The sequence below is a fragment of the Columba livia genome, chromosome 4, assembly GCF_036013475.1.
Source record: "Columba livia isolate bColLiv1 breed racing homer chromosome 4, bColLiv1.pat.W.v2, whole genome shotgun sequence".
NCBI lineage: Eukaryota > Metazoa > Chordata > Aves > Columbiformes > Columbidae > Columba > Columba livia.
Window position 1 is genome coordinate 34,890,469 of NC_088605.1, and position 144,179 is coordinate 35,034,647.

Here is a 144,179-nt window from a genome sequence, read left to right on the forward strand (position 1 = left end):
ACAAAGGCAGCTATTCTTTACCTGAAGGCATATCAATCTAGTGGCATTTGCCTTCAGATTAAGAATATAAAGCAGCAGGAGACTGATTAAAGCAAGATCTTGTTTCCTTGCGAATGTTACCGCTGTCATGTCCTGCTAAATTCTGGCTTGTGTTGATATTGACCTTGGGAGGAGCATCAGTGGTACCTGGGTCAGGAAGAAAGATAGCTGTGATTATTATTTTAATCAGTACTTACAGAGAAGCATCTGGGACAAAATATGATGTATTCTGAAGGGACGATCAGGACTATCTGGAATAGAATAGGTATTGGAGGGGTTGGGGGGACAGGCGTGCATAGCAAGAGGTAGAAATATTACTTCCTGAGAAGGAAGCACAAAGTGCTTAGCCTCCTGTATCTAATTGTGCTGTTGCTGCTGTGATAATAGATCCTGAACACCAGATTTTTAGATATTTATTTTCTACCTGGATGTCTTGTTTAGAGAGAGTGGTGGTAGATGACAGTGTTACAGCTGAAGTTGACAAAAGGTGTCATTCAGTTCAGAATTGCTTGTTTTGGCACAAAATAAAGTAAAAACAACTAATGCAATTAAAAAAAAATATATTTTTGGATTCAAAGATTTGGGATAGGTAGCCGTGACTGTGATTATAGGGCTTGAGATTTATAGCTCACTTGTTATTCACTCTCTAGGATGCTAATGGGATCCCAGAGCTATGTATTATAGGAATTTATGGGCAAATGGCAATGTAGCAACCTGCTGAGTTGTTGGAAATTTCCATATTTGCTGTGTTTTGATGGAAGACTTGTGGAAGTGCATTTCCTAATTTGGTTTGGCTTCCTTGCTGCTAGCAGATTCCTTGTGAGGTTATGTGAAATAATTTTATGCTTCCTGCTAGAAAATGCAGAATGGCAAGATATGTGAGAATGTAAGAAATTTGTATTTTTAATCATCTGTATGTGAGACTAAATACAGGCAGCTTGAAGGGGAAATGAGGTGTCCACCAGAAATTCTAGAAAGCCAATTGTGTTGTTCCACATGTTCTTTTTGACACTTGGGAGCACTAAGGCAACATATCTTTCCATGAAATAAAGGTTAATCCTCTTTTGGGGATGAATACTGTTTAATCCTGTTCTTGGGATTTGTGTGCAACAGAGTTTTATTAATTAATAGGTATCGGGGTATCTAACTGACCTGACAGTACTAGTTCAGGGATGAGTGGGAATGAGACAGCAACAAAACACATACATCTTACTTTTTATGTTTGCCTCACCTGGAAGCCTGAAATAATCTGGCATTAATAGGTGATCAAAAAGCTAGAGCATTGCATGTCTGTTAATAAAAACATTAGAGCTGCTGTGTAATTTTCATCTATTCACTCTCACAGGATGAAGGAGTTACAGTAGGGTCACTATTTAGATCCAAGACTCCATGCTGGTTTATACCCCAGGTAACTTGATTTGGTCAGGTTAAATAGTGAATTATATGCTTCCTAAATTACAGATACTTGCTGTCCTTGTGTTGGTTTGGTTTTTATTCATTACTGGATTGTACTCGTGGCACGTTCTTACACTTTCCTGATTTATAATGGATCTCTTTATTGAATTATTGAGCAAAACTTTTAAATAAAACATCAAAGAATTCTCTTCTTCTATCAATTCTCCTATACTCATAAGATGTATCAACCCTTAGGACCACTTTCTTCATCAGAATACTGACACTGCTAGACTTATTCCTAAAAGTGCTATGCACTAAAATGTTCACCCAATATAGCCTTTTTTCTTTTGAAAGTTGATTTGCCTTATAAGTATGCAAAATTAGATTGCTTCTTGTACAAATACATTACACAGTAACTGTTCTGTTCTTTCTGGCCACCTTAGATGTGCAATGATTTTTTTCTGCTCTGATTCCCATTTTATAGGTGAAGAAAAACAGAGTACTTACACAAAATGTAAATTGCTTCTTAAAAGTAAGTCTATTATCAGGGTTGAGAAAAAGACCAGAGCCTGACTTCCAGCCCTTGGTCATTTTCCTTGTTCTGCATGTTACATACTGTTTTGCTCGGGCTAGAGAGCTGCTGAATCCAGATTGTATTATGGAACTGATTATTTGTCAGCAAGCCAGTTTGTGTGGAGATCAAAGCTTGAACTCAGGTCTTCTCATGGCCACTCATGGAAGCTCTACTTGTTAATGCTTTTTTGGGATTTTTCTGCTTATTTCAATGCATTAAAAGTGATTTTATTGTTGTGATTACTGGTGTACAATAACTTAATGCTACCCTTGAGGTTCTTGTCACTTCCATGGAACCAGTAAGTCTGGTTTTTGCCTGGAGGGGATTAGTGTTTAGTTTGCACATAGCAAAACAAAGAGAAGGCATAAAGCACTGTTCAGTTATTCCAGAACCCCAAGAAATAGTTTGTAGTGTAAGTATTATGCTTTAAGGATGGATGAGATGAGACTACTGGGAAGAGCATTCAATTTCTGAAAGTAAAGCGTAAGCTTTGATTCACAGAAAACAAAATTTTGAACAGCTTGGATTTTTTTTTAATGGATGTAATACCAAAACGAACATACATGTTTATATTTAAATGTTTAATTTCTGTGGGCGCTATTAAGTATCTATTTTTGTCAACTGGCTGTTTTTCTAAAGGCTAGAATAGGTTTGCTTGGATATCTGAACTAGAAAAACCTTCTATTATGTCTTGTTGTCTAATATATTGTATTCCCTCAAAAGGGAATAAGCTGTACAAGGAGAAAAACATATTTAGGTGCTGATTTTAAAAGGGAGGGAAAGAACTGGCTATCACCACAAGCTTCTACTGTTTCATCGGCAAGAGTTTTTTGTAGGCTTGGCCTGAGAAGTTTTTTTGTAGCTGAACATGATTTCGGTAAGTGCTTGGACAAAATGATGAAAGAACAGTGTAGGTCTAGTGGATGCAGAGACACCACCTCTAGAGTTAGGAAGCCCCTGACCTGCATTTAGGTGGAAGCTGGAGAAGATGTTGGGGAATTAGCACTATCTTCTTGCTCTCTTCTGTAGCACCCACCACTAGTTCCTGATGGAAATAGGATGCTGACTAAGCAGTGCTTGGGTGTATGGCTGCGGTCTGTGCTCCTAATGGATTTAGCATGATCTGTGTGTGTCTGGGCAACAGAACACTTATTGTTTGGGGCTGTCAGTATGTTTGCAGTTAAAACTCTTTGAGCTCTCAAAAATAAATGAGCTCCCACATTTAAAAGCAAATTAAAACAAGGTAGTCAAAGACAGTTCAAGATGTATTTAGATACAAACTGCCTTTTCACTCCTGCAACAACCCACCTTCTTGACTGCTTCTCATCAAATTCTAACAATGGGGTTTCTTTGCTTTATGATCGAAATTTTTCTATTTTTTGCCTTCAAGGCCCTAGGTGTGTCTTTATAAATTAGGTTTTTATCTGTATCGGATGCTCTTGGCAGTGCAGAGTCTTGAGTTTTCTTTATGACTTTTCTAATACTTAATATATGTAGCATTTCAAAGATCTTTATGTGCTTTACTTTGCAGCATTTCTGTGAGGGACACTCTCAAAGAAAGCTTCTTGTCCCAGTTTGCCCAGCTGACTGTAAGTCTTTCTTGCCTTTATTGCTGAAATGTTAGTAGGCAGCTCTCAGCTTTCTGTCAGCTACTGCTTCTTCCCTGAGCTGTTGGAAACTCTCAAATTATGCATCTGTAGCTCCTGTTTCATTTGCAAGAGTCATTCATGTCTGCCCTTAATTTCTATTCTAACTGGCCCTGGGGATTGTGGCAGTCCCAGACTGTGCTGCGGTACTTGACACTGTAGATCCTTCTACCGAAACTTGGGTATCTTCCTTCCATCACACTCCAAGATTTTTTTATCTGTTATTGGTTGTTTAGGTCACTTACTAGGCTCCAACAGTGTATTTTCACTTCTGCTCTTCCCTGATACAGAAAGCTAAATCACACAAAAAACAAAGGAGCCAGGATTTTTATTATTGTTTTGCCACAGGATCTCCCAGACCTTTCCCTTGCCCACTTCTCCTGGTCTTGCACAAATAACATAGCTCCATAGTCTACAATGGGTCAGAAGATCCTGTTGCATCGGGATTTCAGGACTGTGGTGCAGCATTATTGCTCTATGCTGATAAAAGCTCTTCCTTCCTCCTGCTGGTTCCATGGAAGCTGATCTCCTCAGCCCCATGAGGATTGCTGGCTTTGCAGCTTGGGCTGCCCCAGATCAAGTGGAGCTAGAGCTATGTTTTCCTGTACAACTCTGAGAAGCCAGTTTATTTGCTGTCTTTGGTGGAACACAGTCTGACGACAAGAAAGGTAAATGTTCTGTGTGGTGGCTGTGAGATGATTTGAGTACACTAGAGTTTTCTGTACCCTAGAAAATAATCCAAAGAGATGTGGCTGTTCTGTAATTAAGAGGGAGAAAGTGCCAGAGCTGCATCCTGACTCACCTTCTGATACATGCTGTGCCTTATATGGGCACAGTATTTAGGAACTGAATTCCAAATGTTTAACAAGATGCTCCCAAGATGTATCCTTTCCCTTTTCTTTCCTCAAGCCACCCCACTTCCAGCCTTTCACAATTTGGATGTCATTTGATTCTGATTCAGAAACCTGAAAAAGGCTGCCTCTCTCTTGCATTTGTGGGGATGTAGTAAGAGTTCAGCAGGGAGCTCAGCAATCAAACATTTCTGAAAGCAAACAACTTGCAGAGGTGAGAGATAAAGGTTTTTCTGCCAGGACTACATGGAGGGATACCTGCATGTTCTCCATCACATCTAGCAGGGAGTAGAGGGAGGGGAATGCTTGTCAGCCCCCATCTTCTCCCCTACATGTGCTAGGAGTTAGGACAGGTCCTTGTCCTCTCAACATCATCAGAAGACGGAACGCATATGTGTGTGCTGCATGGAATGTGAACATCATACCAGAATTCAAAATCATAGCGAATCATAAACTGAATCTGATTTAACAATGGTGTAAACAACAACAACAAGCTACTTCCTTTTTGGGATTGCAACAAGAGGAATGTTATTTCAAGAGTAGATAATGCCCATCTCTGTGACATTAACCTCTAGATGCTATTGCTTAAGAAAGGAGGACAAAAGGGGAGAAAAAAGACGTGGCCTTAAAAATATGATTTGTATTCCAGTGCTTCATTAGAATAGGTAGCTTAGGAATGCTGTATTTTTTCTGTCAGCAGAAATTTTTAAAGAAAAGCTAAGTAACTGTCTGTTAATGTAGGTTTGCTTTATTTGGTCTTGTAAGAAAAAGATGGACAAAATTACTTTTAATGGTTCTTTCCATTTATATGGAAACTACATGTAATCTTATTCCACCTTTGTGGGGGAACTCCCCACATGAAAAATATTTCTGCACCCTGCTGTCAGTGGTGTTCCTGTCGGTTGTGGTTTGTGTAACTGGACATACAGGTCAGAGAAGTTCACTTGTCCTCCGTGAGGGATATAATACCCCATTTTTCCTTATACCGTAACAGCAGCAAATTCCGTGGTCACTCTCCTGCAGAGAAGTGATAATTAAGTAAAGAGAAAGCATGATAATATGATGTAGCATAAAGGGTTTTCACATGAGTACAGATGCATTATTCCCAATCACCGAACCTATACTTTATGAAAATCTTCATGCACTTGGTGCCAGGAGCACTTCTCCTAATCTCATGCCATCTGTGCATCTGGCAGAATATTATAGGAAACTTGTTTTTACATCTGCTTGGGAGTGTATCCTTCCTATTTAAACAAAAAAATACCCATTTTTAAATCATATCTTACAGCGGAAGATACTGGATTTCAATTGGACTACTGTGGAGAGAATTCTTTTTTTTTCCATTTCATTTTTTGGGCTAGAGTTCTTATTTTCCCCAAATGGTGAAATGCAGATACCAACATACCAATAAGATGGTGCTGTTCACAATATTTCCAACTTCAGGAAAGATTTTAATGTTAGTTTGGTTTTTTTTTGTGTGTTAAAGTGTATGGTGAACACAAACAGAACTATGACAATCATGATGGTCATGGTGTGAAAGAAGAGGTTTATTTTCCCACATTAATTCTGTTACGGAATGATAGTGTGCACACTGTATTGAATCCTGACAGTGGTAAGGTAGGGTCACCACAAGAGACATCACCAAACAAAGCAGATGTCTGCTCAAGTGAACACAGGTTATCTTTATATTGGGAAACACCAGTTGTAATCATCCTCACAATTATTTTCTTGCGGTTAGAACCTAAGCTTCTCCACAGTCTTTCATTTAGGATAAAGCACTGTGTTTTAATGTCCAAATCCATGGTACAGAGGTAGCCCTCATCTCTATGCAAGTGTGTTTAGATTTGCAGAAGATACTTAGCTCCTTTCTGACATGCAGTCATCACCAATTAGTTAAAACAAAAATAACTATCACATAACTATTGCAGAGGTATGATATTAGAAGTCTTCAGCAGTTCCCTCTCTCTGGGATGATATTCAACGTGGTCAGGCATTATCTCAATCTCCTGATGCAGATTTAATCAGAACTCCTGCAGTCTCACTTGGCTCAGTGATACTGTGTTTTGCAGTACAGTATGCATTACATGTGTTAGTGGATTCTGCGTGTGATCCTTTTCCCCTCTGCAGGCAGTATTTGACATCTCAGGATGCTGCTGGGTGGCCGCAACTGGCGGCAGGGCCAGGGGAACTGCTGTTCCTCCTTCCCTCCCTGCGCCCTCCTGCCCTCCCTTGGGAGGAGCCATAGACATCTCTGCTTGACTCCCTCCTCACTTCCCTCCCTGAAGGAACCTGGATAAAGGCCTTTTAGCTTTTTTTTTTTTAATGTAAAGTAGGGAAGGCGAGAGGGAGTAGAGAGAATGGATAGGGATGAATATGACAGAAGATGACAGCAAGGTGTATACTTAAGTTTTAAGTAATACTGACAAATCTTAATGGTTTAATTTGTTAATGACAGGGTGTCATGAACTCTTTAAACTGTAAACTTGCTTAGATTTCAGTTTGAGGACATATTTAAATCCTGGTTAAATCCTGTGAGGGATGAAAGCTTTTAAGCTGCCTTTTTTTTTCAGTCAAAAAGATCTGTAATGTTAGAGAGAACAATTGCTTGCTTAGGAACAACCTTCCCTTTCTCTGTCTCCTAGCTCCTTGCACTTTAAAAGGTAAAACACTAAAACAGTTTAACACAGTAGAATCTGAAGAACAATCATATTTCAAATGACTAACATAATTTGTTCAGCTTCTTTTCTCCCTTCACCCCAGATCTCAATTATGGCAGATGAGCAAAACACCACAGGTTCCCCTCACTTCCTTAACTTGTCAGAAATTCTCATGGCTCATTTCACACTCTGGCTAGCTTGCTCTTAAAGGGTATGTACACTCTTCTAATTTATGGTTAACAAGTCCATGTTATTTTTGTAATCCCTGTAGTCAGGCAATAACAATTCCCCATGTAGGTTCAACTGGGTAGTACAAATAATTTCTCATAAGTTTACTGATAATAAGAAACACATCTTAACAAATGAGAAAGCTTGTTATACTAATTGTTTGCAGGTGTTAAATGAAAAACATTATAGAAATATATATGTGTAACACTCTATTAAACCAGAATCTCATAATAAGAGATGGATAATGATAAAGAAACCTACATATTTCACACCTCAGAAATTAATTTCTTAGACTTTCATCATTCAAGGAAATCACATTCCAATCACTGTTCAAGTGACATGAGTTTTCATACTTACAGTAATCTCCTGTATTGACAGTATGTCAAAAATAGTTCCCTGAAGAATAAGGCTAATTTTCTAACCCAGTCAGCCCTCACTTTGAAGTCTGGATTGGGATGGTGATGGAAAAGTTTCTGCAAAGGCTGAAGTACTGAGCCTTAAAGCATTCTTTATTCTTCCAGTATAATGATGCAAAATCTACCCTCTCTCATTTCAATCTTTTGAATAAGTCTCTAAAGCGGAAATAGGCAGTTTCACCTTGCTGTGCTTAACTCTTTCAGTGCCTTTCCCTTCCAGATCTTGTCCAATTGCCATTAATCCCACATGACATCTTATTTCAAGCTTTTGATTAATCTTACAGAACTGTTAGCAAGGTCTTTCATTCCCAGAAGTGCATTTCTTTTGCATATAAAATAGGTTCTTGTTAAAGATGCTTAATAAATGCCATCTAGTACTTGAAGAGGGAAGGTATGCAGGGATGGGCAGTCCTTGCAAGACTGAAAACCTGGGAATGTGCCTATTTGAGGAGGGAGGTCCTATTCGGAGGCCCAGCAATGGCTGTGCCATTTTCCCCTGTGAGGAGGTTCTGCAGCCCCTTCCTGGCTCTTCTGAAGGTGCTGAGGTGGCGTGTGCTCACTTAGTCCTCACCTTCCATGGATGCCCTTGCCCCCACTTTACCTTGCTGGCCCTGGTGCTGCAGCGATGTCAAATTGTCCGCAGTGGCTGCACTGCTGGGGTATGTTCTCTGCCTGCATCAGGGAGAGTGGATCAAAAGAGGTGATGTGGCCTTCGTGATGATTTGCTATGTCTCTGCTGGGCTGTCTCCTTCTGCTGTAACTTCTACGCAAAACGTTTGCTTGTTTGTTTTGTGACTTCTTCGCTCTAGCAGCGTCCTGAGGGGCACTGTCTTCAGATGTACTACAGAAACAAAGAATGTAGTCTCATAAATCATCACCTCTAAATACTGAGCTAGATGTTTTATGAAAGTGTAATGACACCAAGATCTAACTCTGTGTGGGTGTTTAAAAGTTACTTTCTTTTACCCTTCCAAAATGGAAATTGTCATTGTCTCCATCACCAGTGTGCCCCTCTCCATACTACCTCTAGACCTTGCTTTTGCAATGGCCTCCAAGTGTGCATAACTAAGGGCTGCTGCTGTGGATTGCACTAGGGTTTAGGCAGGTGTGTAATAACCAGTGCCACTCATACACTGGGGTATGGAGTATTTGTGGATGTTGTGTCAGTTTAATTCACTGGACTTTTCACAGGAGCACTACCTCTAGCCTTCCAGCTCTGTATGAGCCTGTGTCTAACTTGGTACTATAATTTCAATGAGGCAAACAAGGAGGAAATAAAATGGAAGAAGAACCATAATAACTTTAGCAATAAATAAAATTCAGATCAGTCCAGTTCTTAGCAGGCCAGAATGTACCTGCTATTGCTCTGTTGCAAAGTTTATGACTCTCAGTGACTGGAGACTCACAGATAATTATTCAGGGAGAAGTCAACCTCTCTCTACTGTGATGCTCTCAGAAGCACCATGAAACTTTAGGATCTACCAATACAAATAATTACTTTTGTCAAAGGTGACTTAAATGCAGACTAGAGTAAGTCTATATGGATAGTAGTATGGGTTGTGTTCTTTGCTTGATGTTTCGATGGGTTTCACTGAAGAGCACATTGGATATGCAAACCCAAATACACTCCAGCCTCACAAAGAGACGGGTTCTTAGCTGGCTAAGAAAATGCTAACTACCACAACTTCCAGGTCAAGCAATAAGGTGGAAAGCAAAAGACTGCCAAGCTGAATGAATTAACTCACTTGTAGTAATATGATGGAAGACACTACCTTGACAACTTCTGACAGCAGCTATGTTTTACTGGCTGTAATTGAGATTCAGTTATAGAAAATCTATTCACTGTCTCTTACTTCCATATTTTGCATACGTCTCTATAAGATAGGAATCTAAAGATAAGAAACACTTGTGAATGATTAACGAAAATACTAGCTATTTAAATGAGCAATGACCACACTTTTGGACTGCTGGAGGAGAATAAACAAGCCCACAACATGAACACGCTATGCCTTACGAAGGAACTGAAATGTGGTAAAGAATCAGTCTCTTGTAATACACCAACTGCTTTTGTGGGATTAAATTGCCTAATCAGCCCCCAAAGTGCTGTATCTGATACTTCTTTCCGCTCATGCTGAATATAAAACATTTGGATAATTGTGTGGGCTGCAGAGCTGTGCAAAGACAACATTTCCCTAATAATCTTTGTAGGGGATAAAGTATTATTGTACCTGTCTCTGGCCAGGGGGTTCCCATAAGAGTTAGTATAGTCCTAAAGCTTTTAAAGAAAATACATATTACTTGCAATAGGATTCAGAATCCTTGTGTTCAGCCTGAAATTGTTTTATGGGGAGTAAAAATTTAAAGCACGTACCTGGATAAAATTATATGCATGCTGACCATCCCCATTCTGCTTTAGCCTAGTCAAAAATCAGTTTGCAAAATGATGCTTGGAGTTAGTTTGAAGGAATGATGTGATCTCTGATGCCTTAAACACTATTACTGGAACTGTAGGAACCTGCTTGTGACCTATGCTTTATTCTTCCTGGGGATCATGTGTAATGAGAGCTACAAAAGCTTAATGTCTCATAGAACCGGCTGCTGAAATGGTCGAATGGCAACAGCATGTGTAAGATGTACTGATCTGTGTGTCTTTGGCAAGTGCCTGGCTTTGGTGGGGCTGGTGCTCCAGAGAGTCTCTGCTGGCTCCTGCATGAGGCAGGCACTGCAGGCCCTGGGGAAGTGACCAGAAGTCTCTCTTCTCTGCATCTCAGTTCCTCATGTTTGGATTATTTTAGCTGCTTAGGCTGCTGTGGGTGTTGCTCACATCAGACTTTAAATAAAGTCTGTAAAGGGAAAAAAAAAAAAAAAAAAAGGCATCAGCTCTAAAACTAGTCAAAACCACCTCTAAATTAATCCTCACCCCCCTACCCGAAAGTGCAGTGCTCAGTGACAGGTGTACCTGCTCTTCCTTGTCTTCTTGACAAGCTTGTGTTAGACAAGCACAGTCCTTGTGCAGAGGCTGGCAGGGTGAGCAGGGGAAGGAGAAGGGGTGAAATTGTCCTGGAGCAGCTCACCTGTGTGTGGCCCTGTGGCAATGGCTGGGGAGGTCCCTGGCAGGCAGCTTCTCTGCACCGCCAGCCTGGAGGGCAGTGGCCACCTTCACTGCAACCCCTGCAGATATCAGGCCGGTGCAGCTGCGGTTGGTGCAGGTGGTACGGTAGCAGCAGGTGTTTTTTGTCATTACATTGTAAAAGTACACTCTGGGTTTATGTTTTAAATTACCCTGAACAGTGAAACAGAAACTGATGGGAGATTTGGGCTCAGGGGTGGAGAAGGCCCTTCAGCTTGGGTTGAGCACAGCTGGGACATGGACCTCTGCAGTGTACATGTGGTTGCTGTATATTGCCCAATTCTAGCCCTTAGGATATGCAGTAACTCTGATGTGTTACCTTCTGTGCAGACACGAGTCTACCAAAATAAAATTATTCTGGGAATGAGACATTTTTAGATGTGAGACAAATAAACAAAATAATATTGGGGAGAAAAAATGTGGAAGGGTGATAAGGGAGAAAGGACTAAGGCCATTACTGAGCCAAGAATTTACGTATCTCAGTTCAGCTAGAAGTTCATTCACTGTTGTTGTTTATGGGTCTGCTGGAATTTTCATAAGATCAGTAAGTTCCAAGTTAAGTAATTTCAGCCCTTGTTATTATCCAGGTGACAAGTCATAGAACAGAATAGAATAAGAGAATTATTTCCTACCTCTCCCCCTGCCCCATCCACCCAGATTCTTTTATAATCTTGTACAGCATAGTATAAGGAAACTGTGCTTGCTCTAAGTTAGTGCATGCTTAACAGTAAGTGGCAGAATTTAATTGGCAGATCTTACTGATGCAGCAGCCTGGTTGCTTCTGATTGCTGAAATTTAAAGGCTGTCACACTGCTCCAGCTGTGGCCAACATTAGTAAAATGACTGGCCTTCACCTGCCTGATCCTGTGCTCTCACACTGTATTGAATGTTGGAATTAAGAGCAGGGAAGAAAATGTTAAAAGTTCACGGACAGGAGAAGCTGTGATTTAAAAGTCAAATAAGCATGTAGCCCCTGAATGAGCAGATGCACTCCCGAAGCATAGTTGTTTATCTCAAAAATTGTTCAAACGGCATTATGGAGTTTCTCATTGAATGTTGTGATGGTTTCCAGAACTAGTATTCTTGCTCTGAACACAGACAGGGGAGAGAAATTACATTGCCAAATCTGAAAATACAATCTGGAGTTCGAATGAATACAGGGTTGGTATTTTCTTCTTCTTTTGCCTAGTGGATGGCCAAAATTAGAGCCTTGCTTGCATCAGTTTGTTACCAGTGTTGTCAGTGATATCCTTAGTGATTGCTACTCTTGTGCATGGTAATTTTTTGACCAGGTGTAAGTCATTGGGCTGGGTTGGTACACAAGCAAAAGGAAGGAGATGATAATCTTTCTTTGTGTTGGCTCTTTGTAGCTTGTGACACAAAAAACATCAGGGCTAGAAATTAAGACTCAATATAGAAATGAAGAAGAGATCTCTCACAGTGAAATTTCTTTAGGATTTTGCAAACCTTCAAAATCAGTGTTGTGTTTTTCCATCACGTGATAACCCATTTTGAGCAACTGAGAACTAAAATATGCAGACGAGTACATTATTGCGTTTAGGAAATGAAGTCAAGAAAGACTGAGAAGCACCTCTGTGTTGTACAGGTGTGTATGTGTTCACACTGCTCAGCTCCCTCCTGTCCAGGCTGTGTTCTTACATCTGCACAGGGGAACAGCAGACAAACGTTCTCCTTGCTGACTCAGTGGACAAGCACAAGTGTAGCTGATAGGAGAGCAGAAAAAAGCAGGGTTTCCTAATGGGGTAATGGCATAATGGTATCTTGCTTTGATCAGAAAGGTACTAGGCATTCCTGGCCCTGGGAGCACTGAATGCCAAATGTTGCTAAACACTAAGTGTATACACTCTGTGCCATCTGGGACATGTGCACTAGGAAAGGGGACACTGAGCTGGTGTAAGCTGCTACCATGGTGAAGTCCTGGGGCAAGTAAAGTTTATGCTGGTTGCTGACATGCCTGGGTTCATTATGGTGGGGGGATGTCTAGGATTTCGTTTTCTATGGGACTTTCACCATATCCGTCTCCTTTTCCCCTTAATAGTCAGTCAAAACAAAGCCTATTTTAAAAGACATGAATGTAGAAAATGTGAAACATAAGGATCTTTTACAAAGCGTCTTTTACAGTGCTGGGGACGTAAAACAGGGCAGTGGAAGATAAGCCGTTATGTATGTTGAGGAAGACTAAGAATAAAGATTATAGGCAAACAGTCCACCTTTCTTTACAAGGCCTTGATTTACATCCCTGAAATCTCAAATTTAGCTATTACAATGAACTCCTGTTGCACACAGAGCTGAGTTTTTATCACCACTTAAAATCTAATTAATCCGTATTGAAGCACAAAGATTTCTGTTGTGTTTTAGGGTGAGGGGTCATAGAGCCCTCTTTGTTCATCCTCAGGCTTGTAATCATCAGGCACTGGGATATAATTTTACCAAGCAAATTGGAAGGTAACAGATCAAATCCTTATCGGAAAGCCTAACTCATGGTTTAGTGAAGTCCTTCGTCCTTTGTGTGAAACTTTATATGCGTGAAGAACAAAAAAGTGTTTCAGAGCCTACAAAGGGTTAATAGCAAAGGCTTATATTTGGGGCAGCAGAGAAGTAAAATCATCATAGCTTCCACCGTCCCTCAAGGTAGCAGTTGTTCCAGAACTGCCGGGGAGACCTTCTCCACAAGCTTTTAAGACTCTGCCCTTATAATGGCCTTGGTGCATCGACCAATGATGCAATTAAGTGGCATGCTCTTCTCTCTGGTGGGATGGGTCCTGTCCTGTCTCACCACCTATTTACCCCAGTGGAAAAATCTTAACTTGGAACTGAATGAACTGGAGATCTGGACCATGGGACTCTGGCAAGCTTGTGTTGTCCAGGAAGAAGGGGGGATGCAGTGCAAGGACTTTGATTCTTTCCTAGCTTTGCCTCCAGAGCTCAGGATTTCTAGGATTTTGATGTTTTTTTCCAATGGATCAGGGCTTTTGGGCCTCTTGGTCTCAGGATTTGGGTTGGACTGTTTGAAAATTGGTGAAAGACAACAGGAACAAAAGAAGCGGCTGTTGCTGTTTGGAGGAATGCTCTTCTGGATATCGGGGATTACAGCTATTGTCCCAGTTTCTTGGGTTGCCCACTCCACAGTCCAGGAATTTTGGGATGAGAATATACCAGATATTGTTCCCAGGTGGGATTTTGGGGAAGCGTTATTTGTTGGCTGGCTTGCTGGATTTTGTCTCATATTAGGAGGATCCCTACTTAATTGCACAATCTGTTCGACTGAAGTCCATCGATCTTCGGTCCGTTACACAGTAGCAGAACAGCAAGACCAGTGTCAACACTTGGAAACTGAAACTAGGCCTTAAAATGGAAAGTTTTAAGCAGTACGGAAAGACTGCCCTATCTTTTTCAAACCCTCATGCAAGCCAGAAGCTTGTTCCAGTGGTGATTCAAAGGACTCTTTGTTATCTAGCTGATTTCCTAAACTTAGGTGTTTTCTCCATAACTGGTCCTGGAAGGTGGTGTGTTTTCTCACCTGTTTAAAACTGTGTTTCACAGCAGAATGCTGAAGTTTTCATAGACTGCACAGAAAAGTTGCTTTTGCTTTCTCGACTGCACTGTAAAATCCTGAAAATGAGTATGCATGTTCCTTTACAGCTTGGCTTTTAACCCGAATATGCTTCGTTTTTATATCCACCCATTAAATGAGCCTCAAAGCTTGACTCCCTGTTGCAGTTCTCCACTTGCCTAATCTAGGGACATAAAAACTTGAGAGTTTTCACATCCTAAACAGACTAAATACATGCATTGCATCAAGTTGTTTTCCTGTATACCTGGAAATTGTTGTGCTGAGAAAACTGTGGGTTTCTGAAATGGCAGCAAGCTTTACAGATGCCTTTTTGTGCATGGGGTGTTACGGGGTGGGTGCTTCTTAGCAACCGAGTTGTGTTTTCCCAGTCTGGCAGGTTAAGCTGCTCATACGAGTTATTCTAAGCGTTTCTGGCACCTGCATACTTTATGCAACAAAAATAGTCTGGGAAATGCTACTTTAAAAAATACTTACATGCTCTTTTTCTGATACAGGTATGGAAGCATTATGCCTCCAATCAAAGGCTCCCTAAGCTCCATTCATTTACAGCAACATGTTATGCTGAACATGGAACCTTTGACTTTAAACAAATTCTATTTAAGCAGCCGCAAAGCAGACAGCTTCATTTGCTCCAAGCAGAAATCTATCAATGTGGTGTTAGAACTTAATTTGAAAACACACTGTGAGATGCCAAACTGGCAGAACTGTTGTAAAATATGTTTTTCTTAATATAATCAAAACTAATGAAAAGTCAGCCCAGCTGTGGTCAAACCCTTCAGTTATTGGTTTATTTGCTACCTCCCTATCCCCAAACATTACAGGTGGAACCAGGCAACACAAAGCAGGAGTGGGAGGAGTATTTCATGCTTTATAGAGCGTTGTTTAACTTTAGTTTATGTTTGGTATGACAAAGAATTGCACAGAATGGTGTCTGAAAAAGCGAGTGGTTTAGAGCTTCTGTTACTGTTAAAAATGAACTTGGTCCATAGACACAGGCTACAGTTAGTTGGAGTTCTTTGGCTGTACTAGGATGGATTTTAACTGCTACCTGTAACTTTTTACCAGACTGGAAAAATCTCAGTTTAGACTTAAGTGTACTGGAGCTTTGGACCCTGGCAAATCTGTATACTCCAATGTGTAGGAGGGACACAGTGTGAAGGTTTTGATTCTTTCCTAGCTTTGCCTCTAGAATTCAAGATTTCCAGGATTTTAATATTACATCACATGGACTAGGACTTCTGAGCCATGTGATCTCTGGTCGTGGCTCAGACTGCCTAAAGGTGGAGGATACAGAGCAGACAGTACAGAAACAGCTGTTAGTACCTGGAGGACTACTCCTGTGGATGGCTGGAGTTCTGGCCTTAGTCCCTGTTTCTTGGGTTGTCCCTAATATAATGCAAGAATTTTGGGATGAAGACATCCCAGGGGATGCACTGCTCAGTGGTTGGTTTGGTGGCTTTCTTTATAATTCTAGAGATCTCTCTACTCCTCTCCACAACCCACTTATCGTCTGGCCATCAGTTTCCAGAGCAAGTATGCAATGCCAGGTCTCCAAGACACCCAGCAACATCTGGAAACGGAAGACTTTAAAAAGAGTGGATCTCAGGTTTCCAGATTTCTTACTCCTGCATTACAACCATAAAGGTCTGCTGAACAGACAGGTTACTGTTTACAAGATTGGAGGGGAGGGACTGTTTCTTGCTAAGTAATTCCTTTAATCACTACTTTCCACAGTTCATCATTCATTGTAATTAAAATTGAAGGTGATTAAAGTCACCACTGTTCTGCACAAAATCTGATCAATTGCAGGTTTGTTTTTTTTTTTTAATAACTTTTTTTATCTCTAGGCATATATGGAGACTTGACCAGATTTTGAATGGCAGAGCTCCTACTGAGACTGCTTGATACAATGTTTTTTTTTTACAAAAATAGTATTTAAGTCCTGAAACAGTTTGTAGTGCCAGTTCAATACGCATTACAAAAACCTAATATAGCACTACCTTGAATGAAGTTCCCTGGACCTGTATCATTTACACCAGTGTAAACTAAATGTTCCCAGACATAATGTCATGTAATACAAGGGGAGAGAGATAGATTGAATGTATCCCTGCACAATCTCTCTCTCTGGCAAGCCACTGTCTCCAAGTAATAAGGAGACTTTGTCCAGTGGAGAGTTGACCATGTTCATTGCTATTAGAGTTTTTACTTAATGAATGTAAAGAACTAACTTCAAGTATATGAATCAGCTTCTATGCAACTTATCCTAAGACTTGTCAGTGATCGATGTGAACTTTCTACAAATTGCAATGATTTTACATTGACAAAGCTGTAGCAGCCATCTGTTTCTGCAGAGCGTATAAAGACATAAAACAGCAATAAAACAATTACATGAAACACTGGCCTTGAAAAGAGCTTTGTTAAAAAATGTATTTTCCAATCACTGAAACACATGGAAAGTGCAGAGACAAGTTAATCTATGTGATGTAGTTGCATACTTTTACAGACAAAATTAGAACAGAAACACATTCAGAATATAACCTGATTAAATATTTAGTTCAGTCCTGAGCATTTGATATTTAATATAGAATAAACATAGCAATAGTAAAAAAAACCCAAAACCTTAAAATTATTTGATTTGTATTCTATTACAATTTCTGCTGAACTTTGCTCATTGGCTAAATATGCTTGTACCAGTAGTATTTAGACTTTGATATATGCAACTGCAGTGACATTGGTACCTGGAACTAGAACTAATTACATTCATTTTCCCCTGCTGTGCAGAGTAAATTCCAATTCAAGAGAAATATGTATAATTTTAAACTGATGGGGGTTTATTTGTATGTATTATTTTAGCTTATTCTATTGAGTGTTTCAAGTGTGAGTAATCTGTATTAGTAAAAAACCCCCAAAACGCTAACCCCCAAATTGTTAAAAGCTGCCTGTAAATATGTTCAGCTTGACCAATTTGGAAAACAAGGAACATGAATATGCTTAAGTCTCATTTTTAAATGAGTTTTGCAAGCTAAAGCCAGCGATACTGAAATTTCAACCTCACCTTATCCTTACAAATCAGAATGCAATACTTTTTTTTTAAATATAGCTAACCTGGCAATAATTTGTTTAGCTCTAAATATTTTTCACAATAGCATCCTCCATGTCAAATATTTTTATGGCCAGAACTGAACTATATTAAACAGAACATAAATAAGACTGTAAATAAATAAAAGAAAAATCATAAAGTACACCTCTAAACATCATTCTACAAACAACTTACATAATCAAATTGAGAAGTTGAAACTGTCAACCTTCATTTCACCTCTACATAAATAATTGCAGATTTTTTTTTAAATTGACCTTTCAAACATGAATGTAATCTCAAACCTCAGGAATGAAAAACAAATGGGGCATTCACAAAGGATGTTCAATCAGTTATCTTTCCGAAAGTAGCATGTTTGTCTATACACTTAAGTGAACTGATATATTTGTGCATAAGAAAACCCTTGGGTGTTACACAGACCTCTCCTCACAGAATTGTCACTTTGAATTTGAGACAGCTGCTACCATATTGTGGTTATATTTGCTTCCATTTTCTCACCAAGTAATCATAGCCTTTTTGAAAGATGAAGTCCGTATGTACATGGCTTGTTGCTTGGGGAAGAAAACTTCCGCCAATTAATTAAATACATCTGAGTGCAACATATTAAGTGGAAAACAAAATAATCCTGTTATCTGCAATGTCCACCTACTTAAACGGTACCCACAGAAGAGCCCAACTGCTTCAGCAAGACAGGGCCGCTTCAACACCTGCACCCGATGTTCTGGACTTCTAACAAAATATATCCAAGTTGATGCTTCTCCTTAGCATGTAAGAGAAATCTGAAACGTGCCATTCACATCTATTTATGAAACCCGTGCACCCTCAGCTGCACACAGGGTCAACCGTGTATTTCGAAAAAAATGTTACTTTATGGTACCAAAATATGTGAAGACTTCTAGTCAGGAACTCTTTTCAGAAAGGGTTTACCTTTCCAGCAAGGCTTCTGATATCTGAGTTACTATGTGACAGATTTTTCTTCTGGTACAAATACTTCAATGAAAACATCTTCCTATTTGTAAACCTAACAAACACTTTTATGCATTCCTAGCTGGCAACAAGACAGCCACTAGGACAAAAGATTAACATAGAGAATCTCTCATTTTTAAGTGTACAGTGGTTATAACTATTCCAATTTCAATGTTGGTGCTATGAATCTGCTTCACCCTTCAGTTCAGAAAGCAGCTGCCCCTTTTTGGTAGTTTCACAAGTTTTTAGTGTTACTTGCCTGGCCCACTCTCCTACAGGTACAAGAAACCTTTCAGTGCAGGTTAAAGTACTGTCCATTCACAAAACTAAACTCTGAACTCCGTAGCTTCCTACAAAGCATTTGAAAACAAAACCAGAAAAATCTGTTTTCAGAAACAAAATTCCAGTGTGAGTGCTGAATCTTGATTAGCAGCTGTTGTGAGGCAGCCTTGGTATTTTGGAAAGGAGCTTTCACTTGTGGTTAACTTTAAACTATAAAAGTCACACTCTCGTACAAAAATATTGCATGGCAAAACAGCCATCTTCACAGTCTGCTGACAGGAAAATAAAGATAATCTTCTGTTGAACGTAATATTTCTCAACACAGTGCAGTTCAACAGTATACATGCTTGGTACTGCCTTTGTTCCATCTTTACAAAATAAAAACACACATGCAATACATACAAACTGTACAAAATCAGCATCAGTATACCAAAATTAGTCTACTTTGGTTTTCCGGTGGTTGGTATTTTTGCCATTTTTTAAGCATACAACAATTCAATTCATCATATTTTACAACGAAACACATCAATAGTGAGCGTAAAATAGAAGATCTTCAAAAGCAGGTCACTGGAACTACGAAGTTCATCTGAAAAGAGATGAGCAAGTAGAAAAACGCTTCCATGAAAATGCATCATCACAATCAATTACACATCATCTGCTGGGAGGGCTGGTATACTGATCTTTGCTCTTGTGAAGTATGCTATCTTCTCCCTGAAATTAGAAAAGAAAACAAGTTATTATTTTACTATTTATGGCATGACTCCAATGTCATCTGCTGTAGAGTTGCACAGATCTTTAAAAGACAGGTTTGGAAAACATACAGCGAAGAAAATCCACAGTCAGTTTATTTACAACAAATGTGATTACCAGAGCATTCTGACATAATTCCCTTCTTACGCAGATTTATGTAAAAAGCAGATCCAATTTTGGAAGATTAAAAAAAAAAAAAAAAATCAATATTTCATTAATACCTCCAATGATGAGACTGCAATATTGATCTAGTCACTAAATTTCCTATGATGATATTTCAGTGGGAGGATGAAAAGGCAAAATAAAACATTTTATCCTGACTTGGGAAAAGTGAGGGAAAAAAAAAATCATAATTGAGTGTGGGCAAGACTCAGAGAAGCAGAATGGTCAGCTATTCTCTAGCTGCTGCCGCTGTGCTGCTACCATTTCCATTGCCTATGAACTGAGGGCTTACTGAAGCATAACAAGTTTGTGTAAACTTGTCTGCCAGCAGCCTAGAAAGCAGATAAGTATTGGGGGGCTTAAAAACTAAAGCTCAAAACAGTCATTCTTCTCGAGAGCTTCAAAAATGCCTTTGTGCGATTAGTCTTGGAGGCCTGCACTGGGTCTGGCTGAGGCAGAGTTAGTTTTCCCCCCAGCAGCCCTCTCAGTGCTGTGCTGGGCAGGTGTTGATAACACGCCAGCATTTGGTGATGGCTCAGGGCTGGGCGAGGTCCTGAGAGGGGGCACAGCCAGGACAGCTGACCCAAGGTGACCAAAGGGACGTTCCATACTGTATGACATCTGCTCAGCAATACAAGCTAAGAGGGAGGAGGAGGAGGGGGGACATTCGTTATCACGACATTTGTCTTCTGGAGCAACAGCCACGCACACTGAAGCCCTACTTCCCAGGAACAGGCTGGGCATCACCGGCTGATGGGAACTAGAGAATAAATGTGTTGTTTTCCACTGCGTCCGCACACAGCTTTTGTTTTATTAAACTGCCTTCATCTTACCCACGAGGTTTTTTTTCCGTCCTATTTTCTCCCCTTCCTCATCCTGCTGAGGAGGGGAGTGACAGAACAGCTTGGTATGCACCTGGTGTCCAGTGAGGGTCAAGCCACCACAAGGCCACAGTAATGTAACATATCTAACTAGCAGGGTGAGTGCAATTCAGCTTCAGAAGGTAACTATTTGTCCAGAAGGCTAAACCATGTTTTCCACTGGCAAAGCGTGAGTTCCCATCAAAAACAGTAGCTCAGAGCAAAATCAACTATGTAAACTGTATTCCTTGGCTATTTGTGTGGTGATTAGAAGATAAAGGAGAACGGAGTCTCACAATACCCTTTTTGCAGGGGAATTATACCTTGACAACTATTACATGTTCCTGTAATGTTGTGCAGCACTCTGTGATGACTGTTAAATGACCAGCACTGACCAAAACTCTTTCTCAAGACTTGCAGAGAAAGTAAAAACTCTTTGAAGATGCTCTGACTGTGATACTGAGGAAAAAGAGCTCAGCTGCAATGCTGCTTTGCTGAGGAACCCCTTTCCTTTCTCTGTTGCTTTGATTCTGCATCACTTACAGTTGTGGTTTGCAATGTGTGCCTCCCTATTTGCTTATGGACTTCTCAAACTGCTCACTTGAAAAAGGGAAAAAATCCTGACACATATTAGCAGCTGACTTAAATTTCCTATACAGGAATTCAGAAATCAAACTTTAAAAATGGGTTAGTGACAAATTAGACTAAATAAGCTTGCAGTACTGCTTCTGTATGGAAAAGCAAACTTTTTTTTAATCAACAGGTTTATATTCATTTTTATATAGAAATGTGGCCTTTGGGCTGCTAGCCTGCCACTTATTGCCCAGCCTTTTAGGAATTTAGACCAGTTAGAATTAATCTTGAGATAGAAAGTGTCCATTCTCACTTAGACTAAGCAAGAACAGTTCATCATTTGCCTCAGGTAATTGGTGGTTGTTCCTGCAACCAAAAGAAGGAGGGATTCAAGATTTCTCTTGAATAATAAGCCTTGAGCAAGGCACAAGTAGTGGGTTAATCAGTTACCTGACGAGCTGGATACTGTTGTACTTCTTGAGGGGTGATTTGCTTCAAGTACCTGCTGCCACTGGAAATGATCCCATTACTTAAAGTCTACTGTCAATCTGCTGAGCCATGGCAGTGGTCACACACATGTGCTTGCCCACAGCAGACACCACACGGGGGTCTGAAACTTTTCCCTTTGCTTCCTCCCCACCTCAGCTCAGCTGACATCTGGCCGCTTCTGCCATGTGAGCAAGTGAGCGAGGCCTGGCCCTTTCAAACTCCAACTTTGAGCTATGTTAGAAATGCATGATGTGTCCTGCAACTCAAAGGCATGTGGATTTTTGACTAATATTGCAGAGCATGTCTGATTTTATTTGGAAATAATTTGTGTTACTTCACTAAAATAAAAAGAGCATGAAAAGCAAAACAGGCCATACCTGAATGACTGCACCTGCAGCGGCACTTTCTGGCTCTGCTCCCGTAGCCGACATACATCCTTAGAAGCTTTCCTCATCAGTTTCTCAGCACTTAAACCTTGTTTCTGTTCTTCTTTTGACTGCTCAGCCTGTAAATGGGGAAAACCACTACATTTTGCTAACAATGACCAACTACTCATTTCAAAGAAATGACAAATTCTTCTGTGTCACACAAAACACTTGGCAGTGTTAGGTTTATGGTTGGACTCGGTGATCCTAAAAGACTCTTCCAACCTAAATAGTTCTATGAAAATCTCTTTAGAAAGAGTCAGCAATATAAAAGACTAACAGCACCAGCCTGTGCTACAGGCACAAAATAAGATAATGGAGCTTTTCCTAAAAAAATAAATAGAGCAAATCCCATGCCATCACAGGTGGCTACTAGGTGTTGCAAATTTTGATGGAATATTTCTTAGGGCTGCAGACAGACAATACCTAAATCTGTATGAACAAATGTTGTCTAGCCAAGTATCTTTTTAGAACTGGGATACAGCGATTCTCTTCTCATGTAAAATACTTTTATTTCCTATGAAAGCTCCCACGAAAGTTGCCTGTACCTACTCTAAAATGACAGACAAAAAAAAAAATAGTAGAGAAGGCATGCTTTCAAAATACACTTTCCAGTTTTGCTGACCTTTTTAGCAAAGTTAATATTCATGAACTCTCGTGCTTTTATTCATGACACGACACCTGTTTTGCACAAGAGACTCAATTCTTTCATTTGTAGAGATGTAAAAGCCAAGGCAAGCGAGCACAACACCAGTGGTAACAAGAGATCAAGGATCTTTCCTGATGTGAACATTGTTGAGCAACTACATGCACAGCAGTACATTACGGTAGCTCTGTACCTCAGCATTGCTGGCTCTGTTACATATGTCTTTACCAAGCATGCCGTATCAACAGGACAGTCACAGCTCTACCATCCACCATTTTGGCAACAGACTATACTATCAAGAGTTGTGTTTGAACTTTGCCAGCCATCAAAATTTGTTTAAGAACGTGAACTGCTTCTATTAATTTTTGAAGTTCTTTAGAGGTTAATTTTTGATGCATAACTTTAGGCACTCAGACTTGAAAGTGCTGTTCTGTTACTGCAGATTAAGATACACCCCCAAGCCAGAAACAGCAATCTTGGAAGTTAGTTTGAAACTTAGGAGTTCACATCTCCAGCTCTGAATTCAATCCCGTAGACTCCCAACCAACAAAAGCAACTGATTCATAAAAGTTAGTCCATACTCTCAGTTTCATACTGTGTATTTATAGAAATCTGTTCACAGTAGGGTAGTGGTACCCTCTGTCTGTTGAAACGCACTCCAGTTGAAAGTGTTTTACATGAAAGGACGCCACCCTTTCAAAAACGCACTCAAAATCCAGTCAGCTTGTACTGCTGTTAACTTCTTCAGTCCCCAACTCCAAAATAGCTATGACTCTAAAATTAACCTATAAATATCATTTTCCTTATTAGCTACTGAACATAAATTTGCAACCTACAACTGGTAGCGTAATAATTTTACATATGTCACTAGCCATATGTTTTATCAGCTCCCCTAGTTGATATTTATCATCAAAGCACTAAATATACCATATTTCAAAATTTTCTAATTTCATTGTTTCCCTAGCTATACAGAAGATTCTTGTGTCTACTGCATTTCAAGTTAACAGCAAAGATGACTTCTTTGTTTTAATACTCTCCACTACCTTATAGTCCTTTTTCATGTTTTAATCCTTCTATTTTTTCAGGATGCTCTCAGAGGAACTTAGATTTCAGCCCAATGTCTCCAAGAGTATGCACATGAGAAGGTATGTACATGAGTAGGTTTATATTTACATCATGTTTCTTGAGTTAATTATAAAGATAGTGAACCCTCCATCATATAAAATACAGAAAAGCACACACACATTGGCCATACATTCAATAAGTGCCAAAAGTAAGTGCCAGATAGCAGTGCACTTCACTCAAGCATGAGATAACAAAGAAGCAGCACTATCAAAATTAAAGCTGAAATGCTAATTCCTGTCTTGTCCAGTGGCTTTTGTATAGAAGAATTGAAGCGAATCTAAAGAAAAACTGCTAACTGTGCAAAAAAACCAAAACACTGGCACAAGGACATATTTGTGTTATTAATGACTTAATTACACATTACTTCTACACAGAAGATGTACTGAAAAGAAATAAAGACAATCTTTGCAGATACTCACAGGAATCGCTTTTGGACATACACAAAGAAGAAGTACTTCAGAGGATACTAGGTGCCTGAAAACTTGTACGATGACTTAAGACTCAAAATTTAAAATACTGCATGATATCTCACAAAAATGCAACTAAACAAGAGAAAATCCTTCTGTTTTCTGATCTGCAGGTATTAGTGGGCTTTACGTACTTGCTGTACTTAAGAAGGTGTGGTAGGAAGGGAGGGAAGGTACTGAGTCTGTGTATTTGGCTTCAAGCAGAGTAACTGCATGCCAGCAAGCAGCCACTGATTTTCAACATCCCCCACACCTGTGGTTTCATTTTTTACTTGAGACTCTCAATTTCTCTGGCACTTCCAGCTGCTGCATTAGTCTGAGCCATTATAATGCCTGCAGGATCTAAAAAATAATCTATGACAACGTTCTCTAGGCTGCTGTGTTTTGCTAAACAAGAAGAAACACGGACAGCAGAGCACAGCGTTTTCAGGGTTGTTTTGCTCTGCAGGGAAAGGCTGCAATGAGAGTTTAAGGGTAAAAATATTTCTAGAAACTTTGTAAGCGCTCTTCAAAGAGCTGGAGTGGCTGTGATCATTGTTGTGACTTTTAGCTTGGAAAGAAGGACTTAAATGCTGTGCTGCAGCCTGCATATATTTTAAGAATACCCTTATTCCTCATCACAGCCTGTCACGGTGTTGATCACTGACACCAGAGATACAAAATTTGACCAACCTATCTGTTGTCTTGAAAGAGTCAGGTGAAATAAGAAAGCACAAATCCAAAGGATTTATAATATTAAATGTTGCAGAGGCATATTCTGTTCTAGTGGGAATAGCTTTGGAGGGGGAGTAGTTTAAAATTAAATAAACAATTCAAAATTATAATTTCTATCCTGCATCCAGCATTAGATATAAGCTATGAACTTCTAAATAAATTTCGCTATGCTTCTTTTATATAAGCTTCTATTATTACTGGTTAAAACTTATAAAGATCAAATTCAGAGAGTGAATTCACGTGGTAAAAAGCCCACACAGTTACACGGTGTGATGTTCAAATGTGCTGTCTTATCCCATTTTACCCAAGGGTTTTTCAGAACACTCGTCAACACTCAGCCTAAACTCTGCTTGTATTTTATAGCCATTTTAGAACTCCACTAGCTACAGCCAAGGTATAGTGCTAGCTATACAAAATGCCAGGGCAAGAGAGACAGGAAGACACACAGTTCAGAACGGGACTTAAATGCTGGGAAAAATACTGGGAAAAAGCTTTGTTTCCTAAGCTGTCAGATGGTCAAGGACTTCTCCAAGTATGTGGTATCGTTATGGTTAATGACCTGTCATGGATTTTTCTTCAATTAATTTATCAAACTGTTTTTTTGAACCTATGCAAACTTGCAGCACTCAGTGTTCTGTGGAAAAGATTTTTACAGTTTCTAAGTGTTGCGCTTTGTTTACTTGCATTTAACCTGCCACATCTTCAATTCCCTGCTTCCTGTTTTATAAAAAGACAATGATTAATTGCTCTCCTTCACCCCACTCACGGTTTTCTAGACTTCAATTGTAGCTACTTAGCCACACCTAATATGTTTCCTCCTTTGACCACTGCTCTCCACTGTCTGTAGTTTTGTTATCCACTTTGAGAAGGGGATCCAGAGCTGCACAATGTTTAAGTTACATACATAAGATATATTTATATCAGAAAGCAATTATTTGTTTTGTTCCAGCTTCTTTTCTTAGTAATTCCTGCCTTACTTGCTTTTTGAGACCTGCTGATTGCTGTGAAGTTTTGGCTGATTTTTTTTTTTTTAATGTCTGGAGTATCTCATTCCTAACATCTTACTCAGAGCTCAACTCTGTATATGTAAAGACTAGGATCATCTCTTTACTGCTCTATACAAATCTATGTACTGAGATTTAGCTTTAAAAAAATAAATCAACAGCTATGGGTCACATCTTAGGAGGTCCTCTGCATCTTGTTAAAACTGCTTCCCATGTTTATTACTCTGAATAACTAATCTCTATCAACCATAAATAGCTGAAGAGTACAAGCCACTCCTGGATGTCAGTAGCAACCTGCCCTCATTGAAAACTGGTGTACATTGACTGACACTGGGAAGGGCTCCCCAGAGGACATCTGCTTCAACCCCCTGCTCAGAGCAGGTGAAGCTAGAGCTGGGTACTCAGGGTCTTGTCCAGTTAGGTTCTGAATATCTCCAGCTATGGAGGTTGGCTTGTTGTTGTTGTTTGGTTGGGTTTGTTCCTCCTCTGACAACCTCTCTAGGCCCTTATTCCAGTGTATGATCACCCTCGCAATTTATAAAAACAAAAAACTTCCCCAAAACAAAACAAAAATCCCACAACATCCAACTTTTTGATGTATCTTGTCAGAATTTTCCATGTTCCAACTTGTCGCTGTTGGCTCTCACTCCTTCTATCCTGTTTCTTGTCTTGTATCCACAGGACATCTCATCTTACCTTATGGCACTTTAGAGACAGTGCCTATACTTGTATTATTTGAGAGATCGTAACATAGAGAACAGAATTCAGCTTTCCTTTGTCAAAACTTGAACGTCCTGCATAAGGAAATAGGCCACAGTGGCAGTACAGCCTTTCCCACATGCCACCATCACTGTATGTAATTGTCACTGCCTCTCTTTACCTGTTAAAAAGATCTTTTGGCTACAATTTCTGCGCAGACTGCAAATCAGCTGATGCTGAAGGACAAAAAGCATATGTGTGTTTGTAGAAGTATGTCTGGGATGCGAGAATTTTAAATTAAGTAGGTGTCTATACTATTTTACTACATCAACCGCAACTGTTACTCCAAATAGTTTCTGCTCTCAATTACCAAAGTATTTAGAGGATACTAGAAAGGCACTACCTCAAACTCTAGGTTTCAATGTTGTAGTATTAACTAATAATGAAATATTGTTTACACTATGTAATTCAGATGTATAATTAGTCAAAATGTGAGCTTCTGTAAAAACCTTTGACTGATTTTTATAATGAATTTATAGGAAAGGCAGGGGCATATGCATATACATTCACACAATATCTGTATGCTGCTCATACCTGTTTTTCAGCTTGTTTCAAGAGTTTCTGGAATTGTTCATCCTCTAGCACACACAGGGGAAGGTCTGTCTCTCCTCTACCTTTCATTTCCTCAAGCTTTTGTTTAAGATCCCGCAAGGCCTGAAGCTCATCATTCAGGCGATTCTGTCTTGTGCGTGACGCCTGGAGGTCCAACTCCAAGTCAAGAGAAGTGCGTACGGGGCACTCTTGTGTAGCTCTTCGCATGATTGGTTGGCAAACAGGCTGAATCGTTCGGGAGACAGAACAATAAAAATTAATATCCAGATAGGCTCGTGTAGGATTTCACATAAAACACTCAGAAAAGCTCAAATATTTTTTGTTTTTCTTTAGCAGAAAGCTGCCATGATGAGATCCAAGTCCAAATATTCATCTGTTCTGGAATTTTCCTTCAGTCACTAGCTAAAAGTAAATGCACAACTTTCTCCAACCAGGTGTACAATATTTACAAGTTAAAACCAAAAAACCCATTCTGATCCCCAGGACAACACAAGGCCAGAAGACCAAAACTACAGAGACTTCCCTATAGGTTTCAACTACATTATTTATTTTTATCAGCGTTTGCTTTTTCAAGGCCTAAGCAAACACATAATGTTATGAACTCTGTAAACATGCATTTCTTTAGTGTATTTCACATTTTATTTACTGTCCTTTCACAGCAATTTTTCACATGAATAAGTTAGGCAGGAGAAGCCATTCCAGACTATTCAGTATTTCTTTCTTATGCCAAATATGACAACTCTGGTAAAAACTCTTCTGCAGAAGCGTTTTTTAGTTACAATACCTCTCTCAACTTACGTAAGAATGAACTCCATGCAAGAGAAATAGAGTCTTAGTCTCTTGTCCTTCAGCCATTTTGCTAAAACACTCCTGGAGAACAGTAAATCCACTTTAAAAGGACATCAGAATCCTTAACATCTCCACCAAAATTTGCTCAAGAGATATGTTGCTGCTATTGACTTTTGTGCAGCATAAGCCACCTTGGGTCACTCTGTAGTATTTGGGTTCTTTACCTCTGCTGGACAGCAGTGTCCAGCTAGTGGCTTCAGCTCTAACTAGAACAACTTAAGCTTTGTTGGTGGGGGAAGATGCAGGACTGAGACCACGGCACTGAGGTTTCAACCTGAAACTATACGACTACATGTGGCACTTGCATCGCTTTTGCTGAAACACTTGTAAAAAAGCATATGATTTAAGTTGTTTGCTACTCCTACTCTCCCCACTGTTTGTTTTAAACGGTGTCCAGGTAACATAGCACATACCCGTTTAACTCGTAGGCTCCGCCGTTCTGTGGCATTCCTCACAAAGAGAGACTTTTTGGCTAGTGTGGAGCTGTCGCTGTCACTTCGATTCAACTGTCAAAACATATACAACAGAGATATAAAGCATCTTCATGTACAAATACATCTGTATTGATAATGTGAGTCAGAAAACATCGGTATTGATACACATGTAGGTCACTGTTAGTATAACTTTTTATTTCAACTAGAACATGTCAACTCTCAAATTCCATTGCTAAAGCAAGGCAGCCATTGATGTCACTGACTGATTAGTCAGCAGACTCTTTAGGAATGTAAGGAAGATAAGTATGGTTATTAAGTACTGCCAAGTCACTGCCTGGCTTTAATATGACTGCAGATTATAAACTAGTGATTTCATTTACCTAGGACAGGTTTTTAACAAATTTACTATAGGGAAGGTAAATTACTGTAGACATGCACCTGTCCAAATGGTATTTTTGTATTATTATTATTTTTTCTAACAAGTATATGTGTGCCTACAGCTTCCTTCAGAACCACTTTGTGCTTCTCAAAAATACGCACCACAGCTCAGCAGTAGCTGCTTCTTAGTTTTGGCATTGGTTCCACATACATCAGTGTGGACTCATTGCTAGATACGTCAGCACATGTGGTGGTAACCTTCAGAGAAAGCAGAAGCATCTATCTGCAGGACATCTATTTCACCTCTTCAGAAAAGGACAGATGAAAAGAATCATCCTGCTGACACTCCAATAACCAAAGCCAGAGCCCCAAAGCATGCTTACGCAGGACTAACTAGGAACTGAGGGTGAGAAATACAACCTCTTGCAATATGGACGCACCTCTTGAGAAACAAATGTGTCTTTTCACTGTGGAGCCAATACTGGGCGCTCAGCCCTGGGTATGCACAAGTGGCATCACCACTGTTCTTTAACCGCTTATCAAGGGATGTTTTCAAAAGCACAAACAGACTTCGGGTCTGTCCTTATGCCTCAAAAATCTTTATGTTTGCTGTAACATCACATGAGAGTAGGTGCTTTGTTAAAGCCAGGCCATCTCTTCTGAAGAGAGCAGCTGGTAGTCAGCCAGAGCACATCCAGCAGATGCTTTCCTCTGGCACAGCACCACAAAGCAAGCGAGGCTGGATATCCCTGTGGCGCAAGCTGGGGATCAGGGCTGGGGAGACCTGGGTTGTTCAGCCCTCCTGCTGGACTCCAGTGCAGCTACAGTGCCCAATCTCGAGCCCTGACAGCAGACTACAAGTATTTCTGAACCTGCAAAAGATACATCTGTGCAAACATGCATTTTTCCTAGGCTACTTTGCTTCCAGGTAATACTGTGCACAGTGAGAAAGAGAATGGTTTATGCAAGGGATGCTGGTTTAGATTCTGGCTTCTGGCAGTGGGTACATAGCAATGTTCAAAGCTACAGAAGGCCAATACTTTTCCAGATGCAAAAACCTCAGGAGTTTATACTATTAGTAACTAAACTATCAGAGCAACTAGTGTTACTTCCTGTTGAAGACCTCCACAGGCAGTAAACTAAGTCTACATTTTTTGCCAATACAACTAATTTCCAGTGTAGAGGAATGAAGATGAAGGCTAGGTTCTGAATTCAGCCAATAATCTATCCAAATTATGTAAAGACTGTTATAACAATCTGCTGTGTTTCACTCTGGAGGGTATATGGAACAGTTATCTATGTACATAGATACTGACTATAGATATGTATCTTTTTTAAGCCAATGATAATCACAGAGAAGTGATGAACTTCAATATTCCCAAATAATGAAGGCAACTACCACTAATTGAACCAGAGAAGAATCAAAGCATAAGTATTTTTTTTAAAAACATCATACTTGTGTGAATAACCCATAAAAACTAAAGATCAAAAATAAACTGCCTTTTCTTGGGTGTCTGTAATTAAAATCCATAGAGCTGATATTCCATGCTTGAATCTTTAAACACATGATTTTCACAGTTAGTTTAACAGCAACAGGGCTGATAATTTAATTCTTTTTTTTCCATACTACCATAGATGTAGAGAGACTGGAGAGCTTTGTTAGCAAAGCCATGTTTAAAACTCAGCCCCTAGGCAGCGTTCGCACACCTTTCAAAGATATAACTACAGCAGGATTTGGGCTTTAAAACCAGTGGCGATACAAAGTGAGATTTAGAATTGATGACTGAGCTCTTTCTGCACTCTTACCCTTAAATGGTTACATTATTAAAATATGATAATGCAATGGCAGTTTACAGTGAACTCTATTCTACATTTTAACAAATTGTTTTGCTTTATGAGAGCTGTAGTTGCTGACATGTAGCAAAACACTTTGCAGACAGCCAGCACAGGAATCTGTGTTACTTCTCTCCAGTGGGATGTAATTTTGCCCTAGTTGAGGTGTTTTGCAAGAGTATGCAACTCTGCTGAAAGTCAGTTCTACTACGCATCAGGTCAGGTAGGGAAAGAAAGAACGAACCTAGAGAAAGCACAGGCTCTGCCTCTTGCAGGGAAAATTGGTACATGACTCACTGCCATTAATGCATCATTCCCAAGAAGTTAAATGACTCTTTAGTTAATAGCTCTTCATTCCAAGTGTTTTTGCTCTTACCCTACAGATGTATTGGTTCCGCTCGCCTGGAGAGAAGGTTTGTGAGCGCACTATCATGCTGTTCCTGACAAAAGGACGCTGTCTTGAGCTCCAGCTGGCTCTGTCCTTGGGTCGGACTGTTGCGTTCTCATTAACAGATTCCTCAGTGTTAGTCTCTTTATCAACCTATGAAAAGGAATTTAGTTTATAAGAACTATATCCAGACACATGCCACCACGTAGATTTTGTGCCTTTGGAATTTACAAGCATTCTTGTTACATTGCAGTGGATGGAAAAATATCAGGGGCAAAAAGTATCTTGCACATACAGAGAAGCTATACTAAGTAAAGAAACACAAAATTCCAAAACACTTCACAGTGCATGAGGAGTCATTAAAGGTACTCTTTGTATCCAGTAAAACCAAGGCTTTTGCAGAAAGGCCTTTGCTGCCCTGCAGATGGTTTGATGCAACCATGGTGCAACAAGTGTTTTGCAGACGTTATTATTACTACTGCACATTTATATTTATTTTGTTCTGCATTTGCAGAACAGCAAGTTTCTGCCATGCTAGAGATGGTGCCCATGCACACTAAAGGGGCAGCTGGGAAAGTTACATTGCCCAGGTTCATCCTGACGTACTGTCATATGTCCCCCAAACCCTGGCAGTGGGGCTGCTTTAGGGCAACCTGCAGAGCTGCACCAGCCTTATCAACCCAGGGCAAAGACTGTGCTAGCTGCTGTCCCTCAGAAGGGCCTGCTGCCTACTACAGCTGCCCACACGAGCCACAGGGAGCCTCAGGTGCCAGACTCCCCGTAGGTGGCACAGCCCGTGCTTACATGCAGCAATCATCCTGACAGCTCGGCTAGAACAAGCACCGCAGCAGCTGGCAGATTTGTTGTTAACCATGTGCACTGGGGCATTCTCTGCACCTTCGGTAATTTAAAGAGGTTCATGGTTTTCAACGTGCAGGTGATAAATACAATGACCTAAATCACACAACTGCAACCTGGAGAGGATCTGGCACACGAAGGTCTATACTGTGGCTGGCTTTACAATGAGTTCTGCTGTGTCTTTCACTCACTGTGCAGGTCCGTCCAGCTTGGGCTTAGCAAAACACTTGTGTGTGTGCCCAACCTTCAGATGATGTCCTTGATGTCTCCTCTTGCTGCGTTAGGGCTTTGATCTATATTTGCTTGCTACCCAGCAGACTGTCAGTCCTTTTAATACCATGGCCTTAGCTCACTTGGCATCTTGCCACGTTAATTGGAAGTTAATTACAGTTTCCAGCAAGTCCACTGAAGTGTTAAGACTGTTGTATCTTCACAAAATTGAAGGAAAAAGATGTGATTCTTTGCCTTTTTACCTTTGCTGTTTTACAGATTTTTCATTAAGATGCAGAAAGGTGCAACCATGGTGCACCATGGTGCAACAAGTGTTTTGCAGACGTTATTATTACTACTGCACATTTATATTTATTTTGTTCTGCATTTGCAGAACAGCAAGTTTCTGCCATGCTAGAGATGGTGCCCATGCACACTAAAGGGGCATGGGGGCACACTAAAGGGGCATAAATCTAAAAATTTTATTTCGAGAACATGTGCTACCACATCAGGGATACATTTACAAAAAATTTACTAAAAGTGCTTTCAGACAGGTGCGATGTAATTTAAAGCAAACAGTTAACAAGAACATGGAATTAGAATTTGTTATGTGCAGCGTGTGGGTAGTTCAATAGTAGATAGTTTATTACACATTTTGGAAACTTCCGTTCATTAATCTTTCTTCTTCTTCTCTGCTAAGCCAGTTTTTGTATTTCACATCCTAAAATAAAAGGAATAAGGAAATCCCCTCACTGGTTTAAAGATCTTGACCATTGTTCTGTCCTCCTCCCTGTTTATCAGATTAAAAAATAAAAAAAACGATGAACCAGATGTGCAAAAATATTTAAAATGTGCACAAATGGAAGTTACTGAACTGCACTTGTATTTTAAATACTCTCCCTATGCAACAAAAAAAGGGAAGATAGACATGTTTAGATAATTATCTTTGACTTCGAAGTTCTGCCCAGCATGTCTGCTAAATGCCTTCTTCATAGTTCAGAAGTGACCACACCGTTTCCGTTAAAAGTACAGCAAAGTGTTACAGCAAAGGCCACATCAAACAGTAAATGCTCAGGTGCAGCAGACTTCTACATTAACTGCTCAGAAATACATCTTCAGACACAGTGAGATACTGTAGGAATGTGTATTTTAAGATACTCACCAGTGTTAGTATTAAAGAAGCTTGGTGGCTTTGAAGGGCCTCATCACTCTTCTCCCTGTCCTGGTCTTCATTTGCTTCTGGTGCATCAGTGAGTAACCCCATGTCATCAGTACAGTTGTCTTCTACTACCAGCTTAATGTCATCTTCCTCTTCATCCACAATTTCATCAGAGGCTTCTGCGAGCATTTCTAACCTGCATGAACAGAAGTATCCTAGGCTCATTCTCAAACTGAAAAAGCCCACCAGAGAAAGGTATCAGAAGGCCTAGGCCTTCACCCAGCTATAACATACACATTTTTGTGACAGGGAAAACAAGAGTATCACCCAAACGCTTCCATTAAGTTCACACAAAGGCACATTTCACTATATGCCCCAATAAAACCCAGCTAGCTCTACTATAGTTTACCTTTGAGATCATGATGACAACCCTGCACTACATTAAATAGCTTTATATTGATAAAACGTCAAAGGACTTTGGTTGCAATAAATTAATAAAACAAATGAGTAAGTCTCCCATTCGCTCCCCTTCGCTCACCATACAGCATGTATTTATTTCTACACTGCAGCTAAGAAATTGCACAGGAACAGAACTCAACATTGCAATACAGCAAGAAATCTGCTTCTTGGGAACTTCTTCAAAAACAAGACCATCAGTGGAAGCACACACACATGCTTTGTCAGACAGCAGCTCTCTCCTTTCAAATCCTATTAGTTGCTTATTATAGTTAATGCAACTAATAGTTGATATGCGACATTCTAGTACACCTTCAGTGCTTAGGGTCCCCAGGCGGTTTCACAGGAAGATGTACATGGAATGGAGGAGCACCAGTAGTAGGAGTTAACAGAGCAGCCAAGACACCGTAAACCTAAAAGAAGGTGAATGCGTTGACCACACAAGAGAACAAGATTTAACACCACTTCCAGTGGTGGTGAGGCACTGGAACAGGCTGCCCAGAGAAGCTGTGGATGCCCCATCTCTGGCAGTGTTCAAGGCCAAGTCGGACGGGGCTCTGAGCAACCTGGTCTAGGGGAAGGTGTCCCTGCCCATGGCATGGCAGGGGGGTTGGACTAGATGATCTTTAAAGGTCTCTCCCAGCCCAACGCATTCTATGATTCTATGATATCCTCCAAAAATACAACCCTTTCATTTGTCTAAGAATAGGAGGAACGAGTGGAATCATTCAGGCATGAGCAGTGAGGAAGGAACAGTGGCTTTACCAGTCTTCCTCAGAGCCCCTTCGGTCATGTTCCTCCTCCTCCTCATCTTCAGCCAGCTCTTGTTCTACTGCTTCCAGCTCAGCCGATGTCCTTTCCAGCAGAGCTGACACAGCATCCTGCTCACAAGGAAAGAGAGGATGAACCCAAAATTCAGTGATACATAACATTGGTAAAAAAAGGACAAATCTTACAAGAGCTGCATTATCCTGCTTCTTCCTGATGCCACCAAAAACGTGACTCAGATCACAACTATAAGGCATTTGAATTGTCAGTGTTTAGCACATTAACAGATTATATATATATATATATATATATATATATATACACACACAGAGTAAATCTAAATAAAAAATAGATTGTTTGTAAAATGATGATGCAATCAAATACACTCTTATCATCCTTCAATGTCTCGCCTCTCCCTCTCATACTTGTAATATGCCTCCATAAAAAAAGGTTGTTCTTAAAAGTTACATTTTTTAACATAGTTCTCAAGGAGGTATTAAAGCAGAAAAAGCTTATTTAACCAGAAGAATTAGCATGTGCTTCGCATAAAAAGCATTTTCAGTGCAATGGCTTTAAGCATGCAAATTCAAATAATTAATAAATAGCAATTTTTAATGTGTGCATATTAAAATCAACGGTAAATCTAAGGAAGCTTTTCAATAACATTCTTTTTAAAATGAAACACAGCTGAAGGGTTTCAACTTGGAGTGCAATTTTGTATCCCACTAAGCAGCATCAGCTCCATCCACGCGTGCTAACAAGCCTGAAATCCCATATAGGAGCTTCTCCCACACAAAGGCACTATAGACTAAAATGCCTGCAAGACAACAGGGCCTTGGACCTTCAGGGTAGGACAACTTACATATTCAAGTAATCACAGTGCAACAGCACAATTAGAATCTATGGGGTTTTTCTTGCTATTACAGTAACAGCCAACACATCGCTCACCAAGTCCAGTAAGTCCGATGCCCGCTTGCTTAACAGAAACATGGATTCTTCATTTTTTTCCCGTTTTTTTTTGCTGGCAATCTGCCTGCAAGGCAACAGGTTGTACCAAAGAGTACAAGTCTCATGAGAAAATGATAAATCTGCCAGACTGATCTGAGTCCCAGCCTGCACAAAATAAGAGGAGGAAACTGTTTAAATATTTTCTTGTTCCTGAGAGACAGCTGAAAAGAAATTTTGCAGTATGTATCATGTAAAATAGGGAGCACAAATTTGACATGAATCTTAATTCCCTCTTTAATGGTACAATTTTTATTTCCCTCCACTTCTAGTTAAAAGAAACAAATAGAAATACATGGAAAGGTCCTTCATATTGTCCATTCTGCCATCCCTTCAGTCTGCGGGATTTCTCCTCACGTGCACACACACAAAACCCTCTACATCACTGCAATGCACACGTCTGCTTTCTATAGCATTCAATAATGAAAAACTGTCAATGAGAGCTGCAGCACCAACTCATGGAGCAGCAAGTTTCAGTCAATTTTTCAGTTGTTCCACCACAAAAACCATCAATACGGCAAACAATAACGGATGACCTTGTTTGCTCTAACCAGTGAAGAACAGATGAAAAGACAGTAAAAGAGATTAAGAAACCCTTTCATCTGGACAAGCACCGACATCCACTGAGTTGGCACTCTGGGAAAACTGATGAAGTATTTGTGTTTGGGCTGTGCCTTGGAGATCAAAACACTCTGTTCTTTGGCAAAACAAACCGTCCTCACAGCTACTGGGCTGCATACATGGCTCTTGCCAAGACTCTGGTCATGTTGCCCAGGGCTTTCTGCTGGGGATGGTAGTCCCACCTCTTTGATCTTGTGATTAACTCTTACGTCTTTGGTGTTGTGCGTCTTTGTTGTTGTTGTTGATGGGTTTTTTTCTTCACCTTTGTATCCTGCATTCTGTTGCATTTTTGTCATGCTGCCCTTCCCCTAGCTGAGGGGAAACCTCTTATATAATGAAAAAGGCCAACACATTCCCCAGGAATTAAGTTAATTTCTACATTTTCGACAGTGAGAGGCTGTGCCCAGCAGTCAGGGCACATGAACAGCACCAGATTCCAGCATCTCTTCAGCATCTTGTAACGAAAAATCTTGCTGTGCTACTAAGTCAGACTCATGGTGAAAAACTAAACTGAGTTGTACCAGACCATGCAAAAGCAATTTGAAAGTAAATGAAGCATCACTAATTAGATGATGGCCACAATTAATAACAAAATTTAAAAAGTGCCAGTTTCCAATAGGCTGGTCTATAACTGTTGTGCCTTTTTATTACTTCTGCAGATCAGAAAGACTAAAAAGGTGGACATCATATAATCTACAACAACATGCAAAAATATAATTTCGTTTGTTCTTTGTGGCAAGTTGTGATAACACGGGTTTGCATTTTTGTTTTTTGGACATGCTGTTGATCTTATTCAGCTTTTACTTTAAAACCAACTGTTAGACTGATGTTTCAATGAAGTTGGTGAGATTTTTTTATGTATAAAACTGCAAAGACAGAATATCAATCTGTAATTAAAGGGTTAAGGTAATGCAGTGTTAGAATTACCAAAACACCTCCTGAAACTTCCATCCAAGATTAGCTTCTGTATCAGGAATTTCCAAGAAAGGCAGTATTTTAAGTACTACCGCAACAACTAAGTTACACTTCAGAGTTTGTTTCCAAGTATTGGGGAATTTTAGTAGCCTTGACCATCAAAATCAGAGAGGACACTATAAACAAATGCATGCAAAAACCAAAAGAGGCCAGAAATAAAACTGCATACCAAGCATTCTTCCCGACGACTTCTACTGACAGCACAAACATCTACTCTCAGCGTCTTCTGTAGCAGTGTTACTTGGGAAATCGCTACTCTGAATATCTCGTTGAATAAGATGGTTTCCGTGGCTGGATGAACTTTTGTGCGGAACAGACAGCTGATGTCAGTTGAGGATGGAAGTACTGCAAGTCTAATATACCTGCCAGAAACAAAACAGATCTTTACCTGTATTTAAAGTGGTACTCACTGGTGACACATGATAGAAGTTGACCCCATTGACTAATGGGCTGCATAGCAAGAAAAACGAAAGAGCAACAAATCAGAAACTGAGTGAGTGAAAAAGAGGAGTGAGAAACACCTCCTGCCCCTCACACAAACATCTCCCAAAAAGAAATTCCTGTGCCTGGTAAGGTAGCAGCAAGAAAGGTAGCTATTCCTGTCTCCATCCAAATTTATGCCCCAGTTTATTACTGTGAACACTGAAGATCATGTCACAGATGGGAAGAAACATGATCTTAATGTTAATTAAAAAATATGAAAGATCTGGTTGGATGTAAAAATTAAACTGTTAGAACAATGTGAGCAGCACTGAAAAGCAGTGATGTCTTTTACTCTTTGAAAGAAACAGAACCAAACCTCTGAAAAAAAAAAAAAGAGAAAACTAAGGAAACTGAGGAAGAAAATAGCTCAGGTCACATGAAGTGAGACTTAGAAGAACGCATCTTGCAAGCCTGAACTTAAGCATGGGGAATAACCTGAAACTGTTATGCAGCTGCATTCTTTTTGTAGACAAATATGAATGGCTACTATGTGGATACAGGTAACACTTGCTAACTTGCAGGTCTCGCATTAGTTGATAAAGACATTTCCTAATGCAATCTGTACATGTTATTTACCTATTGCACAGCTTCTCATACACATGAATGAGCACAGTTGCTGTTATACATCTTTTCTCTGTCTATGCATTAGTGTATTTTCAGTACTGGCTTTAAATATAATTGACATTCACTGTAGAATAGAATGCAATGAAACAATGAAGCTAGCTAAAGCAAGGAGAAAAAGTGGACCAAAGAAAAAACTTGTTTCTGGTAATGTTACTGCTATTATGATTTAAAACTTAGTTTTACATTAATTAAACCAAAAGAAATTAGGTCTGTGATATACTTAATTTTTTTATTTGGCATAGCCTTTATTCCCCAGTTGTGCCAAGCTTCTTGGGATAAAAAGTAAGATCTAAGTGGTTCTAATGGATCTAAGTGCTCACTGGCTTTGTTTTACAGGAGCGCTTACTTTCATTTTAATTAAAAGAGTTGAAAAGTCAGCCAATGCCTCAGGTTTCCCTGTGACAAACCTGTGACTTCTCAACTGATGAAAAAATGATCCTGACACAAATAATAAGTACTCAGCTAGGCTCTACTTACTCTAAAAGTGAACAGCTTCTACAAACAGTGGCAACAGATACCAGTAAGGACTCATGTCAAATCTATTCTTCTCTGTGTAAAGGTTCAATAAAATACTAATCTATCCAATTTGATGTTCTAGAAAATACAGTTATCGCATCGTTTTCCACAGCCAATTTTTTTTATCATTGTACATATCTGTATAGTCTATACATATATGCCTACAATCATAAGTGACAGAAAAAATGCTATTTGCAAAGTTCTTCTTTTACCCTGTCCTTTCTTCCTCCTCATTTTGGGTAGCTTTAGTTTTATTAAATCTTTTTAGCAGCAGCAGGTCTGGACTTTTGCTCTGAAGATGCTTGACTATTAATTACAACTTTATACTTCAATTCCTAAAAAGATGCCAGCTATGACCTAACTTTATCTTACTGACCATTTTATTGACGTTCTTTTTAGATTCTATATTATCTACTTTTCCTCTCAGCTGTGTCAATTTTTTCTTCAATAGTTATTCTATATTCTTGTGCTAAATGCTAGAGGACTTGGAAGGTCAGCAGTGGAAAGATGGAGGTCAGAGAAGGAAGGATGGCAGTAGACAACCATTTGTTATTAAAAACAAACAGAAAAATCCAACAAGCACCCAGACCTGCATCCCTATGCATCCTTTCCATATTCAGTGGCTTCCTATTGATCTGCCAATCAAATTCAAGGTGACAGGAGACAGGGGGAAGGGAACCAGCAAGAAAACCCAGTTTTCCAAGGACTGATTATGTTTTATTCTAATCTTATGAAGCTTCTCAACAGTTTAAGGTAGCTTTCCAGTCTGCAAAAAAGCTCACTGAGGTTCAAGTGTCCCCAAGGAGCTGAGGCAAGCTGTACTTATTTGTACAGATGAGAGTTTGGGATTAGAATCTCAGTGGTAATATATTCTTATTCAGGCATTTTTGCTCATTTCGTACATATGATTTCTACTGTTATTACTTTTAGACCTTTATGTCCAATTCAACACAAGAACTAATTCTTAACAGACCTCCAAGCTCCCGTTGCTAGGGCAGGTGTACCTCAATGTGGCTGTGCTTGTCCACTTGCAATTTATCAAATTACCCCTTACCTTTAAATGCTCACTTAAAAGACACATACTACTTTAACGTCATTTTACATTGAAATGCCAGGTAAGTATAAAAATACAACATTCTGAGTGGAAAGAATGGCAAAGTATCAAAATAATATTTTTATTAACTAGCTGTTCTGCACTCGCAAAGCTACAGAATGTTTAGAAACACTACATGAAGCATCATTTTAAAAAAATCCATTTTGTTCCACTTCAGTGGAACGTACAAATTTCCTGATAACTTCATCTTGCAGCATTGCTGGAATACGTAAAAGCTAAATACTACTACCGTTTGAAAAGTTTTGAACGCATTTTAGTGCCATTAAGCAGTAAATCAATCCCTTCTTTTGGAAAATTTGTATCACTTATTATTATACTCTGATATTTCAACACTACTGCTCAGTGATTGTCTGACTTACACTTTAGAGCCAAGGGGGACCGAAAACACTGGAAGATTTCTGAGCTGTGCTATGATTATCACAAAACTTGAATTGCCGTGGACGTATCTGTTAAAGAAAGGACAACATGAGGGAAGTTTACTATTTGCATTTATGTATGAACAGAAATATTCCCTTTACTGGTCACTTACCTGAGTCCTATTTGTACCTGGGCAGCCTCTAGAGTTGTTGCATCATCTTCACTATATACAATGTCCTCAGTTTCATTTGGTCTAGGGAAATAGGCAAATATTCAAATTTAGGAAAATTATAGATAGATAGCTTTCAGCAATAATTAAGGTATGCATACCCAGAACGTATATACATTCTCCTAAACAGGCTGATTTAATTACAGCATGCACTCCAACTGAGAATTTTGGAGCCTACACAATAGCAATACCTGGTTTAGGGACAGTTGCTGCCCGAACAGTTTGACAACTCTGGTAATGAGTCGGAAGGGCCTCAGGCTGATTACTGAAGCAGGCCAGACTAACAAGGAAAAAAACACCCCCAAAACCTCATGACATTTTCCTATACACATTTAGTATTTCTTTACTCACCAGAATACAAAATTGGAAATTAAAGTTTCTTCAAAACATCAAACCATACATAAACTGAACATGAAATGCTGCTTTGGAGAATATTTGAGAAGCAGAAGCTTTGGAAAATGAAGAGGTTTCTGTGCAAACAAGAAGCATCTTTCCTCTGAGCCTGTTTGCAGAAGCTTTCAAAGAACCAAAGCGACTCAGGTCTCACAGCTGAAGAGCAACTCTAGCACTGAATGAAATTACAGAGAATCCATGTGGCAAAATAATTTCCAGTCATCTTCTGGGAGGTTTGAGTGAGGATGTGGTATTAATGTGTTTCATTGATTTTTAAAACTAGACTGCTGGGATCAATAAACAAGATCAAAATAAGAAATGGCAAGACAGGAAAAGTGGAGAATGACACAGACATCCCACGCCTCATTGAGACATGACAGCATTATTTTAAGACTCTGCATTTAGAGGTTTCTTTTTAACTATTCATTTCCTGAGTGATGGCTAATTTGATAGAGTATGTTTATTTCTTCCCCTGCCTTAAATTCCTCAATACAAAGGACTGGTCTGTACAGTAGAAATCGCTGTACTGTAACTTCAGGAGCACACTGACAAATTATAAGTTATTCCACATACAGTGTTTATAAAGACACTTCTACTAAGCATAAGCAACTCATACAGAGACACTCATTGCCTCTTCACTATTTCCTACTCAGTAAGAATTAAGAGTATCCACACCTGGAGCTATCATGGCATAACTAGTGTCTGTAAATCACAGCTGGCACCAATGGCAATAGTTTCCTTTTGTATACAGGTCCAGGGGATGCAACTATTGTCTTTTGTCTTTTCGTGAGTAAAGACAGGAAGAAAACAGGAATTTGTTCTGTTTTCCAGCTGTCCCACCACTCGCAGCCATTGGAGAGGGCAGGTAAAGACTTTCTCCACAGAACCATGCATGGCTTTTAGTGCAGTGCCTTTTCATTTCCATCCACTGGGCTTATAACTGGAGCAGAGGATAAGTTTTGATCACACTGGCTCAGAATTGAAACCAAATGGGAAGACAACAATGGTTACTGAAGCAAAATACACAGTCACTGGTGCTCAGTCAAGCAAAGGCCAAGTTTTTAATAGATGGGAGTTTATTTCAGCCTGAGAAGTTGCATTTGGTCTAACTAAAGACATGGAGCATACTAATACTAGGATGCAGAGTTCAGGGTGAAATATGGGTCCATGACCTAAGATGAAATTGAAGAGCCATAGTAACACTTTAGGAAAAATCCCTTTTGTATTTCAGGTTTTTTGTTTGGTCTCTTCCATTTTATTACCTTTTAATTTGTGAAAGACTTGAGAAATAGAAGTAATTTTATCAGAGGCCAATAAAATGTATTTATGATACCATAACACACCTTTACCTGTACTAATAGAAAAGCTTTTTGCCTGGCAACAGAAGACACCTATTGCACCTAAACAAAACAAGAAGCAGCAAGAGCCACTCTGAGTAGAGTCAACACAGCCACATGGCAGAATCTGTATAGTTTAAATATAGCTTTTCTCTCAGGAAAGAGAATGCCTTCTAGCAAGAAAAAAAATCAGGATTAGAAGGTAGCATATTAATGCTACTTAAGCAAATTATACAAGCAAACTAATGCAAACTTATTAGCTTAAAAAAAGCAATAAAACTTCATTGTTTGGCAAATGTATCTTCCTTTCAATGTGAAAGGACAAAGTATTTACTAAAAAGACAAGACTGATAAACTGTTTATGCTGATATGATGTAATTGCTTATAGATATATTTAAATTTTTGGTGGAAAGACTTGTGTTATTACTCAAACCTACTGTTTCACAGAAGCTTCATATACACCACTATCTCCAGCTACAGACTCATCGGACACGGCAGCCGATACACAGGCTGTCTTCTCCTCCAGCAGGTGACTACCTGTTCTCCGTGGGAAGTCATCACCTAGCAAAAGAAAGAGGAATGAAAATTAGTCCAAGAGATGAACAGTCAGAAAGAGAGAAGCACATAGCTTAGAAAGGCATTAAGTTGAAAGTGGTGACCCATAACTGAGTATCACAGAGTAGCATTGTTTCACATCATTAAACATTCTGAGACTGTACTGCTGTTACCACATATCCTGGCTAGGGATATAACCAAACTGATGAACTTGAAAATGTACAACTATTATTCCTTCCCAGAGTTACAGGCTCCTATCATCACCCGTAGCTGTTGAGCTAGTTATTATCCTTCATTATCTTCATTATTAACCCTCATTATCCTCATCTTTAAACCTGTATTTGCTGTGTTCTCATTCTGCACTGCAGTAACACTTTGGCTACATGCAAAGTGATTGCCTACTGTTTATTAAATATTCAGGAGTCAGACAGACACCCTGTCCCCAGTGATAAAACTGCTAGAAATGAAAAATCCCCTCCGGCTTATTATCATCAAAACCTTTTTATGCTATAGTCTCCTTACTATCAACTACTACTTAGCTTTAATCTTCAACTCGCATCCATACGCTAGTGTCACGTGGTGAAGCAGCAGCACTCAGGGAAAGCCACGTTCTGCAGTACAGAGAGCTGAGGGCCTGTGCAGTACTTGTGTCTGCCAAGGGGTGAGGATATTGGCATGCGCTATTGTCCCTACCTGAATCATGACTTTACATCTTGTTAAGATGTTTAAAATATAAGGCTTCAGATTAGATGATTGATTGCGGCATTTGTGCTTTTATTTATGGCAGTAGGAATGCTTTTTGCTTGATGATGAAGTGCTCTTTCCCTTCCCCCCCACCATGCGAGGGGTGAAGGTGATGACATGATTTATTGATTACCCTCAGGAATTACCACAGCAGCCTGAATTGACTTTGACAATGACAGAGAGTGACTGTGGAAGAACTACATGATATTCCAACTTGGTTTCTGACAGCAGGGACATATGCAGAGAAGCAAATATCTGTATGGTTCACCTGTACAGAAAAGTCACAGACAGAGAAGCAGGTGAGCACTCTATCTAAAGAGGCAATGCAGATTACTACACGGCAATACTACCTAGACTGTCTTGGGGTATGTTTTGGTCTACCTCCAAGTTAAGATTCAGCAGTATTCAGATCTGCTGTCTTAAGTGTAAGTGTGTGGGCTGAAATCTTCCATGCAGGTTTTCCGCCTCCGGCTGAGTTTGTTGAAAACTTTCCCATTCAGCATCGCAGCAGTTCCAAGAATGAAACTGGAGTAGAAAAACTGAACCAACCCCAGGTCTATGTCTCACTGCTAATGTGCTGAAGCCTCACCACAAGGCCCATCTTACCATGGACACTAGAGGTACTGAAGGATAATAAATTAATATCTGGCTTTTCAAAATCTGGGTGCTTGTTTTGACAGTCTTAATACAGATTTAAAGATAATTTGTATCATATATATGACACTACATGAGGAAGCATCAGTATGAAGAAGTTCTATGTTAAAACCATAACTACTTATAGACTTAAAAGACACCCTGACACTATCCAGAATAACAGGACATCAAAAAACCTTAAAAATTTTAGACAACCTCACGATGCATCTGAAAATAATGGTCTAAAGCAATAAATATAAAACAATACAATACTTGATTCCTCATAACCCTTTGGGTTCCCAGATTACAAACCATCTTAAATTCAGTTCACAGACTAGGTGAGTCGCAGCCACATTACAAAGATAGACAGACTGAAAGTTGTTAATTTGGAAAGGATGCGCTGTCGAAATATGTGCAGGAAAATTAATTATTTTTTCCAACTTTCATAATATAGCTCTAAAGCAAAGACTGTGTTCCACTATGCTGAAAAGACAAAGGACAAAATGATCCTCTCCCTCCCTAATCCCTTTCCATGCTTTTCCACTTTGCATTTCACAGGTTCCGACCATTAGGACTTCAGTCAATTTCTTTTTTTCTTTCTGCACAGTTGAACAACGCAGGGGAGTCCCAGCTTGTACAATATATACCATAAATTTCTCCTCTGGTGCCACATTGCTCTGGCCAATATTGAAATTACGACAGTACTGCACTAACCTAATCTGATTAACTAACAGATGTTACAGCATTTCTTGATATATAAATAAAAGCAAATTTCTCATTAAAATATATATCTGTATCAGTATGTCCAGGTACTTTTATTAAAAACCGGCAAACTCCAGGCACAAGGGTTCAAGCTTGGCAATGAATTTGGACAATGTGCTTTCTAGAGCTAGGTTGTATTTATTCTAAGACACCCAAACTCCTTAGTTTGCCACTTCGCTATCAGCTCAGGCCTGGACACATGGAGCAGGGTACGCCAGGTGCTGCTCAGGTTTCAAATGGGGCTGCCAGTGCCCAGCACTAGCGCAGATCTGGCACCCCCAGTTCCTCCTGGGGAAAACAGAGCCACTGTGTAATGTAAACATGTGAATGGCTTGCAACATACTTAAAAACAATGAAAAAGTCAATAAATGTGCAGCAAAAGCACAACATACTGTCAACCCTAACAAAAGGTAGCAAATTCAATGGTCTAAGACTGAGGACAAGCCACCAGTTCGTGACAGCCGGGGTTTTCAGAGTTCCAACTCTGCTAAACGCTTTGACCATACAAGGTGACTCAGTATGTTGCATGGCTTTTACTACAGACTACAAGTGGAATTCATTACACCTAATTCAGCCATCTCAAAGTTAATTAGTGACTCAGGGTACCTTGATAACTCACAGAGTCCATCAGTCCTTCACAGAGTCCCTCCTTAAAGGGAAGTATGTTTGCAGATAAGATGATCCACCATTTTGGAAGTCACCCACAGACTGCAGGGGCAGCCTAGACTAGCTTAGGAGCTCTGCTCCAACTCAGGTGGATAAAGAGCTAAAAGCTATTCAATCCATGCTAGAAATGGGGAGAGTCTCACTGTAACTTGCATGGCATGTAGCTACTTGTATCTCTTGACTCAAACAATGAACTGCAGATCTTTGAGGGACAGCAGGTTCAAATAACTACATATACATACACACATATTCTAACTTGAATTCCAGAAATCTCTTTTACTTCGGATGTCAGTTTGTAACTTATATGTCAGTGAGAAACAAAGTATCTGATTTCAAGTTACCAACAACCAGCAGAGGGTGTTTTGGCTCTATCCCCACACATTCTTGACAATACCTAGGAACACAAGGGAACACTGTGCATCCTTCGTGTCTTTAAGATCCAGCTCCAGGTTTTTCTGTTACTTCTTCATGACACAGTCTGCAATACGTGAACTTTCCTTGTGAGGCAGCTATTGAAAAAATGTAGATGAAATTGGGGCGATCATAGCTTTCTGTACCCAAAACTAGATTCAACATCCCTCAGAATTACTGACTGCTCACCATGGCCAATGTGTGTGCTTATCAAGATACTCCTCATCTACATGAGGTACCTCCCCATTCAAGAACCTGCTGTTAGTTCAAAATTTTCATGTAACATATACATTTGGCATAAGTTTTTTTTAATTACCTGAACTTCCTTCATGTAGAGAAGGCAGAGGCTGCCTAACGCCTTCATTAAGATCTTTATCATCTGGAGGAATCTGAGATCCTGTGCTGGCTTCAGAGTCCAATAATATTTGGCTCTCACAGAGACTAATGCCTGCAAAATCACCCAAAAGGTCAGAGTCTTCAAAGTCAGCAGTGAGGTGATGCAGAGGGGAATTTTGAGCTGACACTGAAAATGCAGCTTCTAAAACCAATGGGGAGCCTGGCGGGGACAAGGAGGACAGAGAGGATCTGGAAGACAGTGATGTCACAGATTTGGGAGGTTCAGTCAATTTTGGATGGTCTGCAGCTGAAGGAGAATCACTGTAACCCAGTCTCCCATGGGAACTGACCACTTCATTTTCATGAATAGTAGTGATAGGTCCCGAAGGAATGTAACCACTCTTTTCTTGCAATATGAAGTCAAGTTTATACTGGTAGTCCAAATCTGTTATTTGATCGCCTTGGTTATAGTAGAGATCTGTGGAGCTGAGCGAGTTCAGCGACCCTCTGCTTGATGTGTTCAGAGATCCTCGGCTGGATGCCAGGGATCCCAAACTGCTCCCTGAAGACACAGATAACGTACTAGCTGAGAGGCTGCAAGGAAAGCACAAACATATACGCTGATGTTACTAAACTAAACCAGCGCAAAATGGTGCAAGGAGAGACAAGATCGACTGGAGCTGCACATTAACATTTTACAACTGAATGCTGCTTGGAACATTAATTTTTTTAAGCAGCCACACTTGGCATAGATTGGCGTGCCCAATCTGCACACCATCACGGCAATTTATCCAGCTTATGCCTGTTGCCAGAGCTGCTTTTCTTCCAGAAAAAGCTGCAGATTTGACAACCCGGTCCGGCAGTAACAGCAGCTTCTCAGCTGCCATATTCCCTCAGAGACCTGCTCCACTCTGATGTGGGCGCTCATGAGGTCCATTCAGGAAAGGGATCCCCAGGAAGGATGTTATGGCAGCAGAGCACTGCTGCCACCTCTGAATCAATTTATGCAGCCTGCCCCCTGCCCGAGCACCTGGAAAAGACGGCAGGTAGGAGCAGATGACCTACAGCAGAACTGCTGCATGTCTATAAGACAATACACACTCTACATGCACAGTAGATCCAACTACATAAGCATGGCAAAGGCTGTAACGTGCAATCTTTTCCTGTTAATAACAGAAGATAAAGAGCCCTGCCAGGCCAGAGAAACTGAGTGTCACTGCATGGGCTCAGGAGGACTCCGCTGGGAAAAAATGTCAGGAAAAGTAATTCAAGGCAGTCCTTTCTACACACTTCAAAGATGTTTACTGAACAATAGGAAAGCTATCGACTTTAAAATTTTGCCACTGGACTAGAAAACTGTGTTTAATGGGATAAAAAGACCCACAAGTCCAAACAAACAAGCACCCTGAAAAAAAAAAAAAAAAAAAAGGGAAAGGAATTTAAAGACTCTTCCCCTATGTTTGAAATGGCTAAGCCAGCCTAGATCCCAGGAGTGGGATGGCATGGCTTATTTTGAGAGGACCTTTATAGAATACCTAAAAACATTTTCCCTCTTAAAGCCCCTTTCTGATTTCTAAGAGAATTGGTAAACATCAATGCAGCGTCTGATTGGTGTATCCCATTGTGTTATGCAAGCAGTTTGACCAAATTCAGGATGTTCTAAATAAATGTAATGGACATATGGTTTGGTGGCCCAGGGTACAAGTCCAGAAGTGAGAGAAACCCTTCCTTAGGAGATTACATGTACATTAAATATCAGAATTCCTATCAGAACAATGAGTTTGAGTTCACAGTCGCTGTACCTGATTGCTTTTTTGTTATCACTTTGAATTTCATAAACCAAGAGTCAAATTTTGAATCAATAACTGCCAGGAAAAAAAAAATCCTGCCGAGGGTACTTCTCTGTCTATAGAAAACATAAGTCAGTGTTGAAGACTGAAACCAGAATCTACTATTCACCTAAGTGTTTATGTGCATATATGTACTCATTGTGCCTCTCCTGTTATTACACAGAATAAAGGCTACAGTTCTAATAACTTATTTTAGACAGAAATCTGAGAAGCTATTTGGTCTCCTTGATGACAGCATTTTGGAGATATGACCAATTAGAGAATTCCTGATTTATTTATTTACACAGAAGCAAAATAATGTCTCCCTGCTTAATTATAGAAGCTGCACAAAAAAAATCCATTCAATCCAGCCCCAAGTGCTTACTGAAATTATAAAGGTTCATCAGGTTTGTATGGTGGCAAAACGCTTGAAGCCATTAGACTCTTTTGTCTTACGTAAATATTAAACAAATTTTGTTCAGCTTCCAGCTCAGAGAACAACTTAAGAATGAAGTTCAGACAGCCAGCTCCACTAGGTTGTTGCTGAAAACCGGCTTTACAATATGCAGTACAACCTCACCTCCTAAGCTGTGAATGCAAATACGTAGTTAGCTTTGTAGTTTCTTCAAGTTTCTGTACCAACTCTTTTCTTCTCTCCTCCAATTTCAACCTGGAAAGAGACATACATATAAATATAGGAAAGCATTACAAAATAACCCAGAGACTAAAATACTTTCTAGATAAGACAGAAACAAAGTGAAGATCCCTCATATTTTCATCTGGTTGCCAACTACTAAAATCAAAGAGACTGTGTTAGCTCTCAGTCGTATTGTAAAAGCCAAACCACACCAGCAGAGTGACTCTACCTGCAGAATACTAAGTACTGTAACAGACCTGCTAAGTGTACAAAGCATTGGTGGACTCACACTGCACCAAGGGAAACGCACACCCAATAAAAGAGTCACAGGTAAGCTCTGGGAAAATAGCTGCAACTTCAGGAGAACAAGATCTGCACTAATACAGTTTTTTAATGCCATGCTGTAGACTGGATCCTCACTTTATATAGTTTCAGGGAAAAAAAAGATAAAAGAAAAAGGAACACAAATAGCAGCATTAGTTCTGAGAACACAAGAAATTGGAGTAGCACTGCAGGAAGTTTAAAATTAAAGCACTCCCTTTGATTTCAGAGTCTTCACATAGAGACAAAGCACAGTAAATCAAAGCAGCATTCAACCACACGGTTCTGAGATGATGGACCATATTTAGGAGTCCTTGGTAAAGATTTCTACATCCCCAACAGCTTTGTCATCACCTCAGAGCCACAGAGCATTGTAATGCTCATTATCAAGGTTCACCTTTATGAAAAGAAAGATTTATTGCTTCCTGCATTGTTATCCAACCTAACTCTAAAACCACAAATGGTAGAACTCTCCCATTCCTTTTGGCTGGCTGCAAGCAGAAAGGATTCACTAACATTTACAGTGATCCTTCCTTTTATAATTCCCTTTTATCACTCCATTTACAACACCAAATAAATTGCGTTCCCTCAGTGGACTCAGCTAAACCCTCCTGTAATTGTGGATTAGTATATCGTCCTCTAGCCCTTGCTCAGTCAACTGACACATGTCAGAAGTTTTCAAGCAACGAATCTGAGGGACAAATTACCTACCTCCATAAAAAAAAAAAAAAGGGGAAAAAAAGGTTTGTTGTTTATTCTCAGAAATCTTTCCTTTGACCTTTCTGGCATCTCAAGGGCATACAAATTAAAATTCAAATGCAGAGAACACTTCAAAGAACAAGCCCTCAAAACCAACCATTGCTTTCTAATGCAAACTGAATGAAATACTCAAGAGTTCCCAGAATTCACACTCTTTGCGTGTCAGATACCAGTAAAAAGACATTAAGTCCTCAATTCAGTAAAGCATGAAAAGCACTTGCTTACACCCATGCTTATTCAGCGAGCAAATCTGGGTTATGCAAAGGTGAATAAGTTACCCCGAGGTCAGCCAGGGTGTGAACTTCCACTCCGCTGCCTGTGCTCTTACACGACACTAATGTGTTCATCTGCCCAAACCTGCTAGGATTGTTAAAAGCATCCACAGTGCTCCATTCTTTGCTCAGGAAGACATGCACACAGGTTTCCAAACCAAGAATTATGCTCATCCATGGCAGCAGACTCTCTTTCCTACCATTTTACTATTTATCATCGCCTTCTGCCTTCTTTTAAAGCCTAATCTAGCCTGCTTTTCCCAGGAAAGAGTGCTCTTCACTCTTTTCTGGCTTTTCAATACTAAACTATCATTTTGTCTTCAAGGAAGGGCACATAAAAGGCTGTATGTGTTCAACTACCAATGGCAAAAGGCAAGAAAGAAAATTAAAAGCTTAGGAACTTCCCTGACTGGAGTCCTCAAAACAGACAGCTAGTGTTGTTCCATTGAATATGTACTATTAAACTAAAAGGTTATTTTGCTTTAGTTTTTGGTTTTGACTTTGTTTGTTTTCAAGCGAAAGTTTGTTTTCCTTTATTATCTTAAGGAAGTTGATAAAATGTAACTTATCCCATATTATTTAGCTCCTGAATAAAAAATGAAAACCTTTCCTGGGTATAATTTGAGCTACTAGTCATTAAAGAACTAGTATTACTACCTGTAAGTAAATTTCAGAAAGATGTTAGTCACAAATACAAAGCCAGATGATAAAATCGCTCCTGGAAGTTCCAAGACACACAGGAAATGTTTTTACTATCTCACAACAAATTGTCATTCGAGGAATTTTTTTTTCATTCTGCATCAGGCCAAATTAAAAGCAAACAAACAACCCCCCAAACTTCCAACAATGAACATTCCCTCTTTATAGCTTCAGCAGGAACTTTAATATTACAAAGCCCATGTAAACACCTAAACATCCTGTTACCTGTTCTAACATGGATCTCCCTCTAGCCTGTTTGCACCCCTCCTATCTAAATTAACCTATTACTTGTTGCAGGAGTGACTTGAGTGTCAGTGAGACATCTATCTCCAGTTTTGATCTTAAATTGTAACATTGCTGAGAGGGGCACAGACTCTTAAAAAACATTACAAACTTAAAGTGCAAACTTACATGGACTTGTTTATGACAGGCAACAGCACAATCAAGTAGTTAAATCATGCATCTGTTTCACTGTCTGTGATTACTTAGAAGACTTTGCAAAGGACTAAAGGAGTGATGGAATCTCCCTGGCATGAACACAGAAGCAAGAAAGTATAATAGCAAATAGTTCTCAACAGTTCCACATTCCAGATATTGCTATATAGTTGCTGCGGGGCTTCTCGAAGCAGTCAGAGTATGCCCTGTCTCTGCATTTTTGAAGCTGATATGTTATGATTTATACCCTCCTTCTGTAAATTGATTCAGAGCACATCTACTAGTGGTAATTTCAGCATCCTACTCAAAAACTTTACAGCATAGCCTGGGGTTATTTTGGAGTCAGAGCAAGTCTTCTGTTTATTCCCCCCTTTAGAAAAAACTAAGAAAAAAAAAAAGTCCACACCAAAAAATCCTCATCACATCAAACTCTGACACAATCCATAGCTTCTTACGCTGTTGCTTCAGTATCGGTATGTGCACGAACACTGGAAACTTAAGGCATTCATGAAACTTTATGAAAGAAAATAGTAATGCAACAACAGTGCGGCGCTTTGGAGGCGGTGTGGCTCCTCCACTCATAATGGAGAGAAGAATCTTCCTCATCTCCAAAAATTAAAATGCTGATGGTTGATGAGATAGAATTAACTGTGTCCTTTTCTCAAATTAACATTTCAGGAAAAGTTTCACCATCTGAATCCTTCTACAAAATGAAAATTTTCTTTATGTTTATAGCAGAAATACCGGAAATAAACCTCAAAATAGCTTAATGTGAAAGAAGTCATCAAGAGAGACAGTTTTAATATCATAAAGAGTTGCAGGTAGGAATTCACTGGACTGGCAGAAAAGCAAACCAGAAGCCACCCACCATAAATCCTACCTCAACCAGCAGTGTACGACATGAAAGCTTACAGTAGTAACCTCAGGAAAAAACTCCACATTTTCAGGAGTGAAAATCAAAAGAGAAAAAAAAAAAAAGAAAATAGAGGGAAAAAATTCAAGCTGTAACAACTATTTGTGTCACACATACATGGAAAAATATGCTGTTTCATTTCTTTCTGACAGTGGAAGACAATTTTACTTCCCTTGGTATGCAAAGTTCGGCATCTGAAACATACATGAAAATGATCAGGTGCAGAACTTTGGCACTAAACTAGCACATCTAAAACAGAAGACTAAGAAACCACCTACCTATTTACAGCATGAACCAAGGTTTAGCTATTACTAACAACAGCGTATTATTAGAACCTTAGATTCAAATTGTTTATTTGTGAATGTGATTTTATCACTGATCCCTTTGTCTCCATGTATAAATGGAAGTCAGAAAGCAATGGATCCATGGCAATTTATATACCACTATTACTACAGACAGGTAATTTCTCCTACAAAAATATAGTTCCAGGAGGACATAATCCAAACATGTTTTAGAAGAAAGCTTATCAACATAATGCGATTTAAATGACCATAAAGCGTTCAAATATGTTTAAAAAATCATGCCTAATACACATGTATGTACTTTGTAAACAAAAGAAATGGCTCACTGCTCAGCTACAGTTTAAGACCCAAGTTGTAATGCCACTAAGAGGAATTTCGCCATTCAGGGAAACTGGAGCAATAGCAGGTGTTTCCTAGCACAGGGAAGTAGGAAAGGGTTACAGTGCTGATTGTATTACTTCTACACCAATACACGCAATGACATTTCATGTTTATTGCATTTTATGTGTGCTAGAGGTGCCCATAAATTTATTTCCACTTACAGTTGATGAAAAGTCCATTTGTGGCAGTCACCTTTGATGTTCTCGAACTCTGAATCTGACTAAAACAATTTATTGTGGGAGTTGCTTCAGTTACCATTTAGGTAGAAGCAAGTTAGAAAAGTTTTGCAGCAATTATGTGCCTCCTCTGAACTTTTTTTTGCCCCCCTTTTTGTATGCAATAAAACTCACCATCAAAGGCTTCAGATGTTGCAACAATCAAGATAATCTTTGTAACCTGAGTTCAAATAGTTTACAGCTATTATCAGAAATGAGTGAATGATGTATTGCCCTCCTGCTGATATGTTGACATTCTTCAGTTATTTAACATCTGTCACAGGCATTTTCATGCTGGTAACAAAGGCAGAGCAACTGATATTGCAGAGCACATACAGGGTGCTCACATTCTCTCACAGTACAGAAGAGTTCTTTGTGTTTCTGCCCAGTGGGCTAATAACAAATTTAATTAAGATCTACATGGAACAGTTACTGAAGGAAAAGAGCCCATCAAGGCATAGTTCAGGGTCTGTAATGAGTACAAAGGTTAGATTGCAGAAAGCAGCATTTAATATTAGCAAAAGGCAACCCCTTACCTTTCAGCAAGTGCTTGACTGGGTGTGCTTTTTACAGAGAGCAGCTCTTCTTCAAGCCTCTTCCTTTCTGCTTCTAGCTGCTCTAGCTCATCTTGAGTACGTTTGCATGGTGTAATAAACTGGAGTTCCTTTAAAAGCTCTTCTTTTTCATTGATTAACATCAGTTTTTCCTTTTCCACATCCAATGCCCCAGGCCAGGCTTCACTATCTAGCTTAGAGAGTTCAATCTTCAAGTTAGCCATGCTAAAATAAAACACAGCAGATCTGTCTGAGCCCAGCCCAGCACACAAATCCCAGCAAAGAGAGAAGTGATACAATATTATGAAATGTATCAGGATATCACAACATTTTCTACTCAAAGTCATGCTTTTAATTAGTTTTGCTTCACAAGGATACAGACTATGCTAGAAAAGCAGGACATCTATCCAGGCCAAAAGCAACATGCATATGCATTAAAAATTATTTGGTCCTGTTCAAATGCCTAGTCAAAGTAAAAATCAGAACATTAATAAATATCCGGTAGTGTCGTAGTGGCACATCTAGGAGTACCATGGATTTTTCCTAAGCTGTTGGAGGCTGACTGCTCCTCAGAAACAACAATGACAATGGAGAAAGAACACACACCATAGCAAGGTGCTCAACAGCATGCATGTATGCAAATCTTAACAAGCAAAAGCATTTTTCTTCTGTGGGATTATAATAAAGGTAATAGTATAGCGGCCACCTAAAGAGAAAGGAGATCATTAACTCGAAACGTGTGAGTTTGCACAACTGCTGTTCCCATTGCAGATGTTGAACCACAGAGTTAGACACGCAAGACCTCATTATCCACACATATTGCACAGATACACGCATATAATGGTAGCAGAAACTTCCCTACATTGTTATTGTACTATTGTACTATAGCTCAGTCCTGATCAGGGCAGGTTATTTCCAGTGTTCAGTCTCCATAATCATGCTGTCCATGGGCTCAGCAGTGTAGCTTTAAAAGTGCAGGTCTTGCAATAAAAACTCATTGTCCACTGGGAAAGCCTAAAAATTCCTGTTAGAAGTGCCACATATCTAACAGGATGATACCTTTCAGTCACTTCCAGCCTTAGCCATACCTGAAACAGCTGCATAGCTAAAGATATGGAAGCTCTGAGCTCTGTAACAGCTCCTAGCCTGCTGCACCTCCCTCTTGCAGGCTGGGAAAAAGGCCAAGAAGTGAGAAATCAAAATAGGAAGAAGTTCCCATACAATCTCAGGCAAGAGGAACCGATTGATCTGTTACTTTCATTTATTTGTAACTGCCATAGATAAATACACCTCAGTCATCTCAACAAATGCTAAAAGTCTGTGCAACCTGAATGTTACCAGGCACTACACCTAAGGTAATGACCCATGCCATACTTCATATATACACACAAATAATTTGGTGTGTATAATCCTTCTGCAGTTCTGACAGATTTCGGGGAATATATTTTTCTTATTTCCAGTCTGTTTTCTGTGATTAACAAAACTAATAATATCATGCTTATTTTGCATCTCCAGTATTAATTTTACAGCACATTAAGGCATTTATTTATGGTCAAAGCTAAGAATAGTTAATGTTGAATCTAACCATTTCATCATTGCTTATACTAGAAGCTTAAAGGGAACCACTCCCCTTTTTCTTTCCATAGGTAATATTTCCTTCTCATCTGCACCTCAATATAAAAAAAACCAGCTTCAAAAATGAAAACAACCAACACTCCCACCAAAGCCCTGCAAGAACAAGTGTGACTCAAGGTATTTTCACAGAAAAACAATGTAAAATAAACAGAAATGCTATCAGCAGTACGACCATAACCAAACGGTGGGATGAAATGAAGCATTTCAACATATTTTGCAGCTGTTACATGTATCATTTATATTCAACAGTCCTTTAGAGGACCAGTACTCAGAGGGAAAACAACCGAATAATTTCAGATTTCAGACATTTGTTAAGACTCATCTCCAGGTCACTGGTTCCCCCCCTAACCTTGTTCTGAAAGGACCTGTTACTGACAGCTGTTGGATGATAGAGAAGAAAGATAGAACACAATGATGGGACTGCTTGGTTTTAAGACACAGTCAAAAGAGAGGATGATCTGGTTTTGCATCAGTTACACCTGAGGAAAAAAATGCCATCTATCGGCATCTAAAACACCATCTGACAATTAACATTGTGTACATGATGATTCTGAGCCAAAATCAAACATGCTCAATACTAAACAAACACAACAGTTTTAGCACTCTTTGCTGAATGCATTGAATATATAATAAAATTTTATGATCTGTAATGAGGATATAAAGGATTACTGCTGTTGCTGGCAAGGATGGTAGCTACTACTCTGTACGGGGAGGGTATATATTGGAAATTAAGCAAAAAAAACGTTGGTTGTGCAGCCTCCTGCCTTCAAAACATAAGAATTAACTATGCCTTTACTGTGTACTTACAAGCTGCAAATTTCTTTTCCTAGTTTTGTAATTGACTATGCCATGGTATTCCAACTGAAATAATACTTAAATCTCAGATTAAATGGCATTTTAGGCACAGTTTTCATCTGGAGAAAAGTGTTATTTTTTATTTTATCACCCTGTTTAGTTCTTTATAGTAAAAAGGGAATTTTGAGTATGGGATAACTTTTTAGATTTCTATTCCCCTTAAATTACAAAGCACCTCCATAGCAAAAACTATAAGGTTTCTGTATAGCTGACACCTAATTTTGTGAAAAGTATTAGAATATAATACAACACAATAAATTATTAATAGAGAGATATCCCACACACTTTTTTAAAATGGTAAAAATCTTCCCCGGTATTGTGCCACACTTTTGGTGTGCCAGAAAACACATCATTGTAACGCTGAATGTTCTGCTTTCTGACGCCCTTTCTTCAGTGCTGTGGCAATTCACCCAAGTGGCACTGCTTTCATGAGCGACTTCTGCAGAACTTTATTTGAAAGGCATTCCGCATTCATCGATGGAGCAGTTCCTGATTTCTCCTTAGGCTCAATTAATTAAAAACACCCAACTCCGTAGTGATAATAAATATTTAAATTATTCAAAGTCCCAGGAAAAAAAAAGAAAAAGAAACAATTAAGCCTACTAAATTTGCATTGGAAGTCTGGAGCAACTCTAAAGCTGAAGAGCCTTCATTGAATAGTAAACCAAAGTGACGATCCTAAAGAAGGATATAATGGACACAAATAACCTGGTGACTCCTTCAGTGGAAAGCCAGCTGACCCCAGCAATGAAGCTGGTCAGGGGCCTGGAGCACAAGTCTGATGAGGAGCGGCTGAGGGAGCTGGGGCTGTTCAACCTGGAGAAAAAGAGGCTGAGGGGAGACCTTATAGCTTTCTACAGCTACCTGAAAGGAGGTTGTAGTGAGTTGGGTGTCAGTCTCTTTTCCCAGGTAACAAGCAACGGGACAAGAGGAAATGGCCATTAATTTGTCACCATCTGCATCTTTTTTTTTTTAAACACATTCAACTTAGCATTGAATGTAAAGTCTACTGCTCAAAAGCACCAACTGCTCCTGAAAGCTGCTTGCCCTCTGAAGAAATACACGCACTTTGCCGTGAAGCCCACGGTGCCTCGGGAGAGAAGCCCACTAGATGTCAGTGCAAGCGCAGCGTTCGTGCTGGGGGATACGCCACCTTTCCAACGCAACCCTGTAACTTAACAAAGCCTCTAGCCCTATTACCTTCTCTTTGCTTCTTCATATTGAAGACTTAATCTGACCTTCTCTGCTAAATTTGATCTATTTCTTGCTCCAACCTGTTGAGAAAAAAAAAATAAAATAAAATAAAAAAATCACCTTATTGCTGTGTAAAGCTGCTAAATTAATCAACAAAGACTATGCACAGGCTAGAACAATCATGACTTAAACTAAAACCACACTCACCTGCAGCCACGCACTTGCTGTTAAATGCTTAGTTAGGAATCTACTGAGATGTACAAAGCAGTGCTGTTTTCTTCTGATCCAGTTCATCTCTTATTAACTACTCTACTACCAATTGTCCGTCTCCCACCAGAGTAAAGCAAGAGCATTTTCAAAGAAGTCTTGCAGTGATCGCACCCAAAATTTTCATCTCCTACTTTGAACTCCACTGAACTCAGAATTTAGAACTAAGTCAGTGCATTTCAAAGTAAGACTTCAATAAATTTGCTACAAAACCCAGACAAGATTAGCTCTTTGCTTGGAAAACCTTGCACAGCCTCTTCCTTACAAACTTAGTTCACAGAACTTCAAAGAAAGTACCCAAATTAAGCCCAGCTTTCTGTGTATGTAAATATACTGTCAGTGAAACAGAAGAGGTTTTAATGAATCACTGAAAAAGTAGTTCCACTAACAGTTTTTCAGCTCTGTGAAATGAAATTGCACATTTAAATAGTGAGATCTTGTTTCTGAAAATTAAAAACATCTTCATCCCGAATTAAGTCTGCAAGGTGAAACATACCCTACAGATAGACCAGAAGAATAATATCTACTTATGCTGATCTTCACTGTACTGGAACTATTTGATTAAATAAAATTGTCATAAATGCTTCATGACAAACATAGAAAGTTGATCTGAATCTTGATTTAAAATTTAAGGAGAAAAATTCTAAGTAATTCTCTCTTAAAAATGTATGCATATACATATATATATATATATATATACACACACACACACACCTATCAGCAACAGTAAACCATTTTATTCCAGTTCCATTAACCGCGACATTCTGATTCAATTTCTCTTTACATTTGTCACACTGGAAGAAAGCTCACCTCAACAGAAATGTCAGTCTGAGACCCTGTATCCAGAGTTTGTCTAGAAAAACACAGCTGGGAGTTTACAGAGCTGGAACTCAAGTCTGGCTGAGATGTTCCAATGGTCTGGTCAAGATGGAATTTCTCTCTTAGCTTTGCAAGACTCTGTCCAGGAAACGGAGAAGACAGTGGTGTTAAAGTTCCTTTGTACTTTACTGTGTTTATACCAGTTTATCTCCAAAAGATGTTTACATAGAAGACTTGAATATAAGAATTCTGGGTTTACTTCATATTAAGCTACTCATATGGTTTTGTGCCCTTTTCTTTTTAAACTTGTCAAACAATCAAATACTTAGCTGATTAAAAAAAAAAAAAAATCTGCTTTCAGGAAAGGAAATAGGGCCATTTCCATTTGGAAAACTTTCATTGAGTTAGAAAATGCCCATGCATCACAGAAACAGACCTCAATTTTGTCCACTTAATATTTTCAGTAGTGCTTTGGAGGTAACATCTGCATTGTACCTTACATAGAAGTTCAGAAACTTGTATTATTTGACTGACATATAGTGGCTTTTTGAATTGGGAAAGTTACAGGCTTCAGTTGCCGCATCTGAAAACTGATTTTAATACTAGTTTGGCTCAAAGAGTTTTGAGAAATGCTTAAAAAGTAAAAAATACTAAGTATTTAGTATCAGGAAAGTTATTCGCGTTAAAACAAATCCACAGAAATATTTATGTCAACCATTCAAAGTACCTTCATTAAATCTTGTTTTTCTCTCTCCCCTGAACTTATTGCCTTTCTGATGGACTTCAGTTCACTCAGGATGGCTTTGGCCTCACACAGTTCATACCCGCTCTGACCTCCAGACATTTTTTGGTCAATTCTGTGGGAATACAGACTATTAAAACTGGATACAGAAAATAATAGTAACATCTCTGCTGTTCAGCTTCAGGCAGAAGCATAATTAGGAAACAGAAGGGAAGAAGATAAGAGATAGCATTTCCTGGAACAGACATGCAAAAAGGAAAAAGGACATTGAAATCACAATTAAAATACTTACTATTTAATCATTGGGAAAAATGTCAAGCTAACACACACACAGTGCTCATGAGTACAGCAGCATTGCTGACACGACTATGAAAGTTCCCATCCCCACCATAGCTCTCTGCAGCAGAGAGCAGAGCAGCTTTTGAGTACACCTGGCATACCACTAACTGTCCGTGACCCTCACAGAAAGCAGCGGTATTCCTCTACCCAGACCCACATCCTGACGTGGGCACACAGGCAGGTTTCTTGGTGCTCATCAGCCTTGCAGAGAAGCAGCGTAACCAGCTCCACTCTTGTCACAGCTTCCCTCTCGTTCACCATAATCCCAGGCACTACACAGTCTACAACAGCTGCTCCGCTCAGTCAGTCACCAGACTCTCTTTACTCACAAAATCTCTGGATAATTAATACCATCTGTCTTTCATTGGACAATTTATTATTGAATTCCTGGACTATCAATGATTTTAAAAACTGTAACTTGTAAAAACAAAACAAAAAAGCCCCCAAACTTATAGATAAAAAGATATTTCATTTTAGCATTTCCTTATTTACGTCAAGAAGTAAGGTTTGTAAACACATTTCTCTGACCTCTGGTTTAACTGAATATTTCACAGCATATAGAAATGACTGCAGCTGTGCCTCACAAAATTAAAAACAACAGCCATCTTCACAAAAGTCAAGTATCAAGTAGAGGATAAATTATTTTATAATGCAATTGGTTTTCTGTTTTTATCATCTTCCATCATCTTAGCTAGAAGACACTAACCTTGTGAGTCAGGAATGAAAAAAGTTATCTTGAGCAACCCCTGCAAGAACAGAAGCTTGCACAAAACACCTGCAACAGTATTCTATTTTACTTCCAGTTTTGTGCACTAAGATATCAAGGTTCTAAAGCAGCATTTTAAGCTGTGAGCACGCCTGTTTTCCTTTCTCCACATTTCTGGTTTTCTGACAACTAGAACTGCATTTTTGTAACAAAATTACCTATGTGACTCAGCACTCAGATTTCTATTCAAGGATATATTTGGTTCAGCTTGAAAGTTCCTCAAACCCTTTCCTAGGTAGGCATGCACTCAATGTCTGACAACACTCAATTTTTGGTAACTGATCAGGTTGCTAAGGTCAAATATATACAGAATATGCCAACAATTGGGATCATGAATGAACAACTGGGTAACACACCACGTGCTGCCAAGTAATATGATGTGCCACATTCAAATCACAACTGCTTAACTCTGTAGATAATTAAGATGGACAAAACAGATCTCTAACATGTAAGATATTTCATCTTCCTGTTTTAAATTAATGGGATTAGTACTGTTGGAAAGTGGCTGACTGAATTTTAACAACAAATGTCCATTGTGTTTCTGTGGAATGCTGTTGACAGTTTCTGAAACATGCTTTGGATTCCTATCAAAATGGCTTGTGAGCAAGCTGCTCTGAAACAATACTTCACTGTTGAATTAATATAATAAAACCAGCATGATTGGCTAACCTTTAATCCTGGGACAGCAGCACGAGTTTTTATTACCTTAAGCTTTGGAATCAATATGTCTTTCTTCTTCTAAATTTTGCTTCAAATGAATCTGATTTATGAACAAATAAATTCAATCAACAATCCTTTTCTCCCTTCACTCTTTGCTAGCCTTTATATATTTAAACGACAAAACTTACATTTCTGTTTTAGTCAAAATGAAGGAGGATAGAGAGTTGACTGGCATCCTCCTAAGATGCTGAGGGTTTTCAGTTCCAAATTGACTTCAAACTCTTCATAGCAGAAAAATATTTGTTGTCTGTTTTCACATATCTAGTTATAAGTGGCCATTTCCTGGACCAGAAATGTTTTTCTCCCAATTAAAAAAAATCCTACTGTACAGAACTGATATCTTAAAATACACAGGCAACAGCCTACAAGATATTTTGGTTAGGACTGGGAACTGAACCCAAATCTCTCAGCTTCAAGGACAGATGCTCTGTCTTCCTTTGCACATCACTTTGTATTTTAGTACCTGGAAGACAGAAATGCACTTTTCCCATCTTTTGTCAATCTTCCTATATATCCTGCAAGCTCTCCAGGACAAAAATTGTTACTTATCTGACAGAACGCTGCCATACACAGGAGGTCCTGAGAAAAAGGGTAAATGAATCCAGACAATATTACATTAATGCTGCAAACATTGCTCCTGCTACTGCAATTGGTGTACTAAGAGCACACAACTCAGCATGTAATGTATCCTTAAGGTATGGGTACATGCCACAATATGGAAAACAACTAGCATTAATAAATTTCTGTTCACATTAGTTAAGAAAACAAGCTTGTTAGCAAGGCTTCCTCTGCAGCAAGTTCTCTGTGGTGACAGTTCCGGCTATGTCTAATATTTTAGGGCCCAACTTTGTAAGTCAGGAGCAGCAGGGAATGCTCAGACTGAAAAAAATTCATTCCCTAATAATCCAACTGATTAAATACCCAGAATGCTCACCCAGTTCAGCATCAGCCCTTTGGACACGAGGCATCCCAGCAACTGGAACAAAGAAAGTCAGGTCTCTAATCCTCAAATTGTGAAATTGTGACTCATTTCAAACCCTACACAGCTGTGCACCATTTATACCTCCAAGAACAAGACTCTCCTCTCTGTCTCTCTTTTGATCTTAGAGGTGGGAAGGAGGAAAGACCTAATTACCTTTTTTAAAAAAATTTTAAATGGGACACAGAGAGCAGCTAAATTCTTCCTCAGAACCTTTAACCACTGTCCTTCTTTCTACCTTTTTGCAACACAACCTACCTCATGGAAAAAAATAGGAGGGGACCAGATTTCTCATGTTAACACTTACACAATAGGTTTGCCATTTCTACAGGTTTCCTGCTTCCTAACTACAACAAAAAGAGCTATTAGATTCTCGTTTTCTCCTCCAATAATTCTCTCACATAAGATGGATTCAATTCCATGCCAAAAAAATCAGGTGACTTAATTAGGTCAGTTTCAACTATTTTCTTTTACTCACTGTTGCAGTGTTTCAAAGCCCTGTTCCTTGTACAGCAGCTCTTGCTTCATCTGAGAGAGTTCCCTCTTCAGCTTCTTAACCTTGTGTGTTAAATCAAAGCAAGAGTTAGAAAATTCCTCTTGTTAAAACAGCGTAACACATAGCTTTGAACAATTAATGTATTCTCTACATCAGATGAGACAAAAAAAGAGAGTAGATTGCTCTGCTGACACATATTAAGAACAAAAGGATCTGTTCTATTCCTGATGTCTATGGGCAACATGCTTTAGTATTAAAGGGACACAAGCAGATTAAATCACATTCCTTATTTGTATCAATACCACACTGTGTTATTAAACCTGAGAGAACTTTAACAAGTAATTTACTCCTTACTTGTTAAGCATGCATTCCAACTGTCCTACAGGGACATGCCTGCTTATTTTCAGGCTTATTATATTTTCACTTTTTCATTCCAGGAAGCTCTCGAATCATTTGGACTGTAAAAGACTAAGTGTGAACTCCTTTTTTTTTTTTTTTCCTATGAACCATCCTTTCTTATAAAGCTTTACCGACACTGGATCACTAAATATATGATTCACATTCGCTTCACTGAAAGACAGCAAACACTGAACACATTTGGATAACAAATATGCACCTCGATTAAATAGAAATGTCTCTGGCAAAACCTTCCCTGCTTTCCCTAAATTTGCATATTCTGTGCTTTTTGATCTTAATATTGCTATTTCAGCTATTAGCAAATATAAATACACTATAAAATATTTATTATAAAATATCTGTTCTTTAGATGAGGGGTTAGTTCCAGGCTTTTGCAAAATATGGCTTCCAGTTGCTTTGCTTGAGAGAAAACTGTTTTTATTTTGACCATACTGAATAGTTAGCATGATAAATAGGCAATGTCTCTTAAGTACATATTCAGTGCTCCTTAACTATTTCTTCCTTCACTAGCACAAAAACCCCAAGAATAATCTCTTAAGTGTTCTGATCAAGGTTATAGAAAATGAACAGATATCACCTCTGTGTTCCAGGTAAAATACTGTGTCAAATATGAAGAAGTCCCAACTTTTCTCAGAAACACACATAACTTTTTTTTTTTTTTCTTAAATCAGAAATGATAATTATTAGCAATAGTAGAAAGCACACTTGATTTCAACTTAGAGGATTGGATCTCTCAGAAACCCTTATGTTTTTCCTCAAGATCATCTTCTGAGTGTCCTCTGCCATAATTCATCATCATTTCATTATAAAGAAATGTGAGTTAGGCACATTATCCTAGAAGGACGTGACCTACATCATAATACAAACTCTGTTTACTGCATCATACTTACATTAAGCTATTCTCGTGCTCCTTGTCTTCTCCTTCAAAACTTTCATATAATTCCCACTTTTTCACAACTCTTCACTTGTTTTATCCTTCAACCCCTTCCTACTGCTTCTGCACATCATCTTCAGTCACCTGACAGGCCTCTCGCTTCCTCCTCCTAATCGCACCTTCAAGGGGGCTCCTGCCCTAAACCTCTGCTCTTCTCAGTGCTCAAGTACTAAGGGAACAACAGCAACAGCCCCCCTTGTTATTTTATAAAGGTGCATCCCCTACACACTGCATATGCATAAACATACTGTGATGATATATGTGTTGTTTGAATTATCTGATTACTAATTAAAGCCCCAAAGTCCACTGCAGGATCAGATCCTTCAATTCTGATCTAACGAGAAAGGTCTTTCTTCTGCTTATTTCATTTAACGGCTGTCTGATTTCTGTCATATTTTCTCCACAACCTATTGCACAACAGGCAATTCATTTATCCAAAAGGCTCCACACGCATATATTAAGCACAGCTAACAAGGAAAAGGCCAAAGGCCCATTCAGAACTTCCTCAAATGCCAAGTTTCCCCCCTTCAGCCACCATTAACCTGATGATACCAGTAAAGCCTTGGCCAGTGTGAGAAACAGGTTTAGTACATCTGACCTAATAGTTCACTAAACAATGTGCAAATTCTAAATAGCTAGCTAGCAGCTTCCTAATGACTAACTTTGTTTCCCATTAAGTCCACACATGCATATAGTGTAAAATGCCAAAAGGTGGCACAGTAGCAAGCATCCTCAAACATTCCAATAAGGGTAAACTATGATAATAGTCATGCCTCTCTTGCCATCTTCCGTGAAAACCACTTTCCAGTCCTAGAATCACAGGGCTCCCCTTTTTCTTACCTCAATGATTTTCATATCCAGTGCCTTTGGATGACAACACAGTTTATGCTGACACAGATATTCTTGGACTGCACCCTTCTAAACTCTGCAGACAAGATTCAGGTCACCTATTTTAGGCACATAAGCAACTTGGACTTTGCAACGCCAATAAATCAGGTGTTTGGAACCAGCAGGATATTGGGTTCCTTGACTCCAAGGAACAATGAAGAGAGGAAAGTACCTCCAGAAAATGAATTACTGTGATTAACACACCTGCTCTTCTCAATGAACAGACAAATTGTAAATCTGCAGCCAAAAAATGATCCAGTGTTCCTTCATCTTGAGCTGGGAGGTGAACAGATCTAAGCCACTGGAAAAACTGAGCACAGGACCATGTCTGAGTTTTCCCCTCTTTGACTTGTGACTATATTTAAATTCAGTCCTGTGTTTTGTTCTTCAAGAACACTGTTAATTTCCCAAATATACTAGTGATCCCCTTGCCAAAGAGAACATCTGTTACTGCTCCACTTGTTTTAGAAAGAAGCTCTTGCCTTGTCTTTTCATTCTTGCTCCTGACAGGGTCTTTACTGCTGTTGATTCTCCCTACTAAACTTAAAAATTTTTCTTCCCACCTCCACCAGTGCTGAAATAATTTTTCTCACTAACCACCTTCCCTTCTCCTTAAAGGACAAGGGACTACAAACTGAGATGGGTAAGGATGAACAGGTGTACAAGCAGTCAGGAGGGCAACATCCAGACACCAGTTTTACGGTCTATTCCATCCTCCCTGATTTATACTGGGTTTTAAAATTTGAATGAGCTATTCCACAGTTCCTTTTAAACATTAATTATTTAAGACTCCTCATCATAACTCTTACTCCCGGTGAAGGAGGAAGGATGTTACTCTGGGAAGCTTCTACAAGTGCTGGTCTGTGAGGAAACCAGGAGGGGGCAATGGAAGAGCTGAGAAACTGCTGTTGCTTTGCACCGCTCCTGCTCCAGCAGTGTCGGTACTGCAGTGTCTGTGTTGCAGCCATCATCAAAAGACCATGCTCTGAGGTGCTGCCTTTTTAACCTCCGTGGTTTGATCTAATTTTTTTCATTACAAACTACCAAAAGCTCAGGCTATCCATAGAGCATTATATGCCACAGCTTAAATAAATGCACTCCCTATAAAGATTTTAAATGCCCTCCACACCACCACCTCCTTATTCACAATTAATTCAGTAGACACTAACCTGTGAATGAAAATTCTTTACATGGAGTCTGTTAGCGACCATACTGGACAGAGTTAACCAAATTGATTTTTGTTTGGCAGCAATTTGAAAATATGAACACAAACTCATTCTTGATCTGAACTCTTCCATTTTGACAAAACAGAGTGAAGTTTCACACCATTATTGAAAAGTGCTTTTTAAACCAACATAAGTTTGTGAGGCAGTTCATGTAGTTCATGGTGCATTTCTCACGGAAGACAAACTGCATAAAAACAGTCATCTAGCTGCAGCTCACCTTGGCCTACTACTTTTCTATTTTCACCTAAGGTTTTCTATTCTTCCTTTATAAACAAAAGCATACAAGTGAAAATAGTTATCAGCTTTATTTAAACCAGATCTAACTAGACTATCTGTCAAAATTACTCCAAAATGGATTACCTGAAAGTAACAAAGAGCTCCAAAAATTCATTAAAAACCTCTGAGTGGTATTTAATGAGAATATTAGGAGGTTTCTGTATCAGGGTACAGGATGCCTCTGGCTAGATTAAGCTTTGCATTCCATAGTCATAAACTTTGCACACAGTATAGAAATAAATAAGTTAATCACTCTCACCCTTAATCTTGTAGTGGAGATTTCAGCCTTCAAAATATCAGGGTCATACTTTGTACTTGATGAGGAGCCTGAGAATACTTAAAAAAAAAAAAAAAAAGACAAATATTTAAGTACTTTTAAATAATTAATTAGTCCCTTCCTCAATGAATCCACATTGATCTAAAAGTACAAAGTGCAGAAACATATATATAAATATATGTATATTTAAAGTATTATATATATATAGCCTGTTATAGAGTAGCCAGCATTGCAGGATGGATATAATTAATGAATAATCAAAATTTCCCCCTTTATTCCCTTACTATTATTTGGTATCTCTCCTCCTTTGCCTGTCCCAGGATCCTAAAGTACTACCTCATTCTCCCTGGCCTTCTTTCCCTTGCTTTTTGTTCCCACTCTTCTAGCTCAGCCATCTCATGGTCACCTCTTCCTGGAAGCTGTAACCTCCTAAGGGGATTTCTGAGAAGCAGCAGATTTATTCAGAAGCCTCAGAGGTCTGCCACTCAGTTCCTCCACAGCTGTACATGTTACTTTTATCACACCACCTGCTTCTGAGAGAGATGTTTGGCCAACAACAAGCCTCTGACAGCACTTTACTGCATGCCAATTCCTTGCCAAGTGTCGTAGTATGTACCTCTACGTGTATCTCTACTTCATCCCTGATCACTGCACACAGGCTACAAAATCATTGTATGCTATTCTCATAAAGCAGCAACAAATTCCCTCCTTGGTGTGTTGCAGATAGCTGTCAACATAGTTGGGTCATTGCAGTATGCATCATGAGGTGCAAGAGATCCTATTTGAACCTAGATTTGGCAGAATTTTGTTCTGACAAACTGCATGAAAAACAGTTTTCAGACCCAACTGTTCCAAACCAGGGTTCAAAGCAGTTCAATTGTATCAGAGAGAAGAGGGCTCTCTCCAGCAGAATATCTTTATATATATTTTAAAAAAGAAAAAGAAAAAAAAAAAAAAAAAAAAACAGAAGTAGGGATGATATCTCTAAAAAAGCCAGAGTACAAGGTGTTCACAGCAAACCTTGAAAACTCATCCTAAAGAGAAACAAGACCCCCTGCAAGGTGCGGATCAATGAAGTTACATTGTATTCTCTACTGTACTTACAGCTTGTACGAGAGCTTGATTTTTCTTTGTAGGCATCATTCAACCGTACATACTCATCCAGTGCAAGTGCCAGCCTCTGCTCCTTCACCTGGTACAGCTCTTTCTGAGTACTCAGAGCATCCTGGGCTACCATAAGATAATCTTTTAACATCCTCTCTTGTTCTTGCCTCCATTGTTTCCTGGGATCTTCTATTTGTGTTGTTTCTTTATAGGAAAAAAAGAAAGTATTTAAAGAGACCTCTGCTGAAATCCATTAACAACTGAATTGTTTCTTTGCCTGTAATCCACAGTTATAGAAGTATAAATCATAGCTTGTCTTTGGTAAGCAGATACTCAATTTTAAGTTTTTCTTTGCCACAATAGCGTGTGCGAGAAAAGTATTTAAGGGATCAATTGCAAAACCAGGAATTAGGGTACAACAGGTAAATGCTTATGTAGATCACTCCTACATCTTCAACCTTGAATTAATAACATCCTAAAACTCAAGAAAAAGAAAATTGCACCACAGTACTCAGAAATGATGGAATCAATAAAGTCTTTCAACAACATCTTGAACACATTTCTGAACAAAAATGAAAAGTAATCCTGGCTATTATATTTTTTCAACCCCCCTTCCTCCCCACTTCATTAATTTTTACAGCCATATGTTATTCATGTTTTATAGCAGTTATCTCTCTCCTTTCCCTCTCTGAACTTTCCCTGTAACTGAACTACCAGAGTATTAACTCTCCAGATCATCTCATCTCACTTTACCCTGGCCACAGCTAAGTATCAGAGCTAAGACAGAACTCTCTTTTGCGGTCAACAGACAGCAAGGGCCACCCTCAGAGGGCACTTGGCTCCACCAAAGACAGGTGCCAAGATACACGGGACCAAACTGCCTTTTTGAGGTGTCTGCTGCTTCCGACTGACTGCCCAGGCAACATCAATGAGTGAGCTGGAACAGGGCAAAGGGCTTCAGGTCAACCATTGCCATACAGGAGACAGAATTACATAGAATGTGTAGACGAAAGGATTAGACATAATGAAGTGATAAATATTAAGAAAGTATGTGATAAGATCAATCTAATTATAGGTTTTAAGATTTTTATGTATTTTTTAATGTAAGCATCCAAAGAGGAAGAGCTAATGCTGAAAGTTCAATCTTATCATTAGTATTTCCTGACTTAGTTCAGCAGTTTTTGAAGCTGTACAATGAATATTCTTCCTTTAAAGCTAGAAATACAAAAACATTCTCATAAGACATAGCCATGAAAAGTTGGAAATCTAAATGCAAACATGCACCACGCTGCATTTTCTTTGTAAATTACATACTGTAAATCTACATAGATCAGAGATAAAAAGTGACATTCAGTACCAAAGTATTTAATTGCAGAGTATTTACTTCAGAATTTTTCTGCAAAAAAAAAGGAGGAGGTAAGTTTATTCTCTGGGTCAGATTTCTGCCACTTTAGTGGCAGTTCTTTAAATTGCTTTACAGTGAGAACCAATGTTGGGGGGGGTGTGTGGAAACGGAACATGTGGCTGAAGGCATGGGGGAAAAAAGAACTGCAGCACAACCAACCTGATTGCTCTCACCTGCAGCTGCAGTGCACTCCTGGGGAGAAGGCACTCTTTCAGCTCCATAGCTGAACAAAGATCTTGTAACAGCAAAGCTAATCAGGACAGGCTCTGGTTAATAACAATTTCCCATATTGCCTGACTACCAGTTTCTCAAAAGCCTTTTTTGGTCTTACTATCACATAAAACAAAAGACAAGCAAATAAAAAGGAGCATCACATAAAACTAATCCTGCAGAATCCTGAACTGACAATGCCTGTGGAACTACTGATGCTTTTAAAAACAAATAAATATGCATACCCACCCCACTCCCCCACTTAGAAACATGACAAGCCTTTGCATTTCTGTTATACTTGGGAAAGGTATTTCTCAGATGTACAAAATAGATACATAGAGAGCATAAATCATGTAAAACCAAGTGCAGTTCATAAAAGATTAAAGCAGAGAAGCTTTATACACAGTTGGTTTTCCAATAATCCCAACAGGAACACTCTCTCCCAAAAAACTAACTACAGTTACAGACACACGCATATATATATCCAAGTTTATAGCTACCTGCTCTTTCCCACAAAGATATCGGGTACACAAAGAAGCAAATTGGTCCCTTTTCTCTCCTAAATGGTCAACACATGTCCCCATCTGTGGCCGCTTATTGCTGCTGTACTTTAACACACCTCTACATTCACAGTTATTTACACAAGATAAGAAGTGCTGGTATCCAGAGGTGTCCTTTTCTGTGGAGCCGGATGAAGAACATGAAGCAGGATTCTCATGGGTCAATGATCAAATAGGATAAAAGCAGTTATGCTGTTTTTTTACAAGAATGTAATGATGTGATTGCGTTTTACGAGTGCAACCAGCAGCCACCAAATAATCTTACAAGATTGGAAGGTCTCATCTTCAAGCATGTTGCAGGTAATTGCCTTGTAGGTTTTAAGGGAGGATTGCTCAACATGCAGCCCAAAGACCAAATGTAGCCTGCAGAGTCCTAAAATGTGGCCTACAGATGCCCTGTCCTTGTGACTGCAAGAGAAGGACAAAGCTGATCAACAGCAGATCATTTCGTACTGCTGACAAATACAACCAAACATTTTCTTTTTGCTTCCCCAGGCTGCATGTGCAGAACAATACTATGATTACATGAGCTGAAATCTTTTATACTAAGAGTCATAAGGGAGTTAAAGGTGACCCTGGTTTTTAAAAATTGCACACTGTTAACTGCAGTGTACTGAGGTTTGGGTATTTGCCCGTGTAGGTACATTGACTGGTCAAATTATTCTCAGCTATTCTATCTGCATGTATTTCATTTTGGAAGGAACATTCAGCTAGGAAAATACATAATTCTGGAAAAAGCAAAGCAGTACTGGAATGACTATCGCAGAACTGTTACTCAACTTTTACCAAGCAGAGAAGGCTCTGGAGTATTTTTCTTAAATATTATGAACCGGAAAACTCAAAAAAGCATATAATTTGTTTGCCAAGTTGTTCAGATATATGTATAACTATAAACACGTGCCTGCGTAGCAGCACCATCTGCTTGTTCATCCCTAATTTTCAGTTGTCTCAATTTTAATGAGTAGGTTTACCCCACAGATTAAAAAAAAAAAAAAAAAAAAAAAGGACAACTATGGATAATATTTCTGGTACCGTAGTGCTGCATTTTGAAAAGCATGTTCATTTGAGCACATCCATCTTCCAAGAGCCAATAAAAATTTTTTAAAAGCAGAGTTTTTTCAAAACCAAATATTTATACTTCTCAGAATAAAACCTCACAAAGGTAAGGATTTTTTTCCTTGGACAAGAATGTTTTAAGCACCTGCTGTTAAGGTCAAACTTGTATACACAAGAATATTATTGGGATAGTTACATGCATATCATTGAGGGAACAGCTTGCTCAACATTTCAAAATGAGGTGTGAAGCCCTTCACGCTTAAACCAAAGAATGTGATTTAAACCACAAAGAACATCCAAACAGTTTCCTACCCTTATTATTCAACAACTGATGTAAAACAAACTTGGGAGGTGTCATTCCCTTTTTTAGGGCACATACATGTTTCCACTGGTGACTGCAATAGGATGCCTTACAACCTCATCTGCAGCAGGTACTAATCATGCAACAAACAGATTGCTTACCAGACAGATGAGATGATGTTGTTTCTGCTGGTCAGGTGAGGAGTAAGCACTGGTTGTGAACACCAGCCAGAGCTGTGGGTTCTATCTGTTCTGGAAATTGCTAACTGGACTTCAATCATCAGCAGTGGAGAGCAAACAAATCACCGAGCATGACCTCTCCAACACTTTCTGCATCACTAGACAGTTAAATTCAAGAATTCAGTTGTTTCTTGTACAGAAAATGAAAATGATATACTGGCTATGGTTTTCTGTGGCATGAACTTACATATGAACTAAAGGAATCCCCTTAAAATGGATCATTAAACAACTTACAGTTGTACATCAGGCTCTATCAAAAGCACTGCTTAGATTAAAATAAAAAATAAAAAAAAATTACATACCAACTTTCTCTATCCAATCACAATAATCCACATTAACAGGATGAGGGAATGGTGGTGCACCTCATATTCTGGTTACACATTCCTTATTTAACTTGTTTTAGCGTCATTTGGTAAAGCCACTTGCAGATCAAAATTACCCAATTCTGTTAAGAGATCTTGATTTAAAACCAATTGACTTAACTTTAAACAAATTACTGGAGGTGCATAGTTAATAGATTCATAAAAAAATATAAGCAGTGTATTTCCTCCTATTTTTAAAGATCTGAGTGACTACCCATGCTGGGGGGAAATTCTGTGAGATGGAGAACACTTGAGGTCTCGCCCAGCAGGACCGTACAAGCTCCACCCAAGGACGTTCCTGTGCACTGAGATGATTGCAGCCCTGCAGCTCAGAAGGGCGAGCTGTGCTGGCTTTAATAACACTGCCCCTGTGAAATGCACCCTTCCTGGCTCCCTGCCAGCCAGGTTTGATGCACTTAAATTCGGCAAAGAATTCGGCCTGAACAATAACTCAAAGCCAAAATGCCAGGACTGACTTTACACCTTGAGAGTTTCATTTATTCCTTTGGCTAGAGTTTGCTTCAATGGCATCAACATTATGCATGCTCTGTGTAATTATACATAAGATATATATTATACATAGGATACAGACAATAGTCAGGCATGCCATTTTTTTTAAATGTGATATTTTCATATGTTATGTTCCTGCTGCTATCAAGAAGCTCTGCCAATGTTTTACAGTCTACTTGAACAGAAGGAAACTATTACCTTATCAGCAGTATTTCCCTAAAGTAAATGAAATTAAAATCCCACTAGAAAATCCCACAGGGAAGGGAATGGGTCCATGACGCCCTACTGCTAGACAAGAGAGGATTGGACATTTTACTACAGGATTAACAATATGTGGAAGCAATAGTTTTCCAACATCTCCCCTTGCCAAACAAAACAATAGCATTGACTGGCCCAAGAATGACCCACATGTAAACTGTGTTCGGTCACACACGTTGCATTTAGGCAACACAGAGCATGAATACTCTCAAGGGCTCCCACTAAAAAAATGCTGGAGATGTTAGATTGCTACTTGAGGATACACACATAGCAAGAGGAGACAAAATTGTGACATCATACTTTTCACCCTGAAGAGAGGAGTTTCACGTTTTTAAACATATGACTGTATTTTTTCAGTTTGTAAATGCAGCAGAATCACCACCTCAGAAGAGCAACTATTCCAAGGGAAAGTGGTTGACCTGGTTAGAAACAAGGACCAGAGACCTAAGATCTGTAAGGATGAAAGCAACAGGACATTGTGTGCCACAGCTGGAGCTGCTGTAACAGCCCTCCTTTTTGGCAGGGATGGTTTCCACCATGTCACCTCAACCCACACTCCCCAACATTACACATTCGCATGTTCTGTCTCGCAGAGTCTCTGGTGCTCGCTCAACCCAGCACAAAGCACGAAACCCACCCAAACACTCACTGGTTCCAAAAGGTAACATGAAAAGAAGATACATCACATTCTGGCAGGTTAGGTGAGTTGTGCCATGTCACCAAAGATCTAAATGAGCCAGTATAAAGGAAGAGGAATCCAGCTGGGGAAGGAACTAGACATCCTTTTTTGCTGGCAGCAGCAAGCCCACTTACGGATCTGCTCATCCACTAGAATCTTAAATATGGATCTACCCATCAATACCATGCACCTTCTCCCTCATATACAACTTACAGGAAAGTTTCCAGACCTGGAAACCAGGGCTACAAGACAAGAGGTGGCAAAACTGCAGTGGCTGAGCCCCGAAAAGACGTTCTGGCCACACAGCCGGCTGTGCTCTGGGCTGCACCATGTCACAGCTCAGCCAGGCACTCTGTGTCAGGGTGGCAATATCTCTGCCTGAAATAGTATGTGATGAAAAGATAATTCCATTACACCTGACGTCTCTGGTTGTCTTGCATAATAATTGCAGGACTACTACCTCCAACCAAACAAAATCCCATCTTCGAGTAACACAGGCTGCAAAACCCCAAACCAAATAGCTCATCACTGGTGCTCCTCCTGACCCCCAGTGGCTCAAAAAAGTGTGCAAGCTCGATCCAGACTGTTTTTTTAACAGCCCCCCATGTCTCTGCTGTGACAGGATTACATTCTGCTCTACAGAGGTGGTTTGAGGAGGGGATATTTGGGAAGCAGCTTACTGCATGCTGAGGGCAAGCCAAACTAGGCCAGCCGCAGCAAAGGAGAATCAAGATATCAACGGTATCTCGCACAAAAATGTTTCAAGATGGTGCAAACATAAAACATCAGAAGAGGAAAAATGGTGTCTGCTATCAACCACCACAGAATAATGCGAGTTAGCTCAGTGCCGGGTGGCGACAGCAATTTTATCAACAATGTTATGTAATCCCTGCGGATATGTTTATTCTACAAGTATATCCCACGTTTCATGATAAACAAACTGGCTTTCAAATCTCCAGTACTTCTTGCCTGCAATCGGAAAAAGGTACACTTAAGAAAAAAAGAGTGCAAATATTACTTTATTGTACTTCAACTGGCATAACAAATATTGTAGGCAATTAAGATGCAAGTCCTAATGAACAGCAAAGGAGCAAATGTACCAGCACTAGTTTCAGGGAGAATAACCAAGTGTTACTGACTAGCTTAAGGAATGCACTTTATTGTGTACATACCAGAGGCTTTCTGAATGCCTTTTTTTTGTCCTTATTGCTTCCCCCTCCCCCCACTTTTAAAAATACTTACAATTCACATTCCAAAAAAAAAAAAAAAAAAAGGGCAATTCATACCCAAAAATTAGAGGAAGAACTCACAAACAAATGTTACATCACTTCACACTGATATATTTGTTCAATGGGTACATAAAGAATAGCACGTTACAGACACAGCAGTTTCAGTAAGACCATGCAGCCCAACAAGACGACATACACAGTGTCTTAAAAATGATCTAACACATTGCTGGATACTCATAGAAAATCACATTCTACCACATAATAAGATGGAATATGGGTTATAAAGAGAGACATGGAGGAAAATTAGGTTATTCAGAGTATGCTCTCAACCAAGCTCTCCACAGTTTGTTTCCTGCCACGGAGCCTGCACACAAAAATGCCTCCTCTCTACCAGACACCTTCTTCACTTCTCCATTAAATGATTCTGTGCTTGAATTTGAGTAACGAGAGAAAATTTTCCAGCTACACTGTGCAAGCATGAGCAGATTTCCAAGAAATATTTATTCAGAAATTTTTACGAAGAAATATTAAGTATGTTATCCTTACAGCACATTAGTTTTCTCTAGGTATTGGGTAGCATATGCTTATATATTTCAGTCAAATGCAGTAGAAACTCAGAGCATTTTGCTCTATGTTATCCAGTAAGTAGGTAATGTTCTACTGCTATGGCAATCAGAACTGAGACATAAGAAAAACAGAGAAGTATGATGTTTACATAAAAGTCAGCAGCTAAAATCATCTTGAATCCAGAGCCTTCCTTGCTCGAGCTCTCTTTCTGCAGCCAGCATGGATGGCACCAGATTACCCTAATCCCTTCCAGTAGTCAGGGTGCAGAGAAGATACTTTCCTGTAAATAAGATTCAAGATAAAATATACTGCTCTTAGGTTTTCACCGTCTGTGTTTGCTGACAGTAAAGAGGCTTCACAATTGTTTTCCAAATGCCTGCATGTCACCACTTGCTTAGAAGACAGTGATGGGTTGTGGGAACAAACACTGCACGTTTATGATCATGATACATCATTTGACTCCCTCAAGTTAATGGTAACTGCTGACTCATGGTGGGATTTTCAGATTTCTCCCTTGTCTGAAGCAGTCTGGCATACTTTCAGAGATGCAGACATACTACAGTCCCAGGCTGGAGTAGAGAAGAGTCAGGCTATCTACAAAAATTCCCATGTTAGATAAACCAGTTCACAGGTGCAAACTGGCTTGAAAGCCTTTAAGATTACAGCAAGAAATAGAATACCTGTAGTTATAATATCGTGTTACAAGTGCCAAATAGTGTAAGTAAATAGCAAGGCTTTGAATGTTTCAGAAGAAAGGAAACCAAGTGGGGAAATGAAGACCTCCAGTGAATTCTATGGTCAAGCTAAGCAAACACAAATCCCTCTACCTCTATGCTTCCTGAGGTTTTAGCATCACTCTGACCCAATTTTCTTTTTCTTTGAGGACAAAACAGTAGTAGAATGCAGTCCCTGGGAAAAGTGCATTCATGCTTCCAAAGAGGACAACTAAAACTAAGTGTGGAGCAGCTGCAGAAGCAGAGAAGGTAAATGTTTAACTCTGTTCTGAAGAAAAGTTCTGGGGGTGGAGGGCAGGGAGAAAAATCACCATATTGAATACAAAGTACAGAGTGGCAAAAAGAAAGCAATTGTGATGGTCTGAAATACAACTGGGCTAGGAGTAGTTGTTGCTTCCCATCCTTATCTTTTAAATACTGTGATTCGGTTCCTGTTACCTTTGTCACTAAACGTTGCTAAAAGCAGAGTATGTGTTTGATAGGATAACTAGACCAATGCAACGAAGAAAACCACTTGCCTGGTTACTCCTGAGCCTGAAAATAAGAACTTGCAAAGGGGATAAATTATTTAGGAAGATGTAGGGTGCTGAAGGCAAGACAGAACTTGTTCTACCCAGCTCAGGATTCCCACAGACTCATGTCAAGCCAGAAGTAGAAGCTTCCCTTTCTTGCTCCCATTACCTCCACAGCTGTTTATCTACACACATCCCACGCAACAATCTGGATGAGAAAACCTGAGCGGCTGTGGGGAAGGGAAGGAGGGGAATGACAACTCACACGCGGCAGAAAGCCAAGAGCTTCCCCGTTGTCTGCGTTTACTATGCATCCTCATGCTGAGACAATGTGGGAGCAGGAACCAGAGCAAACAATGACAGCTGCATCAGCTGCCACCACCCAAGAAGTGCACCTGCAAATCACTGCCTCAGAGTCAAAACTGCTTCCTGGCAAACCTGTACAGATGGAAGTTCAAGGCTGTATAAAATACCTTTAACCAGTGCTACCATAAAAAGCAGCTGTCCCCTGTCTCTTCCACCTGACCATTCGCATTCCCAGGTCACCTTCCCTCTCTTGCTTGCATAAATAGGGGTGTGGAAAGGAGAACAAACAGCAACTTTTTTTTTTCCATACCGGATTAGTTTCAACTCGAATCAGCTCCCTGATCTGATTCACTGTCTGGCCATGCAAATGTTCATGCCAGTATAAGCAAAAACATTGCAGGAACAGAACAAAAGGCCAGAGGTAGCAATAGAGCAGGACCAATTCTTTCAGAGATTGTATCAGCTTAAAAGTGTTTGCAAATCCAAGCTCTAAGAGCATAAATGTTTGCATCTTAGCCACTTAACGCCTGACGTTGAAAACCCTGCAAAAGAATTGGAAAAATGTGAAAGTGATGACTTTGCCTGTAGATATACAAAATAGATTAATAGGTTTGTGTTATTTTTGGTATTGCCTTGAGTTCCTGACGATGTTATTTAGCAAAATTAGTAAATGTTGGCAAATTTGACAGCTGAAGTAGATAAATACATGAGTAGATACAAGCAATAATGACTGTAAGAGTGAATAGTGTAAGCTATAAAAATTTTTGACTCTCCCAAACCACAGTAAGACGGATTCTGCACAAAAGGAACACCCCAGTCCCTGACCATCAAATAATATCCCTTCAGTCATCCTTCTTACAAAGGGTGCTACTGAACCACAGGGTAAGCATTTAGGTTCTTATGGTATTAGCTACCCACATCATATGCATGTTCTGCCTTGCCAGATGGCCCGTAATCTGGTCTCCCTTGAAGCTGAAAGCATCACATTAAAACTCCTAATTGGGGTAATATATTCAGAAGGTAATGACCTCAGCCAGTGTTTCTCAAAGCGTGTTACCTCATCCAAAAGGATCATGAGAAAGCTCTAAGACAATCAGTAAGAGCTAGGAAAACACAAAAACAAACCACAAACACCGTATTTGAAAAAAACAAAAACAAAACAAAAAACCCCCAAACCTAATACAAATATATAAAATTATAGAAAATGTGTGATGACAAAACCAAACAAATTACACTTAGACATATTGACACCAAAAGCAAGTTCCTCACGTCTGCAGGAGTGTTTTACAACTGCAGACTGCTCACAGCCAACTCTTCCCCTCTGTGGAGGAGAAACTGAGTTTCTCCCAGCAGCTAAGGAAAACAGGCTTTTCTCAGGTTCGTATGGGAGAAGGGAAGGTAAAGGACTGAGACAGGTAATTACACAGATCGGGAAAATATTTATTTTTATTTAAAAATATGCATTGATTTAAATATTTTTTGAAGAATTGACATTATAAGAAGAGAAGGGGGAAGAGAAGGAAGGGGGAAGAGAAGGAAGGGGGAAACGAGCAGATAATAGAAAAGCTGTTCAGAGTAATTAATTATGGGATGCAAGAGAAGAGAATCAATGGGCCTTCCTTCAAACATTTTGCTGAAATGAATCCAGTCAGACGGCAGTGAACATGAAACGTTTCTAGTCAACTCTCCCTACTTAATACGTGGGAGCAGATTTCTTCCTAGGGCACTATCCCTCAAGCTGCCATTTATGGTCCTAAAATTCTATGTCACCCAACCTGTTTTTCAGGCATCTACCCATCTGGTCCTTCTACCAGCATGTGCAGTTTTTTCTCTCTCACTGAGCTTCTTGGTCCAATAAAAGAAAGAATTAACAAAATCAAAACTGATGCAGGTAAAAGAGTAAAGGAATCTTCCTCATTCTAACATACCCATTGTTCTGAGTATTTTAACATTTCAAATCCAAAAAGCGTATTCAACACATCTGAATTATTGCACTGCTAATAAAGCAGTAAGCGGGTGCAAAAAACACTCTCTAGAAAGGCTTTTTCCCTCCCTAATTATTAGTGACTGCCATACCAAAGATTTCAATAGCATCAAAACAACACATGTGCTCCAGTCAGATGAAGCAGAAGTTATAATCTCCACACCTGGCACATCAGGCAAATGATCTGCTCATGAAACACTTCAGCAGTTTACCTGGCATTGACTCAAGAGTACTCTCACCAGAACACTGCAAAATACAGCACACAAAACTTAAATACACCATTTTACATAATAATAAGTTTCATTTAAATCGCTACAATGCAACGTGTATGTTACTGTAACAGAAACCAAATGCACAACCGAACAATCAATGGAAAACAGTTCAAGTATATCAAAGTATACCACTTTGTCATCCATCACACATAGTAACATAATATAAAGAAACCTAGCTAATCACACTTATTTGGCCCAGCCACAGAAAGATGTGTACAGATGGATGTACACAACTCCTCTATTAAGTAAAACATCAGTGTTTGCAGCATATTAACAAATGTCTAAGAGAATTCCAGGACAATGCTGTCCAAGCCTCAAGAGTTTACACATGTGTGAAGCAAAACTTCAACCCATGAACAGCTTGTAGTGTTCAGGAATTCACCTTCAATGCACAGAAATAGCATTTAACCATAAGGAAAATATTTAATCCCCCCCCTTTTTTTAAGGCAACAAAACTAAAAGGCTGGGATTTTTAGAACTGACAAAAAGTTTTGAGCATGTATGGAATAAAAGAGCACAATTATCAAAGTGACGAAGAGTAGCAATCTGAAAACACTTTCAAAACACCCAGAAATGTGGATTGCCTGCTCAAAATTTTATAGCTTTAAATTTTATAGTTTTAGCCAAAGCAGAAGCTAAAGACAAGTTCCCTTCTATAACAGCATTTAGACCCAGAAGGAAATCCTTTTCTTTCTTCACCTTTTGAATTTGACCAGGTATGTCCCTAATTTTTTAAAGTTCAAAAACATTTAACACCACACATAAGATCAGAGGATTCCCATTGCTATTCCAATAAAGCAGGGCTATAAAACCCCAATTGAGGTTACTGGATGGGATTCAGTTCAAGATTAGGTGTCTATCTGCAGGTGGTTCAATAAGCACAGTAGATGTCTAATGTCTCATTCTGGTTATCAGCATCCCAGTCCAACCCAACCAAAAAAGCCAAAAATCAGCTCTTCTTCAAAGCAGTCACCCAAACAGGCAGCTACATCACACTTTACATTACACAGGCTGTATTGACCATATAACTACTGACTGAAAAAGTAGCTTAAGCATCTCAGAGTTGATTCACTTGTCCATACATTTCAGAATGCCATAGGGTAATGAGCCTCATCTCCACCTTTGTTCCAAAAGACCACTGGTCTCTTATTGTCCATGCCATACCTGCTGACCTCATGCAGTTGGCTTTGCTAACTTAAGCATCTCACGTGGCCACAGACACCTTACCATTCTTTAAGTACACAGCACTGCTAGCACAGATGCAGGCACCTATATTCAGGTATTGATCTCAAATGGAATTTGTCAATTAATATGGAGTAACAGACCCATAAAAAGATGATTAAAATGCTTTCAGGAATATATTCATTTCAATAAGTCAACAAGCATTGTATTTCAAATTTTGCTGTAGTTTTTTATGGCTTAGACATAATTCCCTTGCAAATAAAAAATATATGTAAAATCAGGTGTAGTCATTTTGTATCAGCAGATTTTCTTGTAACCCTTTTACAAATAGCCCACACACTCCTTACTACCTTATCCACAATAGTTTCTTTCAGTAGTTAGACTGAAGCCAGTTTTTGTTACTCATACAGACTCTCTCTGCCAGTGTGCATTACTGAACATTTAATAGCCACCAAACATAACATACTTTACAGATACCAACAGAAGTAAACTATCTTCATTTACTACACATTACATGGACTTCTTCCACAGCAACAGATGAAGAGTGATAGGAAGAATTTTGAGCCAGCTATAATACATTTGCAACCATCCCCAACAAACCCATGCACACAAATGGGGTAGTTTGTCCACTGAAAATCAGAAATTGTTACTTTAACTCCACTTCTCTCACAAAATTTTTCCGTACTCTCAGTCATGCTTTAAAAGCTACTTGGGAAACTCTAAATCATGATGAGCCTTCTTATATAATCAATATGGCAAATTGAAAAATACTTACGGTTGATGTGATCAATATAGTATACACCAATCTGAGGATCATACGCAGCTTCCCATCCCCACGGCAGTTCATCCCCAACACAATCCGCAAATGACAAGGGTTTTGTTAACCTAAAACCAAAGAAACAAGTTAATTAATGGTATAGCTTTTCTCTCTTCCATACATATGTTTGTTATCCATATGAATACCTATTAAGACAGAAGCTAAAAAAATATAGCAGGGAGAAAAGGGAGCAAGATCGTTTATCCCTCTTAAAGTTTAGGCTTTAGGTTTGTTTTTCCTCTATTCCATCCTTCTGAATTCATTAAACCTCCCAGTGATCTCTAGGGAGAGACCAGGTCTGTAGTAGTAAGCCAAGCCTAACTGTTGTATCCTCTCCCACTGCTGACATTCATTTTTAAATCCGGACACGGCACTGCTCCGAGCAAGGCTGCTCTGAGAAGCCTTTGGAAGCCATGACGATGCACACAATCAAACTTTGGCCAGGCTGTCCACAGCACACAGCGGACGGAACACGGATACCCATGTCAGAGTTCCCAGGACATGACCGCTCAGAGGAAGCGTCAATCATGTAAAAGCAACAGCCCCTTGGTAAACCTGGTTAGTCATGTGAACCTGTGCCAACTACTAGGGCACATCTGGCTGTGAAGTCCCACCTCAAATTACATTACAAATGTGGATTTTCGTAAAACATGTCATAAACCGAATTAAAAAAAAACAACAAAGTTCAGTGTCATCCTTAGCCTTAATGTTTTAACATTAACTCAAAACACAGGTCTTGTAGTTCAAGTAGTAAAAATATTTAAAACACTATCTAGCAGAAATCATAACAAACTAGCATAAACATGCCCAGATGATATCTAATAAATTCATTTATAACTCTACATGAGCATTCAACTTTCATCAAAAATGCACACCTCACTTAGCAACAATCACAAGACTTGATGTTTAAACTACCTCCACAGGAAGGATATAATCCCAGTACTATCCTGGCTTTTCATCTGCGCTCCATATCAATTTATTTTTAATCAAATACTGACTCATTGCTATTATAGCTCATTCTGTAGGTGAGACCACAGACCACTCTGGCCATGTGGATGTGCTGTCCAGGTGTTATCACCTGTCAGAAATCAGACACCATGAGAATGAATAGCAGCCGCTCTCTCATCCCAGACATTCCATAAATTAAAGTGACACTAAAAAAACCTGGAAAACTAATTGAGTGACTTACTCTGGACCTTAAACAAAAGAAGAAGAGGGAGACAGAGGCCCCGAAATACAGGCAGTACTGGACAAGTTCTGCTCTGCTGGATCATTCTTGGACATTGCAGCCTTAAGATCTGAACCATGTCAGGAAAACTGTTCCTGAACAGATTTTTAAAACACGAAAAGGTTTGTACATAACAAGATCAAAATTACTTAAGAGTGTTACATCCCTATGACTCCATTTTTTGTTCCAGTCTTTCAATAGCACAAGATTTTTTGAGCCTGATGTGGACTTTTACAACTGAGCAACAATCAGCACAGGGTGATATTAGACTGCCTTGAGTCCTCAGAACTGTCCCAACATAAACAATATTTTCTTTCAAAATACATATGGCAAATGGATGAGATCACCATGACAGGAAGACAAGTAAAATGGAAGAGAAAATTAGCAAGACAAAAGTTGAAAGCAAAGAGAGTTACGAGATGTATAATTGGAAAGGAAATAATACCTGAGAGCAAGGACTGAAGGAATCTTGTCTGTGTGAAGATCATTATCTGTGACATAATAAGCTATGATAGACAGACTGCCATTACATTAATTAACCATGACCCAAGAAAAATGAGGTTTATTGCACCACAGTAGAGGATTAAGTGCTGTGTCTCAGGGCACTGATATTCTGAGGTGGTTTATAATTCTTCTTCCATTTGTAGTCATCAATTTACATGTTCTTAAAGAATGTTAATACTCTGAAAAGGATGAGTTAAAGTCCACATTTAGTATACTGTGAAGTATAATTAGTTAACAAAAGGTGTGTGTGGGGGTTAATACATATCATTAAGCTCAAGTATTCTCAGCTATGGGCACTTTTAATTTTTTTTAACTTTATAGAACTCCTTCCAAGTGAAGACTAATTTATTAGCATTTAGCTCATATATAACATTTTTATCTACTTAACCCTATATGGCTGCAACAGTCCAATTTCAGCATACGGATAGAAGTGTACTCCCCAGATCAAGAGAAAAAGCAGCAGGCATGTGTAACAAGAAGTAGCTACTCTTAAGAAAACCAGGAAGAATTCTGTATTTCCATTATGTAAACAGTATATAATTGTGCTATTGCAAATCACTTCACAGATGCCCTGGGAAACACAGGAGACAAATACAGCTTGCAAATTCAGAAGCTGTACCGCCACCTCAAATCCACACTTTTCTTTAACATTTTCGAAATATAAAGTTAAGCTAAGATCTTAAAATGTAGACTCTACATTGATACATGTGTTATCATTAACAGTTGCTATTGCAGCTGCAGCCACACCTATAAGAGTCTGTATGTGCATCTGAAGTTGATAAAGAGGCTGATGACACTGTGAAACAGAAACATAACTAAAGACTGATGGACTGTCAGTGCAATGTTGTTCCATTTGGACAACTTTGTGCACTTTCTTGCTTGCTGTACTCCCTAGACCACAAAAATTCACAGAAGAAAGGTTTCTTCCTAAGGTTGGGGTCCACAAAAAATGAGAAATTTATTACATATACTAGTGAATGCTATATTTCTGTCAAGATATGGACAATCCACTGTATTATTTCACACTTTTGTGATCTGAGATTATCAATGTGCATGTTATTAAAAATCTGTATGCATATGTATATGTGTGTGTGTATATATATATATATATACACACACACACACACGTTATTTTCAACATATTGTTCTATGCAAGAGTAATGCTGCATTCTTGCTCTGACTCTTTTTTTCTCCAGAATCCACTCAGGATTAAATAAACTGTAACACTGAACCAGAGGTTACCCATATTATGATTATGACTCTGCTTTATCAACAGGTAACTCAGCAATTTGGTCTTCTCTCTATTCTAAAGGCAGACGATACCAGCACCACTGACCTCCTCAGGATACTTCAAGACCTGATTTTACCCACACTCCGAAGGACTATGTGAGTACAGCTTGACATGTTTTACTCAGGTAGAATTATTTGCATCAATTTTGTAAGACTGATACACTGTGATTTCTAATATATGTGGTGGAGGGTGTGGGGAAGAGGTACATAAACACCTGAGAATTATGAACAGGTTCATCTAAGTCTCTTTCAAAACTACTTCCAAGAACAACTCCTTTGCTGTGTGGTGCTTGACCTATAGTCAAGACTTGTAGTTTTGAATTCAATTATAACTGGGGTCAATGCTCAACTTCTATAACAACTTCAACACGCATTTGAAAACTTTCTCTAAAACCCAATTATCCCCTACTCAAATGACCTCATGTTCTTTGCCATGTAGCAAGATCTTGCATGACACTTATATGAAGTGTTGTACTGACTAAATTTCACATCCATTTAATCTCATATAATGTACATTACACAGTATTTATATTCTCTTACAATGCATTATTACTTTTTCTAGACAGAACCTGTTCTGAAAAATATACCTCTTCTCCACACTCTGGGAACTGAGAAGACAAAACACAAGTTACCATTTAGATGTGCAGGAATGAGCACCTATTATAACAAGAGCAACCCAGTGATGGAAGGACCACGTGCACACCTACCTGGAATCTGGCTCATTTAACTACATACACCATTATAGAACGGTGTACAGATGACTTACCAATAACACAACAGTAACACAAAAAGTTTCCTCTGAGCACTTCCCCACAAGTATTTTCAGTCAGCACAGTGACACAGAATAGGAACATGTGATCAGCATCTGCTAATTTCTCATTTCGCAAAAGGATGACAAAATATTTAATTCTTATTTTGATCCAGCAGCTCAAGACCAGCAAATGTAAAAATTTAAATCAACTGATCAGGGAAAGGAATGTATAAATAGAAGAAAAAGGCTCTAAATTCTTCACTAGAACTCCTGAATTTGGTGCTCAAGTTGAATCTTAAAATCAATTCAATTCCTACGCAACTTGCAATAGACATTGTGACTTTGAAGGATCTATAAACATGTTTCTAATCGCATCCCAAATATACTCCCAAACGTGGATTTTACTCACTTTAGGCACCCAAGACAGATTTCTTATATAAAACTCAGGGGTGCAATCGATCTCATTAACTTCAAAAGTTAGTTGTCTAACACAAATTACTCCTTTAGGTTCCCTAGAGAGTCTGATTCAACACATCTATTTAAAGATTGATCACATCGAAGGTTTCCCTCTCTTACTAGTAACTACAGAAGGAGTCTGAATGCAATGCTCCTTAGCACATACAAGGTAACTAAATTTAAGCAGGATGAATACTATACCAGGCACCAAAGTGCATATAAAATGGCAAAAGAGACCAAGCTCCAGTTCCACGTTGCAGGTCAGAGTTAAAAAGAGGCAATACTGCTCCCTACGGCTGAGCTCAGTATCCATTAACAGCATGAAAGTTACGTTACATCAGGAAGACAATTTTCTCTTCTACAAATTACAGTGGCTGAAGCTGCGACAAAATACATTTACTTTTTACTAATAATACTGCTGTCACTTTCCTAACTTTAAAAGTCGTGACTGGGCCATTTATCTGTAGAAAAGGGCAGAATTTGCACGCCCATGAAGCACCCTTTTACCATATTTTTTATTCGTTCAGTTCAGTAAACTAGCAAATCCCACACACAATCCCTCCCTCTCTCCGAGAAGCTCATTCATAAGTCTGTTGACAGGATTTCAGCTTCTAAACACCATGTTCTTAACACAGTAGTGCCTCCCATTCAGGTGCTGGGCCAAGACATTATGTACAAGCTTTGTATTGCTTAGGTACATTCTCTTTTAACAAGGGCATTACTAAGATATACTGCCACTTTATTACAGGTATTATTTTGAAAGAGTAACTAAGTGGACATCAGTACAACATTAAAACACATCAACTAAGGAGTAGCACAGAGGCAGCCCCTGCTTTAAGATAGTGGTGTAAAATAAATAAATACAGTAAGGTCATACATCTGTTTACCTTGTTCACAAGATGTGTGCAACAAAACCTTAACAAATGTCTATATTTAAAAGACAGCAAACATGCATGTTACCTTTTCTACACCAACACAGAATAAATAAGAGTAGCTGAAACTAAATATCACCCCATTCTTTAATTACAAAAAATTCTCAGGAACGTTAAATCATGCCGCTCTATGCCTCTAGCCACTAGCACGTGCACCATTATGCCTGGTTTGTATCGCACATGCCTGCACCCAACAGGACAGGTTTACAGGCAAACATTCCCAGCCACGCTCCTGGCATTTACACGGGGCAGTCAGCAGTACATGAACAGTACCATGCCTTCACCTTCTTGCACCACAACTGGATACTCAAAAACTAGCTGCAGAGAATAATGTCACAGCAGAGCGAAACACTTTTGATTTATTCACTCAATCAGCAAGTATTTCCTGGACACATTTCATGAATTTTCACTTGTTTTCCAGATTTCAGCTCATTTGGCTCTTGGTAACATGAAGATGAAGAAGTCAAATTTTTATGAAAATAATGGAAACCTGAGATATTTGGGCACTGATTCTAGTTTTCTAAAAAACACATGGACGTACACAGTGTCATCTTCAATAGCATGCAATTTCTACCCTATGATTATATTAAGACCTTGAATAGTTAAAACAGGCTGCAGGACTTAAAACTCTTATTGGGTTTTAGAGGGTTTTATTGGTAAATGAGAATGTACACCCATGCAGATAGGGGGTTATACTAAGACAGATACATAAGGTCACCACCTTACAGCAAGATAGAACGGCTGGACGTTATTTGGGTAGGTACTACGGGGATAATGGGCTCTCACAACTATTTTACAAGTTCAAAAACTTGGTTTCCATTACCAAACTTGTCGTGACAGTGGTTTACATCATCTCCCATACTACAAGACAGCTACGGGTTCGTGTAGATAGGACTAGACCACATTCAATGATGTTTCGAGGAACACCTAAGACTAAAAAATACATTTCCCATTAAAAGACTTGTCTGACTAGCCAGCAGCCTAGGTGAACACAGTATTGTGTTCAGGAAGCACACAGATCAAGCAGAAATTAAAATCTAATCATTATCTGTCCTCATAGGCTTTGGGTTTTTTTTAAACCTTGTTAAAGTCCTGGATGAGCAGCTTCTCTGTAATTTAGGCAAAGTACTCCAGGCTGTTCTGTAAAGCTTTGCTGGGAAGGGCCATGTGCTGCACGGTGTCCCAGTCTGCAGTCAGAGAGCCCTCCAGAGAGGCAGCGGCTTTAACAACACTGCCATGTGAAACGGCAGGATCAGCCCGTGATCAGTTCCGACTGCTACTGTCAAAAGCCCTTCCTGAAGACCAGCTCAGAGTTTTGTACACTGAACGATGGCACACAACCATGCACCATATTCAGTAAGCGCCGCTTAGAAATGAAAAGCTGGTACCTCACCCATGACTGGTCTTGAGCACAAGCACTAACCGCAGTAGAAAACTGTGCTCCATTCCTCAAATGTTTTCCAGAACTACCCTTCTTGTTCTAGTTAAACATTTAACTGCCAGGGCAAGGATGAAAACAAATCACCTAACCTTTCTGCAAACCCACCACAACAAAAAATCCTAAATTCAATATATTGACTCATCACTTACTAAACTTGTGCAACACCAAAAAACTGAAATCTCAAACATTCTTAGTTTCCGATATCTATTACGAACATAACAACTTTTAGCCAATACAGCCATGTATTTACTAGAAAAGATGCATTGTACATTGGGAGCAACAAGTTCTTTAAACCAAAAATCTACTTGTAACTGTAAAGAATTTGAGTCCACTTATTTTAACAGCAGAACAAGTAAGTTTTCAAAAACAAAACTTGAAAACAAAAATAACTGAACAACGACAAAAAACCCTACATAATGAATGCTATCCCGTTAGACAAATTAAGGACAGCTAGCTGGGGTTTTTTTTGTCTTAGAGAGACAAATAAAATCCGCAGTAGTGAAGCAAACCAAACTCCAAGAAAGTCACCAGTTAACCAAAGGGGGGAAAAAAAAAAAAAATCAAACCTAAATAAATTTTAAAAAAACCCAAACTTATATGGTGGAACACACAGGTTTCCCAAAAAATTTCATCCTACTTCACTTAGTTTTGCAAGTATCCTGCAAAATCATCAGCAACTAAGTACTTAAATATATTAAAATAAAGAAATAAAAAGGATAGTAATTTTTGTTAAAAGACTTATTTTCAATGCTCTAAAATCCTACACATCCACAAACTCCCTAAGCTTTATGCAATACAGAAAAGTTAAGGATGGAAATCTTCAGGTCCTCTAAAGAACCTGCCTGTCCTCCACAGAAAAACACACAAAACAGGGAACCGTTGTCCTTCTCACACACAGGCACATGAGAGAATGCAAGCAGAGAACACACAACCTAAAGGTTTCAGTACCAGAAGCAGAAGACAAGGGGAGGCGAGTGGAGGGGGAACACGCCACCTTCCAGTTGACCATCAGATGCCACATGAGTGTTAGTAGCTGCCATGAAAACACATTATAACAACAATGAAGCACAGCACATCTGCCTCTTCCCAGTGACAAAGGGGTTAACATTAGCTCCATGTCAGCTCACCCTGCCCCTTCACAGGTGCTTCTGAAAAGACACACACACTGAATAGCCCAGAGCCAGGAGGGGAAGAATGCTGCTGGGAAGGAAGGGACCCACACCCACTGGTTGCAGGACCAGGTCAAACTGCCTGCTGGCGTGGTTTTTGTTTCCTTTTCCTTTCGATTATGATAAACTGTTTTGGCCTTCCACTTAACAATTACCATCAGTGAAGGGAAAATAGCCCATGTTGAACACAGCTCTACGTTTTGCTACATCACTTCATCCTTGAGGGTACTGAAAGGAGCCAAATATTTAAGTAAAAAGGAGAACCAATATTTTCCAGCACAGCATACTAGCTATTTGTTTTTGTAGGGCAAATCCCCCAAACAAATCACTACTTGTAATTTGTTTATCCCTTTAACATTGCCAAGTTCAATGCAAAGAAGACATTTTGAAAGGTTATGGGGGAAGGGGGAGCAGAAGAGTGGAAATGGGTTAATGCCATGCATGTTTTCTCCTGTGTTTTTCTTTGACACAGCAGTTGGTCCTGTGCTGGCCTGTAAGCACTATAATATTAGACACCTGGAATGTGAGGAATGTCTGATAACCATACCCTAGCACAGGGATAATTCCACAGCCATAAACCAACGATACGACCTTTGAGCTTTTCCCCGGAAAGCTCAAATGCAGTGACATTATGAAAAGGCTATTATGTGCAGGGTTGCTATAGGTTATTTGTATATACGTGGCTGTATGCTCTTGATAGAGGGAAACTGTGTTGTCATCAATGGAGAACTGTTAAGACACTCAGCTATTACTTTTAATCTGAGACAGCGAACAGCATTATATTTTCCCAGTAATTTTAAGTGCTCCCAATTCTACAATTTCTACATGCAAACTGGACTTGAAAATGTTTCCTTAACCTGTCTTGTACCACTCTGCTTCTCATTTCATACATTTATTGTCAAAGTATTCCTCTACAATACAAAGATGTACCCTTAGAAATACACAAGTAAATACACAAGTAAAAAAATCCAACCAAACAAAAATAAAATAAACCACCAAAACCACAGACCCAGTCAAGCATTGGTTTGTGGAATTCAAAAAAAAGGCATAAACTCTGCAATAATTTCCATATGCAAACACGAGAAACATCTGTCCCCAAAGGTTTACCATTTAATTGAAGCATGGTATAACAAACATTGGGAGGAAAATGTCCATAGATTGGAATACTTTATTAAAATAAATCAAAACTGAAACACTTATAATAGGGAATTTAAACATTTATTCTGTTATTTTGGATGATTTGTCAGCTTGGCTCTCTGTCAGGCACTAAGTATCAAAAGCAATCTTCATGGCAGATAGTTAACTACCATAGGGTTAAGTATAGAACTGAAAGGCTGAGAGAGCTGGGTCTCTTTAGCTTGGAGAAGAGGAGACTGAGGTGTGACATTATTAACGTTTACAAATAAATAAAGGGTTAGTGTCACGAGGATGGAGCCAGGCTCTTCTCGGTGACAACCAATGGTAGGACAAGGGCTAATGGGTTCAAACTGGAACACAAGAGGTTCCACTTAAATTTGAAAGGAAACTTCTTCTCAGTAAGGGTATCAGAACACTGGAACAGGCTGCCCAGGGTGGGGTGTGGAGTCTCCTACTCTGGAGACATTCAAAACCCACCTGGACACATTCCTGTGTAGCCTCATCTAAATGTTCCTGCTCCAGCAGAGGGATTGGACTAGATGATCTTTTGAGGTCCCTTCCAATCCCAAACATTCTGTGACTTACGTAGTGTGAAAATTAAGGCTCAGGAAGAGAAATGCATTTCCAGGAAAGAACACAGTCAAAACCAGAGAAGAGTCATGATAGCTAACGTCAGCATTCAAAAATCTTCCCTGTCCCTGATGTTTCCCCCTCCTCCTTTCTGTAATTTCATAAAGACACCAGTCCAAATCACCCCACCACTCACCTCATCAGCTACAGAAAATTAGTTTGAAAATTTGGTGCTGCAAACTCCCCTTCACTCCTCTTGTAAACAAACACTTGTATTGCAAGGAACCTTTGGATTTATAGAGAGGACATTTGAAGACTCTCCTCACCTAACTCTGCTCCCACTGAAGTCAGCAGGAGCGTTACCAATTTCAGTAGCAGGACACTTAAATGTGTGACAAGCACTTCTGAAAAGTGCCATCCATCTGAACATCTCAAATAACCTCACAAACATTGGACTTCAGCGCTGTAAAGCACTCCAGCCAGTACTCCAATCATTCCAGAAGGTGGGAGGAGCGAACTTGAGTAAACCCCAAAGTCACTGTTATTCAGCTACAAACCTACAAATCGTGCCCAGAGGGAGACAGCGCCCCACTCCAAACATTATTCTCCACACTGAGTTCTTCATGTCCCAGTTTCTAGCTTCACAGAATCACAGAATGTTACAGATTGGAAGGGACCTCAAAGATCATCTAGTCCAATCCCCCTGTCGGAGCAAGAACACCTAGATGAGGCTACATGGGAATGTGTCCAGGCGGGTTTTAAATGTCTCCAGAGTAGGAGACTCCACAACCCCTCTGGGCAGCCTGTTCCAGTGCTCTGTCACCCTCACTGAGAAGTTTCTTCTCAGAAGAAGTTTCTTCTCATCCCATCATTCGTTTTCTAGGAATTTTTAATGCATACTTCATCAAATCATTACGTGTTTTGCAGAACACAGCTAGATGAGAGCTCAAAGGGCGCGCAGTCCTTTGGCCAGCCTCTGGGCACTGGGCAGCTCTATTTCCAGATGCTACCAGAGAAAGAGAAATCTTTAAAATGTATTAATATACTAATACATTAAAATTATAATACATTTTATAGATATTATAATATATGGTGTTACTATATTAATTTTTTGCATGAAAAATGAATAAACACACCAATGATTTTATAAAACTGCAAGCAGCATAATACTAAAAAAAAAAAGGAAGGAATATATTTATATTTTCATATAAATAGTAAACCATTAAAAAGTCTGCCAACCCTTGGTGCAAACAAAGTTCCGTCAAATAACTTCAGCTATGGTTTCACAGAATACAGCCTCTAGAAAAATCCTTACATTCTTGAGAGCAGAGTGATGGAAGCCACAGCATGACATATATTAGTAAAACTGCACAAAACTGAAATAACAAGAAGCAGCTGTAGCAAGTATGTTTCCTTTATACAAATCTAACATTGAACTTAAAAGTGCAAGATGCAGAAGTGTCAGGGTACCGTAACATTACAGTATTGTAAAATTACAATTATAAAAAGACTTCAGATATACAGATATTCTGGCCTACATTTAATCCCTCCCACCAATTATTTTAGTATGTAGAACTCTAGTTCATAATGCTTTTATTAAAATTAACTGCCTTTCTTCGCATATTCCAAGACACTCTCAAAATAGTATCATAATAAACAAAATCAATGTAGAGTTAATTCAGCATTTCTACTGTTTTTGTATTTCTTTATTCACAATATTAACTGAATTCAAGTTTTAAATTAAATTTCTTCCCAGTGGCAGTATGGTTTGAGGAATGGGAAATATGCAACAATTATCCAACAGGAAACATCTAAGTGTTCTGCTGTGACTTCCTTGCCTCACACCCACTCCCAGAAACTGCCTTAAAAAAACACCCCAAAACCTGTAATGAACACCGCAAATTTTCTAGTAGTCACTAGGAGGAATGCAGCACACATGCAGTTTATTGCAGTGTGGCTATTAAAAAAAAAAAAAAAAAAAGAAGAAAAAAAGGAAAAAAGAAAAAGAAACCAGCTTTTGCCTCTTATATCAAACTGACTAAACATCTTTCAGGTCAGATATGCTTTTTGGTTCCTAGAAGTAGTTCAAACAAGAAAAAAAAAAAAGATAAACAAAGAAAAAAAAAAAAGAACAAAACCAAGCACTGAACCCTTCTAAGCCTTTCCTCTACCCCCAGCATACAATTGCTTATCACATATCCCTCTTTACTCAGTACATTTGGCACAAGCAGTTGTTCATAGCAGGGAAAATACTTCCAAGGCAGTAATTTGCAAAGATTGCTGAGGAATTCTGTGAGATACTGTAAAAGGGAACCTGGAACCGCCAGATGAGCTAATGCTCTACTGACCAGACTGGAATAGAGCTGTGTACCTTTCTCACATGTGCAAATGCACTTCCTTCAGGTTTATTAGCAGTTTGCATCACTAGCTTAAAAAGATTATTCTAATCCAGGTTAAAAATTTACTTCAGAGAACATAGTACATATTAAAACCTAGTCCTGAGCTATAGTTGCTAATAGCACAGACTAAATTATGATAATTTCTTCAAATAAACCTACGAACATCAAAGCAATATTCACAATACTCCTGTGAGTACGTAACAGCAATGTTTTATCAGCCCTGTCTTTCAAGGTGAAAGTGTATGCAAGAAGGGAAAAGAAGATAAGAATACCAGAGTGAGGTTATTTTGCACATTTTCAAATTCAGTTGCTGATTAACTTTTAATTGAAGCAGGAGACATTACGTATTTTTGCCAACACCACTGAAGAAGTCATTCAACTCCTTGTAGACCTATGTGAAGCTCAAGAAGTGCCTCAAGGCCAAGCCTGAGGTCCTGCCCTAGGTTGGGGCAAACCCAAGCACAAATACAGGCTGAGCAGAAAATGGATTCAGAGCAGCCCTGAGAAGGACTTGGGGTGTTGGTTGATGAGAAGCTCAACATGACCCAGCAATGTGTACTCACAGCCCAGAAAGCCAATTGTACCCTGGACTGCATCAAAAGAAGTACAGCCAGCAAGTCAAGGGAGGTGATTCTCCCTCTCTACTCCACTCTTGTGAGACCCCTGGAGTACTGCATCCAACCCTGGAGCCCTCAGCATAAGGAGGACACGTGGACCTGTTGGAGAAAGTCCAGACAAAGACCATGAAGATGATCAGAGGGCTGGAGCACCTCTCCTACGAGGACAGGCTGAGAGAGTTGGGGTTGTTCAGCCTGGAGAGGAGAAGTCTCCGGGGAGACCTTATAGCAGCCTGCTGGTACCTAAAGGTACCTACAAGAAAGCTGGAGACAGACTTTTTACAAGGGCATGCAGTGATAGGACAAGGGGTAGTGGCTTATAAACTGAAAGAGGGTAGATTTAGACTAGATATAAGGAAGACATTTTTCACCACGAGGGAGGTGAGGCACTGGAACCGGCTGCCCAGAGAAGCTGTGGATGCCCCATCCCTGGCAGTGTTCAAGGCCAGGTTGGAGGGGGCTTTGAGCAACCTGGTCTAGTGGAAGGTGTCCCTGCCCATGGCAGGGGGTTGTGACTACATGATCTCTAAGGTTCCTTCCAACCCAAACCATTCTGTGATTGCATGGATGGCTCTTTGAATCAGCAAAACATTTAACAGAAGCCAAAACACCAAACAGCTTGGTTACCAAGTTACAAGGACAGAAATTTTTCTATTAGAGTTTCTATTCTAAATTTGCTCCTCTGCTAGCACATGCAGAAAGATTAATTAAATCTGCTACTCCTTCCTTTCCCAAGGCTGTTACGACTAGCCATTGGAACTCCAAAGACAGAAGCCATGTCAGATACAATATCTTGTCTTAAAGTAAATTTAAATAAAAGAGTGGTTACATAGGAGATGCTCACCTTTACATTAATGATTAAAGACAACAAAACAAACAAAAGCCCATAAGAGAGGCAATACTTTTCAAGACAGCTACTAAAATAGCAGCATAGCTAAACAGTATGCCACAGTCTTTCTTCTTTGGCAACAGACAGGAACACATAATAGACAAATCCTAAGAGTTAAATCACAATGATGAAAGTGAAGAGAATGCTTCCCAGAGGGAGGGAAAAAAATAGTTTGGCCTTGTGCACACACTTCAAACTGGACATTTGTTAGAAAGAATTCTTCAAACAGCCTCACTACAGAGAGCATGACAGAGCTACTGCAACTCATAGGCAAATAGATCTTTGAAGTCTCTTTAATGTATTCTTATTTAATAAACACTTATTTAACATTTTATAATGAGCCACTAGAGTTTTTCCTTTTTTTTTCTTCTTCTGTAGAGTTATATGCACAAATGATGTTTTTAAAAAATAAATATCACTCAAATTTGACATTTCTTAGATTTACAGTAATCTAATTTCTGGGAAATGACATACAGTCAATATTGAATTCTAATAAAAATTGAAAGGTAACCCAAGTCGAGAAAGTAATCAATTACTGCAGCAGTACAACTCCCACAATGCTCACAGCAACAGGTTCCATCTTGAATGGAAAGAAGTCACAATTATTCTCCACTTTTGACTAAAAACATGATACCAGTTCTCTCCATCTGTTTTAGTCTTGTATGAGCAGCCTGCAGTCCAGGCTTGCCTTCTTTTGGGGTGGTCAGTGGGTTGTATTCTACCTGGAAGTCAGTAAGAAGTGGATTATTGGAGGGACCTGTCCTGTTTAACCTCTGTATCAGTGATTGGGAGGAGGCATCAGAGTGTGTTCTCATCAGACTTGCAGATGACATCAGACTGGGGCAGGTGGAAATCAACATTGTCAAGGACATGACCACTGTTCAGAAGGACTTGGGCTACCAGAATGGGCAAACAGGAACCCTCAGAGATTCAGCAATAATAAATGGGAAGTCCTGCATCCAGGAAAGAAATGCTCCTTAGAGGACACAGGCTGGGACTGATCAGCTGTGAAGCAGCTCTGGGGACCTGGTGGGCAGTGATCCAGTGCCCCGGCTGCAGAGAAGGCCAACAGTCTCCTGTATCAGCCAGAGTGTGGCCAGCAGATCAAAGGAAGTGATTACCCCCTCCACTCTGCACTCAGCAGACTGCATCTCAAATCAGACTGCATCCAGTTCTGGTCTCCTACAGCAAGAAAAACATCAAAAAACCAGAGCAAATCCAGAGAAAGGCCAGCAGGATGGCTGGGAGCACTTGTTCTGTGAGGAGAGGCTGAGGGACAGGGGTTTGTTCAGCCTGGAGAAGAGGCAGCTCTTACCTGCAAGGAAGTTTCCAAGACTACTGCATCAGGCTCTTTGCAGGAGTGGGCATGGTGGGAGGATAAGGGAAAACAGGCATAAGCTGAAACAAGCTCAGACTGGATATAAGGAAAAAGAAAATATCACCATGAGGACAGGCAAGCAGTGGAGCAAGCTACCCCAAGAAGTTGTACTTGAGTAACTCTGATCTCACAGCTGATCATGGGGTTTGCATACAATTTTTAAATCTTTGCTGTCACCACACTTCCAAACCACATGCGCACATATACATATATATATATTCACTCCTGCCTTGCCTTCATTTCTTGGAGCTTAGAACTCCGTCAGCGTGTATCTTGACTACAAAAAAAAATTCTTTGTTACTTGTTAAACCAAATACTGAGGTTTCATAACAATTCAAGTGGATCTAACCTGGCTATCACAGTTCTGCTCTTCCTCCATGCTACATGTACATGCTTCTTCCCTTCTACTTGTGCTGGCACTCATCTGACTCTATAGTAAGTCAGTTCAAAGAAATAAAACAGTAGGAGAAATTGAATTTTTTTTTTTTTTTTTAACCAGTTTAGCTGCCTAACAAGTTCACTACTGGTACAAATGCCAATGCAAGAGAGAGGGTGGAACCACTTGCAGTCCCACTTCAGATTGGTGTGAACTAGTCATGAAACAACAGTTAGGAACAGACACTGAAACCCTGTTTCTTGCTGCAGACTGTAGGCAGTACTGTAGTATACGTGATTACTGCTACTACTCTTAACGATTAAGCTGTTAAAACAGACATATAAAGACTAAGCATGTAAAATTGGAGGGGTGTTTAACTACTTTGTGCAGTTTTTATGCGGGTTTTGGTGGGTTTTTGGACTAACAACGAACTTTAGCTGGTTGCAAAGCCCTATTTCTGAGAAAAGGGACGAAATTACAGAGAACAGCATCTCATTCCTGTTGTATTATGAAATGGAAATCCTTGGGCAATTAGGAACATTTATTTTTATTGCAATACCTCGATCTACTGGCTACTTGAATTTCAAAGGAGAACAATGTAAATCAGTGAAGTGTCTGATCCTGTGAAGGACACACAACTTCACAGTACAAGCCAAGGAAACTTCCACGTGCAGCCTCCTTCTGCACCAAAGTCAAAGGCAGCCTTGCCATTGCCTTCAACAATGCTAGAAGCAAACTTTGTAGGTGATTAATACCTTAGTTGCCTTTTGTCAGGTTTGCCAAAATAAAACCTAAAAATATTTTATCCTTCTGTGAGAGGTTTTACTTTTGATATTTTGACTTTTTGTAACCAAAACTAGGCTCTAGAGTAAGGAAACAGTTTAAAAAACAACTGCTAATGACACTGAAAACTACCATACTTTCTCAAATACTAAGCAGAGGCACTTTCAGAGAAAAGCAACACCTAGGCATAAACAATTGATTAAACAGTAATCTCCCACGCTATATATATCTTTGGTACTGGAAGAGACAAGTTGCCATATAAGCAATGTTTCAATAAATTCAGCTGACTAGAAAGCTGCAATTTCACAGACTTCTTGAATTTCTTAGACATGGTATTTTTAAATGATTACTTCATAAAAATCACTTTAAGTATTTTGTTAGATGTAAAGTTTTTATGCAGTTTGAGTAATGAAAAACCTCAACATGAGCTCTCACAGTGGAAATACACAGTCACTCCTTGCCAAGATAAGCATTACATCTCCATTTGCCATTTGTTATTATTTTAAACTGAATAGAAAAGATTGCTCTTAAAAGATAGTCCATATACAAATCTCTACTAATTACTTATGCAATCTCTTTAAGCTTCTCAATGGAAGTACCTTACTATCTCTCATAAATGAATCCACATCTGTTGCTTTAATGAAAAATCTCTAACATAAATATTAATACTTTGAGATACTATTTTTTTCCTCCAGTTCTACCTGATATCCTTAGGTTCCTTTGGGAAATTACTTTATGTATCATTCAAACTTTTATTTTAAAACATACCCACTTGGAGGCTAGGCTTCTGACTCGTCCCATAGACATGAGTCATCTAAAACAATTTCCAGAAGCACTGGAAAGCTTAAAAGTAGGTGCACTGTAATTAAATAGGAGTCAAACTTCTAATCTCTTGAAAATACCATTAGGTACCTGCAAGCATTTCAGTGCTCTACAGTATATTAAGTAAAGCAACTATAAGTAAAGTTAAGATTCAGTCAGAAAGCACACAAGCATGGAATTTGACCTAACAAGAGGACAGATTTCCAAGCTCATGACAGTCCATGCAATTCTTTTCTAGCTTATCTGCAGGCACTCAAAGTGGCTGAAGTTCTATTTTAGAAAGTGTGTGAAAAGCTTAGGAAGAAAGAGAGGATCGTGATTATTCACAGTCCAGGGAAAGCCAAAAAAGAAAAAAATCTGTTTTCTGCATTTTAGACTCTCGGGATTCCATAGTAAATTTAAGAGAAGAAGCTGGAATTTCCTGATCTGGCAGATCTAACCTAGGGTGGGGGAAGGATAATTCTCAAAAGAGCTTTAATATGTGGGCTTGGAATTTTGCCAGACAGAACAATGATTGATTTAAATCAGCCATAAAAAGGGAGATTTGATCTTCTGTCAAGTCTTTGAAATGGTAGAAGTTAACAGGAATCATCAGCGCTGCGTGCTTATTTAATGAAAAAAAAAAAACCACTCTTTTCTTTCGGTTCTAAACATTTTTTAACGTACTTGCAGGCTGATCATGTCAGGGTTTCAGTTGTCGTCATACCGAGCATCTCTTTTTGTGCCATGCTGTGAAGAACTGAACTTTCATAGGCAAAAACAGTGAGGAAGAAATGCAGGGTTTTGCAATAAAATAAAGCGCCCACATTCCTTCCTAAAGGTGATCTGCATAGCTTTTAACTGCTTTTTTTCAACTCAACGCCTGTGTTTCATAAGTTTTTACACTGAATAGTGGAAAAATTCTGCGCTTTCATTGGAAGCCCAGTTGAAAGGGTCTAACTTCTGTCCTTTTTGCTGACTTCACTGCTTCATGCCACAGATACAAAAAGCACTTCATTTTGCCCATCATATTTGCTCTCCTTCACCTTACTGCCTTTTCCATGTTAAAAGTTCTATCACTTGTATTTACAATAAACAGCTTGTAACAAGGTCTCTGGTTTGGTGTGCATAATCTTACATGAATTCAGAATATCACTTTAAAGAACAAGAGATTTCCACCAAATGGTACCAGAGCAGTTTCCAGGTACCAGTGCTGCTAATTTCTCAACGTTACAGTATTTCAACCATTATTAGCCTTTCTATATCAACACATACAAGACATTCTGTCTAGAAGTGATTCCTGCCTTCAAGAATCTAATTATAACAACAGACATCTTTTATTTGGAATCCTAGAATCCATAGCCACGCACACACAAAGCCTAAAAAAAAACAAACACTGCCACATTTGGGTTTTTTAATAATGACATCTGTCTTCTTTTGACCAGAGCCTGCAGAAGGAATGTATGGCTTTCAGCACAAGAAATGGATAGAGTTTGCAAAGTAACTAACAGTGTCGTCTTCTTGTTTTTCCAAGCCTGGATTGTTGTTCCTGTTGTCCCTCTGAAACCAGCTGCTGGGAGATACGCAAGGAAGCAGCAGTGCTTGGTGACCCTCACTGGCAGCCAAAGAATTAGTCTGGCTGATGGAGCATGGCAATCCACTGTGCCAACTGAAAAAAAGCAAGCTAGAGCATTTTTTGACCCTTTCACTGGGCTTTGGGAAAACAAAATCTCTTCCTTTCACAAACTTGTCTAGGAAGTTTAATTGATGTCTAAAGCACCTGTACTGTACTGATGCTCACTACACTTAGGCTATAACCAAAGTCCTTTACAGGTGGCCCGAGTACTTGTGAACGGGTTGTAGCAGGGTGTGCTGCAGTGTGGTAACTGCTTCAGACAGTAGGGATAGAGGCAAAATGAACCAGTGGTATGATACTCACACTGGGCAGAAAGACTGCTAAGTCTATTTGTCCGTAGAGCAGAGTATCACTTGCAGAACGTGATTTGCAGTCACTAGGGACAGACTGAGGTGGACAGGGGCTCAGAGAAATCCCTCAGCTGTGGTATGGGGAACATCTGTAGCCTGCAAACTCCCCACTAAGAAAATACAAGGACCAGAACACCCCAACACTGACCTTCGTGTCTTTGTTTCCTTCTGTTTCGCTCCCTTCAGCTGCTATATGCCTCAGGGGGAAAAAAGAAAAGGGGGAGAAAGCAATTTCCAAAGGCAAAGGTAGCCCAAAACACAGCTAAGGCCTCCAGAACTCAATTTTTGAGGGTCTGCAGAAGGAAGGCCTGGCTAAGCATATCTTTGTGGCCCAAGAACCAGAACTAACAGAGCAAATCATGTTCCTCCTGCCAGTGGCTAACAATCCTAGTTGTGTGGTTAAGCTGTCAACAACCTAAAACGTTTTGAGGATTTCAGGGCATTTAAAAATGTTGTGTTCTCCTGTTGCCATCACCCTTACCCACCTTTTATTTATACCACACTATCCGTACAGATGGAGCTACATATCTGAATAGGCTGAGATCCACTCTTTCCACCACACTCCTGTCTTCTGCATATTCACTCAAGCTATTTTCTGAATGAAAAGAGAAAAGATCAAATGCTAGAACAGAGGGAACACAGGACATGGCAACTGAAGCTGGGAACTGCTGTTGATAAAAATCTGAGAGGAATTTATGGAGACTACGGATATCCTTTGATTGGTTAAATATTTCTAGTGATAGGCACACACCTCTTAGAGCTATCTAGAGGACAACAACTACATTTCACAGGAATTTCTACAGCTTTGTTTCTTTTTATTCATATGCCTTTCTCCCCAGAATATTTTCAGAATATTCAATTTTCAAAACTGTAACCTAGATTTTCCTGTTGCCTTGGGTTAAAACAGTTCAGGAACCAGGCCTGGGATGCTCAGGTACCCTCTTCTGTCTCATTATTCAAGGAAAATGGTTTTTCAATAGCACCAAGTCATTCTGAGCCAGGAAAGGGACTGGAATCAGATTCTTTCACATTCCAGACCAATACCTTGCCTAACAAGCAATAAAATCTTCCCAGTCTTTTACACTCCCAAAAGAGCCCCTGATAAAAAACAATTTAATCAAAACAGAAGAATGAAATGTTTTATTTAGACTTATCAACACTGCAACTTCTGAAAAAAAAAGTTTATTCAAAATACTTCAATTAACTTCAATTGTCACTTTGTCTTATGACATTCCTTTTCTCTCTTTTCATCTGTCTGTCTTGTTAGTGACAGACCAAAGAAATGTCCACCTGTGGAAAAACAAGTAACATGCCACTGCTATATTGATATTTTTAATAAAGTATTCAAGCAGTATTGCTTTTGTATACCACTGTTATGGATGTCACTTGGAGCTTTCCCTGTGACAAATGTACCTCTTATAAATTAAACAGTTTTCAGTCCATCAGCAACTATTAGTATAATAATTATTCATGACATAATCTACAGCTTCCAGTGGAAAAGCAATGCAAAATAAGCACCATCTTTGTCATTCTAAAAGAAGCATCTCTATATATCTTAGGTTGAAATGACACCTTTTTTTTCAAACAAGAAAGCAATTAATGATAAAATTACTATGCTTCTAAAATGGCAAGAATCTAAGAAATAAAACAAGCCATGCAGTACAAAGAAGATTAGAAAATGTTAGGGTCATCAAGAACCCCATGTAATGTAAAGGCAACTTCAAGATAGGCCCCAATCAAACCAAATATGCAGCCAGCAGGCCAACTTGTCCAAGTCCATCCACAGGTAGTAATTTAAAAAACAATCACAGTGGTGAATAAAAGCGGTTATGATCTATGAAGTACAGCAAGGTGCCATTCAGGAGAGTTGTTTTCAATCATCCACCTCTGAAAGTGCCTTCTGGAATAAACTTTATAGTGTTGCGCCTTCCAAAGTCACATTTGAAGGAACACAAGAAAATCATAACTGGATGCTTTTAGTATATTTAATAGCAGTAACTTTAACATTACCAGGGGGTGGGGGGAGGCTATTCTGTTTGCAGTGTATCTTTAATAAAACAATCACTAGACATAATATACACTTCCCTCATCAAATTCTAAAATTCAAGTTATTAGTACATGCTAACTGCTGGGTGTTGGAGATGCATATCAATACAACATAGAGCAGAGCTGGTCTTCAAAGTGAGAGAGAAATTTAATTTCCATAGTTTTGCTTGCAGGATTGACAGCTAGAGCAAAATGAAACTTTAGATCATTTTACAGACATTACTAAAATGGACAGTGGGTGAGTTACTGCCATTACATTGCAAAACAGCACTAGTAACCCTCCTATTACCCTCAAAATTCCAATTCCAATATAGTACATTTTAGCCTCCTTGTTCTGCACCTACTTTATCATCACCCAATTTTTCTATTAAAGGCACAGGTGTCTGGGACTAAGGACTTCGTGTCAGGGTATGGTAGTAAGTACTCTCCTTAAACGTCAGCAGATTACATCAACACATTACTTATCTGAAACCAGTATTTTTTCCAAAATATAATGTTTAGTTAGCTTGATGATCTAACCCTGATAAAGTCACATTTACCCACACATGCCAGACAAATAATGAAGGAAAGGCCAGTAATAAAATCCTGAAATATTTGCTTTTAGTAATAGCAGGCCAGTCTTCCAGAGAAAATATTTTTTTCCCTTTTTAAAAAACAGGTAGTCACAGAATAATGTATGTGGGAAGGAACCTCTGAAGGTCACCTGGTCCAACACCCGGCCCAATGCAGCACAGCTCTGAAATCAGACCAGATTGCTCCAAGTCGTGTCCACAACCACTCAGAGCAGTGTGTTCTAGTGTTTGCCCACAAATCCCAGTCTATGCTTCCACATCTCTTTTAATTCAGTAAATCATTGTAATTCCACTTGCAATTATTTTTAAAGCTCCTTGGGGATACAGATTATATATTGGCCCATCATTTTCAACATAACAAAAAGTATAAATTCTATCTCCATGTTAAAACACTGTGGCCTCTATTAAAAAAAATATACTTTTCATCAATTGCCTGCTGTTACTTTCACATACATCAACATCTGTATGGAATACCAGTCAGTATTAATTTGGTAGACCTTCTGTACCTAACTTATCCTTAGTCTCCAAAGCTAGTTTAAGGAAGATGATCCTTTTTTTTTTTTAAAGGGAAAAACAAAAAGGAAGTAAATTAACTTTTCACTGATGCAGTAGTACTTCAAGCTTTTGTTGGGATATGACTTTTAATTGTCTTAAGTTTAATGTTAAGTATTTCAGTTCTTATAGTTTTTTTTATGTAACTGTAATACCCCCATCAGGACATTGCCATCCTCAAGGCCACATGAAACCTTTCATGATATCTGAATGTTACTGCATTCATCATCACTGTGTGTCTCAAATGGATGCTATTCACACCCAATGAAAAAGAGAGCATTCAGATAAAGTTCTAATTCTGCCCATTTTTAAAAGCTTTTTGAATCAAGTATTACAAAATAGCTGTTAATGAGTTTATTCCCCAAAGATCTGTTAGAAACCTACTATCTCAATAAACAGCAATGACAGTACTGCCACATGGAGGGTCCTGTGATAAGCACTGTCACCCCTCCACAACAGCCACCTGTAGTGGAATCGTTTCACAAGAACTGCAGGCAGCTGCCTGAAGCTGCTTAACTATCTAGTACGCCTGCCAAACCTAGAATAAAATAACAAATGAAGTGTTGATTATGGGAACACTACTTTGTTGTTTGGGTTTTTTTGGTTGTTGTGTGTTTTGATGGTTTGCTTGATTGTTTTTGTGTGTGTGGTTTTTGTTTTAATATACTCTTCATACATTTTTACTACACTAGCCACATTAGGCACCACAACTATGAACAGAAAGAAGATACCTTACAACTTTTCAGCAAAACCTAACTGGAAAGAAAGGGACACAAAACATCAAGTATAAGAGATTTTAAAGATGTTTAAGACAAAATACTTAACTGTTCCACATTTGTCCTCAAAGCTCATTTTCTTGCCAAAATCTTCCCTGAAAAAATACAGTTTTGATGGCTTCATACATTCTGAGCAAATGGGCCAGCCAGGTCCTGCATGCAAATCAGCACCCTGCCACAGCACAGAAGCCCATGGCTCATTTTAATCATCATAAGTCATGCTAGCAAGGCAGAACAGCCACCAGACAAGCAAACAAGAACCAAAAAGTGTAATCCATATCACCATAATAATTTGTTTCCTATGAGCAATTCTCCTTCTAGACCACAGTATCGTTAGTTTAGCTAACACAGCAGTGTAACCAATTAACAACTCCTCTGCCAACCTCAAACTTGAGTTCACTGAAGTCTTTCTCTCAAAGAGCAGATCTAAAAAGAGAGCCTAGGAATTATAAATAACAGAGAAAAAACAGAAAAGAACATGTGAAGCTGGGAAACTTGAATAAATCATCTGTTTACTGTGTAAGTTCCTGTGAATTAAGCCTTCCTTACTGCAGTAGTAAACCACTGACTGCACTAGCCTGGCTAAAAGGCTTACAGTGTTTGTGTGCTTTGCTGCATCCCATAATTTCTCTAGTAATTTGAACACTATTTCAGGAATGTCCTGTAGCGGTCTCAAATGATTATTCACATCCATAGCATTCTACTGTTTACCAGAATGACTGTAAATATGTTAACAGCTCACTTTAAACATATCAATAGTCACAACATGACAGAAATAGGTCTTTACTCCTTGTCAGGTTGCTGTCTTGAATTGCATCCTCTTATGTACAAGCATTTACTATTCAATGCTTCAGCAAAATATATTCTAAATATTTAATACTTCCATTCCAAATGATCCTTCTTCATGCTGTAACCCACTGAAGCCCCATTGCAGCCTGCCACTTCTGCATCAAACAAGGCTGGCAACTGCAAAAGAATGTGGGAAATAGGAAAAGCTTTGGCAAAACTCCCACTGTTCGGGAACACTAAGATCCAGAAATACAGAAAACCTCAATTTCTGAGGGTTCTCTACAGGTCTACATTCCAAGCCAGTAAATTAAAGGGAACACTATTACTTACTTCAGAAGGGTGACACTCACGTCAGACCCTCAGAGATCACATCATCTGAGCAGTATTTGTTTTCTCTATTTCACTCCAACTCTGTGGACATCACAGTTCCAGTTTTGGCAGTTTGTCACTCACTGTTCACTCTGGAATTCAGTACTGAATAGTTCTGTGCCTTTAACCCTTACCACAGCTTATTTTGCAAATCTCTCTGAGAGAGGTCCATGGTACACCAAACTAGAATTGTTCACCACTATACTATTCCATCCAAACTAAAAAGGGAAAGGCAAGTGCAAGTCTTTGCACTAAAAGTCTCAAGCAATAAAAAACAGACAAAAAACCACCACACCATTTGGGTTAGATCCTGCAGACAAGAAAGTTGACCATTACTGGGAATGTGATTAAAATCAATGTAATAAAATACAATCATACATAATATTTGCAAGGTCATACTTGCAAATTTATCACAAATTGCTGTACAAGATAGCATGTGTTAAAAGACAGCCACTGACAGAATGAGCTGAAAAGGACTTGATTTTTCTTTTGGTAATACGTGACCACACTGAGAACACACTGTACAGGCCCTGGAAATATGGTGGTCAGATCTGGATAGACACTGGGCTTAGGTACACCTGGGAATACATGCCCAGGAGTATACAAAATGCATAATTAAGTCCCCCATATTCCTTAAGGCAGAACCAGGATCTACCTTCTGTCAAAGTTTTAACAACAAATTAAGAACAGAAGTAATGTGTTAGTATGTCCCTACACAGCTATCACTTCCTAAAAAAAAAAAAAAAAAAGCTCCTAAACTTCTGAAGGCTCCTGAGTTTCTCACAGGATACTTGCCATATCTCTTTACAAATAATAAAAAATTTAAATTACATTATGTGATGCTGTACCAAGAAATTATATGTACAAAGATACCTCAAGCTGGGTATTCACAGTGTAACTCACAAGAGCAGAAGCGTTTTAAAATTTAAACCAAACCCCAACTACCAACACACATTTGAAGTTTCGAGAAGTACATTTGAGTGGTGGATGATTTATGGACCAGAAATGTCATTTTGCTCATGAGGAAATTTTATATCCTACACATCTCAGACAAAAACACCAAAGGCTTACTATAGGTCAAAGAAGCTTAACAACCGTAAGCAATGGTAACCACAGACAGTCCATTAGATTCCATTACATGTGCCACTTTCCCCATTGCCCTCTCAACAGGAAAAAAAGTCATTCAGATGTCCCCTCCCTAGATCCCAGCCACTCCAACCTTACTGCACCATAAACCTTCCTCCACAACCACTGGTCTCCACGGGGTCTTTGTGGAATGGAAACCCAAACCAGCAGCCCCTAGTTGGGCTCTGTGTCAGGCTGCAGTGAGGAGAGCAGCACCCACCTAGAGCTCCTGCACAGCCGGAACGGCTCAAGAACATGAATGGCAACACAGGATGACACTGTAATCATTTGCTAAACAAAAGCGTTTTAAAAAATCTAGTTCATAAATCTGAATCACATCTATTTCTCTGATACACAGTGTTTATTAACCAAATGAATTTTTGCACAGGGTTATTCCTAACAAGAAATAAGAGTTTTCTTAGAAACATTTTGTTAACATTGGTGAAGAGGTAGGAAGTTGTAAGTCTACATAAACACTTAAGCATAACCAAGGAAATCAAGAATGAAGGGACTAGGCTTTGAATAAGAGTACTGTTTCTCAGTCCGATCATCAGGCCATGAGACAGCGCTTTCTGGACTAGACTACAGTTTAACAATTGACGGTATTAAACAAAGGAAAAATCCCACCCTATTGTTTCCTCACTAAGAACAAAGAAAGTCTTTCCCTGGCAATTTTCTGCAACCCACCACAGACAGTGCGTGAGGCCACAATGCCCAGTTTTTCAGATTAAACAGGCCATACCTCTTCTTTTGGAAGTATTAGAGAACCACAGAGCAAATCACCCTGCCCTCCAATCACCAGAAATGCCCCAAAGAGCAACCAGAATTGTTCCCCCCCAGTGTGATCCCAATAAATACACTGCCATGCAGGTGTATGACAGGGGACACCTGCACTTCAGTCAAACCCTGTTACTTGACAAGATGCTACTAAGATGCCTACATGCCTGCCCCACAGCTAAAAGGCAGGCACCGTTCCTCATGTGTGGGGCATATTTACTACCACTGGCATGACATGCTTGCACATAATCTGCAGAATATCGAAAGTTCATCTGCTACATTATTAAAAATACCCACATATTTGTTAGACATTCCCAGCTCTGGGAGGGTGGTGAGCTCTTAAGAGCGAAGGGCAAGGCATTGAATCAGAGTAAGAATTCTTCACAGGTCACATCTGGAGGCCATAAGATAGGCTTATCTGGACAGGACTGCAGTTTAGCACTTAAAAGTGCTTTGGAAAGAAACAATAGGTGTTCCTTCAATAACAACATGAGAAAGTTGCTAATTGAAAGAGGGTGTCCTAGCAGGATTTAGTTAAAATACATATTCTTCTACATCATTTCCTCTATACCGAAAGAAAAAAAAAAAAAAAAAATAAGGTGTTTCTAGACACTGAAAGCCCGATTATTGGAATAAACAGCATATTACGGAAGTCATCCCAGTATGGTTTTTGTTTTTCAAATAACAATTGAAGTTTGATCTAATGAAGTCAGAAAAATAGCACAGGCACAGTAAAGCAGGTCCAATACACAGTATTTTATAGCACGCAGCAAGAACTTGCAGAAATTTGAGTTTGCTGTCCCAAGACAATGCGTCTTTACATACCCAAACAATCACTTTGAATACAATATGTATTCAGAGTTGATGAGATAAAGTTGCCTTTCTTCAAGTACAAACAGTATCTGAGTTCAAAGGATAGCATCTGATCTTGTTCTATGAGATGCAAATGATTGTTTCAGTTGACAGAATACATTCATACCACTGACAGTCTGCCTCTAGCCCAGGAGTCCTAACCAACCAAAAAATTCCAGAAGCAAATTAGCCTTAAAAAAGTATACATAAAGGCAGGGGTAGAAGGGGTTGGGGAGGAGAGCAACTTCCCCCCTCCCCCCCCCCCCCCCAAGAAGCCCGTTCATTAGCATTTCAAAAACAAGAGCCAGAGACTGACTTCATCAGGTAGGAACTTCACTGCCACTAATGGTTTTGCACAGAAAAACTTAGTGGGAAGAGCATTTGTGTTCAGCAACACTCAAAATGTGCTATTTAAAAAGACCCAAACCCTACACCCACAGAGCAAATTCTTACAAAATACTCAAGCAACACAAAATGGAAACTGTAACTATTGTAGCACTCCCCTTTGCGGCCACTAGCTGCTTCTTCCACATGAAAGACAAGTCAATATGTCCATACAGATGACTCCCTCAAATACAGGAAGACAAATGGCTTCAGTTTGCTTCACACGTTAAAATATTTTAAGTCTTGAACTACACCAGCATTCTGGTGAGATACTTTGCAGTGGTCTCTAAAACATATTTTATGAATAATTAGGAAAAAAATGCACCAAAGTCAAAGAATTTCTGATCTCCTTTCATAAGCAGTAGAAATTAGCTATTCATAAGCATATTGTCAACAGCAACACATTCCCAGAAAACGGGATCTAATTCTGCAACTGTGCAATGACAAAATTTCTCTTCAACAAGAGGTTCACATTTAAAAAGCCGGTTAAAAGTTTCTAACATCATAAAGGTTTCTTGGTGACAGAAAACATGTTTAGGATCAAGATGTCTGGGACATCTGTACTGGTGATTCACAGTAAAGCAAAGGTGAATACAAAGACACACACAAGAAAACAATGGAGAAAGCCAACAAAAGAAACGGACATCTACAAAGACAGATCCACATCAGCTAGGATTACGTGCATCTTGGTTTCTACAGCATCGCTCTTGCCTTTTGCTCCCAGCTCTGGACTTGCCTCCTGTCCCACACCGCTATCCATTCAGTGACACAATGAGCTGATTCTGCTGCAAAACAACCCTAAAACCAAGGGGTTTCATGTTAGCCAGATCACCTCCTGGGGGCTGTTTACCCTTTGGTAGCAGGAAAGGGACAGGTAAACAGAATCATGACAGCCCACACTCAGTGGACTGTGTTACCCCTCTGCAATCCTTTGCCATTTCCCTTGCAGGTCACTGTAATAAGAATTTACACGTCCCAGCATAACAGTTGTGGAATGTCAGCATTGTTTCTATTCCTGCCTTTCTGAAGGTGTGTCACCATGAAAATATTACTATATGTTCATCCATTTTCAGTCTTTTCCATCACTTCCATGATTATTCTTCTAGTTTTTAATCACCTGTGTGATATAAAAATTGTGAAATCTCAAACACCTATTATATTTTTTAGGCTAAAAAGAAAAAAGTAGCAAGAAAACTGAACCAAAATCTACTTCACCAAATTCAACTGCTCTCTAGATGTTACATTCATTAGTGACTGGAAGTTGAGAAACCCTCTTATTCTAATAACCTTAATAACATGTTCAAAGCACAGAATTATAACCAAAGGATTGAGCACAAGTTATTTAACTGGAAGAAAACAAGAACTCTTAATGTAATCTGCACAGCTCTCTGAAGTTGTAAATAATTTGTCCTATTTGATCTATATATTGACCCTTACTTGTAGAAATGAAAACTTCATTCACAGCCATTACTTCAAAGTAAAGCCAGTTCCTCTTCTCTGAAAGTCTAAATTCTGAATGATTCCTTCATTTAACTATATTGTAGTAGGACAATATCTCCAGCAAACAGCTCAGTTCCATTCATTTGATAAAAGGTGTGTTTTTCTTCATGTGTACAATTTCTCATCAAGGCTTACATTGTGCATTACAACTACAGTAATACTATCTTGTAAGTCAAGTTTTAATCAAAATATCTCCAGTAGGCAAGTACTACAGACACAGGTCTGGATAAACCACCATCTAGACCACTTGCCCCACTTCACATACCGGGTCACGGTCCTTGGCTTTAAGCAGTGGTACATACTTTGCACACACAAGCGAATACTCCATAGCATTTCCTGACTTGTTAACTTCACATGCTCTGAGATGAAAGATATAGTGCAGCCCTATCACTCCCAAGGAAATAAAGAATAAATGCATTATCTCAGAGTTACCATAGCCTTTTTCACTAATGCTAAAATCAACAACACATAGCCCCAAGCAAATGACAGACTGGTTAAAAAACCCACATACAACAATCACTATGTATTTTAACACTGTCTGATGCTATCACAGCTCTATTAGCACTGTAATATTAGAATTCTGCTTTACACTGGATAAACAAATGAAGGTGTCAGAAGTTCAGACACAGCTAGTCTCTCATTGCAAGTTCAGTACTTGTATCACGGGTTTTATTTTGAATAAATATACATCAATTAAGTAAAAGCAGTTCCCAACCTGTCACTGAAACCAGAATGGGATATCAGACAGCTTCATGGGAAATATGCACATTTCCGAGCAGACAAGGAGACAGGAACAGATTATATGGAATTAGGATAAAAACCAGCATATGATACTTCAGGATGAAGCAGAGCGGAAAAAGATATTTAGGGAAAAAAAGTCACTGTCCTATCTCACTACAGGATAATTGCAAGTTGTACACCTTGAAGTGTCATCAAGTAATTTTCCAAAATAGGCAGATGATTACTTCTTGTTAAGGTTAGAATTTCATCAGTTATGTAGGGGTGCCACCAAAAATGTGAAAGCCACACTCCCTCCTCAGCTACTAGCAAACAAGGGAGTTGCAAGGGAAAATAGAAAGGGCATGAGAACAGAAACCTTTCAATGGTTTGCATTTAAGTCATTTTTAGCAAGCAACTGCCTAAAGAAAGGATTTATCAGGTAGTTGCTCTAGTTGTACCTTAAATCAGCAATGTTGAGATTTGCACTTAAAATAGAATTAAGATCCATCCGTTTCAAAATGTAATGACTAACACTTCAATTTAACATCATTATTCTTCAAAGGATAGATGAATCATACTCCTGCTTTTCAGCTAAATTTTGTTCACTCCCACCCACCCAGAAGTTTTAATGTTTCAGAATTCTTTCCTGTGTTAGCTGAAGTCCTGCAGTCACCGATTTCACACAGAACAGTACTTGCCTCAGACACCAGGCACTTCAGACAGTAGAAGTTATTCATCTGCCACAGTACAGCTCACTTCCATGCAAAAAAGAACAGATACAAATGTATTTTCCAGCCTCTGATGATGCCTCCTGTCATGCTATCCCCTTTTCTGCTTACCTCTTATTTGCTACCTTGAACTTTCACCACCACAGTATCTTACATGCCTCCTGTTTCTCTGAGTCTCCACTATGACTGGCAGCCTCCTACCATGCACCCTGGGCTACAGCAGTGCCCAGGAGAGACACAGGACCAAAGTCCCCCTGTTCGAGTAACTTCAACCTCAGTATCTTCCCTCCTCACAGCCTCTGCTGTTCACAGGACATGAGAAGGCAAGTTCCAGTGAAAAAGTAAGAAATAAAGCGCCCTTCTTTTCTAAGGGAAAAGGGCATGCAATGTTTAATTGCCGAAACCTGGAAAAGGTTCTAATTCAGGCAAATCTTGCACAAGTTATAGTTATGATAAAAATTCTGTTGTTTTCACCTCCACAAAAGATGAAATCAGCAATGCAAACTGCCTTCCCTCTCCTCATCACCACAAAGAAAACTTTCACAATGTCTTAACTCGTTAAGTTCTCCATTTTCTGCACATCCCATGTTTCTCAAGCACTTTCTTGGTTATATTGTTAGCAAGTACTCTAGAAACACTGTAGCAAACATACACTACCAACTATTTCAAAGGGACTCATTTATTTTAAACAGATTTTTCTCCTCAGTGGCAAGAAAAGTAAAAAGGAGGCGGAATTGAAGGACAGCTTTGTTTTCATAGCAGCTCACTCCTTACCACTCCAACAGGAGTTCAGATAAACATTTTAACAAAGAACACTTGCGGCTTCAGAATTTGTGATGAGGAACTCATTTTAAGCAAGCTATAAAAATAAAAAACAACATATCTATTTTGAGTCAGTGGTGATCAGCAGTGGAGTATGGACAATTTACTGTGCAGAAACCAAGATGAGAAGAAGATGAGAAGCCCTGCATTCCTGGTGAGAAAGCTCAACATCATCCAACTGCTGAGGATTTGAGGGTACTGAGATTCCTATTCCGCTCCTCCTTGGCACTCTACTCTGCTGGTTCCACTAAGGAATATAACAAACATAAGGCCTACTGATAACACGTTGAACAATGGAAAAAATGAAAAAAAATTTCCTTTCCAAATTTCTGTCTCCATCCCAAGCCCCTCTTAATTGTCTATCAGAGAAAAAACAAGCAAACAAAAACGATACACACACCAACACCTTAGTGTAACTCCATATCCCAGGAACTTGAAAGAGTTTCAAGGGAATTTCAAAGAAAAGCATTAATTCCTCTAACCCTTTCTCACCTTTTCATCTGGCTCATCCTCTTCAGTCCACAGTTGTTTTTTTATAACTTTGTCAAGTAGTAGCAGGATACGATTGGCATTTTGGGCTATTTCCCATCTTAAAATAAACCAGTTTCAGAAGAACTGTCAAGATCAGCGAGTTCTCAGTTTGCTGTAGCTTGGAAGAGTCATAAACAAAGAAATAACATCTATATATTCAGTGAGTGAAAATGCTGCTACAACTCCTACATTCTTGCCTTTATGTTTCTATTTCTCACCCTTTATATGTTAAAGTGCCCTCTCTTTTGGGCCACCAGTCTTCAAAACAAATCAACACAGTACCCTAAGTGTCTGAAGAGAAAAAAATCACTCTTGAATAGTGTAAAACACTAAAAAACCCTGAAGAACAGAGCAACTCAAATAGTTTCCACAACACTCCTAAAAGACAACAAACAGATTACTCATATAAATGAAGGGGGCAAAACTGAAAACTGAGCCCCAAGCTTGAAGCTGATTTTTTTTTCACAGCTGTACACAAGGCTATCATTATAATAACAAACCTGCACCATACAAGCAGTTAGAATATGTACTATCAGAATAGTCTAAAAAAGCATATGAGAAAAAGCATCACTGTATTAAAAATCAACCAACCAACCACAAAATTTTTCAAGCAGCTTTGAAATATGGCGTTTTCAACTGTCTGCCTATTTCTGGACATGAATATTTTAAACCAGTAACAAAGACATTTCTAATTGTTCTCAAATACACCTGGCAACCCACAGACATAGGGCTGATGTCTCACAGTACCAGTCTTCACTATTTGTATCTTCTACATCAAAGAGGAGAAAAATGGTTTTAAAACATCAGTTTGTCTTTTCTATTTAATCATCCACGGAACGCAGTATAACAGCAGTAGAAGGAATATTGTCCATAAAAATCTATGTATTCTACACGTGCTTTACCAATGAAAGATTTTAGGACCCCATGTACTATAATGTTACACAAGTATGTTATGAAAACTTTATGACCTCGACAGAGAAAATAGTTGAAAAAAAAGAGTCCTAAAGTATCATCAAACAAGGGAACACGTTTTCAGTCTTTCTGTAGAATCCATTATCTGCATTTTGACAATTTAAGATAAGTACTAGAAACAGCACGAATCCAGACTTTATTGTATTGACAAACTTGGAAGATGATTTTTCAATTTTTCTGACAGCAAGCCCTAATTATGTCCTGCATGGTTTCTGAACATATATTCTCTAAGTACCTGGAAGATACAGTGGAATCTAGAGCAAAGTCATCACAGGACTTTCAAGCATTTCTTATTCACTTTTCCAAACCACGTTACCATTATAAATGCAGATTGTAAATACAGATATTGTAAATACAAATACTGTAAGCTGCACGTTAAATGGGCTTATCAGTCTCTCTTCTGTGCAGGCAATTCAGCTTCACAGTTGAGCTATGTACACTAACTAAAGCACAAATTCTCTCAAGCACCCAGGGCAAAATCCCTCTTTCTGTTTGTTTTGCATGACTGACATAGGTTAACAATTATTTCAAACACCACTCTTTCTGGAAAAAGGTCTTTACTTCCTTCATTCTCATTACAGTTTATCAAGTCTCAGAGCTTGATTTCTCTATCACCTGCAATCAAGGTATTAATGAAACAATATTCATCCTATTCCTATATAAAGTGGCAAACACACAAGTGTTACCCACTTAGCTGTCTAGTGTTTATGAGTGAAAGCTCAAATTTTACCACCCAATATGAATACTCTTGAACTTTTCAGGACTACAGAATGTGTAAAAAAAATATTTAAAATTAGTATATTCATGAGGTGGTATTATAACAAATACGCTCCAATATCCCATACCTCATGGGATATACCATCTTGTATTTTGCTCTGCAAACACAAATGAAAAGTCTAAAACTATACAGATCTTCAAATCCACTATTTCTAGGGACAGTAAAACCAGAAGTTTTTGCTGTCTGATGTAAAAAAAGATCATCTGAGAAGGCTGGGTGTAATTAATAACACTGTCATGTATACCTTACCAGCTAACTAACATTTAACATGTTTTGAAGTACGAAGGAATTTAAGTATTAAGTTTGCCACTACTGGAATTTGCTGTTATAGCAAGTAGCACAGGGAAGTGGGCCTAACCAGCATATGATGCTTGTCAGAACTTTCAGTATGCAACTTACAGCCAGCAAGCTTCACCACAACTACCTTTTCTAATTTCACCAGAGAAATATAAGCCAAAGCCTTCATTTATAATTCAGTACAGCTTGTTGCATACATTTATAATGTCTTAAAAGTTTTTGATAATTAGCCCACGCTGTTTTCAATAGCAACACTGTATTTCATAATACATACAAAGCTTGGGGTTTAATTACTTTTCGGGACCACTTTGGACAAAATACACGTTTTAAAATAGGTATCTTGGACGTCTATCATCCAGCTATTTAAAAACAGCTATTGAAGCCCACCCAAAGCTCCAGAATCCCTCCCAGCTGCAAGTCTTGCCCCGCTGACTCCCGGCCGCGAAGCCTGTGAGCTGTTTACCTCGCACACCGAAGCACTTTCAAAGGAGTTTTGCCGATTTACAGCGCTCGGACCGGGAAAGCGCAGCAAACAGCCCGTGTCCGGCTGGCGGGGTGCTGAGGGGATTTGGGCTGGCTGAGGCCTAGCTAGCACCGAGGCCCAGCACCCCCAGCAGCGCAGAGCTCTCGGGGCAGGCAGTGCCCAGGACCGGGGCGTGGGGGGGCCAAGGGAGGGACAGGCGGCCAGAACGCTCCGCCGGCCGGCAGGGAGGCGGCCCCGCAGCGCGGTGCCCGGAGCAGAAGCGATGGTGAAGAGCCAGCGCCTCCGTTTTGGGAGGGACTCGCCAACTTCGGTACCTGTCGGGACCTCCTCGAACGCCAGCGACCCCCGTGGCCTCCGGGAAGAACTCTACGAGCGTCCCCCCCACACACGTCGCCAACATCAGCTCACTCAACAGGCTGTACCCACGCCGATGGGAAGGAGGGCACGGCGTGCCCGGCTGCAAGCAGGGGCTTCTCCTCACCCCGCTCCCCCGTCCCGAGAGAGGCACCCTCCAGTGCTCCCCCCCGCCCCGTCCCTCTGCGACGGATCCGCCTGAACGGCGAGGGGCCCGGCAGCGCCGCTCCGAACCCACCCCGCCGGCCCGGGCCTCGCCACCTCCCCGCCCGAGCACCCACCTGTCCCGGGGGTCAATCCAGCTGGTCTGCTTGGTGTTGTGGTCGATGTAGAAGACTTTGCCGTCGTAATCCCTCGCCTCCTCCCAGCCATCGGGTAAAGGGAGCTGCCCATTCCCCGCTTTCCTAGGCATGGTCGGGCGGCGGGGGTAGCTGCTCCATAGGGGCGGAAAGAAAGACGGGAAGCGGGAAAAAGCCCCCACCCGAGCCGGGGGGACGGGGAAGGGGCCGGGAGGGGGGGCTGGGAACACGCAGTAGGCCGCTCACGAAAGCCCAGGAAAGCCCTCCTGCGCGGCCGGGTCCCAGTCCACCATGCCTGGGCTGCCGCCTTACCCGCGCCGCGGCAGCCCGGGTCAGGGTTACCGGCGGAGCCCAGCTGCCGTCTGGGCGCGGGGAGCCCGGCTGAGCCCCGAGCGGCCGCGGCCGCCGCTCATTAGCATGAGATTAGCATCCATCTCATCTGCATGCACATTCCTCCCGCCGCATTCCTCAGGGTTAACCCTGCCGGCGCTGCCGCCGCCGGGCTGGGCAGGCCCCGGCCGTGGATCCGGGACAGAAACCATTCAGCGGGGGACGGCGTGGGGCAGCCCGGAGGGCAGGAGAGGGGGAAGGCGGCAAGGGGCGCCCCTCCTGCTTCCGAGCGAGCCCTCCCCGCGGCGCGCAGGGGCTGGACCGGTGTGGGGTAGCAAACCACCACCTGAGGCTGCCAACCGCCCGCGTCCCCGCGCCTGCAGCTCCCGGGCGCTTAGGCACTCCGGCCGCGTCCCCGCAGCCGCTGTGGGGAGCTGGGAGGGCGCGGGAGCTGCTCCCCAGCCACCAGCACCCCGCGGGGCAAAGCAGCGACTGGGGCTGCGGCGGCCCGGTGCGACGGCCGACCGACCTGCCGGCGCGTCCCTTTGTCTGTGAGCTCGCTGCCGGCCCCGCATCAGGTGGCTCAGGAGACTTGGTCGCAGCGGGTGCCTTGGCGCTCAGGACACGGGGAATGTGCCCGGAAAAAGGCAGTTTTGCTGCTGCCACCGTGCCCTGAGTCGCGAGGGTGTCTAGTTTCCTTTCCACGCAGGTCCCGCTAACCTTGCTTCACATCCTTGTGAACTCTTGCTAAACTCCAACAAGGCACTAAGGTTTCCAAAAAGGAACTTGACATAGCTAAGTTCAAAAACTGAACAAAAAAGGCAACCCATCTTTAACCCTGGAAGCACCTAAACTTCCTTTTTTTTTTTTCTTTTTAACAGAAGCACCAGTGGAGAATTTGTGCTCCAAGCTGTTCTGGCCTAAAAAGCAGGCAGCTAAGTAGTCTCAAGTATAGAAACCAGGTGTGAATGACTGAGCGTTTGTCTCACATTTGCCACAGGAGACGAGTACTCTAGGCTGGTTACCATGGTTCAGCTGATAGATGGTAACTTAATGAGCTCTATTAATTTGCATGTGTATCTGATTCCCAAGATTTGGCACAAAAAGTAGAGCACCTATGGGGGAATATGACTCCCTAGTTTAGCAGCTAAGATTCCTAGGTAACCCAGGTTTTAGTACCTAGAATCATAGAATCATTTCAGTTGCAAGAGGCCCTCAGGATCCTTGAGTCCAACCATAACCTAACTCTTGCACTAAACCATGTCCCTAAGACCCTTGTCTAAACACCTCCAGGGATGGTGACTCCACCACTTCCCTCAGCAGCCTGTTCCAATGCCTGACAACCCTTTCTGTGAAGACTTTTTTCCTAATATCCAATCTAAACCTTCCCTGGCGCAACTTGAAGCCATTTCCCCTTGTCCTATCACTTGCTACTTGGGAGAAGAGACCAACACCCTCCATGCTACAACCTTCTTTCAAGGTAGCTGTAGAGAGCAATAAGGTCTCCGCTCAGCCTCCTTTTCTCCAGGCTAAACAACCCCAGTTCCCTCAGGTGCTCCTCATCAGACTTGTACTCCAGAACCCTCACCAGTCTCATCCCTCCTCTGAACTCTCTTCAACACCTCAGTATCCTTCTTATGGTGAGGGGCCCAAAACTGAACACAGTATTCAAGGTATGGCCTCACCAGCACCAAGTACAGTGGCACAATCACTTCTCTAGTCCTGCTGGCCACACTATTCCTGATACATGCCAGGATGGTGTTGGCCTTTTTGGCCACCTGGGCACACTGCTGGCTCATGTTCAGCTGTCTGTCAATCAACAGCCCCAGATTCCTCTCTGCCCGGCAGCTTTCCAGCCACTCTTCCCCCAGCCTGTAGTCCTCCATGGGGTTGTTATGACCCAAGTGCATGACCCAGCACTTGGCCTTGTTAAACCTCATACAACTGGCCCCAGCCCAAAGATCCAACTGGTCCAGAACCCTCTGTATGGCCTTCCTACCTTCCAGCAGGTCAACATGCCCACCCAATTTGGTGTCATCTTCAAACTTACTGAGGGTGCACTCAATCCCCTCATCCAGATCATTGATAAAGATACTAAACAGAACTGGCTCCAACACTGAGCCCTGGGGAACACCACTTGTCACCGGCTGCCAAATGGATTTGGCTCCTTCCACCACAACTCTTTGGGGCTGGCTGTCCAGCCAGTTCTTTATCCATTGCAGAGCACACCCATCCAGGCTATGAGCTGCCAGCTTCTTCAGGAGGATGCTGTGGGATATGGTGTCAAAGGCTTTACTGAAGTCTAAGTACACAACAACCCCAGCCTTTCCGTCATCTACTGGTTAGGTTGCCTTGTCGTAGAAGGAGATCAGGTTGGTCAAACAGGACCTGCCTTTCATAAGCCCATGTTGACTGGGCCTGATCATATGGTTCTCTTGTATGTGCCATGTGATGTTACTCAAGATAATCTGCTCCATGACCTTCCCCAGCACCAAGGTCAGACTGACAGGTCTGTAGTTCCCCAGATCCTCCTTCCGGCCCTTCTTGTAGATGGGCATCACATTAGTCAACTTCCAGTCAACTGGGATCTCCCCAGTTAGCCAGGATTGCTAATAGATAATGGAGAGTGCCTTAGTGATCACCTCCAACAGCTCCCTCAGCACTCTTGGATGTATCTCATCTGTCCCCATAGACTTGTAAGTGTCCAAGTGATGTAGCAGGTTGCTAACCATTTCTCCCCCTGTTTCCTGGAATGTTTCATTTATTCTCACTCAAAAGTTACTCACTTAAAATAACTACAGTTTCTTGGGAGAGGAAGTCTGGGACCCAGAGCTGGTTTTGTTTTGTTTTGGTTTTAATCTGTTTATCTACTCCATTACCACTATCTTTAGCATTCAGCTCTATGAATTATTCCTCTAAGACAATTTAAACCTTTTAGGTACTGGACTTGCTCACTGTATAGTAAGTTTTTGGGTTCCACTTTAGGGGCCACACAGCTGACAGGCACTGCAGTAACTAATTTTCAGGTATCTAAGTCTCACTGTTGGATCTGATCCTAAATAGAAAAAAGTGCCAGCAAGACATTAATTTAGCTAATTGCCACTCTGATAGAGCTAAGACATTTATTATTTTAGTAGTTCTATTTATTTGATTCTGTAACACTATCTCTGTAAATGGCTCATGTGCCTCCCCAAAATACCTGTATGTTGAGATCCAGAATCTTGAAGATTTTATTTGACATCTGTTGCAGTAAGGTAATGTGCAGTGGAACTACATACATGAAGTAAGGTCCTAATGGAGAAAAACTGAGCCATTCTAACTTCTGGATATCTGTAAGAATTCAGCCACTTAAGGAAAGCAACAGGATCACTGCCTATTAAAGTGACAGACTCATTTATTTTCATTGAGAATATTAAGTTTCAATGAGCTGAATCCTGTCTTGTTTTCCATCAGTGTAAAAAAGGACTTTTACTATCCATTTACATCTGTGTCCTTTTAAATAGTCTACTCTAATTTTATAAACTTGTTCATAGGTGAAATCCTACAGTGTGTATGTGGCAGCTGTGGGACAGGATAAACTGGATTTCCTTTTTCCTTTTAAAGTTCAGATTGAGTTATCAATTAGACTTTTGAAATGTAAGTTGATAAAAAGCTATAAAGGATATACTTTTCTTTCTGAAACTAGCTGCCAGTTACTCATCTTTGGCGTAGAAGAGAAGCTTTTATAACGATACAGCCCTTTTCATCCTGAAACAGCAGGCCTGTTATACAGCAGCACTCTTATACTCCTACTCTCTAAATAATCCACACAAAAGAAAGTATGAGATTAGAAAATTTATAATACCAAAGTGAAACTGAAACCTCATTTATGTCAATGTTTCCCATGAAGTTAATTATGGCAGTCAATGTAATACCTAATTCCTATTCTATGTCACCACCAAGGCAGTCGGAACTATGTCTTTGTTTATTGGTCAGATGAGATCCATGCGATATAGACATAGATCTGTTTTATAACCCTCTTTACCAGGGTAAAACTTCTCATCAGAAATGAGAAATGATTTTATGATTCTGTGTTTTCATTTGCATGAATAAATCAAATTTGCAGTTTTTAATTTTTGGAAATAAATGTACTAAGATCATTGCACAATTGTCTAATTTTTGTATATATACTTGCATGAGCAAATACAGATGTGCTTACACTGAAATACAAACTGTTGCATGGTTTTAAGCTCTCTCCTTCCTCCCTCCTTTTCCCATTGTTTGAGTACTTCATTGTGTTTGTATTTATAATTAGAGTCTACAGTCCAGAATGCCAGTTTAGGACTACTTAGGACTGATACTATTTGAAGGCAGACTGACAAAAAGTAGGTAATATTTGTGTAATTAAATGCCAGACCTTTAATAATACCAGTGAAAACATTTAGCTTTTTGAAGGAGTATGACTGTTGTAAAAAACAGAATCCAATTATCCTCTCGGTTTTTGGTCTTTTGGAATTTGAACTGGTAGAAAATAACTTGTTCCACTACAGTTTAATATTCTTTTCATATGTTTAATATAGGAAGGCAGAGCAGATGTTCATAATGATCCTTTCTAGCCTAAAATATGCTATAAATCCTAACTAAAAGTAGTTTTGTAAGTATACCTCCTACATCTCAACTGATAACCTGCCTAGCATTTTGTGCTGACATTGTCAGCTGACAGCATACCACAGATTGTTTGGCTTAATTGCATAAGACAGCATAGTTCAGTAGATGTAAGCATGCTTTATTCAAAGCACAGAAGGGTGCATATGAAGGAGTTGTCCAAAAGCAAGGAACAATGTAGCTATGGCATGACTTAAGTATTTATCAGTAAGTATGATAAATAGCAAGATATGCTCAATGAAAAGGAGCTAATTGTTGCTTTCTTTTGCTTTGCATATGCACTTTTAACTGGTCTGGAGAAGTTCACGTTAGGACCGTAACTATTTAATGTGCTTTCTACTTACTGTTACCAGCCAGGAGAAAAAATGTCTATGCGAAAATCTGAAACACAAATGTGGAAGTGGCTGAATCCAGAAAGAGGGTCTGTAAAGGCAAATGGTTTTGCCCCGTCACATAGTGAGAAGCATACCCTACTGCAGTCTGTGCTACTGTTGTTAATCTCCTGACACTCTCTGCTTGCTGCTTCTTTCACAGTGAATCTGTTCTTGGGACTGACTGTGATCAAAAAAGGCATGTTTGTAACTTGTCCTTCCATTACAAGAGACTCTCTTAACTTCATGATACACTAGAGTGATGTCCCTGAAGAAATTTACAGCTATTACAACTCTAAATTGTACTATCCACAAATGGCTCTGAATCAAGAGCCACAGCTGTCTGCCTGAAAATCTACATAGTTCAGCCTCCACTGCTTTCAAACAGAATTTGAGTGCAGAATGAATTATGAAGTATAGTGACAGGATTAGTTTCTAAATACATCTGACAAAAATGTTTGAAAACAAGTGTAGGTTATGTTTGGTTTCACTAGACACTTAAACAGAGTGTTTACCGTTGTCCAAATATACGCAGCAAGTCTGACTTCCCTCACATGCAGCTACTGTAGAACTCTAAAAAATAGTGTTTTCAGCATTATAAATACTTGTTTGTTTATTTAACATCAGTGATTTTTATCTGACAGCTACGTTTTAAAAAAAAAAATCCCCACAAAAAAATAGGACTCCTTTATGCTGTGAATTTTTTTTCTAGTTTAAAAAAGGGTTTAAAAAGTGTACATGCATGAGGGACACAAAGAGGAGGGGTGCTTCTTATACTGTTGTCAGCTTCTGATGCACATATACATCTGAGAGGGAAAGATGTTTAAATAATATTGTTTCTGGTTGACCTTATGATTAAGGTCTGCAGAAGCAATGGAGCCAGAGAACTGCTTTGATAATGCTCATGCTCATTCAGCTTTTATCTTTATTCCAAAGCCTGCTCTTCCCACTGATACTCAATTGGATAGCTTGCTGCTAAAATAGGATGTCCTACAAAGACTTCCCAGAGTATCGGTGAAAAAGACCATACGAGGTTCTGCTTCAAATGAGTATATACTAGCTTATTTTTCTGAATTTTGGCCTTATTTTTGCTGCCAGGCATGCATAGGAGAAAGTAATGAGCAATTATACGTTTTAAGTCCTCGCAGATATAATTCTAATCCTACAAATCTGAAAAAAAGTGCACGGAACTATTTTAACTGATTGATAAAAGTTTAGGTTCGGTAGAATGGAAATGATGTATTAAGAGCTTTGCCTCAAACCTAACTATAGAAACGTGAGTAACGTTTTTATGTAAAAATCTTCTCAAACTCACCCCAAACCATTTATTAAATTAACTTAGCATTCAGTTCTGTTAACTTTGATTCATGCTGCTGATATTTCTGTGGACAAAAAAAAAATAAGATGGATAATTTTGGTTGTTCCAGAAACCCTTGGGTTGATGAGGTCCAAATTATCCTCTGAGGCATATTACCACAGAATTTCTTGGTGCAGGCTTGGTATGTTGTCTTGATGTTACATCTTCCATAGAAACAGTCTCACTGTATTTTTTTAATATATCTCTGATACTTGTACACACAAATTTAACTTGCCTATATTTCATCATATCGATGGAATTGCAGTCTGTCTCCACTGCTGTCTAGAGTGGCTCTGGAGAACCACAAAAGAATGCCTGGTCAGCCAAGGCCTGGTCTTCTCTTCTGGCTGTGTGCAAGACAGAAATAGGCCACCAAATAGAGGGTTTCTGCTCATCGCCAGGGAAGGAAGAATGGAGGAGTTTCTCAATAACAGCTCCTTTGATGGAGAACAGTGATTAGTTTCTTGAAGTATGTGAGATACTGCATCAAGTACAGGTTTACAGAGTTAATGCTTTTAACAGTCCCTCTCTGCTGGTGCAAGGAGTAAGGGCTCCCACTACAGTCAGAAGAAAGGACTTAATGTACATCTGCTGTGTTGTATCTAAGGGGGGCAACAGGTGAAATACAAAATTGAATCTTTTAGCAACAACATCCTGAAGTAGATTTCTTTTCTGTATCATCCATGTACTTTCAGAAGCACGGCACAGTAAATGAAGTAAACTGGACTAATTGAGTATTTAACACCCGCATTACGAAAATACCCAAACCAAACCAAAAAAACACAGACCCTCTGACTGATGGAGAGGACTCGAGAACATTTCTTCTAACAAATGAAAAATCTTATTTGAAACACAAACCAGGTATGAGCCTGACAAACTACAACCGGAAAAAAGGAAGCTTATTTTCTCTTTCACCCACTTTTCACCTCTTTTTTTCCTCTCAAATAAGCACAGTTTCTTTGCATGACTGCAAAGTAGTTTGACTTCTATCCTGGCCAACAACAAAGGAACTTCAATCCCGTCTTATTGCTAACTAAGGCTAAAAACCATGCTGCAAAAATAAAAGATTAGAATCTGTGCAAAGTTACAGCAAAATGGGAGATGCATCACTATTGAGCTGTAGCACTCCTAGAGATGTTGCTGAATTGTATGGATCATCCTAGGGCAATTTTCATTCTTGTCTGGTTATCCAAAACCCAGAATTCCAATGTTTGCACTTTTTAGAGGACTGAAAAAATTTAAAGAACACAGCATGATATTATTATGTCTCCTTTGCAGTGGACATAAAAAAATGTGTAAAGTGACATGATGGAGTAAAAATACCTAAATGAAATAGGATAGGGATTAGAACATAGGGTGCTTTCAGCTCTTGAGATGAATCTGTTTAACTGCATTGTGTCATTTTTATTATTTCAATATGTGGTCTCAGAAATACTTAGGGTAAGCTTTCTTATTACAAGGGAAATATTATAATTCATACAAAAATTCACTTTATTCGGTATCTCATTCTAAGGTAAAATGCGTTATATAAAAGTTATCAATTCCATATGGTCAAGCATGTGTTATTAAATGCTTGTGTCCATGTACAAGACACATGACAATATTTCAACAACTCTCTCCTTCGAATTTCTTGGAGAAACATTAAAAAAGCATAAATTGTAGTTAGCTGTACTTGTGTGTCCATAAATGAAATACAGTAATAAAGAAACAACCTCCACCAGCGTGAAAAGATTACACTGAATAATAATTCTAAGAAAATAATTCAAAGCTAGGCAAAGCCTGCAAAATTTAAGTATTAAAATGTAATCCTTGGACTAAGAAACAAGAGAGCTGTTGCCAATAATCAGCTGTTCTGTAAAGGTGTGAATGTAAAGCCAAAGGTACAGTTGATGCTTGTACCAAAGGAATCACAGAATCACGGAAAGGTTGAGGTTGGAAGGAACCTCTGAAGGTCATCTTATTCAACCCCCATGGCTAAGTAGAGATGGATCCACCTAGAGATGGATGCCCAGGACCATGTCGAGATAATTTTTCAATATGTCCAAGGATGGAGATTCCACAACCTCTCAGGGCAACCTGCTCCAGTGCTCAGCCACCCTCACAGGAAATAAAAATGTTTCCTGATGTTCAGAGGGAACCCTCTTGCTTGATTTTGTGTCTTTTTTCTCTGGGTCTGTCACCATACACCACTAACAAAAGCCTGGCTCCATCTTCTTTGCGCTCTCCCTTCAAGTATTTATAGACATTGATGAGATACCCTTCAGCCTTCTCTTCTCCAGGCTGAACAGTCCCAGTTCAATTTGCTGTCTCATGGTCAGCTTTTTGTCCACCGGGACCCCCATTCTTTTCCTGCAAAGCTGCTTTTCAGGCAGTCAGCCTGGAGCATGTACTGGTACACAAGGTTATTCCTCCCCAGGTGCAGGACGTGGCATTTCTCTTTGCTGAACTTCATGAGATTCCCATTTGCCCATTTCTCCGCTTCTTTAAAGAGCACAAAAGCATACCACATAATTCAAACACACCAAAACAGAGAAGCTACCGCACTGCAAACTGGCTTCTTGAACTCTAGATCAGAGGTGCCCCAGAGGTGCAGACGAGTCGGCAGCCGAGCGCTTATAGTCAGTGCTGCTTTCCCTTTAGTTTAACTAGACAATCAAACAAGAGGTAAACCTCCTCGGGACTGTGGTCTCTGCAGCCTTCAGAGGTATTGTGGATGTCACCACTTGCAGAAGACCTTGGTTCTCATATGGAAGCATTAATACATGTTTCTACAACTCAATATGCCACCTTCAGCAATAGAAATAAATAAAATTGTTATATTAAATAAAGAAGTAAAATGGTGTTTTCAGACACTAGCTCAGAAACTCTCTGATTACTTAACCATTTATACATTTTTTTCAGAACATGACAAATGTGGAAAAGGACGCTGCTCTTAAGTGGCAGCCTATCTCTCACTCCAGGAACTCAGAAACTATTAGTTTGGGCCTTTTTTCAAATTGCAGAATTAAGCCTTTCAGCCCAAGGAAAGAAAGTGGAGTGTATCTTCAAAATGTAGCAGAACAAGGGGCTGGTATTACAGCTTCCATCTAGTTTCGCCCCATATAACTAAGATTCACGGTAATTTTTTATGTATCACTGATTAGGGTGGGGGCAGGAAAGGCAGTGTCACCTTTTTCTGTGGCAGGTGCTGGCTCCTGCTCTTTTCCTTGCCATCCTCTCCCCACCTCCTTTCTTCTTACAGCTGCTCCCTCTGGTGCTCTCATTGCTCTGCAGCCACCAGCTCTGATCTGCCAGGGCCTGGGCCACAGTGGAGCTAACACTGATGGACGTGGCTTACTTCACAGCTCGTGTGTCTTTGCACTGCGCTCCCCAATGTGAGCTGTCATACCTGTGTCAACTGCGCTGCTCCCTTCTCCGGTGCATTGCACATCCGCACTCCCTGGAACAGTCTGTCAGTGGCTGTAGTCACCCACATCCCTGTTGTTGCTGTGAACAGCCGGCAAAGGACCGTGCTGCCAACAGTGGCGTCTGCTGATAGAGTCAGTGGCTGGGGTTGTCGCTCAAACCATCCCACTCTTGCGATACAGATAAACAGGGTCAAAACCATATCAGGATTGCTCGTTCCTGGATTCTGCCCAGGGAGGGCTCTGAGTGGAGGTGAATATGCTGCATGTCTTTTGGTGGCCTTGCAGCAGCTCCAACGCCTGGCTGATAGCCACACCAGCAGTTTCAGCTGGTGACAGGTGGAAGAGGCAGCAACTGGAGGTTACGAGCCATCATCACCCCTGGAATCAGCGTGCCCTCTGCTCTAATTGCATGGAAAGAGCTGTTCTCAAGTTATGTAAAACGCCACTAATCAAAGGCTGTGATATTCTCTTAAAAGAAAGCAAAAATCTGACCAATTAAATACATATTTTTAAAGTTTTAGGTGGTTTTCATAGATCGTGAGCAACCTAACACAGACTTCTATTTTGTTTTGGTACACTGGGGCAGGGAAGAAGAAAGTAAGGAGTTGTTAATGAAAGTAAGTTTTCTTGAACCAAAGAAACCCCTGAAGGAAATCATGTTTCAGAAAAAAGGATCTCAAAAGTAAAAAAATTCTCAAAAGCACATATATGCAGATTTTTTGTCCATAACACCATGTGAAACATTACTGCTTTTCTGTATACATCTTTAAAAGGTCATTTTTGATGTATCAACATAAATGAAGAAAAGCTAAAACTAGAGAAAACTGGTCTGATGTAGTGAACCTGTAGTGCTACTCCTGCCCTTTATCCCGTAAGGCAAGAAAGAAAAAGTAGCGTATGCTGCCTTTTAATGCAGTGGAGGGCTCTCACCAGTCATTTTGTTTAATCTGCCTTCTCAGTATTCCACATCTGTGGAATACACTTCTCTAGCAATCTCATTTTAATAACATATTCTAATCCATTAAACTCACTCTGGTAAGCTTGCAGTGAACCGTGACATTTCCAAATCAAAGTAAAATCAGAGGCCTTAAACCAGACTGCAGAGCTAAAATTCTCTTTCATATCCCTTCACTGTATTTACATTTTCATATGTTCAAATATACCAAATCATCATGACAGAATAATTATGATGTCTTGTCATGTCATGTTTTTTTGAAACCATGTCAAATACTGAAGGACCTGCAGAAAACTAAAAAATAACAAAAAACCCCAAAGCCAAACAATGATGGATGAAAACCAACCCGTAATGATCATGTCAAATCTTTGTTTTCTTTGCTGCTTTACCTGACAGCTGATAGTTTTGGAGCACTCGGTGAAGTCCTCTTAGTCCAATGATTTGTGTCCTCAACATGATCCCCTATTCCAAATGCCGTCTGGCTGGGTACAGGGCAAACACTGACAATTGCAGGGTATGACAGGGTGTCTTAACCTCTGCAAAGCCTTGCTTTTCCTGACCAACAGTAGGATATGATCTACATCAATTGTTGCACATGATTTCTGAGACATGAGGTTGTCTCAAACAGTAGCTAGGCTTATTCATATTTTTCATATTTTTCATCTGTGTACGTGTATAAACAAATTATTCTGGGACAAATCACAGGAGCAGACTTTCTTGAAAGCAAACACATAGCAGGTAGGAAGAAAACTACATTGCTAAAGCAAGGATAATGGAATATCAAAACAAATAGAAAAAATAATTTTCAGACTTGCCTTCGAATGATTACAGGAAAGCCAAAGAGCTGAATGTTAGTAACTGTTGAATTTTTATTTGAAGCAAGGCAAGAAAGTGTTTTTTGCATACTCTTCAAATATTGGATTTTAATTTTAGTGCTCTATACATATCAGAATTAAGCATAGCTATAGAAAAGAGGTAAACATTTCCTGTCAGAATTCTTCACTCTGGTATTTTATCAGCTGTGTTTAAACCCCATCTTGCACAAGTGGAAATGACTACTTCTGTTTTGCAAATGTACATAGTATGATCAGTCTTAATCTCCTCTTTGGAAGGTTTTCACTGTAAAGCTCACTTTCCAGTCCCTTAGTCATTTTCATTTTGCTTCTCTAAATCCACTCCAATTAAAGTAGATCTTTCTTCGGTTTGAAATATCAGAACTAGAACTAATTCCCCAGCAACAGTCACACATGCCAAATATAGGGATATGTGACATCCATCCACTTCTACTATAGTTTCCACAGTTTTTTGGCTATAGATTGGATTAACTCCTTTTGCCACAGCACCTCACTGGGACTTGTGTCCAAGGGTTGCCACTGTGACCTGAGCTCTTCCTCTGCGATAGGGATTCCTAGGATTAAGGCCACCATCCTCTAGAGATAACCTGCATACTTGTTTCCCAGATACAAGATTTTATATTTTTCCTATTGAAACCCACATTGTTTACTTTTGGCCATCATATACCAAAGTTCTAGTGCCCACTGCCTACATACCTGTTTTTTCACAATTCACTGTCAGAGCAGGAAGTATTTTATTAGCATTATTTATTAATACTGAAGGTGCCTTTTCCTCAGCTACAAGACAGAAGTATTTCTTGAGCGTGTCTGCTTTGTTCTGCATTACATCCAATTCTGTTATTACCATCTGTGAATGGACCAATACCACTGCTGATATCAGCATGTGAAAAGCTAAACTACACGAATTCAAAATGCTACTGAAGGTAGACCTGTCTTTTTGAGCTCTGATGCCACCAAAATTATTCTATGGAAGTTGACATACATTTCAAGGTTCTCCAAATTAGGATTTGTGTATACCTTTATTTTACCAGAGCCCATTTTGATTTAATTAATGTGGTGTTAAAAATAAAAAAGGGGTTATTTTTATTTTGTCATAATTTTTAGTGTAATATTAATACTGCCCTTTACCTTTAAATCAATACATTTTCTTCAGAAAGACCACACAATTTCCTTTTTTTTTTTTTTTTTTTAAATAAGGGCTAATAGTAATAACAATAAAACCAAAAATACCGTTTAAGAACTTACTTCAGCACTACTATTTTTACTTTATGTCTTTGGTACTTTATTTTGCAACCTGTAATTTTAGACTATCTATAAAATAATTTGGACTATCTTTCTATTAGTTAGTCTGGAATTGTTTTGTAAAGATACGATAATTATGTTTTTATAAGGTAAATTTGCAACCCAAGAAAACATACTGAGAAAACGCTGGGCTCAGAGAAATTCAGTAATCTTGAGTTTCTTCTGCTAAGGACCCGTTTGACATTTTAACAAGTCTCCTGAATACATTCGCTTTCCCATCTCTTCCTAGATGGCCCTTCCTGTCCCCAGCCCTGAACCCTGTCCCCTTTCCAAAAAATCCCAGTCATCTTTCCTTCAAGGACAGCTTGACAAATGGATGCAGTGATAAAGGTTTATGACTCCTGCTGCTGCTCTGACTCTCCCCATCTGCCTGGAAGAGCTATAGTAAGAGCACAGAAATCGACATAACGCCTTGCTGTAGTGTATCATCTTCTAGACATTTTCCTATCATATGAAATTGTGATTTATGGCTCCAATGAATGAACACATACTACTGCCTGCCCTGGGGGTGTTTGAGAGGGACCTTTTGGAGCCACCGGTCTGTGACACGGCAAAGCAGCAGACCCCTTTGATTTCTGTAGGAGCAACACCTGGACCTCTCCTTCCTGCTGGGAGCATGAGGGACAGCACAAGGGTTTTTTTCTCTATGGAAATGAGCAGCTTCTGCCTTGGCAGCCAGGCTGCATTGCTTCACCAAGCGAGTCTGGCTGGGTGCATCTGCATCCTCCTGCTGTCAGCACAGGTTTACATAGGGAGGATGCTGGCATGCCTCTCCCCTCTCAGCAAAGCAGATTAATAGCACTTTTCTTAATGTCCAACGTTTCATGTTTTCTACAGCCACAGGCAGGTGTTAGGTATATTAAGGTGTATACAGCAGGTATTAGGCATATTAAGATCTACTCTTAAACTTGTTTTCAAACCACTAGCCTAGGCACTTGAGAAATACTGATTACCAGCTGGTGATTTTTAAATAATAACAGTATGACTCTGGAAGGCTCTAAAAGCAAGTTTATGTCTAAAATGTATATATGAAGGGGATGAATCTGAACCAGTTGTGTTAATACGTTAATTATTATACTCATATTAATGAATCAACACGTTCACATTATTATACCAGGTTTATATTATTAAATCCAGAGGGGAAACAAGTGTCACAAACAGATGAACAAAGGTTTCTCCTAGCAGGATGAAACTATGCAACCCTAAAGATCCACAGTGTTTCAGGTTTGAGGCACTTTCAGAATTCAGTCTTTCTAACTGCCTCTGCATAAAAGATTCAAATCTGTTTGCATGCTTAGATTTTAATATAGCATATGTAACAAGTCACATACGTGCGGGTACAGTAGGGCATTTGGAAGAGCTGAACCTTGTAAATTAGCACAAGCTCGGAAGCTTAGCAAAATACAGCTTAAAACTGAAATAGCAAAAATAATGGTATGTGTGCATGTATGTATAATTTGACAATACATTAGCTTTTGCTATTCTCTGCTAAGAATGATACCTTTAATCTCTTGCTGCATCTGAACATTTATTCAACAAACATAACCACCATTTTTTTCATCAAGATTACAAAAATTGTGCCTCAAATAAAAATATTGTTGTCATGGGACAAAACTTTAGATAATATATGCAGAAGTTAGTGTAGCATCCAGGAGTTCATATTTTGTAGCCGTTTTCATTAGGGAAAACCTTTATTAACAGTTAGCATTTTTTTCCTCAGCAAAGTGCTTTAAAAACATTTGCTAATTAAAACCTTTATATCTTTTAGACAGTGAAAGTGCCTTTTCCAACCTGCAATAGCTATGTAACTTATTTTATTAGTGGTTTAGTAATAAAGTCAGATAAACCTTTGATTTAATAATTAGCATTTATAGAGTGCTTCTGCCTTCAAAGCACTTTGCAAACATTAACTAATTAATTCTTGCAACTCCCCTGTAATTTGGGGAAGCAAGTATATTCATACACTTTTGCATATGGTTATGGAAGAAAGTTTTATCTCAGACATTTTATGAAACAGATAATTAAGACATATAAATTAAGTTATTCACTTAAGTCCACAAAGATGGTAACATCAGAGTAGGAACTGAAACTGAACTACTCTCTGAACCTGCTGGAGTGGGTCCAGAGAAGGACCATGAAGATGATCAGAGGGCTGGAGCACCTCTCCTATGAGGACCGGCTGAGAGAGTTGGGGTTGTTCAGCCTGGAAAGGAGAAGGCTCCAGGGAGACCTTATTGTGGCCTTCCACTACCTAAAGAGGGCCTACAAGGAAGCTGGAGAGGGAATTTTTACAAGGCATATACTAATAGGACAAGGGGTAATGGCTTTAAGCTGAAAGAGGGTAGATTTGTATTAGATATAAGGAAGAAAAGCTTCACCACGAGGGAGGTGAGGCACTGGAACACGCTGCCCAGAGGAGCTGTGGATGCCCCATGTTCAAGGCCAGGCTGGATGGGGCTCTGAGCAACCTGGTCTAGTGGAAGGTGTCCCTGCCCATGGCAGGGGGTTGTGACTACATGATCTCTAAGGTTCCTTCCAGTCCAAACTATTCTACAGTTCTGTGATTCTATGATCTAGCTATAATGTAATACTGCATTTTAGCCATATGATAGATATGTACCTCTGCATATGCTGCAGGTGGAATGAGGAGAATACAAGCTGCAAGAAGGCTGTGCCATGGACTTGGTGGTTTCAGAGGACAATGAGGACCCATTTGTAGTGTTTTGACTCAGCAAAGCAAGTAAGCTTTCTTGATTCACAGGCTTTTTTTCCCCTGAAATTAAGGTATTTTTTTACAGCAACTAAAGGCTGTTAACAATATTTTAAAATAAGTGGCTTGTTTTCAGTGAATTTAAGAATGCCATCAGGTACAAATGCCCAATAATTTATCATTTTCTAATTTTTAATAAATGTTGGGAAGTGATATTGCTGGGTTTTTTTTGTATTTTTATAAGTGTATTTTTGTGTGAGTAATGAAATAGTAAGCCAGAAATCAATTGTATCACTGCTTTATATCTGTTTCTCTTCAACCAACATTTAAAAAATCCAAGAAACTTTAGGACATTTTTAATAGCTTAGCTAAGACAAGTTTTCATATGTCATAGCATCTTCTTCAAGCAAGAGAAACAGAGTGAAACAGCAGCAGAGAGGTATCTGCTAATGCATCATTACATTCAGAAGAACAACACAATTAAATAATGTAGGAGGTCTGTAAAGAGAATTAGAGACTAAGCATTCCTTGGTGATCATCTGTTTGTTAAGTATTGAAGAGTAGCTTTTTTGTGATTCTGTTTCTATAATCCAAGTCTGTCAGGTGGAGACTACTAGAAAACAGAAGAGTGCTGCATTTTGTATTTGGTGTGCCCAGCACTATTTCTCTATGGAGATGAACAGATTTTTTTTTAATTTGCTATTTTATTGTATTTATAATTAGCCGTCTGGAAAAAAAAAGTTCTCTTTTAGCATCTGCAGTGATGCATTGATTCTTTCATTACAGCAAATACACATGACCCCTGGTGTTCAACTGTAAACAATAATAGTTACTGGCTTCATTAGGAAGCTAGCAGATGGCTTATAAGTTCTCATGGTAGCTTTTATCCATTTGAGGCTTGCAGTGTGCAAATGTTTGTCTTTTAAACAGGATAAAACAATGTAAAAGGGACTCTGTGCTTTGTTTTTATTAGTAGCAATTCATTTGTATTGCAGATTTGAATCTGAGCATCTGAGTGCACCCTCAGTTTTTCCTGGCTGCAGCTAAAATGCTTGCTGGGCCTTGCCTCCGCCTCTGTGGCATTTTCTGTATCAGAAGAAATGAGGTCAAATACCACTTCTGGAGTTTTGACAGAGCTGTATTTTTCTTATTAGGACTCATGTTACATACCCAACCCTCCCTTCCCTTCCCTTCCCATCCCATGAAGTGGTGCACCCTTTCAGCAGGGAGGCACCAATACCTCCAGTTTTCTCTACATGGACTGGGGATCTGACCATGGAAATCATTGGTGCCGTTTTGTTATTCCAAAACAGTATTTACAAAAACAAGTTTTACTGTACAGTTTTGGAATATCCAGTGAATAACAACTCATTTACTGTCATCACCAGTCTGGTGCCCGGAGTATGATGAGCTTAAGGATGCTTCCCAGGCAGGCTGCAGGCAGTTGCAATGGTTGTTGAGCATAAACCCCCCACATTTATTACCTAACTGGGCAGATGTATCTGAAGACCAGTTAAACTTCAATAAATTTGGTAGAGCACAATATCTCTTTCAGGTCAGAATAGTTTGATTTTACCATGTGAGTCTTTGCTGGCTTTTCTTGTACTTCTAATACAGCCCAGACTCTCATTGCTGTTTTAATGTACTCATTTTTGTTGGTAGTTGTAATAAAGCTAGATTATCAAGAAATAGAAGCAGGGACCATATATTAAATATGGTGTTAAATACAAAATACTTTCAGTTCTTTCTGAAAGCACAGACTCATGATGGCGCAGACTCCCCCAAAGTGTTGCACCATGGTGTTTCCAATGGATCTGCATGTGGAAGAGCCAATAGGTTGTTCATAGTTCGTGTTCATTCAGTATTCGCTGCTCATGGTTTCTTCACATTAAGGCATAAGCATTTGACTGATTGATTTCTACAATGCAAATGCCTCTCTTTGGATAGAAACCAGGCATTTGTTTCATAAAGGACCATCAAAAATTAGAAGCTTTTGTATAGGAAAAGTCTTATTTTGAGGGTTTAAATTAACGTGACTGCCTGGGCCTTGTGCTTCCTTATTGTGTGGTAAGCGTGGGAGCATCAACTTAGGGGACTTTTAAAGTAAACAGTGATCTAGTGAATCTTTAGGGTTTCATATTGTATTTTCATGTTCTGAATCCAGTTTTAAAGTTCAAATTTACTTTTGTTTGGAGGGACATCTTTATCTCTCAGAAGAGATACTGGAATTTTTATTTCAGAGCATGTATTCTCATTTCTTTTCCTCTTCTGTTTTATTAAAAATAATATTTGCATTAAAAACTTTCTTTCTTCTAAGCACATCTGTTCTTGCTTTTACCCCACCTGAAGATCTAACCCTTTGCATGTGACATCTTCAATGAAGAATAAGCAGCAAGAGCAGATGAGCTTTCAAGAATTAAAGATCCTATTTTTATGCAAATGTACTAGTAATTAAAAACGGTGGGAGAAAAAAAAAAGGCAGCTCAATATGCAACACCTTCGAGTTTAATTTGAAGTATAATAGTTTTAAGCTTTTCTGTAAGAACTCCTTAGACTCTTTAAGTGCTTTAGTTTTGAGAACAGTAACAATTGTCATTCAGATTAATGAGTTGTTTTTTCTTATCAAAAGATGCCTTTAAAATAAGTTTGGAGGTAATAGTAAGAAGTTTTCAAGATTGTTTTCTGCATGGTTTGAAACGAAGTTAGTTAAATTCCTAAGTAAACTGAACTTCAATTCAAGTGTGTGGGTGAAGTATAGCTGTACTCAAAAAGCCAGCCCAAGGCCTCCTACAAGCCCCACATGACTTCCACTACAGAAAATATGCCAAGCTTCAGCATTTACTGTTGCTTCATTAACCATCTCACCTTTCCTGAAGGAAGTATTTTACTGAAAAACGAAGACTCTGGTTTTATAAAGTTTTACCATTCCTTGTGAATCACTTCAAAGCTTACAGAATCAGGAAGGGGAAGATAGTTTTTGGTAGTAACACATCCCACCATTCTATCCTTTTAAAAAACTGCAGAAATTCAGAGAGAGTTATCCTCTCCTCTCTATTCTGTCCTCTGTCTACAGTAGAGTTTCAGACCTTGAGCATTCTTGATTCTCATGATACATGAAGGGAGTGACAAGCACACAATTCAAAATAAAATAAAACCACAGCCTAAACATTGGACCTGGTTCCGTTCATCTTCAAAGCTGTAAGGCTGCAGAGTTGGAATGCATGAACAATTTCTGCCATTTTTATTTTTTGCTATTTAAATTAATTAGTATATAGGAGCAGTCACAGCTCTCAAATGATAGGGCCACCTTTATTGATTAGAAATACGTTTATTTCTGATGGGTTTGGAAAGGCTGGGCATTATAGATACATACACACACACACACACATATATATAAAACAATAGAAAGCTGCATCATTTAGCTCCCACAGAATAAAGATATAGTGAGGCATTGATGATTTATTGATTACAGCTTACATTTACATGAGGAGATGAAGGAGCTGATAAATAATGTAAATATTTTAAAATTCTGTCAGTGATAATTTAAAGGGAATATTTTGGTTTGCAGTAATACTTGGAAAAAATCCTTCACTAATGCTTGCTACTAGAAATTCTTGTACAGCAGGCTGAGGTATGGCCCATCCGCATCAGCTAACTCTTTCTCCCCTTGCATTTCTGGCTTGCTTTTTGGTTTCTGTTTTGTTTGGGCTTGAGTGTAGTTTGTTTGCTCATTTGTTTTCTGTTTTGTTTGTTTGTTTCTGATTTTGTTTTTTCCCTAGGGGACAGAGGTGTATTTTCCTAGGGCAGAATAAAGTGAGGCAGCTCTATGGAAAACCATTACTGAAAATGCTATGAATGGGACCTACCAGTGCTTCAAATTTCAGTGGAACTGGGAAATGGAAGCAGCTATTGGAGACTGGGTGTAGCTATGAGTGGTATGGCAACCCATGCTCCATTAATTTGTTCCTGGATAAGACTTAAATATTTTAGCTTCACTTTCATGCAACTATGGGAACTTCATCATAGGTTTGCTTAGCTGGTGCCTTGGGCAGCTACACCAAGTGTTTGAGTTTCTTGTGATAATGAACAATTAAAGCTAACTGATTGCACCTGTATTTTTGTAATTGATTTAGCAGTTGATTGTCTCTGAAGATTAATGATTCCCCGGTTCTTAGAAAATAATGTTGTCAGTTGATGCCTGAAGCCATAGAATTTTTATTGTAAACATCATGGATGAAACATCATTTTTGTCAATTATGATTTGACAGGATGGAACAGATTCTTTATAAAAGTAGAGACTATAAAACACAATTTTCAAGACCACAATATAGACCATAGGTGATGACCATTTAGTTATAAATGAGCTACCAATAAGTGAATTTGAGATATGAATTCTTCTCCATATAATAACATAAAGCAAGGAACTCACAGTAAATCCTTCTTTTATAGTACAGTAGTGAGATTGCTTCCATTTTTGCTTCTACCCTCATTTCATTCTCATAGCTCCATTCACTACATGCCTATTAAAAACATTATTATCTTTCTTCCAGCCTATTAGAAAGACTTATAAAAAATTCTGGATGTCTTGAAAGCTTTGTAAAAGAAACTATTAAATGGAAAATTGTCCAGAACAGGATCCCAAGAAACTATTCTGGAATTCATTGCACCTATCTGTATTGATCACTGTACTCACAAAGAGTAGGAATAATACCACTGATGCCAGTAGTGCTAACAGCAGATTGCTCTGTTTTGCATATTCTACCAAAAATGGTCATTAGTATTGCAAAACTGAGCATTCAAAAGTAAGAAACTGGCAATATTATGAAAATAAGCATTAGGAGATTGCTTTAAGGAGGGAGAGTAGAGATAATTTGCATCTTAATGTGTGGATATGAAATCTGGAAATCTACCAAAGGTGGATATCTGAATGTCTTTGAGGAAAAATTCTTTATGAAAATATTAGATACAAAGTAGAGATCTAAAATTCATCAGAGAGTTTGACAGAGGCTTTGTAGTACCATCAACCAGTAAGATGATGAAAATATCTAAGATATGTTAAGAATTAAGCAAGAACAGCTACAGGCTAATTCAAGAGAATCACAAAAGAAACCCATGAACACTCTCCATACTGACTTAGAAAGATTTAATAACGTAGAGGATCTACAAAGACCAACACAGAACAGGCCAGCATGGCAGAGATTAGTTGAGACCCTTGCTGTGAGAAGGGTTCAGATGGGGCAAAGAGAAGGTTTATTTTCTTCTCAGTACCTTGATTCCCAGCACAAAAACCTCTCAGAAAGGATCCCCCGCAATCACTGCTTTCAGTCCTGTTTTTGCCATAGACATCTGACATCAGTAGGAAAGCACCTGTATTGCTCTAGGTAGTGAGGGTTAGAACTCACTGTGAAAAAAGATCTTCTCCCTCTCCCCTCCCCTCATCCTCTTCAGCTGCACTTACTCTCTTAATATTTTAATTCCTTCCAATAATGACATGTGATGACTATCCTCATTTAACTTCTGCCCTAAGAATACTAGGGAAATAAATAGGCATCTTTTGGTTTTGCTTGTTGAGCAGGCATCTGTTTTATCGTTTAGCTGGTCTTGCACATGAAACAGAAGGTAGTGACCCTGTGTGATACTCTTTTTTTTTTCCTCCAATAATTGAGATTTTTTTCTTCTTCCCCCTACTCTCAGTCCCTCCAGAATTTTGTCCATTGTACAGGTAGATGTTATCCTGATAGAGGCTGACAAAGCAGCAACCCTTACATTCTTCATCCCCTAGCTTTCCGTTAGCTTGTCTTGAGGCTGCAGAAGACTGAGGTCTCAGATCGTCAGATTTCAAATCTATGGGAAAGCAATATGGAGAGTGGAGAATAGGTTTTATGTGTCCAGAATTGACGCTGATTCTCAGAGCTGAGTAACAGGTTAGACCTTCTGGAGAGCTGCAAGTGTCACACTGCTTTGCTGTAATCCAGGTAACTGAAGGACGAACAACAAAGCAAGATCATTGTCTGGCACAGTTCAACAAAGACAACTGCCTGAGAGCAAGCAGTAGTCCCAGATGCAAAGATATAAGAATCCACAAGTAGTCCCTAATTATGGACTGAGCTGGCCGCTTACCATTTCATATTTTTAGTCAGAGTAGACTTAGTGCATCTGTGAGCTCTTCAGGTAGTATCACTTATTTCTTAGCTTCAGACAAATGTTTATTTGTAGGCTGCTGTTGTCAAAGGAATAAGGTGTCTTGATGCTAATAAGTATGGTCAGGTGTTGTGAAGTGTAGCTGCACTTGTTGTTGCCTTAATCTTTTCTAACTGGTTCTCCTAAAGGCTGAACTTGGAATCTGAAAAGGCAGGTGTGAGATGAAACCTCCACGTGACTTAGGTAAATCGAGGATTTGGTAGCAATAGCACTGCTTCCACTCACTGTTCTTGAGTATGCACCTTCAGAGGGAGCTCACACTGCAACACTCAAAGTGCAAGGAGATACACTGCAGTGATGAATTTAGCATATACTGCACTAGTTAAGAGCATATAGCAATGAAGAACATCACTTAGGGCTTAATATATGCACTAAATCCCTCTTTATTCTGAGAAGTATCACAGCAGTCTTCCAACAAGTGCTGTGCTCTACCTGAAGACCTCCTCCTGATTTTCTGAGAATAACTGGAAAATTCTCAAAGAAAGAGAAAAATTCATTTTGCAATTCTGTCAGTCACTAATGTGTCTGCTGGCATAATCAGCAGGTCACTGCACAAAGACAGCCAAACAAGTAAACTGATGGGAAGAACTATTAATCTTTATCTTCCTGGGACAGATTCAAACTAATATTCTAGTTTTCAATTCTTTTCACACTCCTTTGTACCTTTTTATCCTTTCTAGCTGCTGCCAGAGATTGCATGGCTAATTGTATTTATGCAGTATTTTACATTATTACCAAATGTTTCAAACTTAATTCAGTATAATCATTTACCAAATTACCTGATATCTTGAACTTTGTATTGAGCACTACCAGGTCTTTCACATTCTCAGTACAGTCCATAATTTAGGGCATAGTCTCTGTTATTTTTGAATGTCCTTATGCTTACCTTTATACAATTTAATTTTTCAATTCTATCGCATATGTGTGGTTTTTTCAGTTCAGTTTGAACTATATTTTCCTCCTTTCTGTTCATGATCAGCTGTTACTTGTATCCCTGACACATCAAATTGCACACCTTGAAGCTCTGTCAGTTTTCTGGTTCACTAGTATGATGAAGATGAGGATCTAATGCTAAGCCCTGTGATGCCGCATTTGTTATCCTCCTTTTACACTTATGGTCATTCTTTAACTTTGTAAGCCAACCAGTTTGTTATCCAGTTGAGTGTTACTTCCTTACCTTCTGGCCCTATTAATTAGTAATGTATTTGTTACTGGATTAAAAGCTTCTTTGGAATCCAAGTGAATAATGTATACTTCTTTACTCTTGTCTGATTTTATTGTCATTTCCCCAAAGAAATTAAGCTAGTTTGTTACGCATTATTTCCATTTTGGTAATCTTCACACCAAAATATTAAAAATTCTATTTGCCTGGAAGGTCTGGACAGTTTACCAAAATAGAAATGTTCCTCTTTTATTTTTAGATACGTCCCATAATGCCATAAGCAATATTTAACATTTTACTGACAGTACATAAAGCAACGTACTTGGCAAAAATACATTTTCACATAACAGAAAGGAACTAAAGCCTAATAGAAAACAAAGTAGATTCCATCAAGTAATACTAGAAAATGTCATGAAACATATATATTACACACAAAAATCTGCCAATCAAGTTTTTACATCAGTTACAGTTTCATAAAGTACCCTGGGGTGCGTCTCTGTAGCAATGTGAAGACAACAAAGGAAATATGAGTCTGCAAAATGTCACAAACACATTAAATCTAAAAAGTACCCATTAAATTTGATGGAAGAAGAATTACTGTTCCAACCTATTAGGCTGTTATATATTTAGAACTGGAATTCCTTTAAAATTCTTTGCCACTGAAAGCTCTATGAATTCAGCTGGGATTCACAGTGAAAAGATGTGTAATTTGGGACTCTTGCCATATGCTGTTCTTTTGACTTTATTGAAAATTTTGTGGGCACATTAAGTGCACTATAGACTTCTGTTAACAATATTTTTTTTCCTTACATACTTCATACATAATTTTTAATGCCTTTTTAATTGGTATGGATTTTAAATAATGTCAACAAAGAAACAGAAAAATGTGAGCATCCTGTCTTTTGGCTGCATGAAATCAGAAGAACAAAGTCGGAGTTTGTGACTCTCCATGCTGAGAGAACACAGTTGTGTCACATATGCAAAGCATGGTCCCATACACTTGACCAATGTAGCCAACTTTACGAATTACTAGCCAGCTTCAGACTCCAGCTTAGAGGACTGGATCTGTAGCCATTTGTGACACTCCATGCTTTTACTGCACTGGCTGATGTGTCCTGCCATTGTTTCGTGAGGTTTTCTGGCCCCTGGTGATTGTCCTTCATGACAATTGATCTCTAGGATCATGCAAGCCAAGAGTCTCCTGAACCACACTAGATATATTAATAGTTGTAACTGTGGGGCCAAATAGTGAAGTGACAGAGTTGTCACCTCCCTCTACATAGTCTTGTCTCAGCAGGTATCCTTCCTGGCCTGTTCTCTTTTACTCCCTTCAAATATGAGACATAGTTTGTATTCAATGTTCATGGACTTTACCAATGTCTGGGACTTCCCAGTTCTTCACAGCAAACCTTTGTCTCTCTGACCATTTATTTTTATGCTAGCAGCAGCACACACTGTCATCTCATTATTGACTCCCATTTCAGAGTAATTTATGGATATGCTGAAGAACATATCTCCGGCAGACCACTGTGAATCTCTACTTGTGACCTCCTCCATTACGTAAAACTGACCATTTACTGTGGTGTTCTCTTTTTTTAATCTTTTAAACAACTATTGATCAACACAAGAAACTTCCCTTTTATGCCCTCATTGTTTAGATGTGTTCAGGATACCCAAGCCTAATGTTGTCCCTAAGGAACCTCTTAAGGCCTGCCTCTCCACTCCTATGGGGTTCCAGTCTCACCATCCCTGTCAGCATTGTATTGAAACAAACCTTGGTCATAATCTAGCTAGAGCTCAGGTTTAAATGCACCAAAAAGAGTAATATAGCAGGTGTTGTCTTGTAATCAACCTGTAATAGTTTTTTTTCTGCTTTTCTAGATATTTTCTTCTGTGTTGAATCAGGAAGCACACTCTTTACAATCATCTTTTCTGAACTTTGCCAAAGGCTAAAGCTAGGCTTAGGCTAAAGCCTCATAGCATGCTTAGGCCCTTTGTAAAATGTTCTTCCTGGGGAACCCCTGGACACCTCCCCTGTACTTCCTTGGAGTCCCTTTTCTACCATCAATCTCATCACCCACTGTAAGCTTAGCACCCTAGCCTTTAGGACTAGCCCTAACCTGAGGCTGAATTCGTATTACATTGAAATCCTGATGTGGGCTAAAGGGATCCTGCCTTAAAGGAGGAGGTGAGAACATACTGTTAGTCCCATTAATGTTTTAGCAACCTAATGGTACAAATTACCCTATTAATACAGAAAGAAGACATTAACAATACAGTTTAAATTGTTGTATATAAACTTATTTGTTTCTACTCAGTTTCTGTGGTGCTGTGCTCACCTTCTGCATGTCCCACTGGGTCCTAAGGTCAACAACTTCCATCTTCTTTAAAAAGCTTGCACCAGAAATGGAGGTGCTATGAGTCATTGGCCTCTTGTGTCCTTTGCTGGGAAGAGTTCGCAGTTCACAGTAGGAGTTTCTTTCCCCTGTTTTGAGGTCTGCTTGGGTTTTCTTACTACAGTCTGCATCCTCCTCCTTGCTAAAGTCTGAAATTTGTCCCACAGTGTCCCACAGCCCCTTTCAACATAAAGAGCCACTGTTACAATGGGGTAGTTAGGCTTTTACTATATAAAGTATGCACAGACCAAGATCAACCCAGTTAATCAATACTCACTTGACCACTTAATGATTATTATACACTGGGGAAAAAAAAAAATTAAAATTAAAATTGGCTCAAGACAAGCTCAGATAGCTCCTGAGACCCTGCACTGTCAGTTCACTACAGTCTCTGGCCTTTTAATAGTATTGGCGAAATCATATTTACTGAGCTACAAGTAAATGCACTGAAAAGAATAATATAGTGGATAGTGTCTCGCTTTACCAGTAAGAGGTCTTTGTTTTTCTGGGCCTTTTCCTCCATCTGAGAAGAACAGCTACACTCTTTCCAACTACTTTTCCTCAGCCTTGCCCCAAGGCTAATGTCAGGCCAGACTGAACACACTTAGGATGCCCTCTCATTATGTTCTCTTTCTAACCCCCCCCAAGTCCTGCTTTGCACTTCCTCAGTGGTCTTTTTTTCACCATCACTCTCACTATCCCTGTAGGCATTCCCATTCAGCAAACTCTAATTCTAACCTGAACTCAAGTCTTTTGGAAATCAAAGTAGAATGTGTGGACACCATCATCCTCATAATATCCATATCCATATCCATATCCATTTGGTTCCTTTGAAAAACTTTTATCAGAATTGTAAAGTGGTATTTTCCTCAACAGGATGCTAACTCTTCCCAAATAATTCAGATCTATCCAGTTGTGTCCTAATTCTGTTCTTTATCATGGTTTCTAGTAGTTGGCCCAATACATCAGACTTACATTTCTACCATTTCCCAGGTTTTCTCTGAAACCTTTTTAAAGAATCGATGTCACATCTACAGCCTTCCAGAAGCAAGGCAATTTTAAGGAATAGGTTACACCCCGCTGTGAGTAATTCAGCTCTTTCATCCTTGAGTTCCTTTAGAAATTTGGAGTGAATACTATACAGTCCTGGTGATGTTCACTTTATCTGTTTATTCCATAATCTCTTCTACAGTAATTTCAATGTCAGACTGATCTTCAGATAGGTCCCCCACCAAGAAAGGTTCTGGTTTTGGAATCTTCCCAGTTCCTTCCACAGTGAACACCAATGCAAAGAGTTCAGTTAGCTTCTCTGCAATGACCTTGTCTTTTCTGAGTACTCTTTCATGCCCTGAAAACCAACTGGGCTACAGATTCTGGCAAACTTCCTGCTCCTAATGTGTTTTGTAGATTAAAAAGATTGTTAGTTTTGATTCCTTTGTTAGCTGTTCTTCAGATGCTTTTTGGTGTGCCTTATTATGTTTTCACATTTAACCTGCCAGAGTTTGTAACTCTTGTGTAATTTGAATGTGACTTCGGCATTTTCAAAGATGTATTTTTTCTTCTAATAACGTCACTTACCCTGCTGGTTAGTTACACCAGCTTCCCTCTACCTTTCCTGAAGTCTTTCTTAAGAGAAAGTATATATTTCTACTACAATATCCTTAAATAGGTTCCTTGGTGCCTGTACAGAGTTGAGACTCTGAGCTGCCTTTTGCTTCCTTTTAACAAACCTCCTCTTTCTTAACTTTGTTATTCTTTTTTTGATTTAAAACAAAACTGTAGGGAAAAGTGCCTGGATGTAAGCCCCTAGCTTTCCTTGACCATGATCTAGTCTAGATGTTGTTGAAAGAGAATCCTGGCAGGGTTCCCTTCCTCAGAGCTGGGTCTGTAGAGAACAAAGAAATGAAAAAGTGGGAAGATACAGGCATGTGCTGTTTTAGGACTTTCTGTGTTATTACCTGACCTTGCTTTTCCCCCCACTCCTATGGATAATTAATTCATGCAGCTGGCCCGCGCTTCTCTCCCTCACACCAATATTGGTTTTGGTAAAACGTTGTCTCTATATGTATTTTTGTAGCACTCTCACTGACGCTTTGGGACCACAGCAGTGGGGAGTTACTGGACTTCTCTAACACCGTACTGGGAATGCCAATGGTAATCAGAGTGATGCTCTGCACACTTGGGCTATAGATAGTAGCAGGCACCTCGAGCTTCCCTGGCAAAGCAACAGGGACAACTCTTCACGGTACCTGTGTGGTGACCCAGCTGCTTCACGAGTCTTGCACACGTAGGGTCAGCAGAACCAAAGGGAATGGCTCAGTATCGAGTGTCTGTGCAGAAGCCAGTTGTGAAGACTGCAGTGAATGAGCACAACACTGTGTAGAAGGAACGTGTAGGGCTCTCCTCTCATCAGCCTCACATGAGGGACCCTGCACGTCTCGGACGACTCAGCCACCAGTCAGACTCATAGGAAGATCCATTCCTCAGGGCAATGGTCTGCTTGTCTGAAGTATACTATACCTTTGGGTACAGGGGAATTGACATTCTAGTCTGGGAAATCTGTATCATGGCTAAGAAAGTTCAGTTATGGCATTCAAAATCAATGACTTTTCAAAATAGCAAGGTGTAAAAATAATAACAGATTGGGATTCTTCTCACTTCCTTTCTATGGTACTTTTCCAGACTTCTGTTCTAAGGTTCTTTGCTACTCATGTTTATCCGAAACCCTGTTCAGAAACTTTTTGAAGAAGAACTAAGGAAAAGCTGAAAAGATTTCAGTTGAAAGCTGAAATCCAAAAGTTATGACAGAACTTTTCTCCATGCCAGGGCACCTTCCAAGTGATGAAAACCAGTGAGAAAATTGGAAGCTTGGGTTCTGCCTACCACTTTAACTAGAAAAAATATTGTCAAATGTGAAAATAAACATTCAGGATTAACCCATTCTGACATATTCTAAACTTGGGATCAAAGAGATAATCTTGTCACAGTGGGCTCCCCCAGAAGTTGGGGAGATAAGATTCCTGAAGCTTTGATCAGCTTTGGCTGATCCTGAGCTGTCATTCAGTGGTTTATACCCCTGGAATATATAGGCATGGTTACGGTATGCACAGATCTCTGCTCTGCAGA

At 39.5% G+C, this 144,179-nt stretch overlaps 3 protein-coding genes across 3 annotated transcripts; 2 read left to right on the top strand and 1 right to left on the bottom strand.

The window, feature by feature from the left end:
• The first annotated feature begins 13,527 nt into the window (after positions 1-13,527).
• LOC102088362 (claudin-22) lies at positions 13,528-16,325 on the top strand. The gene is made up of 2 exons (XM_065061252.1): positions 13,528-15,477; positions 15,527-16,325. Exon 1 carries the CDS (start codon positions 13,654-13,656, stop codon positions 14,305-14,307), a length of 654 nt encoding a protein of 217 aa, XP_064917324.1. The 5' UTR covers positions 13,528-13,653; the 3' UTR covers positions 14,308-15,477; positions 15,527-16,325.
• On the top strand, positions 15,456-16,121 carry LOC102095746 (claudin-22-like). Its single transcript, XM_065062545.1, is given in 5 exon segments — positions 15,456-15,543; positions 15,546-15,642; positions 15,644-15,744; positions 15,747-15,988; positions 15,990-16,121. Coding segments are annotated over 5 exon segments (660 nt in total).
• A 619-nt stretch (positions 16,326-16,944) lies between the features above and the next one.
• On the bottom strand, positions 16,945-115,755 carry WWC2 (WW and C2 domain containing 2). Its single transcript, XM_065061251.1, has 23 exons — positions 115,347-115,755; positions 80,889-80,998; positions 67,748-67,951; positions 66,626-66,702; positions 62,608-62,687; positions 59,311-59,440; positions 58,575-58,721; positions 57,504-57,577; positions 53,796-54,038; positions 48,906-48,995; positions 46,477-47,090; positions 42,827-42,950; positions 40,603-40,683; positions 40,433-40,519; positions 37,506-37,698; positions 35,684-35,848; positions 34,733-34,848; positions 33,515-33,707; positions 31,273-31,437; positions 28,665-28,757; positions 27,385-27,627; positions 22,088-22,215; positions 16,945-19,587 (listed from the first exon to the last, which is right to left on the bottom strand). The coding sequence occupies exons 1-23, from the start codon at positions 115,475-115,477 to the stop codon at positions 19,521-19,523; spliced, it is 3,555 nt and encodes a 1,184-aa protein (XP_064917323.1). The 5' UTR covers positions 115,478-115,755; the 3' UTR covers positions 16,945-19,520.
• Between the last annotated feature and the right edge of the window lie 28,424 nt (positions 115,756-144,179).

Bases quoted from the DNA above. Each gene is read 5' to 3' on its own strand.
- LOC102088362 (XM_065061252.1), top strand. From the start codon at position 13,654: ATGGCCTTGGTGCATCGACCAATGATGCAATTAAGTGGCATGCTCTTC.
- WWC2 (XM_065061251.1), bottom strand. From the start codon at position 115,477: ATGCCTAGGAAAGCGGGGAATGGGCAGCTCCCTTTACCCGATGGCTGG. The intron at 40,520-40,602 runs GTAAGTGACCAG...TTTCTTTAACAG, and splicing joins CAGGTACAAATAGGACTCAG to ATACGTCCACGGCAATTCAA. The intron at 31,438-33,514 runs GTGAGTATCTTA...TCCTTTTCATAG, and splicing joins CTTCTTTAATACTAACACTG to GTTGATAAAGAGACTAACAC.